Source organism: Desmodus rotundus, chromosome 6, assembly GCF_022682495.2.
Source record: "Desmodus rotundus isolate HL8 chromosome 6, HLdesRot8A.1, whole genome shotgun sequence".
NCBI classification, from domain to species: Eukaryota; Metazoa; Chordata; class Mammalia; order Chiroptera; family Phyllostomidae; genus Desmodus; species Desmodus rotundus.
The window spans coordinates 141,538,142-141,682,320 of NC_071392.1; positions in this window are offsets into that span (position 1 = coordinate 141,538,142).

The following is a 144,179-nucleotide window of genomic DNA, read 5'->3' on the forward strand; positions in this document are numbered from 1 at the left end:
GAGCCTGAATAAGCATCCACACACAGCAGTAAGGAAGCACTCAGACCTCCCCCATCTGGGCGCTACAGCAGGAGGCCTGATGGAGAGTCTGGATTTAACACCGCCCAGTGGTAACAAGACCACTCCTCCACCTCGGTGTCAGTGGGGACCACTGAGGAGCAGTCAGGGGGACTCATTCCTCCAGGCAGGGAGACCTCAGGGGAGGCCTAATGGGGAGCCGGCAGTCCCAACAATGCCCAGCCAAACCGAGAGGGACCCCACCCATGGGTGTAAGTGGAGTCCAATTGGGAAACCTGGACACCCAGTCCTACTTGGTGGCAATGGGATAGAACCCTCCTGCACTGCTCTGCCGGACTGGTGTCAGAAAAACTAGTTAAAGCAAAATCCAGAGACATACAATATAATACCCCAAGTACCCAGATTTCCATTAAAACCACTCATCACACTGGGAGCCAGGAAGACCTCAAACTGCATAAAAGAGACTTAACAAACACCAACAAGGAGGTAACAGAGAGGCGAGGCTTGTGTGGCACAGGCCAGACTCAGCCAACAGTCATCACAAAAGTGCTTCACCAAATAGTTAAAGACACACTTGAAGCAAGCAAAACAGAGTCTCAACAAAGAAACAGATATAAGGGAGAACCAGATGTAAATTGCAGAACTCCACATGCAATACTGAAAGAAAAAGTCTACGATTGGGCTCAAATTAAAATGGAGGAGACAGAAGGAAAAATCAGTGAACTGGAACACAGAATCATAGAAATTACCCAATATGAACAATGGAGAGAAAACAGACAAAAAAAATAAACAGAGCCACAGGGACTCCTATGTCATCGGTCCCAGGAAGAATTCATGCGACAGGGTTTTCTCTGACTGCAATGAAATCAAACTACACATTAATACCGAAAAGATATCACTGAGGTCTCCGAACACGTGGACACTAAACAACATACTTCTGAATAATCCATGAATCAAAGAGAAAGTTGCAGGAGAAATAAAAAATCTATTAAACTGAGTGAAAATAAAAACACAACATATGTTATCTAAGAAGATAGACTGATGGCAAATAAGCATCTGAAGAGATGCTCCATAGCGTATGTCATCAGGGAAACAGACGTTAAACAACACCGAGACGCCGCTATACACCTATAAACACTACCCGCATGCAATGCTGGTGAGGATGGAGAGAGGAGGGACCTCTCATTCAGGGCTGATGGGAATGCAAAATGGTACGACCACTTTAGGAAATTGTTTGATGGTTTCTTATAAGACTAAATACTCCTGACATACAAACTAGTAATCATATTCCTTGGTATTTGCCCCATAAAGTTAAAAACTATGTCCATACAAAATCCTGGACACAGATGCTTTTAGCAGTCTTGTATTCTTAACTGCCAGAACTTGGAAACACCCAACGTATCCTTCAGTGGCCGAATGAATAAACAAACTGTGGTACATCCAGTCCATGGAATATTAGCACTTAAAAGAAATGAGCTATCAAGCCATGCAAAGTCACGGAGGAACCTGAAATGCATATTCCTGAATAAAATAAGCCAATGTGAGAAGGCTACATATGGTCTAATTCCAACCATATGACATTCTGAAAAAGGTAAGACTGTGGAAAAAGTGAAAAAGATCGGTAGGTGCCAGGGGTTGAGAGGGAGGATGAGATGAATAGGTGGAGCGTGGAGAATTTTTAGGGCACTGAAACTATTTTTGCATGACACTACAATGGTGCTTACATGCCGTTATGCATTTGTCAAAACCCACAGAATGCATAACACCGTGAGTGAGTATAATGCAAACTATGGACTTTGGGTGATGTACCAATTCATGAATTGTAACAAATGAACCTGCACCACTCCGGTGGGGATATTTTTATGGGGAGATTATGCGGGTGTGGGGCAAGGAGTATAGGAGAAATCTTTACAACATCCCCTCAATTCTACTGTGAGCCTAACACTACTTTTAAAAAAGTCATAAATAAATACACACAAGCATGAGCAAGCACACACACATACACACCCCATGTCAAAATTTGTGTAACACAGCTAACGCAGTGCAGCGAGGAAAACTTGTAGCACTAAGTGCATGCAGTAGAGAAGAGAAACACTCTCACACCAACAATTCCTGCTCCCACAGAAGGAAGGAAGTAATAAATGCAAGGGCAGAAGTAAATGGAATTGAAACCAGAAAAACAGAGAAAAATCAGTGAGGTGAAGCGCTGGCTCTTTGTGAAGATTAATGAAATTGATAGACCTCTAGCAAGACTGACAGGCACCCAGAAAATACAAATTACTAATATCAGCCTTGCCACGGGCTGTTATTACAGACTGTGCAGGTGTAAAAGGGTAATCAGGGAATTCTATGAACAAGTCTACACACACAAATTTGAAAATTTAGATGAAATAGACTAACTCCTTGAAGCTACTATAACACTCAATATGAAATAAAGATTTTGAATAGCGCTATAACTATTAAGATAATTTAATTCATAATTTAAAAACTCCCAATGAAGTCATCTCCAGGCTCAGATGGTTTCACTGAAGAATTCTACCAAATTATTAGAAAGAAGTACCACCAATACTGCACAATCTGTTCTAGAATTCAGAAGAGGAGAAAACGCTTCAGTTTCTTTGTGAAGCTAGTGCCACCCTGGTAGCAAACCAGACAGAGAAGAGACAAAGAAAGAAAACTATACACAAATATCTTTCATAAATACAGGCACAAAAATCTGTGCCCAGATATTAGCAAAAGAACTCAGCAATATATAAGAATAATTATATACTGTGACCAAGTAGAGTTTATTCTGGGGATGCAAGGCCGGCTCAATATTAAAAAAATATCTCTCAGTGTAATTCACCATATTAACAGGTTAAAGATGAAAAACATGGTTATATCAATCCATACAGAAAACACATCTGACAAAATTCGATAGTTATTCAAGATTTTAAAAAACCCTCTTAGAAACATAGGAATAGAGAAGGATTTCTTCATCCAACTAAGAGCATCTATAAAAAAACCCTACAGCTAACACAGAACTTAGTGGCAAAGGACTGAAAGATTTCCCCAAAGGTGAGGAGCGGGCAAGAGTATTTGCTCTCTCCTCTCTAATTCAACACGGTGCTGGAAGTTCCACCTAGTGCCACAGACAGGGAAGGGAAATAAAGGACATAGAGATCAGAAAGAAGGAAATAAAATTGCCCATATTTGCAGATGCTAAGATTGCCTATAAAGAAAATTACAAAGATTCTACCAAAATAAAAACAAAACCTAGAACACGTTTTATAGCCTTTAGCAAGGCCAAAGGCTATAAAATAAACATACAAAAATTGGTTACATTTCTAGTTTATCAATGAGCACATGGACATCAAAATTAAGAATAAGATGATTTATAATAGCTCAAAACGAAATACTTAGATGTGTATCTAACAAGACATGTATAGGACTTGCATGCTGAAAACTAAAGACTGCTTATAAATCAAAACATACCTTAATAAAGAGACATACTGTGTCCCTGTATCAGAAGACTTAATATAGCAAAACTGTCAATTCTCCCCAAATGGATATATAGGCTCAATGTAATTCCTGTCAAAATCCCAGCATGATTTTTTTGTAGATATAGGCTACTTTTTCTAAAATATATATGGAAATGCAAAGGAACCTGTATAGGTAATTCCATTTTGAAAAGAAGAGTAATGTGGAAGGAATCGGTCCACGTGATTTCAAGATTTAACACACAGCCTCCATAAGGAAGACTGTGTAGTATCGGCAAAGGTACAGACATGGGGTTCAGTGGAACAGAAGAGAGAGCCCAGAGATAGACTCACACAAGTACGCCCACCTCAGGTTTTAAAGAGGCACAGAAGGTATTCGGTGGAGGTGAGAGAGGCTTTTTAGCACGAGGTACTGGAACCACTAGACATCTGCAGGCCAAACAAATTTCGTTTTTCAACCTGCATCTCAATCGCACACCTTGTGAAAAATTAGCTCAAAGCAAATCACAGACTTACGTCTCAAATGTAAAGCTATAAACATTTAAGGTAAAAAAGGTAAGATAAAATCTCTAGGATGTAGGTCTAGGCAGAGTCTCTTTGCAGACTTGACTCCCAAAGCATGATCCACAACAGAAAACAATTGAGAAATCGGGCATCATTAATATTAAAAACCGTTGCTCTGTGAAAGACTGCATTTTAAGAGATAAGACGCACGCTACAGAGCAAAACTCCTATCTGACAAATAACTCCTATCTACAGAATAGAAAGACCTTTTAAAAGGTGACACTAGAAGATCAGTCAGATGAAAAAATAAGCAAAATGTATGAACAGACACAGAAGAGGAGTAACAGGTAACAAGTAGGAAGATGAAAAAATGTTCAGTATCATCAGTCTCTAGGAAAATGCAAATTAAAACCACAATGAAATACCACTACACACCGAGCAGAATGACTGAAATAAAATGTGGTGAAGCCCCCAGTATTTGTGAGGATCTAAAACAATGTGATCCCTTGAGCACATTATTGGTGGAATGTGAAACAGTGCAGCTACCCAGGAAAACCTTTTGGCAGTTTCTTAAAAAAAACAAAACATGTACCTAGGGTACTGCCAAGCAATTGCAATCTTGGGCTTTGTCCCAGAGAAATGAAGATTTGTGTTCACACAAAATCCTGTATATGAATGTTTGTAGCAGCTATATTCACAATTGTCCCAAACTGGAAACAACCCAGCTGCCCTCCATCAGGCGAATAGTTAAATTGCAGTAGCTCCACACCTTGCAATGCGGCTCGGGAAAAACAAACAAACAAACAACAACACCCTAAAAGGGACTACTGATGCCTGTGACCCTGAGACACCCTAGATGAATCCTCAGGGATTAATTCTGAGAGAAAAGCCAGTCCAAAATGTTTGCACACATGGTGTGATCTCATGCATCTAACATGGTTGTAATGGCAAAATTACAGAAATGGGCAGCAGATGGATGGTCCGCGGGGTCAAGGAGCGGCTGAGGACGGGAATCGAGTGGGGGTGGGGTATAAGGGGCAGCACGCCCCCTGAGGTGGCAGGAAGGTTCTGTCACTTGACTGTCAGAGGCAATGCCTGGGCCGTGACCCTGTGCTACAGTTTTGAAGATGTCCACTTTGGGGTAAACTAAATAAATAGTACATAGAATCTTTGTCTTATTTCTTAAAACTGCCCGTGAACCTGATTATTTCAAAAGGAAATGTTTAGTTTAAACCTCCAGTAGCATGGAGTAGAGAGGGGGTGTACTTCTAGAGAGAAATAAGGGCCGGTTGGTATGTTGGAAGGAATCCACGGCACACTTCCTACTCATTAAGAGATGCTAGTGTGTGATCCGGCACCTTGACCGCCTTCAAGCCTTCCATATGGTTTCTTTTCTGTGTTCCTCTGGTCCTCCTTGGTGCTTCTCTCTCTTTCATATCACTGATCTCCCCCATGTCCTAGGCCCACCGGTCAGTCCTCGTTAATTTGCTCTTTGCCAACAAGTCTTCCAACAAAAATTTCCATTTGTAAACTGTGATTTAGTTAGTGTTTATTATGTGATTTAGTTAGTGTTTATCAATGAGGAGATAGCCGATTTTAGGGGGCTTAGCATCAGAACAGACAACTTGGCAGAAATAACCCTGCCTTGGGGTGGGCACGCTCCAAGGGCTGAAAGAAAGGCACAGCCTCAAGGGAAATAGAAGTGAGAGGTTTCATGTTACCAGCAGGCGTGGGGGGTCTTCGTGTCTTTGTGGTGACATGCAGAGTGCTCCACCATCTCCAGGGAGGAGAGGACTGAAACTGCCAGAGGTGAGAGACAGAACTTTCTGCTCCCAAAGCAAAGGCAATACATGGAGGGAGTATGTGGTGTACACAGGGAGAAAGATGCTTTACTTTGGTGCACACGGGATTCTGAGGAAAACGGCTGGAGAGGAAATGGAACAGGAAAACAGGGGCCAAAGCTTGGAGGACCACAGATCAAATGAGGTCAAAATTCCTGTGCTCGCCAACATACCCAGCATAGAGATGTGGCAGACTCATAAACACATCAATTTCAAAGCCAGAAGAGATGTCAAGGAAGGGACCTTTTCTTTACTTTTTGTACAGAGACTGGGCATCTGGGTCAAGTTCAAGAACTGGGGTGAAATCCAAGGATCCTGCCACTTATTAAACACCATGCTTTTTCCCAGTTCCCAGGTATCTGCTCCTGGGCACAGAAGCAACCAATACAGATGACCTTGTTTCCTCCGCTCAAATTCCAGTTTCCCCAGACCCTGGACCAACAGCAACTTTCTCCTCAGAGTTCAAGTCTCAGCTCAGAAGTCATCTCCCTGGGGAGGCCTTCTCTGACCATGCTGTCTGAAGCAGCCCCCTCCTCACAGTCTGGCCCACCAGCCTGATTGTCTTCACAGCTGGAACTGCACTTCAAAACTCCTTTGTTCATTTACCAATGTATTTTTTGTTTGTCTTCTCCTTTAGGAAGCAAACTCCATCCTTTCTCTCTGCTTCTGCCACAATTACATCTTGGAGGACTAGCACTATTCCAAACCTAGGAAAAAGCAAGAGCAAGAGACCAGCAGGAAGGTTAAGAAGGAGAGAGGAAATCTGCAAAGAAGTTAATACAGGCTAACTAGTTTATTCTACAAATTGTGAGCACCCACTGTGTGTGAAACACTGTGCCAGAGGGTATCGAGAGGAATACAAGAGTGAGCAGACATGAATGATGCAGTTCTCGCTCTCAAGAAGATTAAATCCCAGGGTGAAGTCAAAACGCACCCAATTCATTCACCAGATAAAAATAAAACTCCAACTGGGATTAGGGCAAAGAATGAGGAATATAAGTTGCTATGATTGTATATGATAGCAAGACTTGACCTTATCAGGGAGGGATCCACTTGGAAAATGATGCTTGAGCTGAGATTGGAGAGCAGGTGTGAGGAAATGAGGAAAAGGAAGAAAGAGTACCCCGGAGGAGGGGACAGCATCCCAGCTGCTGAGTGTGTGCGTTTGCTTATGGACCGGAGAGTGGCCCCTGGGCAGCCCAAGCACCCTGACAGTCTGGGACACTGTCGGTCTAGCCGGGTTCCTGGACAGATGAGGGCTATATGAGGATCAGCGATGCCAATTAATTACCATTTTTGCGCTAAAATCGTTCTGTTAATATCAGAATCAACACTGGCTAGCTAATGCAGCTTTATCTGTCTACAGCAGAATTTTAATTTGCATGCTTTATGACACTAATAATTGTATAGTATCCAGTAGATAGCTTTTAAAGTCAGCTTTTCTCTCCACTCTTTTAATGCAATGTGGGAAGAAATTAGAGTTTTTTCTCCTCTCTCTCCCCCTAGAATTTCTCTTTCCTCTGGGCATTGCTGTTTTCTTTTCACATTTCTGTTAATTTACTCGCTTGTTAACTTAACTAACATTTGCTAAGTCCACAATGGGCAAGGTCCATGGCAGGAACTAGGGGGAGTTCTAGCTCTCAGGAATCAGGCATGTTCACAGGCTGAACAATCTCTTTTCTTTTACTCTGAAGACGAAAATCCTCCTCTACTCGCCATTCCCCAGACACGCGATGTTGCTCCAGGTCTTCGTGCACCGGACTTGCGACTTCCTGTGCGAGGTTCTCTCCCTCCTGCGTTGCCTACCGGACAGTCTTTAAGACTGGGTTAAATTCTATTTCCTCTTTGAAGCCACGAGTCTCTCAGCTTTATTTTGATTGCACCTGACAAAATAAACCAATTCTAACTAGTTTATGTTTAAAAAGGAAATTTGTTATCTTACATAGGTGACCAGTCCTGGGGAAATCTGCCTTCATGAATAGCTTGTTTTAAGATAAACGAACGTCACTAGGAACCAGGTCTCTCTTTTTCTTTCCTGTTTTGGTTCTTCTACTACATATATCCCAGCCCCTATAAAGTGCTGGTTTCACATCTTATAGGGAAAACAAGAGCATTGTTTCCTAAACTTCAGAGAAAGGATTCCATTCTTTTCCATCCGCCTGTTCTCAGGACCGTTCTTGAACCTATTACTGTTATGAGGGGAAAGTAAGGCTCTGGTTAGGCAGGCCTTTCCCATGATAGTTTTGGTGGCCTGTGGGGATTTCTTGAGTACTTCATTCCTACCATATATGGTCCTGCTTTTCTCTAGCCCCCCATGTACTTATAAAACTATATCTTCCATATACCTGAAAACTCACTGTGGCGGGTGAGTTGGAGAAAGGGATAGGGGTGCAGGGATGGGGGTGGCAGAGTCTGTAAGAGACTTACTTGCACAAATATTAATAAACCAGCATTCCTTTGTCAGTGGCTTTCTCTGCCCAAAGTATCATAGGAACCACACAAAATTATAGTTTGAAACAGGAGGGTATTGCCTACTCTCAAGAATCTGGATGACAGTGTGATCAAACATGATTATAATTAAAACATCAGTAATGCACATGTATTATGGATCAGATATTTTGCTGAGGGCTTTACTAACATTTTGCATTTGAAACACAGCCATGCATTAACTTGTAGATGGAAAAAAGAGACTGGAAGCTAGTAATTTTCTCCGTCTTTCAGCACGTGTATGAGTCCACCATGCCAAGAGATGAGAACACCACCGTGCTCACCACTCAGAAAGGCACAGCCCTCACAGTGATGCCGCCTCAGCAAGGCAGTTAGGCACCAATGCAAATGATCGTGCCTCTGTAGATCCAATCACACAGAGGACAGTTTGCAGTAGAGAAGCACAGGGAGCTATGAAACATACAGCGGGGCCTCTCTGGGGCATCGAGAAGATTCTTGTCGAGAAATGATGTATTAATTAAGGCTCTGGGGAGGGTCTAGGGTTAAAAAGATGAAGAAAGGAGGAATATTCTGCACAGAGGACCCAGCGTGGTCAAACGTTTTGAGGGGCAAGGGAACGCGGTGTGTTTGAGAACCTGAAGAAGGCCAGAGCAGCCAGGGTACTGAGAAATAGCCTGGCCTTGGAATGGCCTGGCGTGGAGTAAAACTGCGAAGGTAGCGGCCAACATTGCAGGGCTCTGGTGGGCTATGGCACAGATTTCAGTTTCAGAGTAACCAAAAAATACTTGCAGGGTTTGGAGCATAGCAGTGACTTGGTTGTATTGAATTACAGAGCAAGGAAAAAAGCTAGAAAGCAAACTAACTAGGGATACATTGTATAGTCCCGGAGGCAGACTGCTGTGTGTTAGCAATGGGGGTAGAGACATGGCTGATTCAAGAAAGTGTCAGGGGTGAAATCAGGGGTACTCAGTCATGGCAGTAGGTTTTAGACTGAATAGGAGAGAGCAGGCGGAGAGAGAGGGAACTGTCAGCATGAGCTAAAGGTGATGGGAAGGCAGCCAAGTCAGGTGACCACTTCTATAGGGGAACTGGGGAAGGCAAAGAGGACCAAAGGGGAGGCAACTGCGTAATTGAAAGGTGAGCTACAGGCCCACGTGGGGTGGTTTCATGAGCAGAAAAATTGGCAGGGGCCTTTTGGTGAGGATACACAGTAGGAAACAAAATAGGAAAACAGGGTGGGAATAGACCAAGCGGGGTGTCAGGAACCTGGCTAAGGTGTTTATACATAATCCAGAAGCAAGAGAGAACCATCGAAAGTTGCTGAGAAGAGGAATGTCTTGACCAGGTGAACATGTCAGGAACCTTTCTGTTGCATCGTATAAAAGAAGAACAGAAGGGCACAGGGAAGGGGAGCAGCGGAGACTCCAAGGGGAGAGGAACAGTTAAGGAAGCTGATGCTGTATGTTCAGAGAAAGACAGAAAGGGTTTGGAAAGGGATAATGGAGACAGAAAAGACAATCAGAACCAAATTCTAAAGTGATGGGAATGTTCCATCAGGCTTGGTACTGTGAGGTTTGGGGATGAAAAGAGCTGTCCTCTGCCTGAGGGAATTTAAAATTTAGGGAGGAGTAAGATTTGGTTTCATTTCTAGAAGCCCAACTAAGTCGTAAGAGATAGAAGAAAGCCACATGATTTCAGAAGACAGAGGCAGAGGGATGCTTCCCCTTGAGGGGACCATGAAAGACCTCAGAGAGAGGCTGAAAGAATTCAAAATGTGGTTTTAGTTCAGTGACAGAAGAACGAAAAGCGATTTTAGAGGTCACACCTCAAGTGCCACATCTCCAGAAGAGTGGGATTTTGACATTGGCTTAGAATTGTATCGTAGCATGTCTGATTCCTTGGTAGGATTTTGCACCTCTTTGTTTTTAGCACCTGCCAAATAAGCACCCTCTATAAATCACTCTGAGACTTGTAGCCCTATTCTGAAGTAGTTAATGAAGATGGTAATGAGATTGGGCTGTACTCTGATCCCAGAAAGCCCCCTGTAGACACCCTGACCTCCCTGCAGCCTGGGATGCCACTCACTACCACGCTTTGCTAGCTTGGCCATTACATTCTCTGACAGTTTTCAATCCTGATAACAGTGTTTATATCCAAGCTGATTTACAATTAATCTTGGAGGCAGGCTCCCATCAAACTCTATCACACAATTTCTTGAGATGCCAACACGCAAAACACAATGCATTTATTTTATGTATGACAATTATAATTCTGTCGGAAAGCCAGTTAAGGATTTCTAGCATTTTTGTCCTCATAACTCTAAGTAGCATATCCATTTATATTCATAGCCATGGGGCTGATGGCTTTGTTTGAAAATGAAGTTCTAATAACCAGTAATTTTTCTAGAATCATAGAAACAAAATATTTTACAGCAGGAAGGGGACTAAGAGGTCATCCGATAATAATGCTATAATTTGTTCAACAGTTTTACAGGTCTTTAACCATTTTTCTCATTTGCCCCATGGGACACACTGGGAGAGAATTACCATCACCACTCTGCAGTGGATGGAACTGTGTTTTTAGAGAAGTAACGCTGGCACGTGAGCCGGGAGCCCAGGTCTTCTGACTCTCGGATACTGCTAATCTAAGTACTTTCGTGGGCTGTCTGTGAAGTGTGAACACTCTCAGAGGGCTGTCCAAGTCAGACAGCATCAGCGGACCGGGAAGTATAAGCATTTGAAGCACTTGGGTACTAACAAATCTGGGAGAGTGCCTGCCTCATCTAAAGACAGTAACACAAAACAGAGTCCAAACCTCTCTTCCGGCTGAACACACTTAGTCCGTGCACCGAATCTGCCTTCAGGCTGCCAAGCCCTGGCCCTCACTTCAGCCCCAGCAAAAAGCTCACCCAGTTCCGAGTCCCTCTGCTTCTAGGATTCTTACGTTTTGTTCACCTTTGTGGGAATGTTTAATGATTTTCTCCCTATGTCTCCTTGTCAAGTACTCACATCTTCAGGTTCTTATATGAGCATCGTAGAGTCGCATTTACATCAGGGAAGCTCACAGGCATGTGGCTACCATGGTCGTTAAGACAGTATCTGACGTGTGAAATAAGGCACAGCTGAAATGGCTAGTGGAGCTCAGCAAAGGGAGGTTTGCCTGGGCACTGATGTGATTGGCACAGGCTTCCTGGAAAAGGTGGCCCTTCGGCTGAGCTTTAAACGTGGGTAGCTCAACCCGTGGCCTCTCCCATGCAGTACAAAGTGCAGCAGGTTTGGGGCAAATACGCATATGGAATCGGGAGAGAAAATCAACTATGCTCTTTCAGACGATGCAGCACAGAGTCCAGGACTGGCATCCGGAGAGGCCCCAATAGCAGATTTCTCTGTTTTGCTCTTTTGTTTTGACAGGCCTGTCCAACGTGGCTGCCACGAAACCCTAATGACCGCAGGCAGTGGCCACCTCAGGAGCGTGTGTGTGACGGCACACTCTCAAGGACCCCTAGCGGTTCCTGCAGGCTCGGCTGATGCAGCGAGACAACTGCGTGCGGGCTGCTGATCTCTCTGTGCGTCCAGGGCCCTTACACAAGCAGGGGTGAGTGCAGAACCCCGTCGCCCAGAACCAGGACTTAATCTCCCTGCAGTTACTTCTGTGATTCCTCCTGCCCCTCAGAATCTGTGTCCCACGGGCCTTGAATTAAATTATTTTCAGTTTGATACACTGAAGTTTGAGAGGCTGAGAGACCCTTCAAAACTCACTGATCGCATGGGTTAGTCTATGAGCCCCAGGAACTTACATGGAAATACAGTCCAGAGTCAAAATTAATTCTTAAATAGTGTAAGTTTTTGGTATGTCTCTCAAGAGATATTAAAAGAAGACTCAGTTTCTATTAATCTTCTCATATGACTTTTCCTCCTCTCCCAGCCTCTCAACGCACACGCACGCAGTGCTCTTAGTCCGTGCATTTTCCTCTTTCTCCCGGTCCGTTATGTCAGTGACCCTAACATGTTTTATCAAATCTTTCCTCTCCTCTTTCCTCATTTTGGCTTTATCTTTCGTAGACTATACATTTCCTTCTCTATTACAAAACTCTGAGACTCAGTCTGGAAAGGCCGGACATTCTTCAAGAGCGGTGCAGAATAACCTGGGGAGAGACTATGAACACACTTTTGGATTTCGCCATAGCTACCAAAACTTTCAGAGAATTACCTATTTCTAGAGAGTTCGCTTTTTAAAGTATGATACTTACTATAATAAAAACCAACATCATTTTATCTGCCAGCAGCTCAAAATTAAATAGACACTAATTAAAAGAACTTCTCAATGCCTCATTCCACTGTAGGCATAGGTAACGTAAGTGCTATTTTGTATTCAAGACCCAGAGGGCGGACACCACACATTTAAACTCGGGCAATATGTATCCAGCTCCGAGCACTGATGAAGAGCTGTCTGAACCGGAAATGATCTCAGAGACCACCAGGCCCCGTGCGGCTCAGCCTGGGGTGGAGTGTACGGATCCCAGTGGGCGCCAGGGTACAGACAAAGCTACAAGGAAACAGTGCACAACGTTCTGGGAAAACAACTGTATCTGACAGTGAGTACAGAATGTAACAATAAGTTTCAGAGTAAAACAAGCATAGGTACATTTTTTTCAATAAAACAAACAACTGGAGGCCACTTTTAAGATAAAGAAATTGATATTTTGCAGCGGAATATGCCCCGACCCGTGACTGGAGTGTAGATCCACACCCTTTTCATTTAGGGCAGTGGTTTCCTAACCTGTGTGCATACTGCAATGACGTGGGGGTGCCCTGGGAGTGCCCTGGTGCACATGAATCCAAATACCCCACCCAAACATGCTGGAATCAGGATCTGCGGACAAAGTGCCTGGGCATCTGGGCTTTCTTATTGTTGTTACTTGCTTTGTTCTTAACATTAAAGCTCCTTGGGCACTCTAATGCGAAGCCAGCGCTGAGAACCCCTGCCACAGGGGGCACATTAGTAGACCCACAGGAAAGGCACCGTGTAGCAGAGTCTTTTCATTTCCTACCTACAGCTCCTAAGGCAGGATAGGAAGGACCTCACTCAGGTCACAGAGCATATTGCTGTCAGAGCTGAAGCTAGAATGCAGATTTTCTGGGGCTTTATGCAGTGTTCTTCTCTAGTACGTTTATTATCACAGCATTTATAATCGGCTGGTGTCAGCTTCACAGACACTAGCTACATGGCGCTATTTAGAGGAAAAAAACTCAAGTCTAAACCACTGAAGAAAGTATTTTCCTATATACAAATAATCAAGCAACCAGAAGTATCTGGACTGATCTCCACAGTTTATTCCCGTGGAAAAAGCCTGACTTAGAAGAACTGTGGTATCTCCCCATTTCCAAGTATATTTTCATTTTTTTAAACTGAATAAACATGTATTTAGGCACATACAGCCCAGTGCTAGAAATCTCAAGGAAAGCAAAGAGGATCACAATGTCCAGGCCCCTCAAGGAGCTTTCTAGTCCAGGGGAAATGGCAGGCATGCCCACGCCTGCTACCAGTTGAGGCAAGGCACAATGAGAGACCCATAACTCAGATACCAGCACAGATGGATGCTGGGGGGTCAACAGGAGAGGAGAGGAATGATGCCTTAGACTGGGGGGTGGGGACCAACAATGTTTCATGGAAAAGGGCACTTTCAGCTTGGCCTTGAAGACCAAGGAGCATTTGACTTGGGTAGAAGGAGTGTGTATACCCCACCTACAGTCGTCACAGAGGAGCTGGGGGTGGGTAAGTGCAGGACTCACAGTGGAACTACATTTCACAAAAGGTTTTGCTGTTGACCAGAGATAATGAGGAAATCACATAGAAAAAAAAGTACCCTTAAAATTATTTAAATCTCCCACAGAGTAGGATACATATTTCATTACATAATGAAACTCATACAATAATTCTTATGCACAGGAATAGAGAAGGGATGCTGAGCACCTCTGAAGAACAAGAGTGGAGAGGTCTACGTGATTTCCTGGTCATTCAAACAGTCTACCTTCAAGGTAAGATTCTTAGCAGGGTGGTGACTCCCGAAAGGTCTGGCTTGCCTTTAGGGCTTGCGATGCTGTGCGGTACACATTATAGCTCTGTCTGCTGGGGCAAGGCTTAAGTGAGGCAGAAGGGTCATACTTCGCTCAAGTGCAGTTTAAACTTCTATGAAATAAATATCGAGATGAGTAGTGAGGGCAGGATCCTAGGGTGTGTGAAGCACCAATACATACAGAATCTATCCCAAGGAATCAATGCAGAATGTTCATAGGAACAGAAGGCACAGGAGCAGCATCAACCCAGCTGTTTCAGGAGGTGAGATTTACCACAACCAGCAAACATAGGACTCAATGCAGAGTTGAACATGAGCCCCCACTACTAACCAAAATGACCTGTTTTATTTTTTTTTCCTAGGAGTCAAGGAAGCGGCTGTGGCTGAGTAAGAATGAGCCGGTGGCTGGGGTAAGGAGAGAGAGCTCTGGGAACAGAAAGCAGGATCAGTCCAGATAAAATCGTCTCTGACATGGTGATGTAGGACGGTTCCCCATCACCCAGGAAAGCTGCAGAAAAGGAGCCCGTCTCATAGAACCCCACAGTCGAGGCTGCAGTAACTGCAGGAGCTCTAGACTTGTCTTTTCCTCACTTGCTTTTCCCCTGGCCTTTTAAAACAATGTTTTTTATTGCTGCTCAATTACATTTGTCCCCATTCCCCCCCCATCACTCTCTCCTGTCCTATCATCCCCCACCTTCCACATTCAATCCTCCCGCCCATTGTCCCTGTCCATGGGTCCTTTATACAAGTTCCTTGGCTTGCCCCTTCCCCTTCTTTCCCCCATTATTTGCATTCCCCCACCCCTCTGGTTACTGTCAGTTTGTTCTTTATTTCCATGTCTCTGATTCTAGTTTGTTCACTTGTTTGTTTTATTGATTAGATTCCACTTATAGGTGAGGTCATATGGTATTTGTCTTTCACTGCCTGGCTTATTTCACTTAGCGTAATGCTCTCCAGTTCCATCCATGTTGTCATGGAAGGGTAGGAGTTCTTTCTTTCTGCTGCATAGTATTCCACTGTGTAAATGTACCAGTCTTTTAATCCACTCATCTATTGATGGGCACTTAGGTTGCTTCCAGCACTTGGCTATTATAAAGAGTGCTGCTGTGAACATTGGGGTGCATAGGTTCTTTTGAATTGGTGTTTCAGGATTCTTAGGGTATAATCCCAGCAGTGGAATTGTCAGGTCAAAAGGCAGTTCCATTTTTAGATTTTTGAGGAAATTCCATAATGCTTTCCACAGTGGCTGTGCCAGTCTGCATTCCCACCAACAGGGTGCTGGGGTTCCCTTTTCTCCACAACCTCGCCAGCACTTGTTGTTGTTGATTTGTTTATGATGGCCATTCTGACCAGTGTGAAGTGCTATCTCATTATAGTTTTAATTTGCATCTCTCTGATGGCTTCCCCTGGCCTTTTTTCTCTTCTCCCTGATTTCTCACCTTATACCCTGGGATTGGCTTTTATTTTGCTCCACGACTGGAAGTAACTAACCTAGAGCGGGATGGAGATGTCATTACTATTTTGGCTACTGCTGTCTTTGAGATGCATTGTGGTTTTGTACTAGCTCGTGCCCATATGAAACTCATCACAAAGTTGGCTTTCTTTTACCATGTGGTATTCACACAGATATTAAGAGGTAAATAAAAATGAATTGTCTGAAAAAAATAAAGAAAATGATCCCACTTACAACAGCATGAAAGACAATAAAACACTTAAGAATAAGTTTAAGCAAGGAGCTAAAAGCTCTAAGACATTTGGTAAAAAGAAATCAAAGCAGACACAAATAAATAAAAAGGTATCCTATGTTCATGGCCAGGAAGAATTAATATTGTTAAAATGTCCATACTAACCATGGTACTGGCATAAAAATGGACACATAGATCAATGAAACAGAACTGAGAGTCCCAAAATAAACTTATGCCATGTGGCCAACTAATAGCTGACAAAGGAGTAAAGAACACTCAGTGGAGACAAGGCAGTTTCTTCAATAAATAGTGCTGGGAGAGTTGGATATTCACATGTCAGAAAAAGGCACTAGGCCCCTATCTTACATCACTCATAAAAATTAACTCAAAATAATTAAAGACTTAAGTGTAAGACCAGAAACCATGAAATCCCTAGAAGCAAACACAGTAAGAAATCCTGTGACGTGGGTCTCGGCAATGACTTTTTGGATATGGCACCTAAGGCATGAGCAACAAAATAAAGAATAAATGAGTGGGACTACATCAAACTAAATAAGTTTGTGTGCAGCAAAAGGAATAACAGAATAAAAAGACGATGTACAAAATGGGAGAAATGTTGGCAGACTATATATTCAATAAGAGGTTAACACCCAAAATCTAGGGGGAAAGCTCATATAACTCTTCAGAAAAGCAACAACAACAAACCAATCCAACTGCAAAACAGGCGGAGGACTTGAATAGATGTTATTGCAAAGTAGGCATACGAATGGATGACAGACACATGAGAACATGCTCAATGCCACTAATCATCAGGAATGCAAACCGAAACCACAATGCGATAGCACCGCACACTGCTCAGCATGGCTAAAATCAAAAGGATAAGAGATAACACATGCTGGCGAGGTTGTAGAGAAAGGGGCGTCCTTGCACACTGCTTGTGGGATTGTAAGTTGGTGCAGCCACTAGGGAAAACAGTACGGGGGATCCTCAAAACATTTAAAAACAGGACTACCTTATGATCCATCAACCTCACTTTCGAGAGTATATCTGAAAGAAATAAAGGTCTGTGTCGAAGAGGTATCTGCAACTCCATGTTCATAACAGAACTGTCTACAATAGCCAAGACATGACACAAGCTAAGTGTTCACTAGCAGATGAATGGATAAAAATGTCGTGGTATAGTTATGCAATGGAATATTGTTCTGCTATATCAAAGAAGAAAATCTTGCCACTTGGGACAACCTGAATGGACCTTGAGGGCATTATGCCAAGTGAAATAAGTCACTAAGTGAAATAAGTGAAATAAGTCATCGGAGACATGCAAATTAAATACACAATGAGATATCACCTCACACCTGCCAGAATGGCTACCATTAATAAATTAACAATCAACAAGTGCTGGCAAGGATGTGGAGAAAGGAAACCCGCATGCACTCTTGGTAAAAATACAGATTGGTGCAACTATTATGGAAAGCAGTATGGAGGTTACTCAAAAAATTGAAAATGAAACTGCCTTATAACCCAGTGATTCCACCTCTGGCAATATATCTGAAGAAACCTGAACCACTAGTTCAGAAGAATACACGCAGTACTGTGTTCATTTAAGCATTGTTTATAACAGCCAAGATTTGGAAGCAATCCCAATGCCCATCAACAGATGTGTGGATAAAGTGTTGTGGTACCTTTACACAGTGAAATACTACTCATTCATAAAAAAGAATGAAATCTTGCCTTTTGCGACAGCATGGATGGACCTAGAGGGTATTATGCTAAGTGAAACAAGCTCATCAGAGAAAGAGAAGTACCATAGGATTTCACTTATATGATTATATGTGGAATCTAAAGAACAAAACAAACAAACAAACAACATAGAAACAGAGGCGTAGATGCAGAAAACTGGCGGTTATCGGAAGGAGGGGTTGGGGAGCTAGGTGAAAAGGGTGAGGGGTTAGGCAGTAAGAACGGTAGCTTACGGAATGATCACAGAGATGTGGATCACAGTGTGGGGGGTGCAGTCAGCGATACTGTGACAGCTACGCATGGGGCAGGGGGGCGCTGCTGGAAGAATCGGGGGACCGCTCTGTAAAGCACATGACTTTCTAACCACTGTGCTGTACATCTGAAGCTAATACAGAATAATACTGAGTGTGAACTGTAATTGAAAAATTAATTTTAAAAAAGAAAGAACCAAACTCATAGAAAAAGAGACCCTATTTGTGGGCACCAGAGGTGAGGGGCGGCAGGAGGGCGAAGTGGATAGAGGTGCGAACTTCTGGTTAGAGGACAAGCGAGTAACAGAGACTAAACGTGCACCCAGATGGCTATCGTCAACACCGCTGTTCGCTGCGTATGAAAGCTGTGAGGGGAGTGAATCCTGAGAGTTCTCATCACACGGCAACATTTTTCTTTTTCTTTCTGTATCTATAGGAGATAATGAAGGTTAACTAAACTTACTGTGGTAATCCTTTCACAAAACATGTAAGTGAAACCGTTGTGTCGTATGCCTTAATCATACACAGTGCTGCCTCCCATCAATTATACCTCAAGAAAACACGGGAGCAAGCAGCTAAGTGAAGGTTCTGGGGAGCAAACCATCTGAGGCAATTGAGAAGAAATGATGGTAAGTAGCAGGGAGGAGAGTTGAAAATCGGAATTTTTTTTCAAGCTTCATGGAGATGACTGGGGGAAATGTTTGCCTAAGAATCAAAATGAAGAGTACCGAGAGGAAGAATCCATGGAGACACCAGACATTCTGCAGGAGCACGTCACGTGTGAGCATTCTAATCTGTCACACATGCCCCCAAATACACGGGTGTGTTGTTCCAAGTGCTGTGCCACCACCAGGGGGCCTATTCCTCCTACCAGGCTGTGACACCCCCACCCCTGTCGCAAGGGCAGGGACAGAGCTCTGAGATTCTTCGTATTCTCAGCTTGGTACTGAGAGGTAATTGTAGATGCTGGACAGAAAGAAAGGAGAGAAGTAGGAAGATTAGCTGACTAAACACCTGCTTCCCAGGCTTGTTACACAAACAAAATATTTGTGAAAATGTTTTAGACTGTGTTTTATACACAGTTTGCCCATAATAAATGTGAGCTGAATTTGAATGTGACTAACTCTCTAGAAATGCTCATCAGGAAGGGAAACGTGTTGTTTCTCATGTTAAAAAAATCCCAGCCCTCGTGGAAACTGGGCATTCCTTGTCCCGATGCATCTCGGCGTTGCCGAGGGGTCAGATGTGGGCCCTTCCTTTGTTCCTGGGCCTGAACCAAGAAGGCAGAGCCCGGCACCTTCTTTCCCTTCATGCCTTCCTCATCAGTGTGAGCATCGTGTTTGCTTGTACAAGAACACTTTCCTACCCGTCTTCCCAAACACTCAGCTATCTGTCTCACTTGTATCCTTTAGACAGCTTCAGTTATAACGAATGCCTCTTTCCCATTTTGGAAGACAAATTGTTACAAAGCTTTCTAAGAGCTAATATAAAAAATGCTGTTCTTTTTTTTTTTTTTTTAGTGAGGTGCTAGCACTTACATTGCGATAAACTGTAAATGTTCCATGTACCCTTTCCCCCTCACTACGCTCCATGTTGTCTCTGGAGCTTTCTGGGTGCTATATGTCTATCATGCAGATTGCCGTGGGCATGATAATGACATATGCAAATGGAAAAGCTGCTGGGTTCTCAGAGCTTTTAGAGCCAAACTTCAAAAAGGCAACAAATGAAAAAACAAGGCAAACAGACAAAAACTTACAGGCACAGACAACAGTATGGTGGTTACCAGAGGGAGGGCTGGTGGGAGGGAGATAAAAGGTAAAGGGGGTCAAACATGGTGATGGAAGAAGATTTGACTTTGGGTGGTGGGCATAATGCAACACACAGATGATGTATAATAGAAGCTTACACTCGAAACCTATATAATTGTATTAACCACTGTCATCCCGATATCTGTGAGAAAACAACAAAGAAGTACTGCTTTAAAGATGGCGGGGGAATGTGGGTAATCGGAAGGCAAGTGAGGATGAAAAAGAGAATGGTCTGGGTAGCAAAGATGAGTGGGGCGTTGCCTCACACAGGGTACATCACAGCTGCGTGAGTGAGCCTCCAATGGTGGGCCTTCTGAAGGAAAAGGGGGAAGCACCTCACAGGCCAAACTGTTCTGAAAGGTGGGAGCACAGGAGGTTGTCCCTTGGGGTCACCCCAATATAGCAGCCATTGGCACCAGATTGTATACATGCGTCTGAGAAGCTGGGGGATAGGGAAGAGAAAGGAACCCCCCACCACATTCCAGCAGAACGCCAGCAGCGTCATGGTATACGAACTGCGACTGTAGCCAAGATTGGTTTGTGGAATTCATTAGGGTGGATCACATGTGCGCTACAAATTGTCTGGAAAGGCACAGCTTTGAATGTCTAAACTCCTCAGTGTTCCATATTAGGCTCTCCTGACCCTGACCTCTGTCTGCCTCCTCTTGCCTCCCTTCACTGCTCCGAAATATGAACTCTAAGCTTCAAAGCCACTAAGCTCTTTTCAGGCCTTTATTGCTGGATTTTCACAGCTCTCTCTCCTGTGCTCAAATCTCTCTCCTTTGAAGAGTAAAAAAGAAAACAAAACAAAACAAAAAAACGAAACATAGAGAAAAAGGTTTTATTTTATTCATGCATAACCTTAATCAAAACATTTTTAAATATATCAAAAATATAAGATCTAGGTTCTACCTTGATTTTTCGTGCAAGTTAGGGATCAACTTTTTAAAATTAGTCAACTAGGTTTCAGAGCAGTTTTAGGGTCACAGCAAACTTGAGAGGAAAGCACGGAAACTTCCCATACACCCCTGCTCCACACACGCACAGCCTTCCCCACCACCGACCCGCGCCAGGACAGCACATCTGTGCAGGAGCGCACGGTGGCACACTGTTGCCCGAAGTCCGCGTGTACACAGGGTTTACTCCCGGTGTTGTGCGTGCTTTGGGTTTTAACAAAGGCATAATGACACACAGCGTATGGAAGAGTTTTGGCGCCCTGAAAGTCTGTACTCTGCTTATCCCTCCCTCCCTCCCCCTTAACCCTGATCGTTTTGCTGTTTGATAGTTTTGCCTTTCCAGAATATCCTCTCGTCGGGAACATACAGTAGGCAGCCCCTTCAGATTGCTTCCTTTCACTCGGTAATAAACATTTAAGGTTCCTCCACGTCTTTTCATGGCTTAATAGTTCATTTCTATGGCCTAGAAGCTCCACGGTTTAGTCATTCACTCACCTACTGAAGGATGTCGTAGTTGATTTAAAGTTTTGGCAATTATGAATAAAACTGCTATAAACATCTGTGTGCAGATTTTTCTGCAGGCATGAGTGTTCAGCCCACCTGGGTAAATACCGAGAAGTGTAATTGCTGAATCATACGGTACAGATATGTTTACTTCTCTATAAGAAACTGCAAAACTGCCTTCCCAAGCGGCTGCATCATTTTGCATTCCTACCGGCAGGGAAAGAGAGCTCCTGCTGCCCCACATCCTCCGCAGCGTTTCCTGCTGTTTACTTCGGATTTTGACTTTTCTAATAGGTTTGTAGTGGCATCTCATTGTTGGGAGCTATCTGTTCAGATCTTTTGCCAATTTTTAATAGGATTCATTGCTTTCTTAATGTTGAATTTTAATAATTGTCTTCTACTGCCTGCTGAACATAAGAACGTTTTCTAATTCTAGGGTCTGATTTTTAATTTCCAAAATTAATCAACACAAAATTAAGTTCACATTTGGACTAACACATGGAACGTTAATAGGAAAGCAAATGGAGATGGGTAACCACACACTGTGTGTGTATGTGTGTGTGTGTGTGTGTGTGTTTGGGGTCACATTAAGTGATTACCTTCCATACAACAGAGGTGTGAACTCAGCCCAAGAGGAGTCTGGCGAAGCAGAGGATGCAGCAAACGAAAGAACGGCCTGTCATAAAGGAGGAGTGAGAAGTCTCCGTGAGACCTACACTCTCACCCCTACCCACTGATTCATTTCAGTGTCTGTGACCTGGTGGTCCCGCCCGGAGCTTTATGATAAATTCAATCCTCTCAGGCTTTCCTGACTCAGAATCTCATAGTTGCGTACTCTCTCACTCCAGACAGAAATGGAAAATTAATCAGTGAATTATTAATTTTACTAATAACATAAAATCAAGAAAACACTTTCTAGGCTAAGCAGAAGCTGCCATCTAATTAAAAGAGCAATTGCAACCACCATGTTAAGAGAAATGGGGGTGGTCATTTATCAGGAGGAACATTACTGTTCTAGTAAAGGCTGAAATGAAATCACTGGAATACAATGTCCTCCTGAAATTGTTTTTATCTTAAAGAAACACAACCATCTAGTTCCGCTGAATTTCACTTTTCCTGGCAAAGCCTAGAGTAGATGTGGTATTAACATAAACAGTAGTGATGCAAGAACAAGAAGAAAATAATATGGAAATTTATATTTTCTCTGTGCTCTCCTCACCATCCAGTACAGAGGAATTATGGAAGAAGGGCTCCCTGTTTGAATCTTTTGAGACATTATCACAGAAAACTGAGAAACCAAGACAATGTCATCATTTTTTACACCTTTTAAGTTGGTGCTCTTTTGCTTCCAATTTGTAGAAACTGACTTCAAATATCTCAAACCAAGTAAGTGAGATACACGAGGAAAATATTTGTCGATTTCTTAAAAGTCAAGGACAGCTAAAGGTCTAAAAGCACAGACTGGAAAGTCATTCAGAAGTGTGGCTATAATCTACCCGCATCTTTCCCCCATCTTCTTCCCAGGCACCTGGATGAACATAACTTCTGAGAGCTCCAAGATACGTATTTCCCCTAGTCAGGCAAACAAGCCAGAATGAGACATATCTCAATCCAAAGGCCAAATACCTAAGAAAATCCAACTGATCCACTGCAAGGCAGGTGTGCACCCTGGTGTGCTCCGTCAGTTATGGCCCCGAGAAGGGCATGGAGTCACACCATAGCCACATGGCTTCTAGGGCTCACCCCCAGGAGTGGCTCTGGCAGCTGTCAGGCACAAGACCACTACAGGCTGCGCACACACTCACAAATCTACATGGGGCTTTGCCCTGGGACACTATTTCTCCGTAGAAGTCTCTACCCTAGTCAAGAGTCATCCTAACGCTGCAGGGACCGGATGGTGTGCGGAATGCAAATTAATCCAACAGTTCTCCATGGTAACCAACTTACCGCCCATCTCCACATATTTATCGTGGTTCTTTGATTTCTCTTTGGTTGCTTTTTCATATTTTTTTTTCCGCGAGAAGCAGATGTGCCCTCTGACAATAGGTTTGATATAGTATTGTCTTTGGTTTATCTCCAGATGTGGCCAATTTAACGGCTCAGTCATAGGATGGCAAATAAATGCTTTTCAGGGGGAAAGCAAATGATGACATTTAAGCCTTAACTGCTGCTTATAATAATACCCTTTTCAATGTCTGATTCAAATAAATTGATTCTCATGTTTTTTTAAACTTTAAAAGAGTTGAGTAGAAAAACTACAATTCACTTCGAGCGCATTTCTTGAAACTGAAAGAAATGTAATTTGAACAACCGTCTTTATATTCATGAAGCATGACTAACGTGTATTTAGCTCCACCATAACTTATATCTCATCTCCCACATACTTACTGATGCACAAAATTTATTTCTTTCTGTAACATACAGTCCTGCAAACACCTGTCACCCTGTGCACCCCCACACCTACGTAACAATAAGATCTGGCATTTGGGAAGCGGGAGCTTAGCATTTTTTCTCTCTGCCAGCCTGGTGCCTGAAACCCTGCCCTCAAAATGCAAATTATTTTTATTTAAAGGATGTGCTCTCAGGAGCCTCCTAAATATCACGGGAAGGGCCATTCCATTAATTCATTAGCTGAGTAATGCAAGGCAGTTGAATATATGGTGAAAATGTGCAAGTCCATGCTAATAGTCCTGCTCCAGGGGAAAATAGGACACCTGAACAGGTGATGACTTTCCTAGTGTAGGAGGCTTCCAAGCAGAGGCTAAATACCACCTGGAAGAGATATTAAAGATAACTATTTAGGCACTGAATGAAATACCGTGTTAATAAGTATGATGATGGCTGGTATCACTCCCACACATGAAATCCCATTAGTTTGCTTCTCTGTTCATGCATCCACCCTGTATTCAGTGTCTGCTGCTATTATGAGCTCTGGCCAATCAGTTCTAAACAGGAGACAGAGCTGAAGAGATTATAATCAAAGCTCTATGATTAGCCATTGGTATTATAGCATGAAGTAGTTTATGAAAAATTTAGACATGTAACTACTCAAATAGTTGCAGATAATTATATGGTGGGAAGAATGCTAAATTTGGTCCAGCAGATGCCTAACTACATCACAGGGATGGGGGTCCTAGGATAGGAAAGGCCAGAACAGAACAGGGCAGTAGTGGAAATGTACTGGAGGTGCCTAGAGAATGATGCCGGAGAGGTGCTTCTAGAATCACAGGTTATGAACACCCATGCCCTGTGTTCAAATCCTCTGTGAACCTCATCTCTCCTCACTTTTAAAAACTAATATCCAGTAACAACTACCTTATCTCTCCTTGAAGCAGCCCCACTTTTATTTTATTCTAGACCTAACTATTAATAGCACTAGCACATCTAGCAATCATTGAGTGTGTGCCTTGTATCAAACACTGTGTTATTAATTTGCAGGTACTATTTCACTTTAATCTGTACAAGTGCCCTCTGAGGTAGAGTCTAATATTATTCCCACTTTACAGATGAGATCACTGAGGCTCGGGGCAGTGAAGTAATATAATGGGGTAACAGTAAGTGGCCAAGCTGGGACTCTAACACAGTCCAATCTAATACCACAATCTTTTCTCTGTGATTAAAAAAAAAATCACAGAGAAAAGATTGTGATATTAAAATCACAGAGAAAAGGTTGTGATATTATTTAAAAGTTAATTTCTCTGGAGCTTCAACCAGTGAATCTGATTCTATTTTCTGGATTTTCATAAAAGGTGTTCTGATCATACACTTGACACTGAAGACATATTCCCAAGACTACAGTGGTCTTCTCTTCTGATTCAAGGTCACCATTTCTTTTACTCCATATTCATAGGCTGTGCCTTACAATTGCCTCCCCTGCCTGGTCTCACGTGTCTCTGTCCATTAGGATTCAGGGACACTCTCCTCCAACTCCCTAGAAGTGTGCACGAGAACTGAGCTGACGAGCACCAAGTGGAGGGGAATCACTGTTATCATCACCACCCATCGACCATTGTCCACTGCCGTCAGCACGAGAGCAAATACTCAAATCCAAATTAGAATTTATAGGTGGATTTAAACACACAACAGCTCTTGATCTACGCAATTTCCTACTTGGTTCTAGGCACCTCTCATGCAACTAAAGAACATTTAAACTTTTTTTTTTTTTAATAGAAAATTCCTCCTTCTCGTGCATTCAATCTTTGGTCTCAGTTCTTCCAGAAGATCACAACGATAGTGAACAGAGCTGTTTGGGCTCCAACCCAGGTCTGCATCTCTCCAAAGCCCGTGCTCTTAGCCACATTTCAGTAACGTGCTCAGTGTCACACGAGGATGTAGTCAGCACGCTCAAATCCCTAACAAAAATATCAGTAGACGCAGGCTGAGCAAACAACACTATTAGATAATCTTCACGTGCGTTTTTGTTTCGTGAGGGCTGGGCTCTCGTACAGTACTCCCTCTGTGCATCCTAGAGCTCAGGCAAGCGTTTGAAAAGCCAGTTAGACTCTCTCCATACCACCTGGCAAATTGCATATCCCTGTTGCCAAGAAAGCTGTAAGAACGGAGCCTGCCATCTCTTAGACACAGTGTAACAACTCAGTCCTCTGGGGACAGCATGTTGGTCGTCTCCCACTCAGGTGAGAAACACCGAAACCAGAATCTCTGAACAAGACCGCAACTGGGTTTTGGATGCTTTTTTAATCTCAGCGCCAGATACTTATTTAATGATTAATTAGTAACCCCTTGGAGTTATGTTTAGCTCTTTTAATAGTAATAACTGAGAGTGGCATCTAAAAATCATGTCATCTCTTTAATTTTTATATCTACAGCTCCCTTTTTTCTCATAACAAGATAGGTACAAGAGGTATTATTTCCCCTAAATGGCTATGAAGGAATTGAGACAAGGAAGTAATATTTATAACTTACAAAGAGTCTCACAGTAACAACATGAACAAAATTAGGGTGGCTTGCGACAGGCAGATATTACTTGAACTGAGAGCAATGACAAAATAATAAAATCCATATAATTTGGATATGGAGAAGAGTATCGCTGTACAAGAAAACTCACACTAACAAGAGCTACCACTATTTTCCTTGAACATTGACTCCAGGCTTATTGGCAGCCAGGAGGAATGAAGGAAAACCTTCATTTGGAAGGTGTTAATAACTCCAGAGGGAACATCATTTAAAGAGGGGCAGACGACAAAGCACTGGGCAAGGGATATGTGAACCAGAGAAGTCACAGAGCTGATTACATGAAATATATCGTTTAAATATAGAACCATACACTTTCAAAACGGGAAGGAAATTGAAATCTTCTTGAGTGACCTAATTTTATAAAGAGACAGAGTTGGGCACACAGGTAAAGTTCCCAAGATCACTAAAGGCATGAGATGGATAATGCTAGGAGCAGGGGCTCAGCCTCCATCATGCTTTCTATGTTATTACTTTATTTACTTAGGTTGAAATCCACACAACTCCTCCTTGGGAGAGGAAGGAGGAACCGCACGGATCCTGATTTTTAGTCCTGTGCGAAGAACTCAAAATATAGAACCAAGCTAGCTCAGATTAAGAAAAGGCTCAAACATATTCCCCCTTTTTTTCTCTTTTAAGAAGACTAAGTTTAGAGAGCTTTCTTTAACTATGTCTTGGTCGATGAGTAGAAATGAATAAAAAATTATAGGGTGCAAAGGCTCTGCAATTCTCAACGGAAAATATGACAAAGGAATGAGAACAAAAAAATTGGTATATACCAATTTTAATCACAGAAACAGAAACAATAGCGTTCATAGCCAAAACCAGTGGTAAGTGGGTTCTGAGTATGTGCCAGGAACTGTATTAGGTATTTTAATGATTATCTAGGATCTAATAATTAAGTAGGATCCCTATTTTATAGATTTTAAAAAACAGGCAAAGAGATTATAAACATTTCGTACATAAGGAAACTGAGGCAGAGGTTATATACATTTTGTAGATATAAATAACTTAGGGATGAAACCAGAACTTGAGCAAAGGTCGTCCTTACTCCGAACCCCCACCTTTCTTGCTTCCCTCTGGCATGACAAGAATCTAATTAATGGGAGAGGTGGAGTTTATCTGTGGGGGGTGAGGTTGAGGGGGTCGGGAGCAGAAGGAAGAGTACATGAGGAAGAGATGCCTAAGAAACCAAACTAGGATCCTTGGCTTCACGCCCTAAGTCCAAAATGGATGTTTGTTTGTTTGTTTTCTATTTTTGTTTTTGGACTTGTTAGCTTTTAGCTTTTGCTTTTAGTTTTTACTTTTCCTCATCTGGAAACTAAGTTTCTGTTTCCAGTAATGAGATGAATGCTGACCCATGAGGAAGCACCTCTTTGTGCAGGGGAAGCAGTTCTGCCCTCACAAACCACACATCCACAGAAGCAGGACTGCTGCTTGGAGAGCTCCGCATTGGCACGGGTTTGAGGCCCACCCACCCCATACATCGATCGTCTTGCCCACTGCAGTCATGGCCCTTTCACGAATTCTAACCACTAAGAAAGGACATTGCTTCCTTATGTCTGTCCTACCTACGTATGTGCCCTGTACATATTTTACATAATTACAAAACAAGACTGTTTTTATTTTGCAAAATCAAGAGCAAAAGTTGACGAATGAAGTCTTGTGTACATCAAGTGTGCATGAGCACACAGAGAGGAATGGTTTCAGGTGACTGTAAAAAGTACAGTGATTAGGCAGCACAACCTTTTGAGATACATTTTAAGAATAAAGGAAGCTGCAGAGACATCTCAGCAGCTTTTAATTATCATCCGGTTAGTGAACAAACTATGGCAATGTAACTCTGATCCGGTTATAAATGAATTACAGGACAGAGCAAAGAACATCATCAAGAATCAAGAATTTCAGCATAAGAGAGATGAAGTATAAATATAAAATCAAAGAAGTTTAAGTCCTATAATTCTAAATTTGAAGTGGAAATAATAGTTTATAGTCAAGAAATGTTTTCTTTCTTTCTTTTTCCAATGCTCACTTCCTAGCTCTGTCTACAGAAAAGACCTACAAACGATACACTAACCCCGGAGCAGTGAGCGCCCCTACTGTCCGCACTGTCGTCTCCAACAGGGTTTCCTACCAAAAGGAACCAGGGCATTTTTTTGAGAAAAGGCTGAAATTTCTTTTCATATCAGAAATTGAAGAAGTTTATCAAGTACTATGAGTGTCATGTCAAAAAGACTCAGAAGCCGATTTGAATAAGCCCAACTAGGGGGGTATTACGGGACATTTTTCACAAGAATAATATCTAAACATTAAATATAAGAATGTCGCAGTAGGCAAAAATCAGCTTCATTAGAAAATATGAAACCAGCATTTTCCCGGATTTTTTAATTTGAGTTTTGAATAGGTAATATATTCCCAAGATCCAGCAAAATGTCAGTAAGAAGAGTCAGAGTAAAAGCCTTCCTGTCACCCTCATTCCTCACCTCCCAGCCCCACCTGCCTCACCCACTGTGGGGTCCCTGCGTTTGGTCTCACACACCCTTCCACAGGTTTCTAGGTGTCCACGAGCAACTTTAAATACACATTTATATCCCCTCAATAAAATACCATGAAATCGCAAAAAAGAGTAATAATTGCAACAGCTTTAAACATATCTAGTAAATTTACAAACAAATCTAATAGAGAGAGGTGTAAGGGGACTAAATGGTGATGGAAAAAATACAACAAAGATTAAATAAATAAACAAATATCTTATAAATGTGTAAGTTTATAATAAAACCAGACAACAGCATGCAAGAAAACTCTATGGTCAGCTCTAGAACAGAGAAAAACAATAACAACAGAACAGAGGCTAACAGTTGGAAAACTGGTAAGTACAGTGAAAGAGAGTCAAGTGTTCACGTTGCCTTTCCTATGGGAACGGTAACTTCAGAGGGTCAGTGCGTGCAAGTGCCCAGCCCGCCATCACCAATGGATGCACACAGTAAACAGATAAAGTCGCTAGTAGGTGTCACCTGAGGGATCTGTACATTCCACTTACAAAGACTCTTGCCCCCAAAATACTGATCTTATTCACAAATCACAGAAAATACAGGTCAGAGAAAAATGTGAAGTCATAAAAATCAAGAGGTCATAGGAAACTTTATAAAAACCCAAACTGTTTCTTCAACAAATAAATTAGAAAAAATGTAAGAGATGACACGATGGGGATTATTGATTAAGAAACTTAAGAGACATAGCAATCAATTAAAGTGCATAGACCTGAGGTTTATGTTTTGAACAATTTGTGAAAAACAGCAGAGAGAGACACAGAGACAACTTTGGGGACAGTCAACTGAGAAAAGTTGAATAGTTTAGTAATTATTGTTTGTACAGTATCTATTTAGATGTGCTAATGATATTGTAGTCGTTACATTTTTTCGAAGAGTGGATATTTTACAGATATTTGCAGGCATATTTGTAGGTGAGATGACATGATAGTATTTGGTTAAAAATTACTCCATATGGGGGTACACATATAAAGCAAGATTGGCCATGAGTTGTCTTATAAAAATAATTTGAGAGTTTTTCTATCTTTTCCCATTGCCTGAAATAAGCACTGAGGTGATGTGATCTTTACCTTATTATAAAGGTGTGTACCATACTTCCGCCGTGGATCAGCTGGGTCTGGTGCTGCGTGTGTGCCTGTGGGGAGGAGGAGCGCACAGTTTTAAGTGAACACCTCTTCGGGCTGCACGTGGCTTTGATTTGGTCCTGCTACTCCCCAGCAGAATGACTCTGTGTCTGTGGTTGCTGGAGCTCACCTAGCCTCAGTTCAACAGCAAAATGACGATGATAATGCCTGGACCGAGGACAGTTGTCAGGACTTTAGTTTCCTGTAACTGCTGTGTTCCCTCCATCATCTCGGGCACTGATACGTAATGTTTCTTCGGTCTAGATTTCTCTTTCTCTCCTGCGCCGAGTTAATGCATACTGAGCCTTCCTATGTCAGTGTCCATTACTACTTCTTAAAGAAATTCATTCTTTTTCTTTTTTTCCTGGCCAGGTTAAATTCCTTTATTGCATGTTCCTATAAAACCATACAGCTCTCCTTTGTAGCTCTTAACACAACTTCAAGTCTGTGTTTGTTAGTTGATATTTGATTCACATTCCTTTTAGACTCTAAACCCCACGATGTCAAGGGAAGTGCCCATCTTCAGCACCGAATCTCTCCGGCAGTTCACGTGGTACATATTCAGCAAGTATTAGTTGATTGGATAAATGGATGAATAAATAAGCACGTGAATAAAGTTCTGGGCTCAGTAACTACTTGGAGTCAGCTCAGTAAATGCTGGTCGTTACTGTTACCTCCATTGTTACTGTTTTTCTGGAATTAGACTTCTGTAGTAGCTAAGAAAGGGAAGAGCTGTTGAGACAAATACAGGGTGTTAAATGTAGGGCACCAAACATAAGGTGATGAGATTAAGAGCAATTCTTCAAGCTCAGGAGGAAACAGAAACAAGACGGTTAAGTGGTAACTGAATAAAGACCCTACTGTTTAACCTGTTCATTATGGAGCTGTGGCTTAGAGGGTCACAAGCCCCAGGCACAGATGTACTGGGCAGGTTAGGTAGAATGGGAAAGGCAGGGGGTACATTCTCTACCTTAGTTGCCTTGCCCTGGGAAGCGTGGTTTCCTCTAAGTTCTTAATGAGCGTGTGGAGTTGACTCTAAATGTGTTGAACTCAGTGGATGCAGAGCAATGACATCTCATCAGAAAATGCTGATCACAAAAGCACAAAAGTTCAGGCTTTTGATTTTAAAAGTCTTCTGAGATAAATGGATTGCTCCAGTTTCATTAGGACTATTATTTTCCCCAAACTTCACCCCCTGCTTTGAGATATAGAGGAAATAAAATAACAAATATAATTTTTGTAAACTGCTAAGAACAGAACTAAAATATATCCTCATTCCATCTGCTAAAAGTTTGTTTTAATTTGGCAAGTTGGGAATGGTTTGTAAATATTTTATAAAACATCTCAGGCAGTGTTCTTAAATTTTGCAGGTTCTGGTTCTCTTTGAGATTCCAAAGATAAATAAAGATACTTCTCAAAAAAATTCCAATACCAACACATCCGCTTTAGGTTTTTTGTGGAATCCTAGGAGCTCACACAGAGATCCATCGGCAGGGAGAGCTGTTGTGGAGCTACGGCCCTGCACATGTGTTCTGTAGGCTAGACCCAGCTTTCATGCCTGTCGGGTCTGCTGATAACGGCCAATGTTCATTGAAAACAAAAACAAGGAAAAATACCTGAACATCCTGCTGAATAAACAATTGTGTCACTTGCTTCAAATGGATTGTTTTAATTACTTGCAACAATAAAGGCACTCTGTATCTATATGTATTAACACAAGTTTTGAAATCATTTAGGTGAGACAGCATATGATTTGTTGATTATGGTTTAATGTTTATATACAATAAAACACAAAACAAAAAGTATAATCTTATGAATATATAAATGTGTAGCAGAAAAATAAAACATTTTCAGAAAATGCAAACACTCAAATTCATAATAATGTTTACTTCTGGTCAGAGAGGAAGGGAATTGAATACAAGTAGAAAATAGGGGATTTTAACTGCAATGTTTTCTTCATAAAAAAAAGAGAGAGAACTGGGACAGATATGAAATTAAAACTTGATAATCACGGGCTGGTGGGTCCGCTCTGTTATTGCTCCTCCTTGTCTATAAAGATTTGAACAATAAAAACAACACATTGCCTAGCTCACAGGGATGTCATTAAAAACCAATGAAAGGATAAGTGAAAGTGCTTTGGAAAATGCAAATGACATGCAAAATTTAGACAAGTGTTTCCCCCACCTAAGCTCCACTCATTAAGTTTAACCCAACAGATACTCATTGAGCAGGGTTAATATCCCCATTAGACCCAAGGACCAAGTGTACGCTAATGGAAGCTAATCGTCCAGGCTCCAGATTCTATGAGGCCTTATATTCGACTTGCTCAACAGACTCCCAAGTGTTCTCAGACTCTTAGGGAGATACATAGATTGTAGTAAAAAAAAATGTTTAATTTGTTAGATTCCTGGGCACTCATGATGCTTCAGCCAGAAGAGCATCCCCTCTTCCTGTACATATTTTATCAAATATTTTGTTGGCAATGCTGGTCCACTGTAAAAAATGCACTGAAAAGTGTTGATCTAATCTCATTGCTTCTCTAGGACTCAAGTACTATGAAGAAAACCTGTCGAATTTGCTGCCAACCCTTCCTTTCTCCTCATGCCACCAGAGCCCAGGTTTTATTTTGGGTAATGCTCTTCACACATTGGATACTGTCTGCTGAGATAGTGAAGACATTTCTGGGCAGGAGGGGAAGCTTATCCAGACAAGGGAATCGAGCCATGTTGAAGGTCATGGGACGCAAACTTCAACTCTGAGCTAATCCTGAGACTTCTACAGGAGCGCTTGAGCTTATTTCCACTAAACTCAAAACTGACCGTGTCACATGTAAATCTGAATGTTCCAGAAGCCATGTTGCCAACATGAGGGACCAGGACTTGCTTCAGACAATGGAGCTGACAAATGGAAGCTCCACGGAAGACAAGAGAGTCAAGAAGTGGAAAGACATTAGGTCCTAACGTCTTGATCTCTTGGGTCCAGCTGGGACTGGATTATTCAGCCACTTGAAACAGTAAATTCCCTCTCTGCTTTACATAGTCTCTTCATTTGTTGTTGTTTTCACTTGAAATTGAAAACTATCCAAATCAAGTGGCTCTCAATGCTGCCTTACCCCCCCCCCCCTTTTACCCCAAGCGATGGGGAACTTAGTGTCACACGTGAGTTCCACCTTTTGGCTGGCTTTAGAAAGTTATCTATGTTTAGCTAAATTTTATCCCCTGTACTCTATGCCCATTGCTCCTGTTCTTTCATTTGGAGTCAGATGAGATATGGCTCATCATTCACACAGGCCTACAGACATTTGGGTACAACACTGTTCTCTCTTCCTCACCCATCTCTTCTGCTTCTCCCCCTCCCAGAGTTTCTTACACTCTGAAACTGTAAGCCTACCTTATCCACAAAATATTTTTAATAGGGCATCTTAAAATGACTATTTTTGTTATGTTGCAGAATTGTTGGAATTAGGATTCAATTATCTTTAGTTGTCTACACACAAGTTGAAATTTTTCCCTCTTTTTAACTTCTCAATCTGCTCATAAAATGTAAGCACTTGAATGGGGAGTGATTAATACATTCCATTTATACAGAATAGTGCAAACCCACTTATCACAAAGCAACATGGAAACAGCTGGTAAACCTACTCAGTTCATTTTTCATGGAATGAGAACAGCTGCTGAGTGTTTCATAAATTTCTAGGGCAAGACATAAAGAAATTGCAATGGAAACCCTTTCAAAGCAGGAAGTATATGTTCCCAAATCCTTGAAAAATAGTCTTAGAGAGTGGTCAAACCAGGCAAGAACTTAAAAGTCAGTGCATGAGTTCCAGAGAAGAGACTGTGCCGAAGTCAGAAAGATCTCAGATCTGAAGATCTTTGCATTCTGTTTCAATGCTAATTTCACTCCACAACATATGGTCAATTATCAGATAGATCATTCAGATACCAACTGCCTTGAATCTGAAGGAAAGAGATAACAATACCACGTGTTCTGGAGAAATAAGAACTGGAATCGATAGGCAATTTGTGAGCTTGGCCAATGGCTGAGATTTAGCCTAATCTAAACAGTTACCTGAGTAAAATGAGGTCGTATGTACCAAGGGAAGTTCGGAGTCGAGTTGCTCGGGCATTCATGCTGACATAGATTCACCAAATATTTCTGAGTACCAGACAAGGCACTGTGGTAAATACGTCATAACTGTTTCAGGGGCAGAAGGTCTGGAGGTGGGAAGGAATGAGCCTGGTCTTGAGAAGTTTACAAACTCTGAGGAAGTTCCTAAGATATAAATATATTTTCCATGTTAACTAACAATAAATGTAGTGTTAATTTGCCCCACTCTCTCTACTATAGTCATGCGGAACTCTTTCTGTCCTGAGAACATAGTAGACCACACTGGCCTTAAGTGTTTGCTAAATACATGTTTGGATGAAAAGTTGAGAATCTTAAGTTATAACAGTAAATGCTGTATCTCCTCTCTCTCTCTCTTTTTCCCCCCAAATGCTACCCACGTTTAAAATCTATCCCAGTTCTCTTCTCATCTACAAAGCCTTCTTTGACGTCTCCTCCACTGACTGACCTTTCTATGAGCCCTTATAACATGTATTACTGGCATATTTTTTTTGATACTCAAAGCATATGCTGCCTAGTGCAGTTACTTAACTGCTTTCTACGTTAGGGCTTATTTCCCCAAAGAGACTGAGCATCTGGGAAATAAATGCCGTCATTTTTTTTCTTTCTTTTTTTTTTTTCAGTTCCCAGAACAGCTTAATTTAAATGCTCCACATATTCAAAGGAAAAACTGAGCAAATGCTACTTCCCTTTGTTTCTCGATGGCCAATCAAGTCTACGACAGAAACCTTTGCCTGCTATCCATCTAAACTCAGTCACGACTCAGTTACTAGAAAATGGACGGTAAGGGCAGGGGCTAATTTTTATTTCAGTTTTGCCACAGTTTCCCTAGATGAGGAGACTGTGTTTCCCCTTGTTTCATTTACTACATCTACTGCTAGCCTGAGGGATGTGTGGAAAAGAATGATATTTGGTGATCAGAAATAATTAGAATCGAATTAGTCAAAATGGTATAATATTGCCTGCTATTTAAGCACGATGTATTCTGGAGAAGTCGAGTCTAAACTGATGGAGCAGCCATGGAAAGTACAGCCAGCTCATCAAACTGTCTTACCTGAAAATGTAAGACATTTCAATTGTGCAGGGAACGTGAGAGATTTTCAATGTTGCCAATGGAAGTGTGGAGTCCACGCTTGGAGGAACAGTGAGAGAGCTCAGTCAACTGCAGAAGGGATGGTTGAAGCAGTTGAGGAGGAAAAAGAGGACTGAACTGTAATGACAGTTAATAGAACCTTAGTAGGCAGGCTACTAGTAAGTTTTAAATGTATAAATGTCAAATATACATCTCTCTCTCTGTGTATATACACATACATATATATAGTTTTTTTAATGATATCACATGATTTTTACCCATTAAAAAAGGGGGGCTTATGTTTGGTCACTTAGGTCCCAGTGGAAGATCTGCTTTGCAGGTAAGTAACCTACTGGTGAATCTCCTCTCAGGCAGAGGCAATTTTTAAAAGACATCAGCCAAGATCAATGCTTGTGAACTGCCCTCAAAGGAGCCACCATTACGGAGAATTTTTCTCTCTTTTTGATCTACTTCATCTCTGACATAGTTAACATGTTAACTGGAATGGAGTAAGAGAGAACAACACAATAGTCTTCTTAGAGCCCGTTCACAGCTGGAGCACATCCAGAGGAATGCTAATTCAATTATTAAATGGCAACATGTATTTGTTCTAAATAAGTAGCTGGATCTTATGGAAGTGGCAGATCTTTGCAGACTCGAACCTGCTAAAAAGAACATCCCTGTTTATAAGGAGATGCACATTTCAATCTCTCAGGAAAGAGAGCCAAGACTGTAATTTATCTGACACCTTGTAGCAAGCAAAATCCTCACCAGCCTTCTCTCCAATTCCAAATGTCCTATGTTCCTTTCTGCCTCTTGGCCTTTGTACACATTGATATTTAGTCAAAATTGCTTTCCCTTCAGGCTGGATGACTATGATTATGATTCAAACCAGAAAAAATGTGATAGTGAAAGGTGATGCTAAAAATTATAATTTATATAATACTGAAATGATTACTAACCTTTAAATTGGTTTTACTATATACTTAGGGTTCAATTCCAAAACTATTTTCAAAAATATAAGTATTTCTTAAAATTATAAAATGGCCTATCTTTGTACACTTAGGCAAAAAATTTTGTTATTTAAACATTTAAAATAAAGTGAGCTGAATTAGCTTTCATTAAGTACTTTAATCAGTTTCTTGGCCATATTTATCTTTAAAAATGTGTCACTGGTATTTTTTCTGAGGAAATGTATTTTTCCCCAATAATATGGCTTCATTATTATTATGTTTTCATAAAATTACTTGTATCTTCTTCAAAGTTGCATTATGTGTTTGTTTAATAGATTTGAAATTTGACAATTTCAACTGCCTCCTCTCTATAAAGCATATTTTTTAAACTATTTTGAAAATTCTCTTTCAGATGTGGCACAAGCTGTTTCCATTCTGCTAAATGGAAAATGGTCTCGTGTACCCAAGTATTCTGGGCTCTTTTAGCTTCAATTTAGAGTTCACTGCTTCTCAAACAGTTTGACAGAATAAAATCTTTTAAATAACTTATTTCTATGATTGATTTGATACTTTGTTGATAAAGCAAACTCATATCTCATCTTATTTTTATTTTGTTCCAGGGCAAAATAAAAATATATTCAATTCAATATAGGAGTTCCACAAAAAAGTTTTTCTTCCCAAACCAAAATCTTCCCAAACCTAATTTTAGATTTTCAGGTTTAAATCTGGAATAACATTTGAGCTCAATCATTTGATTTGTCTGCATCCTTTTTGTTTTAGAGGGAAAGTTTTCACTCTCAGTTTGCAAGTGTAGTTTCAGAAATTGTAATTCACTAAGACTTTTGTACAAGTTGATGGGCTGATGCAGCCATTTTAGAAAACAGTAGGTAGTGTCTTACATGGTTGACGAAACCTACACTTAATAGTCAACCCAGTAATCCCACTCCTAGGCACTTATCCAATAGAAATAAAAAGTCATATCACATAAAAGCCTGCACGTGAATATTTATAGCAACTTTATTCATTATTGCCAAATGCTGACTACAACCCAAATGTCCTCTAAATATCTAATGGATACAACAAATGTGGTGTGTGCACACCAGGGAGAAACACTCAGCAATACAAAGGAATGAACTACGATGTGCACACCAACATGGACAGATCTCAAACGCGTTACTCTAAGTGACAAACTCCAAACTCACAGGCTACTACTGTATGGAAAAGGCAAAATGAACACTAGCATCAACATTGAGAAATTCTGTCAAAAATTTCTAGTATTTTCCCAAAGTGTTTTATTTTAGGTAATACTCAAGCCACAAAACAAACCAAAAATTCAACCTTCTGGGGTTAAAAAAAGCTGATGTGCTTTGTGTTCCACTAATTGAATGTTTAAAGATTTCCTACATATTTTTAGATAACGCAAACATTTAGGATGGTTAATAATACTGTAAGATACCAAAGCTCACCTTAGTAAAAATTCAAATATATCTGAAATCAAAATGAATTTGAACAGCAATGAGAAAAAGTGAATATGACCACACTCAAGATTTTTTAAAAATATATTCAATATCGCTGATGAACATAGATGCTAAAATCCTCAACAAAATATTGGCAAACTGCATCCAGCAATACCTTAAAAAGATCATACACCATGATCAAGTGGGAATCATCCCAGGAATGCAAGGATGGTACAATATTCACAAATCAATAAACATAATACACCACATAAACAAAAGCAAAGACAAAAACTACTTGATCATATCAATAGGTGCAGAAAAAGCATTAGATAAGGTACAGCACCCATTTATGATAAAAAACCCTCAACAAAGTGGGAATAGAGGGAGTATTCCTCAACATAATAAAGGCCATGTATGAGAGACCTACAGCCAACATCATACTCAATGGACAAAAACTTAGAGCTTTCCCACTAAGATCAGGAACAAGACAAGGATGCCCTCTCTCACCACTCCTATTCAACATAGTATTGGAAGTCCTAGCCACAGCAATCAGACAAGAAAAAGAAATAAAAGGCATCCAAATTGGAAAGGAGGAAATGAAACTGTCATTGTCTGCAGATGACATGATAGTGTACATGGAAAATCCTATACACTCCACCAAAAAACTACTTGACCTAATAAATGAATTTGGCAAAACAGCTAGATACAAAGTCAATACTCAGAAATCAAAGGCATTCCTGTATACCAACAATGAAACTGCAGAAACAGAAATCAGGAAAAAAATCCCATTTGATATAGCAACAAGAAAAATAAAGTACCTAGGAATAAACCTAACCAAGGTGGTAAAAGACCTGTACTCAGAAAACTACACAACACTGAAGAAAGAAATTAAGGAAGACACAAACAAATGGAAGCATGTACCATGCTCATGGATTGGAAGAATTAACATCATCAAAATGACCATACTACCCAAAGCAATTTATAGATTCGATGCAATCCCTATTAAAGTACCCATGACATATTTCACAGATATAGAACAAACATTTCAGAAATTCATATGGAACCATAAACAACCTTGAATAGCTGCTGCAATTTTGAGAAAGAAGAGCAAAGTAGGAGGGATCACAATACCTGATATCAAACTGTATTACAAGGCCACTGTAATCAAAATAGCCTGGTACTGGCATAAAAAACAGGCACATAGACCAATGGAACAGAACAGAGAGCCCAGAAATAAACCCAAGTCTTTACAGTCAATTAATATTTGACAAAGGAGGCAGGAGCATAAAATGGAGCAAAAATAGCCTCTTCAACAGGGAGAATCTGGACAGCTACATGCAAAAAAATGAAACTTGATCACCAACTTACGCCATAAACAAAAATAAATTCAAGGTGGATAAAAGACTTAAGTGTGGGTTGTAACACCATAAAAGTCCTAGAGGAAAACATTGGCAGGAAAATCTCAGACATTCCACACAACAACATCCTCACAGATACGTCCCCTAAAGCAAGGGACATAAAGGAAAGAATAAACAAATGGGACCTCATCAAAATAAAAAGCTTCTGCATGGCTAAAGAAAACAGCATGAAAATAAAAAGAGAACCAACAGTATGGGAAAACATATTTGCCAATGATACCTCAGACAAGGGCTTGATCTCCAAAATATATAAAGAACTCACACGACTCCACTCCAGGGAGACAAACAACCCAATTAAAAAATGGGCAAAGGTCTTGAACAGACACTTCTCCAAGGAAGACATACAGAGGGCCCAGAGACATATGAAAAGATGCTCAGCATCACTAGCCATCAGAGAGATGCAAATTGAAACCACAATGAGGTACCATCTCACACCAGTCAGAGTGGCCAACATAAACAAATCAACAAACAAATGTTGGAGAGGATGCGGAGAAAAGGGAACCCTAGTGCACTGTTGGTGGGAATGCAGACTGGTGAGGCCACTGTGGAAAACAGTACGGAATTTCCTCAGAAAACTAAAAATGGAACTGCCCTTTGACCCAGCAATTCCGCTGTTGGGATTATACCCTAAGAACCCTGAATCACCAATCCAAAAGAACCTATGCACCCCAATGTTCATAGCAGCACAATTTACAATAGCCAAGTAGTGGAAGCAACCTAAGTGCCCATCAGCAAATGAGTGGATCAAAAAACTATGGTACATTTACACAATGGACTTCTATGCAGCAGAGAGAAAGAAGGAGCTCATACCCTTTGCAACAGCATGAATGGAAAGCATGATGCTAAGTGAAATAAGCCAGGCGGTGAGGGACAAATACCATATGATCTCACCTTTAACTGGAACATAATCAACAAAAGAAAAAAGCAAACAAAATATAACCAGAGACATTGAAGTTAAGAACAATGTGACAGTAAGCAGAGAGGAATGGGGAGGGGACAGTGGGGAGAGGAGATTACAGGAGTTACTATAAAGGACATATGGACAAAATCAAGGGGGAGGGTGGAGGCGGGGGAGGGAGGTGGGTTAGGCTGGGGTGGGGTGGAGGGATGGGGAGAAAAGGCATACAACTGTAATTGAATAACAATAAAAATTATAAATAAATAAATAAATAAATATGCAAAAAAAAGAAGCCAAGGGGTCAATGGATAGATTTCAGTGCTGGAAAATCCAGGGATCTTTTTCAAAAAGACAAATCTAAGAATTACGTATGGGTTTTCCAAGCATGAATATTTATGTACTTCCTATTGTCTTATACATTTCTTGGTTTCCCTTTAAGTAACTGTCTTTTCTCTTTTGTGTAATAGGAAATAAATACTAGGCTGTGCCATGAATGAAAATATAATTAAATATCACTTTATTATCTATAAAAATATATATATTCAATATCACTTATCAAATAAATGTTGTTTAATTATTCTTACTCTGCCTGTATAAAAATGCTTATAAATTTTGACAGTGGCTGTGTCTATTTTGATTGGTGAAAACTGCATCTTTTTTGGAGGCAATTATAAATGTGGATATTTCACAAATAACACCAAGTACATTTCAGCTCCATAAATATAATTTAAGGTAAGAATATAATGTTATATCCCAATTAAATGTGCATTTTTATTATCATTACAAAAATTATCCTAAATGGTAAATTTTAAATTGAATTTATATCAATAATTAAAATAATGTCACATTTCACTAGTGTCAATGTAGTTTAAAAACTTATATTTTAACACCATGAATTGGCATCAGATTGAATCATGGTCAAAATGAATTGATTTTGTATTAGAAACAGCAGATGATAATGGTGGAAAACAGGCATCATTAGCTGCTGCAAGTCTTTTTTCTGCTAATAGAGGTCATATTATCAGTTATTGTGTCATTTCATGTATATTCACAACAAAAGACTTACAAATGAGGATGAGAAGAATGAAATTTAGAAGAACATTCATTTGATTTTTTATTAGAAATTTGTTAAAAATGCAAATTCTTTGACCCCCCACCGCAGTCCAGACCCACTGAAGCCAAAACTCTGGAGTTGGCCTCAGCCATCTGTGTCTTAACAAACCCTCTAGGTATCCTCCTAATGTGGTGCAAGCTCGGGGACCAGACGACTAAGTGAAAAGTCATGCTCCACAGTGCTCAGTAAATATGCAAACACACCTTCGGAAGCTACCAGTGTTGAATCACTGTCTTGGGCAAAGTCTTCATAAAATAACTACTGACTGACTGTCAAGTACAAGAAATGGAGCCCCACATGTTGGGAACCGCCCTGCCTGGTTTCAGAAGCTATAAACCCCCATGGCTAAGGCTGAGTGACAAACCTTGGGACCATAAGCCACTAAGGAGACAAAGCTTATCTCCCTGGCAGGGGCGCCACCTCTGCCCCCTTTACTTCACTCTGCTTGGCCCCAAGCCTGACCAGTTAGCCAATGACGGGTAAGATTCCTCAAGGGAGGGATGACCTAAGACAGGCATGGTCACGAAGAGGCCCACAGGGAAGGACTTGGGGGGCTATAGAAAAAGAGGGTGATGGACCCTCGCCCCTCAGCTTTGACATAGCCTGAGTCCTCATTCTGTCTGCAAGAAGTCTCCTAATCTCTTGGCTGCCTTACTTCCCCTGCCTTCCTTAAGCCTGAAACAAAGACAGAGGGTGGTACAGTCCTGTGCTTGAAAGGGCAGGTTCCCTGGGGGGTTCAGGCCTAAGAAAGAATGCATAAAATCCTGTGAAACCTGCTTTGCTAATACCCTCAATTTAAATGATAAGGGTCCAAGCCTGAAATGAGTTTGTTTCCCAAAGTTTTATAGCCCTTTAGCTAACTGACCCTGACTAAGAATAAGCCCTCAGAATTCTTTGTTTGTTATCTATTGTTTGATCCTTACTGCCTGACAATGATTGATGAGCTTTACCTGTATTCCTGTGCAAATTGAACCCAATAAAAGCCCAATGAGGAAAAGGCTCTTGGCCCTTCTCCTTTGAGAGATCAGCCACCTTTCCTTCCCAAGCAGATCATGTCTTGGTAGACTTATTCTCATCTGTGGCAGCTGGTGGGGCGGGGGGAGGGCCCTGCAGGTAGAACCCCCCCCACACCCACATATATTTGTGACTTGTCAACAAAGGTGCCAAGGCAACTCAATAAGGGAAGGGTAATACTTTCAATAAACGTTGCCATAACAATGGGATGGTAATGTGCAAAACAAAGGCAAAAAACACAATCCACAGCTCACACCATGTACAAAGACTAACTCAAAGTTGATCATAGACCTGAAAGTAAGTGGTAAGGCTATAAAACTTCTAGATGAAAAATATAGGAGAATATCTTGGTAGGCTTAGGTGTGAAAAGAATTTCTTAAACAAGACAGGAATAGCAAAACTATCAAAGAAATCAGTAAATTAAATATTATCAAAATTTAAAGACTTTGCTCTTCAAAAGACAGTGTTAAGAAAATGGAAAGCCAGTCCACTGGGAGAAAACGTCTGTAACACACAACCAGCAAAGCACTTCTGCAGAGGAGACACAGATATACTATTAGATACAGACAGAGATGCAGATGTCGGTATAGATGCAGATACAGATTTGCTTAGAAATAAAACCTTGGTTAAAGTCTGAACAAATGCTTCACCAGAGAAGATACAGAGATGGCAAATAACTGCATGAAAAGATGCTTACGATCATTCATCTTTAAGGGAATGCAAGTCAGAACCAGAAGGAGGTATCCCTACGCCTCCACTGGCAAAGCTCCAGGTTAAAAAGAAAAGCTACCATAACAAGTACTGGGAAAGATATGACCGAATGCTCATACAATACATGACAGGTTGGATTATAAGATGATACACGCACTTTGGAAAAGTTTGGCATTTTCTTAAACATACACTACCACAAAACATAATCATTCTACCCCTATATATTTACCTAGAAAAAAGGAAAACATGTTTTCACCCAAAGACTTTTACACAAATGTTATAACAGCCTTTTTTTTGTCAGAGCCCTAAACTGGAAACACCTCACAGGTTCATCAGTAAAGAGCAGATAAATGCATGGTAGTGTATCCATACAGTAGAATACTACTCAACAATAAAGGAACGAATGGCTGATACATGGAACAACACGAATGAATCTCAAATAATTACGCTGAGTGAAAAAAGCCAGACTCCTCTACACACTAAGAGTACATATTATATGATTCTGTTACATGTGTTTCTTGAAAACACACACAAATCTACGGTGAGAGAGCAGATCAATGGCTGCCTTGGGACAGGGTGAAGGCAGGTGATGGGCAGGTGAGGGCGAGGTTGCAAAAGTGCTCAAGAACACTTCTGGGGAAAATGATACGTTTGTTACCTTGGTTGTGGTGATAGTTTCAAGAGTTACACATGTGTCAAAACTCATCGTGTTAAACACTTTAAATGTGTGCAGTTTATTACACCTCGATTATTCCTCACTAAAGCTGAGAAAAGTTTTAAAAAGAAAAATCTACTTAAGTGCTGCACCAGATCGCATAAGCCAGGACTGTCCCAAGCAAGCCCAGGTATATGGATAATGCAACTTTATGGACACACACACCTGCTTACATGAGTAATTTTCAATATTCTTTCAGCTCTTAGGTTAATCCACATCTCCAATTCCTTCAAACAACCACCTTCCAATCATTCCTGATTAAATCTCTCTTCCCTACGTTTGCTTTCAGCATCATAGACATCTTTCCTTTCAGGACTTATCACATTGTACATTAGCATTCATTTCCATTGAATTAATGTCTGTCTCATTCCTCTGGATTGTAAGAAACATGAGTTCTGGATTTTTTTTTCCTTTCCTCCTCATTATTGTATTCTCAGTGTCTGGTAACTATGCCTAATTAATATCAGTTCAAAGAATAAATGAATGTGGCAGCAAAATAAAAGATCTGATAAAAGGTGAGAAACATATTCTACTCTTCTAATTAATTTATGCAATCAATGAAGTAATAATAATAAGATCACTTGCCCACTTGAAAGCCTTTAAACTTACCATACAACCTACAGGGTGTTCCATAAAGCAAACTCCAGGCCTGAAATAAAGACCTGCCCACCCAGGAGAGTCCGAAATAACTGATTCCTTGGCTGGGAGAGTGAAAAGGTAAGATGAGCCCAGAACATCTAATTCCAGAAGGAAGAAGGGCTAAGAGAAAAATGGCAAAGGCATATCAAAAGGCCACAGGAAACAGCTTGAAGGGACTCCCACAGGCTCATTTGAGCCTCAAAATTAGTACTGACAGTGATACATTATAACCAGTGGACTGAACAGGAATCCATGATTCCATACTAATAATAAACAAACAAACAAAGGAAGGTAAAGGGGAAGCCCTTTTTGTGTAATAGAATGCTAATTAATACATTTAGAAAGAAAGATAAAATTGGGGAAGATCAGCAGTTTAACCATCACACTGATAATTGACTCAGACCAAAATATATACATATATCTCAAAGAAAGCTAAAACCAACAGGGGAAAGTTTTCTAAAGAAAAGCGGATACTGACATAGTCTGAAAGTGTCTCTCATAAGTTACTTATTGTAATATTACTTTATTGTATTTGTATCATAGGTAAAAATAGTAACCTTACAGTGGACGGACCTCACGTCCATGGACTGACACACCTCCACCAAGGGACCATGGTGAAAACACCACTAACAGGGCCTCCTGGGCCCTGGGCGTGATGCTGTGAGGAGGACACAGTCCCACTCATGCAATATTCCTGCCAAGAAAAGTGTAAAATCTAATCACAAAAAGAAACAAAACAGCAGACAAACCCAAAGTGAGAGACAGTCTACAAAATAACCAGTTTGCGCTTTCCAAAAATGTCAAGAAAAGCTGAGGAACTGTTCTGAATGAAAGGAGACTCAAGACACCTGACAACTGAATGCAACACCTGTCCTGGATCGGACACTGAGCTGAGGGAGGGTGGGAATGCAGTATCTACAAAGAGCATCATAGGGTCAATGGTAAAACATGAGCACAAAGTGTGGATTAAAGATTAGCATTGCACCCATGTTAAATTTCCTGATTTCAGTAATTGTACTGTGGCCATAGGGAAGGGAATGTTCTTGTTATTAGGAAATACAAACAAGTGCATGAAGAGTTAAAAAAGAGCAACATATCTGTAATTTATTTTTGAATAGACCCAAACCAAAATTACCGGGCAAGGGAAAGGGAAGGGAAGGGAGGGGAGAGGGAGAGGGTGGGGGAGGGAAGGGAGGAGAGGGAGAGCAAAGAAGGGAGAGGTAGAGAGATCAGTGGGGCAGCATAAAGATAATAGCATTGTTATTTGCACCATTCTGACAACTTTTCTGTAAGTTTGAAACTTTATCAAGATATAAGTGACACAAATTAAAACAGAATGGATGAGGGTGCCTGCCTCTGGCCCTCTGCTCTCCCAGAGCCCCAGCTTTAAGCCTGCGTTCATTCTCTGCTGAGACCCTGCTGTGCCTCGACATCGCTGTGCTCTTTTATAAGGAACCCAGTGCAACTACCTGAAACATGCCAGGCGGGCAATTCCTACTCATCCTTTCAGACGCATGGCAGGTATTCTGTCCTCTGTGGAGCGTCCCCTGCTGTCCCAGCCCACCTCCCTGGCCTTGCGTGCTCTCCTCCACGTTCCCATGGCACACACTGGGCACTCCTCTCTCGTAGCTCTAGCTGCCCCATCCCACTGTCCAGCTCCTCTCTTGGACAGCCAGTGCTTCATCTTACTGTCCTTTGTGACCCATTGACCCCCAGTTTCTTAGACCAAAAAAAGCCATGCTGTAAAAATTAGTGACGTGATGGTTGAATGAATGCCCTCCATTCAGCAAAATACCAGCACCAAACACTGTATGTATTTTAGCATATCTTTTAAGAATGGAAAAAAAAGATTGCTGAATTATTTCTAAGATTTTCATTCAGTATATATTATCACAGCATTTTTATACCCACTTCACTGTATAGATGCTAATAGACCCCTCAAAAGTTGCTATCTTCTGACAAAAATAGCTATTTTCCTCTTGCAGTTTCTAAGGAGACAAAGTCCTAACAACTGAGAGGCATTTATTTGATGAGCACAGATCATCTTTCTGCAAACACCCTCATGGTGAAGCACTTTTCAGTGATGGGCATGGCTGTACTGTGGCCGAGTTGCATCGCTCTGCATAGGAACACGAGGAGACCAAGAGCTTGGGAGGAGCACCCAGGAGGAGGGAGAGCTGACGGCTGCGTGTGGGGAAGGAAAAGAAGGAGGGACCCAGAGGCAAAACAGAGCTAAAAACAGAGCTGCAGGGAAGAAAAGACATTCAGACATTTGCTAAATGAATCATGGGGAGGGGGATGTATTTGGGAAGTGGTATTTGGTGTAGTGTAAATCCTCATTTATCTTGCTGTAAAACCTTCAGCAAGATAGCTGCTTTCATTAATGTTTGGTAGAGCAAACGGGGTTGCAGGGATGGAGAGACTTGGTGAACATGGGGGTGCTGGCTGAGGGAGAAAAGGGGGAGTACACGGGAGCCTGCTCCCTGCTTCACTCAGGGTCATGACACGGACATTCAGCCAAAAGGCACAGATAAAGCCGTAGTGATTTTTATTGCTACTATCCATTGCTATTGGTCAGGGCCTGTGTTATATATCCATTGTTAAATATTTTTAATGCCCCTGATAATATGACAGAATATATATAATAGCATAATATGATAATACAAGAAGAAACATACACAAATTAATTTAGAAGGTGAGGTGTATTCATTAAAAAAGCACAAATTAATTTAGAAGATGAGGTATACTCATTAAAAAGCTACCTGGAATGAGCAGTCATTCAGTGAACCGAATTAGGGTTTCAGTCAGTAAATGCTACTGGTATCCAAGTGTCACGAACTATAGGGGCCAGGACTCGGAAGTGGGGTCATTTTATAAGCTTCTTTTTCACAAAGAGTTTCTTCAAATGTATGTTCCAGATTGTGATTACAGTTGTTAAACACTTGCTAGTTAAGTGGCTTTGATCAGCTGAGACTGAGGCTCTACCCTCAAGGAGCCTGTAACCTAGAAGAATAAATTAATGTATAAACAAATAATCTAATAGAAATAGTGTATTCAAACTTACAAATGCAAATGCTTTTGACTCTGCAATTATTCAAACATTCGATTCCAAAATAAATGGAGTCGTGGAAACAAAATCTAAAGAGAAAAGAAAAACCTCACTGATCTTTTAAATACAGAAATGTCCAAAGTAAGAATACTAAAATGTAGCCTCATGGCCAAGAGTTCTACCTTCATTTGGGGGTCAGACGCCCAGGGACAGGTTTTGGTTTAGTCACTAGCTACACGTGTGGCCTTGGGTGGGTCACTAAGCCCATCTGAATGGCAAGTCCTCGTTACAGAAGGAGGGCTGGGTAAGATGAGGCTTCACGTATTATGTATGCAGAAGGCCCTGCGGGGTGACAGTGTCTTTTGGACAGGGGGCTGTGCCCTCCCCCCTCTGCCATCCAGAGCAGCTCCAGTTTTCTCTGATCTACATCCTGGGATTCTGTTTCTGTTTCATTTGAAAGGTTCTACCACTGAAAAAAAGAACTAGATTTCCTCTAAGTCATATTCTATGTCATAAAGGACCCTGCTATTTCTTAGGGGAAAGCCGTCAGAACTGGAAACTGGTGAATGTGTCCATGAAAAACTTCACTTTTATCTTTAAGATATAATTCTGTAAGCTCCCACAGAAATCCTTTCAGGTTGATTGTGTTGTTACATCTTTTTAAACCTTCCCCCAATTGTTCACATTAAGTTGTTTGGGGTTTTTTTTTCCTGCTAGGTTGAAACATCCCTATTGCTCTTCTCCAAAGTTCTAACCAATTAACAGACAGGATTTCATGCAAGCATAATTCAATTAACACACTTGATATATTAATCAACTATTAATTTATTTAGAGCATTTAGCAAATTGCCATCATTGTATCCAAACTGGCTGAGTGACTTGGATACTTTGGGGAAGTCAGGATTGCAACTAGATGCATTTTTATTTCTTTTGGGATCTAACTATGCAAGAAAAAAAATAATCTTTTTTCCATCTTTTTTACTCTGAAGCAATTTGGAAAAATGGACCTCCTTTTAAGAAGTTCAGACCACCAACTGGGTTTTCCGGTTGCTAGAACAACTCTCTCCATTTTCAAACAGTATTTCACATTTCTCTAGAGACCACTATACCCTTAGCTAAGTGAAGAATCAGCAATCAATCATAAGATTAAAATTTTTTTAACTTACTGCTTTTGAGAGAGAGAGAAAACACTGATTTGTTGTTCCACATATTTATGCATTCACTGGTTGATTCTTGTAAACGCCCTGACTAAGGATCAAATGACCTTGGTATATCGAGACAATGCTCCAATCAACTGAGCTCCCCAGCCAAGGCTCATGAGCTCTTTTGTAATAAGCCAGCCTGGGTTGTGTTTTGCTATGTTAGATTAGATCAGGGATAAAAAGACACTAGTTGTTATTTAAAGGTCCATTCCGGTAAGTCACTAATACACGTCCAACTCTTTGACACCCGGCCCATAGCAGACAGCACTCACCGACAACAGCACTGTACCTGCTGCGGGTTCTCACGTTCAGCGCCAGATCCACTCATCTTTCTTTCTAGCCACGTTTGAAACCCCACGACTGACCACTTTCCCCAACAGTACAGATACTCAAACTCTTCCCTGGATGCTGTGCCTGGACTGTTCTACTCCTTTTTATCATTCTCAACTTAACCCAGAAATCATTCGATTTTTGTGATGTGAACACAGCCTTTACAAACCTAGTTAGAAGGAAAAACATGAGCATATTATCCCAGCTCCAAATTAGTAAAATGCACTATAATTAAACCCTTTTTTCCCTTATCAAACCCTCTCCATCTGTACCTCCCCCTTTACCCTTCCCTCCGACTCTCCTTTCACCAGGGATGCCCTCTTCCTGAAAGCTTCAGTGTGGGCGATTACTTTATCCAGAGCCAGCCCACCGAGCAGAAATCACCTCTGTGGTTTCCCACCCTCTCCTCGGGGCAGGTGTTAATTACAGAGCTGTCAGAGGCTCTAGTACAGTGACTGGGGTGGGGAGCTCTGGGATTGAGTGACTGGCTTATTTGAGCTCTGCAGGCTCTTCTCAACACCCATGCAAAAGGGGTGAGGGATTCGATCGATTCTCAGGCAAGGGAAACTATACAGGGGGACGATATAGCAGGACAGTTAGGAGGACCGGCTTCTCAGATGAACCTGAGTTCTAATGTGACTTCTGCCACCCACTAGCCCAGGGACATTAGTCATTTCTCTTTCTTCTTGTACAAAACATTATTAGTAATTATTTCACTAAGTGTAGCTATCTCAAGCAGTTTCCCAAAATTAAAAACACAGGCTCTGGCTTTAATCCCAGCTCCACCAATTATTGGATATGCAGCTATGGAAGTTACTTAAACTTTCTGAACCTCAGTGCCTCCATATTTAAAATGAAGTTAAATCTGATCATTCATGTGCTTACTTAGCATAATCCCTTGGATACAATAACTACTCAATACATGCCTTCATTGTCATTGTCATCATCACCACTCTTTGCTCAGTGTGCCCTCACCCTGCCTACTCACACGTTATATTGCAGCTCAATCATGGCCTCCTCCAGGGAGCCATCCCGGACCTTTTTTTCTACATCCTCATTTATTAATGTGATTGTAACATTTAACATGCGATTTGAGACTTCATATGTATGGTTCTAACATGCATGTACAGATATTTTATACTGTATATGAATGTTTTTCCCCCACAGATGTGAGAAATATGACTCGTCCAGGGTCACCCAGATACGAGCCTAGAATCTAGGGGTCCTTAGTTCAGTTTGGCAGTTTCAAAGACTCCCATAAGGGGGACTTGTTCTGTTCTGAGGTAACTGTTTCCTAGATGGATGACTCCATTTAGTATATAACCCCTCACCTTCTACTGAGTTAAGTCCTCTTTTCAACAATGTATACAGTTACTAGTTCAAGTTCTTAAACCATTCAGGGTAAGTCTCATCCTTCATCCCCCTGACATCCCTCCAGACACTAGCCAGATGCTGGAAGTCAATGATCTTATCTCCATTTATTCTCCCTTTGAACCTGAGCAATGCCCCAGGTCTATCAGACTGCAGCAGAAATGATCAGAATGGCTGGGGAACTGTAACAGGGAGGACTCCAGGTTGGGGCAAGGAGTTCGTCTCTTCAGGGGGGGAAATGGAGAGAACTAAGTGTTACTTGATATGATAGAGGAATCTAAATGAAATGTCACAGGGCATCCAGTTGGGTGTTCCCCACGACCCGGTCCCATGGCCAACCCAAAGAGGGCAGTAAATAAAATTGGCAGTGTTTAAATTTAGAGAAGATCAAAGAAAATCCTTCTCCACACAATGTGCAATTACCCTGTACTGCAGGATATTATTGAGGCAAATTAAAGCAAGAAGAATTGGGGAAAAGATTAGGAGCTTTTATGAGTAAGAACAGCCTGTGTCGATATCAGCAAGGATAACAATTACATGGCCAATTAGTTCCCCGGTGTCAGGGCAGGCACCGAGCTCAAGCTGGGGTCAGAGAATGAACTGCCTATAGCACAATACAACAGCATCCAATTTCCTAGGTGCATTATCGGATTTTCCTTTGATTCCTCTGCAGAATCTAAGGGAAAACGCTTCAGTTGGTAAAGTGTGAACTGCTTCGGTTTGCCTTTGGATCTGGGGAAGAAATAGAAATGGCCTCTGAGAAAACTCCATATAAAGAAGGGACATCAAAATTCTGAAATAACTTTTTAAGGATGGCGGAATGGGAAGGGTAGCACACTAGTTGTCTGAAAACATGGGCTTCTGGCCCTATTTCACAGGAGCTGACTGACTCAGAGAGACCACCTGTCTGTGTGAGCTTCGGTTTCCTCTGAATTAAAATGATGTTCCTTTGTTTCCTAGTCTTGTATGCATAAGATAAAACCCTGGCCTAGTTCCTCAGGCCTCAGAGCCTAGATGGGCATAATCGAGAATACACTGATTTTTAAATTAATAGAAAATCAAGTATTAAGTCTATATGAAGTACATAAAGGCAGAAAAATTTTCCTCAAGTCTCTAGAACAGGAAAGGCCCACGCTTACACATGTGAAAACTTTTCTGTTTGACATGTCCCCTTGGGGTGAGGTCAGAGGACAACGTGTGCCTTAGAGTAAAGGTGGGGACCTGGGGACCTGCTTTCAGCTTCAGGCACTTCCTTCCCTCCATCCTGCCTTCCCACCCAAATGACCAAAAGAACACAGCAACGGGCGAGATCCACACCAGCGATGGAAATGAGGGTAAGATTGCACCTCTTACACAAAATGGGGATTATTTTCAAAGAAGAACTACAGGAAACATCAGAATGAGAGATGGACAAACTGACTCATGATTTATTACTTTTAAAAGATCTTGGAAATATAGGACCTCCAGTGGACACCCACCTATCTATATTCTCTACATCACAAAGGGACTAGAAGAAAAGGATAATGAACGAAGGACATATTTACCCCAGCAGTGCATCTGGGAAGCGCCCACTCGGCATACTGATGCTCATCCTGTGCTCCACCCAGAGACACAGGACGATGGTAGCAATCTTCCTCTCAAGGCCACTTCTCAGTCAGAGACGCGCTGCCGGGTTCACGTGGGGCTACCCCCGCAGGCACAGAGAAGGAATCTCTGGCCGCATGCAAGTTCTCTGGTTCAACCACCATCGAACAACTTCTTCCCGCACAGGCTCCTGACTGTCGAGTAAAACTACAGTTCAATGTTTGTCAATTGGGTAGGGTTTATTCTTTTTTACATCTGAATTTAGAAGATTCAAATGCAGAACTTATACATAGCCTAAGGGAGTTAATGTCCAGTATCTCTAGCATTCAGACTCACTTCGGAAAGAAGAGAAAAATTTCTAAACAACTGGAAAGCTACCACGTTTCAAATGAAAAAGTGCAAACGAGAGGTACCGAGGGACTGGCGCCTCCGTTTCTACAGTGCTGTCTCAGCGTGCACCCTCAGAATGACGGCTCTGCATAGGAGGAAGGCAGACAGTTCTTGCCTATCGAAACTGGTGAGGAGATGGGAATGTGGACACAAGGTGTTTCCTCTTCCTACCCTGGCTCAAACACATTAACAAGTGAGAAATCTTCCCGTTTATTCTCATTAAACTAAGATAATTCTGATAAAAAATATGAAGATATATTAAAAAACAGCTCTAAGTATCAAACTCCCCATCAATAAAATATGGAAATACTAAACAAATTGAAAATAAATCTAATCTAAAGCCATTTAAAAAGAATAATATACCATGAAAGAAAAGGGATTATTTAGGCATGTGACAGTTATATTTGTCAATAAGTAGATCATAGAAAAAATAACCTCTCAATGGAGGCCAAAATTCAACTGACAAAATTCAGTTGAATTCAACACACTTTATATATAAAACCTCTTGCTAATCTATGAAAAGTATGCCACTACCCATAACCTAGAAAGAAAAAGGTTATCTTACCCTTTGCAACAGCATGGAAGGACCTGGAGAGCATTATGCTGAGTGAAATAAGCCAGCCAGAGAAAGACAAATACCATATGATTTCACTCATATGTGGAATCTAATGAACAAACTGAATTAACAAGCAAAATAGGGACAGACTCATGGATAGAGAGCAGGACGTCAGTTAGGGAGGGTTTGGAGGGGAGGGATCAACCCAAAGGTAAAAGGATTCATGGACATGGACAACAGTGTGGGGGGTTACCGCAGGGAGGGGGTATAAGAGGGATATATGGTAATGGAGAAAATACAATAAAACATAAAAATAAATTAAAATAAATAAATATTACACATAGAAATAACATAAAATCAACTGTCAATATTTCACTGAGATAAAATTCCAAGTAAAATCTGAAAAAAGAAAATAATGCTATCACCACAAGGTTCTGGGATATTTTAGACACTAAGCGTGAACTCTTGTAAGATAAATGGAATAAAAATATGGAAATTCTTACAAAAGACAAAACTAAATTTTCACAAACTACTGCAGTACTGGGAATAAGATGATTTGTATAATGAGCATAAGGGAAATGGAATAATTATTAAATATTATTAGTTTGTTAAGATGAGTTATTATGAAAAAAAGTAACTTGCCTAGGATCCTTGTAAAAAACAGTCAGAAATATAATTTTAAAAATCCTATTTATAGAGTAATCAAAAGAATATTCATTGTTCTAAACTTAATAGAACTGTGTAGGACCTATTTGAAACAAACCTTTAATTAGAGACATAAAAGATGACTTGTAGAAGTAAAAAGAATTACCATGTTTTTGAATAGGAAAGTTCAACATTTCAAATATTTTAATTTTCTCCAAATTAATTTTAAAATTCTGTATTATTCTCACTGAATCTCAGTGGAAATTGTTTTCTTCATATCAGAACAAAATGATTCTAAATAAGAATAAATGAGAAAGAATAACTAAGAAAACTTTCAAAGACAAGGGTGGGTGACATATTTCCAGCCATTCAAAATCTGGGTAACCAATTAAAAAATGGGCAAAGGACTTGAACAGACACTTCTTCAAGGAAGACATATAGCGGGTCCAGAGACATATGAAAAGATGCTCAGCATCACTAGCCATCAGAGAGATGCAAATTAAAACCACAATGAGGTACCATCTCACACCAGTCAGAGTGGCCAACATAAACAAATCAACAAACAAATGTTGGAGAGGATGCGGAGAAAAGGGAACCCTAGTGCACTGTTGGTGGGAATGCAGACTGGTGAGGCCACTGTGGAAAACAGTATGGAATTTCCTCAGAAAACTAAAAATGGAACTGCCCTTTGACCCAGCAATTCCACTGCTGGGATTACACCCTAAGAACCCTGAAACACCAATCTGAAAGAACCTATGTACCCCAATGTTCATAGCACAATTTACAATAGCCAAGTAGTGGAAGCAACCTAAGTGCCCATCAGCAAATGAGTGGATTCAAAAACTATGGTATATTTACACAATGGAATTCTACACAGCAGAGAGAAAGAAAGAGCTTATACCCTTTGCAACAGCATGGATGGAACTGGAGAGCATTATGCTAAGTGAAATAAGCCAGGCGGTGAGGGACAAATACCATATGATCTCACTTTTAACTGGAACATAATCAACAAAAGAAAAAAGCAAACAAAATATAACCAGAGACATTGAAGTTAAGAACAATCTAACAATAGTCAGGGGGGAGGGGGGAGGGGGGAGGGGACAGTGGGGAGAGGAGATTACAGGAGCTACTATAAAGGACACATGGACAAAATCAAGGGGGAAGGTGGAGGTGGGGGAGGGAGGTGGGTTCAGCTGGGGTGGGGTGGAGGGATGGGGAGAAAAGGCACACAACTGTAATTGAATAACAATAAAAATTAAAACAAAAAACAAAAAACAAAATCTGGGTAACAATTCAGTTATTAAAGTTTTGATAATGGCTACAGAATAGGTGGACAGAGGAATGAAACAGAAGTGAAATTGCAGAAACAGACACATGTATATAACAATTTAGTTTGAGATATATGTGACATTTTAAATCACCAATTAAAGGATGGGTTGTTCAACGAATTGTGCCGGGAGAAAAGGAAAGCTGGTTCTTATCTCAAATGACATCCTAACATAACCTTAGACTAACTGAATAGATAAATATTAGAAGAAACTAGAAAAAAATACTAATTTTTTTCAAATAATGAGGGCATAAGATATTTCTAACCACCAAATGCAAAAACCACAGTTGAAAAGAATGATAAATAGGCTACATAGGAAGTTAAAAATCACAGAATAAAAAAATTATCTTGAAGAATATTAAAAAGTAACTGAAAAAGTAGGGGTTTGTAGTATCAGTGATAGAAAAAGATTAACACCATGAATAAAAAAGACTCATAACCTGAAAGTACAAAGATAGCCAAACCAGTCAAGTACACACACAAAGAAGATTACGTTGTGGGCAATTTACAAGAGCTAAAATAAAAATGCTAACAGAACAAAAGTTACCCACCTCAATAATGTAAAGCAAACAATAAAATACTATTTTTCATCTATGCCAGTAGGAGGGATTAAAACACATCAACACTGAGCTGGCACAGGTACAGTCAAATACATGGACTCATATACAGATTCGGGCATTTTAAGTTGCATCAAAAACATCTAAAATATGTGTAATCTTTAGTCCATTAATCCAATTGTGGGGATTCTCCTAAGAAACTTATGGTAGGTATTTATAAGCAGCTCGTTATAAAGACATTTACTAAGCATTGCTTAAAATAATGAAAACATTGGAAACTAACAATAGAAGACGGGAAAATTATATACTGATGCATTAATATTACCATTGTTACTGATGGTAGAAACAGAACAGGGTAAGGTTTACTGTGACTTTTAAGCTTTAAAATTATGTTGTAAGTCAAAACATATAAGGTTTGAATCATGGAACTGATAACATTCAATTGTTTGGCCCACAAGATGGCAATTTTATTACCTTTAGTCTGATAATGAACTATTTTCTGGTTTTTGGAAATTATACATACGTGCACAGAAAATAAAATTCTGGAAGGAAAATACTCAACAGAATATTTCTTGTATTGGTTGGCAGATAAAATTTCCCCCCTTAAGTTTTTTTTTCCATAGCTTATAATTTTCTGTAACTTTTATTCTCATGTTAAAATATTTTTAAAATAAATGTGAAAATAAAGATAATATTAAAATACTTCCAAATCGTCCTTTCCTACCCAAAACTATGAACTGAAGCTCCCACACAGTGTCCTTCTAGAGTGACACTAACATCACAGGCAGTTGAAGAGGGTGGTTTTTTCCAACTGAGACATCGGCTACAATCTGTTTAGCTCATCTTTTCACAGTAACGGAACACAAGTTCCCGGAGGAACAGAAAATCATGCACGCCAAAATTAACTCCCACCGGAGTCCCTCATCACACACACACACAGAGGTTGCCACTGTTAGGAAGTTAAAAATCACAGAATAAAAAAATTATCTTGAAGAATATTAAAAAGTAACTGAAAAAGTAGGGGTTTGTAGTATCAGTGACAGAAAAAGATTAACACCATGAATAAAAAAGACTCATAACCTGAAAGTACAAAGATAGTACTTTGAATGACTGAAAGTCTTGTTGATAAAGAGATTTAAATACGACCTAATGCAAAAAAAATTTAAGAGAAGGCATCAACAGAGAAAACGCCCATCTAAAAGAATCTGGCACTATAGATGTTCACAGGAACCAGCGTTGAGGAGATCACAGGCAGGTAGTATCTTTTTTTTTTTTTTTTTTTTTTTGACAGCTAAGGCCAAACGGAAAACTTGTTGAGTTGTAGAGTCATCATTTCCTGACAGTAGATACTGTTGGAGTTCACCTGCAGAGCCCAGTTTGCTTTTTGTAGCATTCAACTAAAGCAAGGATTTGGCACATCCATCTGGGTATAGAGGACATGGAGTAACGCCATGCCTCGTGCCCCAAATGCCGTGAGGACCAGCAGCATCGCACCACTCGGGAGCTTGTTAGACAGACACACAGAAAATCATGCCTCACCCCAGACTGCCTGAATCAGGATCTTCGTTCTAACCAGGGCCACAGGGGAAGTGCTTGAGTATTCAAGGGTGAGGAGCACTGATGTAGTGGACATAATGTCTTCAGCCCTGGTTTTACAATAATGCAGGGACAATGGTCAACCGTGGGTCAGAACTATTTCTTAATGGAGAAGGGCATGTCACGTATTGATGAGGTTCAGACACTATACTTCCAGGACAGGGTCATCTCATGTGGGTAAATGTTGAAGGCACGGGTCCAGAGAGAAAGAGAATTGACTGGAGGCGGAAGAGACCTTAAATACTTGAAGAAGCCTATCACACAGAACAAGCAGTCCAAGTAGCCTCTCATCAAGAAGGACATGCCTAACACTGATTGCTGGAAATGGAAGTCAGAGAAGTAGTTCGCTCAATATAAGTAAGAATTTTCTAACAAATGCGAACAAATGGCATTAGCTGTCAGAGAGCTAAGGTCACCGCTCCTACCCACATCACCATCTCTACCAGCAGAAACTATTAACTGCATCCTTATTCTGTTCAGTTTTTGTTTTGGCTTAAGGTATTTCACCTTACATCACTAAGTTTTTCAACCTCCTGTCAACTCACATGGAACTCAGAGATATTCCTGGTTGGCCAGTGGCAGAACTAGCATTTAACTCCAAGCTCAAACTAGAGACCCTGAAGAGAGTCTTTATATGTCAGATGAACTAGGGACAACCTCATACTCCCCAGACCTTCCTGGCTGAGTGGCAGAGCCACCCTGAGTGCGTCCGTAAAACTGGAGGTCCTGGAAGCCCCATTCCTGAAGAGTCTGAGGTAGTTGGCCTGGGGGACAGGGGATGGCTGGAAAACACACACATTTGGAAAGGGTTTTGGATATGAGGGAGAGCCTGGTATCCTGTCTGATTTAACGCACACGTGGCACATGGGGATGGGATTCGTTACACGCTTCACAGTGCTTCCAGTGCCCACCCTGGTCGTGACTGACAGGAGAATGAGCATCCAAGGTTGAGCTGTGGATTTCCCACAGTCCCAGAACAGAGCAGCAGAACTCAGAAGGGCCCCCGAGTCTACATTTTCTGTGAAATTGGCCATCTACCCGGGAGACCTAGTAACCCACTCTGTGCTTCTTTATCTGAAAAATGAGAGTAATTGTGCTTTGCAATTCCCTAGGGGTATCATGAGGAACTTTCAGAACATGAAACAGTTTTGTCTTCCTGTAGGGAAGCAGGAGGTGTTTTTGCATAATAATGGTAACAAAAATAAAAAATAGAAATAAATGTTTGGCAGGGCCAAACAATTTCTCTGAAGAAAGAGGCTCTTCAATGCATCAGTTGTCCAGAAGGAAAAAGAGAGAGTTGCGTTCATTTTCCTAGTTTTCTTTATTCTCATGAAGCTCATTAGGCAGCAATTATGCAACAAATACACACAAAAAATAGCTAGAGTCTTTGAATTCTGTCTGACTGCTGAGATGTCTCAACATACTAATGAAGAGAAAATGAAAATTCATATGAATGTAAAAATATAGTCAGTTTGAAGCCGTAAGTGAACAGATCGGTCCAGTGTACTATGCCGAAACACTTCCTGAGGGAGAAAGTACATCTAATATATTTTAAAAAATGAATAATGATTTAATATTCCAAATCATCATCACCTATGACTAGTTTCATTTCCTTCTCAAAGGAAGCTTGCATCTCTCTCGATAAGTGTTATCTTTTTTTTTTTTGTCTTAATGGTTCAGAATCAACATTATCATCACACTGAATAACTTCTTACTGAAAATAGGTACAGCGGAAGGACTATAACAATTTTAAAAAGACAAACCTCTGTTATATCTCAGTTCTACCACCTATTAACTATTTAAACTTGGACAAGTTCCTTAATGCCTCTAGGAAGATAATCGTTCTTCTTCAAATAAATGTTGTAAGCCTCATAGACAGATAATTTATGTAAAATATTTGGCACAGCACTTGGTACATTATAACCACTCAGCAAATGTTGTTCTCCTAGTTCTCCCTTTTCATTACTTGGCAGAAGAATGGGAAGAAGCCTCATGTGTGGAACTCAGACCCTCTGCAGAAATGCAGCTTTGCACAGAGGCTCCCTGCCTTGGGCCTTCAGACCGGTCCTGTAGTCTTTAAGTTATAAGCAAGTTGCTGTGTACGATAGTTTGAATTTAGCCACAAATGCTATTTGAATTACAAGTGTGCTTGGAGAATTGCAGAAGACTTGTACACAGACCTAAGATACACGCCGTCCCCGACAAGAGTCAAGGGTGCACCTTTCAGCTTCATGAAAGAAAGAGCTTGCAGCCCGCCAGCACCCTCACAGAGCAAGGTTACCACGTCAGTCTGTGCTGAAGCACCAAGTGGGACCCACGGACAGGAGGGCCAATGCTGCCATGGCAGGATGAGGCCCTGGCACCCCCATAGACCCGACTTTGTGAAATGGTGCCCCGTCCCTCCACCTCCTGTTCACTGAACATGCTGCCCCACCTGGATTGGCGAGAACAAGACCTGCCCTCCCCTGTGCTTGGTGTCCGTCCCTCCCTCCCACTGGGTCTGGAACAGGCAGAGGGTGTCATTCAAGTTTTCCCTCTGTGCTCCCTAACTCTTAACAATCTTCTATATTTTCCGCCATTTAAAAAAATGATTTTATTTATTTATTTTCAGAGAGAGGGGAGGGGAGGGAGAAAGAAAAGGAGAGAAACATTGATGTGAGAGAGAAACATCAATTGGCTGCCTCTCACATGTCCCCAACCAGGGACCTGGCCCGCAACCCAGTCATGTGCCCTGACTGGGAATCGAACCAGAGACTTTCTGGATCACAGGCTGGCACTCAATCCACTGAGCCACACCAGCCATGACATGGTCCTAAGCTACTTTTTTTAGTCTTATCTTTAAATATTCCCTTGGTAAACCCTCTCTTTCTAACATTCTCCTTCCAATGCCACGATTGCCCTAGTTGGTACCCACCTTTGTTTCTTCCCCTTCCACTTATACATGATTTTGGCATATCCAAATTTTCTAATTTTCTAAGTATCAGTATAAACACCACCTCCCTCAGCCATTCAATGTGTGAAGCACCAGACACTTGGCTCATTTCATCCATCACGTCAGTGTTATTATTTTCCACTAAAGAAACCCTGATGAGTCAAACAATTTTGCTATCTCAGAATTGGTATATGGTCCAGGCAAGATTTGATTCCCAATCTGTTTGCCTCTAAAGCCTCTGTTCCTAACCACTATCCCACATTTATCTTCTGTCTCTGAATATAAATGTACCTTGTATCAACTTCCTCAGGCACTTTTCACTTCCTGTCTTGCAGGAGCACTCCTTTGGACTGGTCTTATCTCTCCTGCTGTATGACAAACATCTTGTACACAGGATTCTATCCCACAATAAGACTATCCTGATGTTTATACATAAGAAGCGCACAGCCTGTCTTCTGATGGCTGAATAGACGGCTGAATCAACACAAGGAGGATGATCTCCCCAAGGAGTTAAATTTTGCTTTTTTTTAAAAAAAGAGTCTTCATCAACGTGTAATATTTCCTGTGCTTACGTACTTTATGTTCTTTATTACTGTTGGTGAGATGTTTCATATTAGCTCGATGCCAGTTGCTTTCTAAAAGGACCTTCAGTGGTGTTTTAACCACTGATTGTCAGATAAGCCCTGATCAGTCAATGATGGTCTGAAAATCACAAAGACACTGTAAATGGTGACTGGGCACTTGGAAAGAGCCCACGAAACTGATTTTTAGTATGTTGGTGTTTAATGCATAGTGGAAAAACAATAGAAAGTCATGCTTTCAGACATCAATTAGTCATACATTTAATGCCTTAATAATGTTTAGTAACTGGCCACATCACGTGCTTTTATGATGGAGAATGATGCAAGAAGTCACATAGCTAACAAGCAAATCGGGAAAGAATGTAGGCCAGAACATAGACTGGGAGAATTGCAAAAAGATCATTAGGATCTGTTGCCACACTTGCTGTATTGTATACATCATTATGCTAAGCCTGCCGGTAGTTCTCCTCATAAACATCTGAAACTAATTTCTCAGTAGGGAAACAGAGTCCTGGCCTCTAAACTTATTTCTAAAACCTTATGAGGCATCGTTTGAAACAGGAACTTGGTCTCTAATTAACACACAATAGCGATGTTCCTATTAAGCTGGAAATATAACCATTTAGAGAGACATTTAGATGAACAAACTGCCTCTTACTTGGATGCACAGGTAGCCGCCACCTTTAATTTCTAAACCCTCCAGGGAGACTCTGGAGGAGTAAAGGGTTTGTGTGCTCTCTGCGGTTGCACCCCAGAGTCACAGGCCCCCAGCAACACGCCCCAGAGGCTGGCTGCACGGCTCATTCTCCTGTGAGGGTGGAGTGGTCTTCTCTACTCTGGGCCTTAATTTCCTCCTCTTTAAAAAACAAAAAAGAATTCAGATCCAATAATCTCTAAGTTTCATTCCAGTTCTAAAATTTGTGACAAGATTGTTTGTGGCACATTTTCATCATAGGCTGTTCTTTGCTTGCTCTACTTATAATAAACGTAGACCCCTTTTGTGACCAAGCAAATGGCCTGGAGGCAGAGCTGAAAATGTGGAGAGAATAACGTTATCTATGGAAAATGTGATAGGACAAGGCTAACTGGTGAGGACTGTGGTGGAATTATAAGTGATAGGCTTAAGGGAGGAAGGGGAAGAGGAGGTAGAAGAGGAGGTAGATGGGGAAGGAGGAGGAGGAGGAGGAGGCAGAAGGAGGAGAAGGGGAAGAAGAAGAAAGGGAGGGGAGGGAGAGGACAAGGAGGAAGAAGAAGAAAAGGAAGAGAAAGAGGAGGAGGAGGAGGAAGATGACATGATTAACATATACTGAATGTTTACTATGCTCTAGCCATGGCCCTCAGCACATTGGAGATATTATTTTAATTAGCTTCCCAGACAACCCTACGAGGCTAGCACTATCATGACCCTCATAACACAGCTGAGGGAACCGAAGCAGAGATATGTTAGACAACTGTCTTAAAATCGTACGGCGGTAGAGGGGCAGAGCCTGGATTGGAATCCAGGGAGTCAAACTTCAAACACTACTCCCTTCGCCAGGTCGATTTTCTGCCCCTTCAAAGGTGGGTGGTGTTTAAAGTAATGTGAGGGCTTTGCTGGTATTAAGAAGATATTATGGAGCACAACTGCCCCTTGCACAGAGCCCCCGAGACAGAGACAGACACAGGGAATCAGCAAACACAAAGCAGGCCCCCTCTGCTGTAGCGATCTTGGGAACCATGGTGCAAGGAGCCGCTGGTATGCAGGCCTGGAACACATGCACTGAGACGGAGGTCGAAGGCTCCTGAGCTGCACCCTGCGGACCTACCACTCAGATGCACAATCTCAACTCACACAGGGGAAGGCTCAAGACAAAAGAGAAAAGGTTCCCGGAGAGTCACTTGGGTCATTTCCAGGAGAGCAGACCTAAGCCCATTCACTCCTCTTCCTGTAAGAATGAAAGACAGTGCAGAGAGGCAGGCACACCAACACACAAACCCTTAGAAGTAAAGTGATCTACCCTCAGCAAATTTGCCCAATAAATCTCCTAGAATTTGGCCAAAAAGATTTATAGTTTCTTGCAATAGTGTATAGGATGGAAGAATGAGATGTGGAGAATAACAAAGAATTTCCTTTTCTTCCAAAAGGCTTGGAGATCCCAATGCACTGGGAAAATCCAGAAAGGCTCTGGTGGACACAAACGTTGACGTGAGCCCAGGATTCGTGCAGGCAGAGATGAGAGATGGGTCTTCCAGAGAGGAAAGACGGCAGGCAACGACAAGGAAGCTGGGGCAAATGAGAGGAATCAAGAGAGCATACTAGGCAGCACTACGAGATAATACAGAGAAGGGAAGACAGAGGACTGGATGAAGAAATGACTATATCAGATTTATCTCTACAAATCCAACCGGAAGTTTCTGAAAAATGCAGAGCCTGAGATTCGGAGAGCAACGGCATTGTCAGAATTTCCCTGATTCACTTCATTTGACCGGCTTCTGTAGACAGTTAACACAGAATCGACCTGACCGCTTCAAGGCAGCCCTTTGGCTGGTTCTAAATGTCATGCTCTGGTCCCCTGCCGTCTTTCTCCTTTCACACTGCTCTTTGTCACAGCGAGAGGACATCCCCAAGAGGTCAGCTACAGCTGACCTCCCTCCCTCACCTTCCCTGATCATCAACTGCTCTGGGAAAAAGCACTTCACTGACTGGCTTGCCTCCTTTCCTTAGACCTGAATAATCAATTGTTGCCTTGGGGCAGTTCAGAAAGCAGCCCCCAAAGCACCCAGCATTTATCACCAGCCAGTGAGAGCCCGGGAAGACTTGTTAATAGTCTCACCTCTAACAAGCAGTAGGATCATTGCTTGTGGGGAGGGAGCAGTTAAACAGGAGAGGTGGTAAGACAGCGTTTGAAAAGTCAGAGAGAGGGAAGACTTGGAGGGTCTCCATGACCAGTCAGCAGACAGCAATTCAGGGAGAGGCTGAAATTCCCATCTAATGCAAAGTGGTCATTGCATGGACAAGGGACAGGAACGAGGGGCAGGTGTTACCTTCCCTGATTGACTTTTCCTTACTGCAGCCTCCGATGACCTATAGATACCAGCCTTTGAAAAGGGCAGAGTAGGAGTGTGAGTGATAGCTTTTGGTTCTTTCAACCCGAGAGAGTTCGAGAGGCCAGTAAGTTTGTGACCTTAAAGCCAGGTGTCACCGAAAGAGCCTGGGAACCAGAGGTAAGTCTCTTGGGCTAGACTTCGGAATCTACTGCTTAGCAGAAATTCAGGAGTCTTAAACTGACAACTTATGGGCCAAGTGCAGCCTGAAGGTATTGTATATTGCTTAAATCACACAGAATTTAAAAAAAAATCACATTAGGTGCCAACAGCTAAATATTGGGAGAAATCACGCACTACTCTGGTTTTCCAGCTCCCTTTGGCAGCAATTGTCTGGATAAGAGCGCCGTCTTTCAAATCCTCTTTCCATGGTCCTCATCACTCTCTACTGTTCTCCAACAAGTCAAGGTCACTTACATTTACTGTGCTTACAATGGGCCTTTTTTTCCCTTCATAGTTGAAAAGTGTTCTCTATCTTTGTGTTTTTAATACAAAGTGGGAAAATGAAAGATAGACCAAAAGAGCTTCATTGTTCTTTGTAGCTGAGTCATTTATACGCTCTGCCTGGACGCTGTAGGCACTGGAGTTTATGTCCCCCTGTGGTAGTAGCTTGTGTTATTGAACACTCTCTGTACTAGGGATTCTTCTAGTCGCTACATATTAACTCACACAACAAATAACCTAGGTGCTTTATAGCACTACTATTATACCCATTATAAATGAAGAAACCAAGGTGCCAAGACATTAAGTAATGACCAAGGTCACACAGCTATTGTGAGCCAGGTCTCAAACCCTGATATTCTGACTCCAGAATCTAGTCAGAACCTCTGTAATATACTGCTTCTATCACAGCAGCCCAATGGGAGCCGAAAGAGAAACCACGCCAATGAGCACGGAACCTACCCCTGCCGTCAGAGAGCAGCACGGCCCATTCCCACGATGGGACATATGTTTATGGTGAGGACTGCGCCCTCAGCACAGGCAGGCATGCAACAGAAGAAAGATGCAGGTGATAAAGTACATTTGCCCGAGCTCTAAAGTTATAGCTCATTTGTATCCTATTATTTATGGTCAATTTCCCAAATTTTCAGTAGTCAATTTTTTATCGTTATCATCAGACAAAATAAGAAGTTACATTCAAGAAAATATTGTTGCTGTTGCATCTCAGAAGATGAATTCCTCCATGTCTCTCCAACCGAATGTGCTGGAGATGAACTGCAAGTGGGCTGAAGGTACCTATCCACAGGCATCTGCAAAAATTGCTCACATCCCTAGATTCTATTTTTACCCTTTTGATAGCAAGTAGTTTGGAGGACAACGAACTGCAGGGAAGACCAGTGGCAGCAACACCAAGGCTTGAGACCCAGAGTTACGATGATGCCTGGCTGCCACATTCCTGTGTCTCTGGGTGTGCGATGGCCCCTGGCCGCTTTCTCCAGCACAGGTAATTGTGACCACTTAGTGTACAAGCGAATAAAGAAAAGAGCTTTCTTTGGGTGTTTCAGACCCATTTACTGAACTGCTTGCTGAGAAATGGCCTCTCTGCCCAGAAAATTGCCTTGTAGTTCCCATTCTCAGAAACTCCTCAAGCAAGTCAGAAATGACCATGCTGTCTTTTCCATCCTGTACCCTTGCTCCACCTCCCCACCCCACCCCACCAAATTTTGTCCCATAATGTAATACATGTTCCAAGTCTGATTCCTCAGTGCCAAACCTTACATCTATTAAATGTGTAATAAATACATATGGGTGCAAGGACAAAAAATGAAAAATGTTGACTCTGCTTTGCATGATGAGAAAACACCTTCCCTGTATGCTTTTGCTTCTAATGAGAGTAATCATGTAATTTTGGGGTGGCAACTAGAAAAGAAGCTAAGAGATTCTGGGTTCTAACATAGCTACAAACCTTAGACAATGTTTAGTTATTGCAAGTGTTTGGAGTTGACATTTTCGAAGGCAAATAAAATCATGTCACCATATGGGAGGTTTTAAGAGGAAATATAAGCCAGAATGATCAAATGTAATATATGGGCACACTGAATTAGGGCAAATTAAAACATACCTTATAAACTTAAAGACAATTCTAAGGGAAAGGAAGACAACAAGAAATGAGTTAAAAGGAATCTGGACATATGTAGATTGATAAAAGTGCATTGTAAAAAATAAACAGAAAACAAAAAGAAAACAGAAGGAAGAATACCATGCCTCCCACCTTCGAAGATCAGCAACATTTGACATGATACTTCCTCCAAGAAGCCTTCCCGGATGTCACATTTAGGTTTTGTCTGTCTCCTGCACTCTCACAGAGCTTTGGACTCTGTCACAGTGACTCTATATTGTGCACTTATCTATCCCTACCATTAGCTTGTAAGCCCTATGATTCTATTGTAAAATGTATTTCTTCAGAAGTGACATATGCCACAAACTGAGAGATTTAAAGAAAGATCGAAGAGCTGAGCTTGTGCTTTTGAGAACCGCAGGGCTGAAGGAAACAGCAATACTATCTATCCAGTCCAGATGTCCAAGCAGCTTTGAAGTGCTCACTTGGCTCAGAAACGTCGGCAGGAAGCCATGCATGGGAAGAGGGCTGCTCTGGAGCACGCTGGTCCTCGACTGCGCATCATCTCTCTGACAGCTGTGTCCTGCTCTGCTAGCAGGATGCTTGTTTGCAGGAGGCTGTTGACTACCATGCCAGCCTGGCCATGCGTTACTTTCCCCTCATGTACTAGGCTCCACAAACCTGGCCTTCTGTCTGCTTCTCTAACACTCCAAGCTTTTTGCCTTAGTGCACTTCAGCTTGCAGTTCCCTTTGTCTGCAAAGCATGTTTCCAGATCTCGTACCTTACATTCCATGTCTCATTTGTGTTTCGACTTCGGTGTCACTTCCTCCAAGGCGGCCTGCTTTACATCTTTGTTTTTATCTCTATAACATCCATCACTACCAGGAATTACCTCATTTATTTGTATTCTTGTCTATTTCCTGTTTCCCCCACCCAGTATAAACTTCAAGAGAGACTGCTAGCTCTGTTCCTGGCCAGCGTCCAAACTAGTGCCTAGAACAAGAAGGCATTCCAAAAATGTCTGTGTAACAATGAATGGAAATGGGGAAAATGCGTATCAAGTATCAACCATGTAGCTGGCGCTCTACTGAGTGCTTTCAAATACGTTATTTCATTTGATTCTTACCATAAGGTTTGAAAGAGGCAAGACTGATTCACAATTGGCAAGTGAGGAAAAAGCCTCAGGTAGGTGGAGTCACTTGTCCAACGTTATAAAGCAAGTGCTCAATAAATATTTATAGAAAGAAGGCAGGCACGCAGGCGGACAAGCCAGCCAGCCAGCATCTAGAACGTGGCAGCTCCACCTAGTCTATGTTCGGCTCCAAAGCCCATGTTCTCTTTATTTCATCATAGTTTTAATGTACAGCAACTTCTGTTGTGACAAGGAGAGTAGTATATTCTGCGACTCCCAAGGCTGACCTTTTGGAAGTATCTTGCTGACAGCTGGAGTCAATACTTTTGTGTGTCAAGCTGTAATTTTCAGCACCGATCTGACATACGACTGCCATATAATGCTACCTCCTTTGATCCAAGCCACAGACTGTCACCTTTTATTTGGGAGAGGACAAAACTCAAAGTGAAAATTGTTTCCATTAACTCCCTACTGCAGTCTGGAGTCTATTGGAGAGGACGCATGACTTCCATTACAGATTTTTAAAAATGCAAAAAGCAGCTTCCTCCCTTTTGGCAATCTGACATTTCCAAAGTCTTCTTTTCACAGTCACGTCACAGTTGGATGCTCTTCTCTGCCTTGCTTCTGGATGGAAACTCACATTGCTTCACATGGCCTCCGGGGTCCAGCACAATCTGGTCCCCGCCTACTTCTCCAGCTGCGCCTCTTGCCACTCCTTCTTCTCATGTCGGGTCTCAGCAGTTCATTTGTATTTTGTTTTTAGTTAGTGCTACGTGATCTCTAACATCTTCCTGCTTTTGCTTTCTGTTGAAATACTCTCCAACTTCTTTATCTGGAGTAATTTCATTTTATTTTTTAAGATATTTGTTCCTAAATGTGGCTTTCTCTGATCATCCATATTATCTTGGTCAACTTTGATATCTCTTCATCTATGATATGTACTATCTCTAAAATAATTACACTGCATTTTGATGAATACTCGTTGGGTTTTTCTCTCTACCAGATCACCAGCAATTTGAGGCATAAATCTGTTTTATGATAGAATTATTAGCACAAAGAATTACCATTTATGTAGTGCTTACAAAGTGCTAGGCACCGGACCCGACACTGTACATATGTTATCTCATTTAATTCAAATAATGATACTACTAGTGTATGCTGAGCATATTATTTGCTCAATTGGGTATATTATTTTGGAGGTATCATACAGACCCTTAACTTCAACTTCTTGTGAAAGTATGTTGTATGAATCATTATTCCCATTCCATGAAAAACCAAAGTCCACACAGGTTAAATCATTCACTCAAAGCACAGAACTATCAAATAGCAGGGGCACAGTTTCAACCCAAATCTCTATTAGGCAGGCTATGTGCACATGGAAACATCTGTTTCTTTCTGTCAATGTCTGGAGAGCAGATGTGTGTGTTTCTGTTTACTGAGGGTGGTACTTGAGGCCATCCATAAACCAGTGTCATTTATTCAATCTCATCTATCTGAAGACCCTCTGAGCAGCCAAACTCACCTTTGTATGTTCCCCCAGTCATCCTGTTCACGCCTGACACATATCTCACATGGCTCACGCAACCTGAATTGTTGGTACTCTTCCTCCTTGCCTATGCAAAGGTCCCCCATAATCTCTGGTTCATATTTTAGAACCTCAAGTTCAAAAACTATAGCCAACTTTTTCTAACCTCAGTATCACTATCTGTATGTCCAATCTCAGCACATCTTTAGCAGGAAATCAAGCAGGAGATTATATGGGAAGACATCAAGTACAAGGCCTACTTTCACTGGCTGTGTGACTTGGGACCAGCACTTAAGCCTCATTTCCTGATCTATGAAGTGAGAAGAGACACAGAGCCCACCCTCATAGAGCAGCTGTGGGAATGGAGCCAGGGGCTTCACTCGTGTCATTAACGTGGCTTCTGCTCATATGAAAGGATTGATACATATTACCTCATATCATTATCTAATAAGACAAGAGACTGTCAATACTAAAAAGTGAAGTGAGTTCTTGAGTTTCCAAATGAAACAATCCGAGAAAGAGAAAGCTACTGATTCGAAGTCACAACACTCAACTAAGAATCACGTCCAAGCCTTTGTGACTTCTGATTTCAAGCAACTGTTTATGTGGCTGCTTATATTTAACAAGTGTGCACAACTTCAAGGTATGAACATTTACTTGACTTTCTTTTTCATTCTTCATTATTCCTAACCAAGTGCTTATTAAAATTTTGCCAAGCAATGGATTACAGAGTTTCTAGAAGAACATTATTTAGCTAAGTCTTAACATTTAGTGGTATTTTTTTCTCCACCATGGAGTTAGCTTCCTTTGAGATGGAGAATAGGGCTCATAAGTAGCAGCAGTATATTCAGAAAGGAAGAGAAAGAAACGAGAAGGAAATGAGAAAATGTTATGAATAATCCTAGAAATAGAATCACCAGGCTTGCAAATTCCAAGCATCTGGGGAAGGAATCAGACTTGTCACAGGAAATGGCTATTTACTGAGAGATGAAGGGACTTTGTTTCCCTAATCCAGGGCCTGAGAAGCCTTATGTTTCTCAGTTTCAAAGAAAATGCAAATCAAGGAGAGAACAAAATAAATTTCCTTTCTCAAAGTATCTCTTATTTAATACAAGACAAACTTTTTCCGGATTTATAGACCATGATAAACTGTTTCCTTTTTAAAGTCCAAAGACCCAGGGTCTGAGGAATCTGTCAGTATTGTATGGCCCCAATTTACAGCTCTTCTTTGGTGGGATTGTCATTAGCAGAGTTATAAGGGAAGCGAGGCTTATTATCCTGTATTTAGACATCATTTCCACTTTCCTCCCATCTCAGGAATTCATTTATCATCTCCATCAGGGCTCTCAAGCCATATCCACCCCATGGTTGTCCAAAGCCTTCACCAGAGGGCAATACTGCACCCCAGTCAGTTTCCTGGACCCCAGCACTCACTACCTTCCCTCAAAATTCTATTCTCTCAATGTGAGAACCATAACTCTGCTGTAAGCTTCTTGACACTAGAGCCTTGTCTTATGCACATCTCTCTCCTAGAGGAGCAAAAAGAGTGTACATAGTAGAAGGTCAATACATATTTGATAGATGTGCAGAAGGATGAGAAAATAAAGAAGAAATTCATTAAATGTGAGAAAGGAAAAATCTACACAAAATAGCTTGTGTCATGGCTAATATAGTAGCTCTTTGATTCGTTTTTCCATTTTAGCAAAATATTGATTTTCCCCCAAAATGCAGTATTTCTAGGAAAGATATGTGGGGCAAGTGTCTTTCTTTATATCCTCCGGTAATACTCTGTGGACGGCCACATACTGCACCTGCCTGGGAGGACTGGATGTGTGATCTACAAGCATCTGCCTGTTTTCCTTCTTATGTCTAAGTTGGGAGGGGGTGTTGGGATCCACTTTGATTTTGATGAGCTCAAGCTACCTTCCTGCCACACCTAATGAATACATGAAATCAGGAGACAATAACAACAGTAATACAAATAAATCCAAATAGTAGGGGTAGAGGAAAGAAGAAAACTTGACAAGTTAGGAAACTTGAGTTTGAAATCTTGATGCAGAACAGGCTTTGTCTGCAACCAACTGATTATGCTCATTCTGCAAGATATTAGAATTAAAAACTTTGTTGGGGGAAAAAGCTAAGATATACCTGTGTTAAAAGGATTACAATGGGAGATTGAAGACTAATGTGAAGAAACTTTGCATTATAAATGTGAAGACTTGAATTTGAATTCTGTTTCGCCAAATAATTTCCTCCTAGGGCCCAGGATCTTTCATTTCATCCCTCTAAATCATTTCTCTTGTCTACAAAATCAGAAAGTCAACTGCACAGTGCTGGAATTGCTCATTTTAGTGGGAAGGAGGCCATATTCCACTCAGGAATGTCATTACTAGAGCAGATAATGAGAACCCAGCGTGAAGAGCCATTCTCTGTCCTCGGCTCCCACAGCGGGAAGAACCAGGGAGCCGGGTAAGGCTCCCCTCTCATAGTGCAGGCCAAGTTTTCTTTCATCAATTCTCTGTGGCCCTTGGGGTTTTACAGTACCCAAAGTTTTGAGGAGACCAGTGACTCACCCTCTTTCTGCATCTGGCTGACAGATCACACAGTGACTGTGGCTTTGTGGGGACATGAGCAGTCGCTCAAAGTCAGAGCTATCCCAATTTATCCCTTCTCTCCACAGGGGCCGTAAATTCTCCTGGATGAAGGCGGTTCCTTTCATCAAGGCTCCCTCAGATGAAAGAGGAGGCAAACATCAGCCCGCATGACAATGGTATTTGGGCGCTTTGCTCTCTTTCTTGTTGCAAAAGAATGATGAAATCCTACCTAAAGACCATCCAATTGGACATCCAGGCTGGTCTTGTAGGGTCTTAATATTTACATTGTGAAAATTTTCAGAGCAGCGCTGTCCCATAGAAATATAACGTGGGCCACATATGTTACTTTAAATTGTCTAGTAGCCATATTAAAAAGTAAAAAAAAGACAGGCAATGCTAATTATATTTCATTCAATATAGCCACAATATTATCATTTCAAGGTGCAATCAATCTAAAAATTATTTGTGAGGTATTTTTTCTGAGTCTACAAAATCAATGCGTATTTCAACTTATAGCATATGTCAATTTAGTCTGTATTCAGTGTCCAGTAGATGCACGTGACTAGTGGCTGCCTCACCGAACAGTGTCTACAGACATGGCTGCACTTCTTGTTCAATACGTATTTCACAGGAGGGTTAACAGAAACATTACCCAGCGGAAATAAACAATTTAACACAGAATGAGCTATCAATGTTTGCTGCTTTGGATTTTTAAAAGCATGTTAATTAGTTATTTTATAAAGATGTTATAATTTCTTAAATTATTTTTTGGGAGGGAGCAAATGACATAAGACTAAAAGGCCACTGTCCTGCAAAGGAGTGAAGAGAAGAGTCCATGACAGAAATGACTGTTATAATGGAAATAATAATGTCATAAGGATTTAAATTCTAACAGGGAAGACAGAACAAATGTTTTCAAAGATTTTTAAATGTCAATAAAAATCTATAAATATCTAAATCCCCAAATAAGGTAACCAACCAATATATCTTCTACAAATTGAAGACACAACATCCTACCTCTCAGATTGCTGAGTGCTTGTAAAGATTGCTGATGGGCATGGTTGGAGGGGAAGGAAAAGAAGCCTGCACTCCCCTATGTTACTGGAAGTAAACATGACATTTATGAACTTTTTTTTCAAACATCCTTGCGTCTTTCAACACAACCACTTTAATGCTGTAACATGAGGTAACTACTAGATAAAGACATAAAGTGGACATAAAGAATGCCTACTTCACTGATATGGGGCCATTGAACATTAAATGAAAAAATTTGGGTTTTAGAACAATATGTAGAAGACAACATTTAAAACATGCATAGCGGTGGGGATATTTAAATGCTGCTTCGTACTTTCTGGAAATAACATTATTTTAACTAGCATACAATCTTTTAGTCAGAACTAACAATAAAGTGCTACCTTTTGAAAAAGAACTATACTCTGGAAACTTTCAGAGTAAACAAAGGAAAAAAAGTAAATGAAGAAGAGATTATGGCCTGTAATGATTAGTAAAAAATCCTTCAAAGAGCAACTGACATAAGAAGAGAATATAAGGAGAATATTTTCACCAAAAGTACTATATTTCACTAGGACTCATTTATCTTGAAAGTGATTCATTTAGTTGCAAGCCCTTGATCTTCTTTAACTTGAAATGTAGGAGAAATGATTCCTTATTTGACAATCTTAAAGACTTACAACCTTTCCCTGAACGTGCACTCAAGTTTACCTGGGGGCAGAATGGAAGTGCTGAACTGGGAAATAAAATTATAGCAAAGCAATTAGGACATAAAAATCAGCTCTGAGAAAGGTCAGCTGAGAATGTGAACACCAGGCAAACACAGGCAGGCCTTTCAGCAGGGGAAAAAGGGAACGCAGTTTATTTCCCGGGCTCAGAGAAAGACTAAATCTTATTGCACCCTTCTCTACAGCAGCCACCATGCCCCATATCCTGCCTTCCTATCTTGAAGATAACCCTTAAGTTGTATGTATAAAATTTCTACTTGTTCTTCTCAATTTTCCCGACCATCTGCCAAAGTCAACTCTTTCTCTAGATTTGGTCAGAATCTAGCATCCGTATCTTTCTTTTGGTGACTATGAATTACCCTGTGTGTGTGCTCTGATATTCAGGAAGTGCTTTGCCCAATAACTCTGTTCCTGGAGAAAAGAGTACAATGCCCAACAAATTTTTGTTGATTGATCCATATACAAATTGGGCAATCTATTTCAGCCACTTATCACCCAGGAAGCAGAGAGCAGTGAAATCTGGAAAACACTACCTCAGTGATGGATGGATTGACTGGACAGTGGCCATAAAGTCACTCCTGTGATACCCAGTGAACCACTTCTTGGTAATAGAGAAAGGATCGCTTTGGTAATTGCCTAGGTCCTTTCAAATAAATGAGTGTTATGATTACAAAAGGACTTTGTTACTGAACCTACAAAAGAAAAAGCTTAGTTCTGGGGCCAATTTGTAATATTAAAGTTTTTCTAGCTCCCTTGCTTAATGAAGAAAAGTTCTCATGATTTATGCTTTCTACAAAGGCTCTTTTTCTGAGAAGCGGGCACATCAGTTCTACCTTGTACAGATCAACTGTAAGTAGTCTTTAGTAGTTCTGGTTTGCATCTCATGCATTACCCATTGGCTTTCACTACACTTCTACTCTGCTCATTCACTCCCTAAGATTTAACTACATCTTATCTCAACCATTCATTGAATAGGTCCTCACTGAGTCTAGGGAAAGGAAATCCAGGTTAAGATACAGAAGCAGGAGAGGTTAAGTGGTTATCCTTGGTCATAGTTAGCAAGAGGCAGCTCTAAAATTCAGTCTTACCCTTAATTAGAAGTGTTCCCTCTCCACTACATTGCCAAAAGAACTATCTGCACTTCAGGCTCTAGAGGCTATTAAACCACTCATGGCAACGTTAACCAGAATGTTCTGAAATATCAAATATTTGCATCAAATTCAGGATGGCTCTGCTTCAGGGTCAAATTTGGCCCACGACCCATTTTTGCAATTAAAGTTATATGGGTACATAGCCATGCCCATTTGTTTATATATTGTCAATAACTGCTTTACATGGGAGAATATTAGGTTAGTTGCAACAGAGACCATATGACTGCATAACTTAAAATATTTACCATGTGGCTCTTTACAATTTTGTAGATGCCTGCCTTCTTAGTTAAATGAGTAAATTGCAAATAATACCAAAGGAAGATAATCCCCCTTATGAACCATCAAGCCCTATCTGATAGCCCTATTGGAGAGACAGATAATAGGTGAATGAATGAGTGAGTGACTAAATAAACTCCTTTGAGGAATAACTCTGAATATCCAGGTCTGGAGCAAGTGAGACTGGCCTCACCAAGGTCAAAGAGATGGACATGGGATCCAGGAACTTGCATTTTTCTTAAGGTGGTTCTTCTAGTCTCTAGGCTGTTAGTTGCTGCTTTGTAATTGAAAGTGAAGAAGTTGCTTCCTATTTTGTCTACTCATCTTTGGTTCTCTCTATACCTTAGTGGGAAAGTGTGACCACCCCCCACGAGTGCCTGAGGGTTTGGTGAGTCACATGGATCCAGGGCCTGTGCAGAGGTGTGGTCACAGGTCTGTCACCAGGGACTCTCCATCTAGCCCCATTGCCTCTACGTTTTTTAACATCACTAATTCTTCTTGAAACTTCTCTCTCTCCAAAGAGTCATAGCCTTAGGCTGCTTTTGTCTCCCACTAGAATTGCCAGTAGAGTCTGCTAACTAGTCTAACTTCAGTCTTAACCTGCCTCAAACCACTTGTTTAAACTGTTAGGAAAATGAAGTATCTCAAATACACACAACGAAGCATGCCTCTTCCTTTCTTACATTTTCTTCTGTGGACTTCTATGAACTACAGTTCATATTTCCATGTCTGGTCTACAGACCCCTCATGACCTGGCCCCTGTTTTCCTTTCTCATTTTACCACATTCAGTAACTACCCTTCCCCCTTTACTCTCAGCTCCAGGTATAGAGAACTACACATAGTCTCAGGAAGCTCATTCATACCTGTGTTCCTCTCCTCTTATGATACCACAGTGTGTAATTACAGTTGTATGTAATGACTTCAATAAAGGCCATCTTCACACTACACTGTAAGGCTCATGAGGGTCGGGCCACATCTATTTGAACCTCATGTCTAACATATTATCTGGTCTTCTGAAAGTACTCTTAAAATTTTTGTTACATAGATTAATAAAATATACCACAGTGTCAAGGCTCCATGTCCAAAAATATGTTTATTCTCTTGCTTGGGATTACTTCCTCTCCCTTTAACTTTTTGTCTAATCCTATCAAATCATTCAAGTCCTAGTTCAAGTGTTCCGAGCATATTTCTTCCTTTTTACTTTCTGTATTTAAAAAAAAAAAAACAACCCAGCCAAATCATACCCCTTGGTATGACTGAAGCAAAACAACTGGTCCCACCTATTGTTCTCTTTACATATTTCTCTAATTGTACTTGTCACATTATATTCCATTGTTGTCTAGAATGTCTCTCTCTGCTAAGACACAATGATACACCAAAGACCAGGGACTGTATTTCACTCAATTTTGAATTCCCAATACGTAGCTTAGCACCTGACATAGAACAGTTGCCTAATAAATGTTGATGAATGAATAAGCACACAGTATGGACAACTAAGATTCAAATGCAAGCCACTGCAGCAGCTGGACAGAGCCCCAGACCAACTCAGGAAAGCCTAGGTTCATACAAATAAAATATAAAAACAATCAAATCAAACAAATCTTTTTTCATTATCCATTTCTCAGGCACCCAGTGGTAATTTGCAAAGTGTAGCACTGTGACTGGAACAAATAGTAGAACCCACAGGGACTGTGCATTTCAAACTATGTCCTACGCCAAAGGCTTTAGGGGATGAAGTTGAAGCTGAGTGTTGAGACTCAGCTGGTGGAAGTCCGTATTTGCGACAGCCCCACTGACCTAGTGTGTACTTTAAGGGCTTCTCACCCTCTCTTGTCTCTTCTGTTCTCAGGGCTCATTTCTTTGACCTCACTAAGAGCTCACTGTAGTGTTTGGAGCCCTACCTACAGGTATTTAAAAAAAAAAAAAAAAGATCAGTTGCAATTGTTTAACATCACGACCACCTGAGGTGGCCTTACCAATATGTTTAACAAGAGAATGCCTAAAAAGCTTAAAACTGAGCAATAAAGTGTATACAGGGGACTTTGTAGAGCCTTGACATACTGTTCCTAAGGAAGCCCAGGAATTGGACTTACTAGACTTTTAATCGGCTATTCCAGACATGTTGAAAAAGATAAAGGAAACTGTGCTTCAAAAGAATTCAAGGAAAATATGAGAATAGTGTCTCACTATATATTTAATATCAAAAAGGAAATAAATAGTTATAAAAAATTCTGAAAAGAAAAATAAGTGAAAAAAATTTACTTGAGGTGCCTAACAGCATATTTGAAGTGGTAGAAGAAAGAATCAGTGAAATAGAAGACAGGTAAATTGAAGTCATCCACTCTGAGGGAAAGAAAGGAAAAGGAATGAAGAAGAATAAATAGATCTAGATCCTGGCATAACGGGAGAACCAGAGGAAAGGATTGAGGAAGGGGCAGAAAGAAGAATTGAAAAAGTAATGGTCAAATATTTCCCAAATTTGATTTAAAATAGTAATGTACATGTTTAAAAAGCTTAATGAACTTCAAGAGGGGTAAATTCAAAGAGCCCATCCCTATGAACATCACAGTCAAATTGCTGAAAGTAAAAAGCATAAAGAATCTTGAAGTCAGCAAGAGAAACAGGACTCATCACCTATAAGGGATCTTCAATATGAGTAACAGCTGGTTTCTCATCAAAACTCATTAACACCAGAAGGCAGTAAGATGACATACTGAAAACGCTGAAATGAAAACAACACCTACCAAGAATTCTATACATGGCCCATTACCTTTTCACAGTGAAGGAGACATTATGACATTCCCAGAAAAAACACAATCCGAGAGAATTTATTTCTAATAGAACTTCCCTATAGCGCATAGGAGAACAGTCCTTCAGAGTAGAGCATAAGGTCACTAGACAGTAAGTTGAAACCTCCCGAGTAAATAATGAGCTCTGGTAAAGGAAAATGCATAGGCCAATATAATCGACAGTACACGTGTATTTTGTGGATAATTCTTTTTTTCCTATCTGACTTATAAGAAAACTGTATAAAGCAATAATTATAACTGTGCTGTAGAGCTTATACAAAGGGTGGAGGAGGAAATGAAGAAAAGTTTTCTAGTACGATTACAATTAATTCAGTATTAATTCAGATAAAGTTGACAGTGACATGGTACTTGTTCCAGAGCAGATGCTAAGAAAATAACTAAAACATATCTATAGTAAAAAAATAATAATAATAAAAACTAAAATGGTATGCTATAAAATACCTAGTTAACACAATAGAAGGCAATAATGGAGGAATATTGGAGCAAAGAATATAAGATATATAGAAAACAAACAGCAAAATGACAATCACAATAATTACATTAAATTTGAACTGACAAAACATTCCATTTGAAATACAAAATTTAGCAAAATAAATTTAAAGAACAACATTACCCACCTTTATGCTGTCGGTGAGAGACACTTTAAATTCAAAGATGCTAGCTGAAAGCCAAAAGATTTAAAAACATATAACATGCAACCAGGACCCGAAAGAGAGTGGGAGTGGCCATAATAATATCAGAAGTAACACACTTTAAGACAAAATTTTTAGAGACAAATGTAGATATTTTGAAATGATAAAATGTCAATGCAGGAGGATGACTTAACCATTATAACATGACCTTTTAAACCAAGCAGACCTATCAGAAATCCACAGAATAGGATCACCAACAAGAGCAAAATACACATTCTTCTTCTAAAGAGCATGTAGAATATTCTCCAGGTTAATCATGTCAGGCCACAAAGCAAATTAAAATATTAAAATCATACTTATAGTGCACATATGTTCCTTGACTACAATGAATAAAATTACAAATTAATAGCAGAAGGAAATTTGGTAAACTCACAAATGCATGCGAATTAAACCACAAACTTCTAAATAACCAGTGTGTCAATGAAAAATCATGAAACAAATAAGAAACATTTTGAGGTGAATAAAAATGAAAACATAACTTACCAAGATGCATGCAATGTAGCGAAAACAGTGTGTAGAGGGAAATTTACAGCTGTCAATGCCTATAATCAAGAAGAAGAAAAAACTCAAATTAATAACCTAGTCCTTCACCTTAAGTAAAAAGAAAATGAAACTAAATGCAAAGCAAGCAGAAAGAGGAAAATAATATAAGCTGAGGAGGGAATAAATAAAACAGAAAAAACAATAGAGAAAATAAGAAAACCAAAAGTTATGTTTTTGAAAAAAATAAACAAAACTGATGATCTTTAGCTAGACTGACCAAGTGGGTGGGGTAGAGAAAGGGAAAGAAGACTCAATTTGCTAAAATCAGAAATTAAACAAGAGGATATTACTCTCAAATTTTCAAATGTTAAATATTGTATGCCAGGCGATTGAATAACTTAAATGAAAAAGGTAGTTTCCTACAAACTACCAGAATTGAATCGAAAATAGAAAATATAAATAGATGAATAAAAGTAAAAAATGAATAAAAGCCAGCAAAGTTCTAAATGAGTGAAGAGTTTGAATCAGAAAAAACTAAAACCTGCCCATGAAGTCCAGGACTATGTGACTTCATGGATGAATTCCACCAGATGTTTAAATAAGCACAAATCTTACAGAAACTCTTGCATAGCTTAGAAGACAAATGAACACTCCCCAAGTTTTCCCTTGAGACAGTTTTACTCTGATACCAAAACCAAAGATAGGGCAGAAAATAAAACCATAGACTAATATTTCTTATGAATATAGATGTACAAAGTCCTCAGCATAATACCATCAAACTTGTTCCAACGAAATATAGAAAAGATTATATGGCATAACTAGGTGGAATTAATCTTAGGAATGCAAGATTGCTTTAACATTCCAAAATTAATCAATGGAATACAATATATTAATAAAATAAGAGAATGAAATCACATGATCATCTCTCAGCTGATGTAGAAACAGCATTTGACATATTCAACTTCTTTTCCTGATAAAGCAAAACAAAACTAAAACCTCAACAATCTAGGAATAGAAAGCAGCTTCCTCAGACTGATAGAGGGCATTGTAGTGGGTTGGATCGTAGCACCCCAAAAGACACATTCACATGCTAACCACCAGAACCTGTACATTTTACCTTCTATGGCAAAAGAGTGAATATCACCTCATATCACAAAATACGTAATTAAGTTAATGATGCTGAGAGGAGGAGTTTACCCTGGATTATTCACGTAGTTCATGCAATGGCGGGTACCCTTAGAAAATACAGACACACAGCAGAGAAGGGGATGTGCAGATGGAGGCAGAGATTAGAGTGGCACGGCCACAAGCGCAGGGGTGCTGAGCAAGCACTGGAAGCTGGAGAAGGCAAGGAATAGGCTTTCCACTGGAGTCCCCTGAAGGAGAGCAATGCTACCAGATTCTGGACTTTCAACATACCAGTCTGTGAGAAAACACTCTTTCATTGTTCAAAGTCACCAAGTTTGTGATAACAGTAGCTTGTGGTTACTAACACAGGCAACTACAAAAATCCCACAGCTAAAATCCTACTTAGTGATGAAAGATTGAGAACTCACTGCTAAGATCTGGAACAAGACAGGAATATCCACGCTTGCCACTTTAATCCACACTGTAATGGAGGTCCTAGGCAGGGAATTGTGGACGCAGGGGAGAAGAAGTAACAGTGTCTAGGTTAGAAAATAGAAGTACTACTGTATCTCCATTTGCAAGTGATATGATTTTGTATAGGAAAATTGTAGGGAATCGACAAAACATTAGTGCTAGTATACAAGTTCAGCAACATTTTAAGATACAAGGTTTTAGGATATAAAATGTTAATTGTATTTCTATACAATAACAAGGTACAACTTAGAAATGAAACTAAGAAATTAATTCCATTCATAATGGTAACCAAAAAAATACATATTCAGAAATAAAGTTAACAAAGGAAATGTAAGACTTTTACACTGAACTATGGACCATCACTGTGAGACCTTTAAAACTGCTGGGGGGGGGGTTTGTGTGCATAAATTCACAAGCTGATTATAAAACACATACAGAAATGCAAGGGACCCTCCATAGTCAAAATTCACTACAAAACAACTGGCACCAAGGCAGTGCGGTATGACATGTAGGTCAACTGAACAAAATTGGGAGTTCAGAAATAGAACCTCACATTCTGGTTTATTTTTGACAAAAATACCCAATAATTCAGTGGTAAAAGAATAGGTTTTTCTACCTAAAGCTGGCACAACTTGATAATAGATGCAAAAAAAAGGAGGAGGAGGAGCTGGGCTCTTTCCTTACCCCATGCACAAAAACTAACACAAAATAAATCATAGACCTAAATGTAAATACTGAAAGTAAAGCTGTTAGAAGAAAATATAGGCAGATCTTCACGGCATTGGGTTACTCAGCTGCTTATTAGATATAATACTTACAACACAAGCAACAAAAACAAAAGCAATATAAATTGGGCTTTACCAAAATCTTTAAAAAACTTTTTTGCTTCAAAGGATATTATCAATAAAATAAAAACACAACACACAGAATGGGAGAAAATATATGCAAATTATATATCTAATGAGGAATTTTTATCTAGAATATATAAAGAATTCTTACAATTTAACAATGAAAAGATAAACTATGTACTTTAAAAGTAAGTAAAGTATTTGAATAAGCATTTGATTCAAGATATACTGTGTCCATAAAGCACACAGAAGATGCTCAATGTCGTAAGTCATTAGGGAAACACAAACCAAAACCACAATATAACACTTTACACCTACTTAAAAGGCTGAAGTACGACAAACAGAAAATAAGAAGTGTTGGTGAGTATTTGGATAAATTACAACCCTGATACATTGCTTGTAGGAGTGTAAAACAGCATAGCCCTTTGGAGAAAAAGTGGCATGCCTCAAAAAAAGTTAAACATGGAGTTACCATATGACCCAGGAATTCCGTTTCTTGGTACATACCCAAGAGGACTGAAAACATGTCCACCCAAACACTTGTACAGCATATTCAAAACAGCATTATACAAACAGCCCAAAACGGTAACAACCCAAATGTCTGTCAGCTGATGAATAAACAAAATGTGGTATCCATACAATCAAGTATTATTCTGTGGTATGAAGGAATGATACACTAACATATGCTACAAAATAGATGAACCTGGAAAATACTCGTGAGAGAATCCAGACACAAAAGGCCATATAATTTATGATACCATGTACATGCAATGTCCAGAATAGACAAGTCGTAGATCCACGGCTCTCAGGAGGACTAGAGGAGCTAGAAAGAGGAGTGGCCACTAATGAGTAAGGATGCTTTTCTGAGATGATGAAAACAGTCAGAACATCGATGGTGGTGATAGTTGCACATCTGAGTATTTTAAACACCACTGAAGAGTACACTTATCAAAGGTGAACTTCTGGTATACGAATTTTATCTCAATTAAGCTGTTATTTGAGAAGAGTGGAATAGCCGGACCATATGGTAGTTTTTTTCGAAAGGGGAGGGTGGAGGGCGGGCAAAATGGATAAAGGGGGTTAACTGTATGGCAAGAACGGAAACTAAGACTTCAGAGGGTGAGCATGATGTAGTATATACAGATGCTGAATTATAATGTCATATGCCTAAAACTTACAAAATGTTATAAACCAATGTTCCTTCAATAAACAAAATAACACTCTCTCAAGAACATATATATAACTGGTAGAAAAGATTCATCTTGGATTTGAAATAAGTTTATATGACTCAAAATCCTGTGATTATTGTACCATAGTACTGCCCAGGTTTGTTAACTCTGCCTAGGAGACTCGGGTAGGATGTAGTGTGACCATTCTGTTCTATGCTGTCAGCCACCATGCACTTCTAAAGAAAATGGTGCTTTTTGGAGGAAAGGAGCTTCATAGAATTGTAAAGATGCTCAGAAATTCCAAGGCACGAGTCCCTGAAACACAAAGCCGAAGAGAGAAGATCAGCTCCCCCAAGGGTACAATCTCCTGCTGAGAGGCCAAGAAACTTTGGCATGGAGACAACAGTCAGGCTTGGTTGTGGAAACCAGAGTTCAGACAATCAGGAGAGAATAGGAAGATACTCTATTAAAGTGCGGAAGGTCAAGTTATGCCCTCACACTATCTGATGACAAGAAAGAAAGAAATCGAAGCTCTAGGCTGAAAGCCAGGTGACTGGGGACAGAGAAGCTGAATGTTTCCTGGTTGATCTCTTAAATTGGAGCTTTTTCATTGAAGAAGCCAGAACATTAGCCATTGTTGGTTTTTCTAAAGGTAGGTGAGCAGTTTGACAGCTCAGGGTAGGAAGAATAAGAGAACTAGTAATTACTGCTATTTGGAGACAAAAGCGTGTGTGTGTGTGCACACTCGAGTGTGTTTGCCATTCTCTGGTTTCAGTTCATTATTTAACTTCTTCCTTCCTGCCCACGGAGGAGGCAGCTTTCTCCTGCGACACTGGCAAAGGGAAGTTAAAAAACTGAAAAGACATCAAAGTTCACTGTGGGGTGGAAATTTACCCACTGCATAGAAGGTCTAGTTTCCAAAGTGAAAAACCGATTTATTTTTTTCCAAAGAAGTATTTATATTTTTTAGGCATATATTTGGGATTTTCCCCCCGCCCCAAGACCATATTCTTTCTCTGTCTGTTCATGGTCTCCTATATAGTTGATTGATGCATCTATAAATGTTTTAAACCATAAATGAGCTGCTCGTTTTAGCTGTTGTGTGGGTGGAGCTATGTTCAGAGCATGGTCATGAACCAGAGAAAAAAGAGGAGGAAAAGTCAGAGAGAAGCGTGGCCAAACACCACTGAAGTTAACACAATTTCCTCATACGGAAGCACTTCACTCTGAGGTTATTCTTACACTTAGCTGAGATACAATCGCACCACATCCGGCACAGCAGTCATGCGGAGGTGAAAGGGGTCACACCAGGAGAAAATGTGAAACTTTCCCCCAGTCTTACAGCATGGAGCTAGAATTATATTTTTATCATTTATTGGCTGTGTGGTCTTAGGAATGTTTCTGAAGCTCCCTGAGACCAGTTTTCTCAAATGTAAAGTGAAGATAATAGGATGTCACCACCCTATAATAATTTGTGAAATTTAGAGCATACATATAGGCATATGTGTATGTATTCACACACACACACACACACCTAGGGTAGACTGAGGAACACAGAGGTATTTAATACATGAATAAACCATAGCCATTACCATTCGAACTCAGTGGCATTCACAACTTAAAAGAAAAAAGGTATGGAACATTTCTCTATGAAAATATTCAAGATACAAAAGATAAGCTAGGATAGGCTGGTTAAAGCATGGTGGGAGAGAGCACAAACAGCCAGGAGGCCCCGCACTGAGCCCCAATCTAATGCAGTCCCTGAAGAGTTTGAAAACCAGACATCATCGCATCCAGGCTCCTACCCGACGGAGAAACCTGAGTCTAGAGAGAGAAGGCAACCTTCTTGAGGTTCTACCACCCATTTGTTGGTGAAGCCGTTAATAAACCCCCATTCTTACGACTCATAGTGCAGCCCCTTTCCCTACACTCCCAGCCTTCTCCAACCTGTTTCCCATTTATTTTTACAGCTAAAAGGGCATAGAAGTAACAGTTTAGAAAAGAAAGTTGATTATTAACAATAGATACCCAAAACATTGGAATATATACAAAGATACAGTGAGAGAGGAGACAGGGAAACTAAAACAATGGAAGAAATTCGTCTGTATTCCCATTGAAGGAAATTGAGTTGAAAGACAAATGAAACAGAAACTGAGGTCCAAGAAGAGTATTGGACACAGGCAGATAGTGGCAGAACATTTGCTTTTAGAATGAAGACCCAAATCTTAAGGCTTTTCCATGATCATCGAATCTTGTATCTTACCACTGTCCTAACTCATTCAATTCCACCTTTCTGCTCCCCTGCTGTACAGCACGTCCCAACCCCTTTCACAGAACAGACAGTAATAATGTTTGTAAGGCATGAGGGTGGGGAGATATATACAAGGCCTCTGACACAAGAGGCCTTGTATATATTTTTTATACTTACAAAAATACAAAACTGAAGGAAAGCTTTTTCCTCCAATTTATAACCTGTCTCCCTTGTATGTAGTACCTATGTATTTCCTTCTGAATGTGTCAGTTGGGCCTGTCTGTTCCCAGCATTCCTCAGATTCCTCTCCCTTTCAAAACTGACTTGTCCCATTTACTTGGAGATTCTGATTTCTCCTTCTGTTACTCCATTCAAGTCATTCATGTTTAGCTTAAGTGGCAGCTAGTGGCTGGCTGAGTGACTCAGCATAGGGAAGCATTATCATTTTAATAAGTGCTTTTGGTTTCTTAATCCAAATTGGGACAGTTCAAGTGCCACAGCAGGGTCAGTAGATCAAATATTTTGGACCAGGAAAGACCTTTCAATGACTTAAGTAGCATTTCCTTCAGCCTTCTCTCTTCGTGCATGCTGAGAACAGGCACCACAAGAGGTGAATTAATGAAATCGAGTTAGTGTATAGTTCTGTGAGCTTTCATAGTCAAAGCTCCAACTCTTGCTGTTTTCCCAAGGGCAGGCAGGCACCCAAAGGGCAAGCCCACTGAGCCAGCAGGAAGATGGATTGGGCTGCTGGGGGTCCGGCAGCGCCTGCAATGGCACTGCTGAGGGGAAGATTGGTGCCAGCCCTGTTCAGAACACACATCAAGGCTACTGAAGCAGAGAGGAGAAGAGGGATCCAAGCCAGATGCCTCACAGCTGGAAGAGAAAGCTCTGTTCATTGCTCCAATGCCATTAAGCAAAGGCCACACGGGAGTGGAAATTCACCAGTCCCTAGACAGTAAGCAGTGCCCTTGCTCCACCACTGAACGCGTGTTTGGCAGTCTCAAGGGAAATGGGGTTTAAGGAACTGGAAAGAAACTTCTTCAATTAACTCATCTGAAGCAAACTTACAGGGTCAAGGAACCCCTCAGCCCTGTAGTGAGTAAGGCCCTATGTGAACACACCTGTGTGAACCCCTACAGACGCCGTCCTTAAGAGTGCTTTGCAGATTTCAGAGCACAATCTACTCCAAGGTCTATCCCCAGGGACCTTTCCTCAATAGCATAGGTTGGCAAACTTTTCTGTAAAACATCAGAGGGTAAATGTGTTAAGCTTTGCAGGTCATACTCTCTCTGTTGCAACTAGCCAGCTCCGCCATGTAGCATAAAAGCAGCCACATGTAACATGTAAATGAATGAGAATGGCTGTGTTGCTGTAACACTGTCTCTACAAAGGCCGGCGGTGAGTTGAAGTCGATCTGTGGAATGCAGTTTACTGATGCCTGCTCCATAGCAGTTACCAGGAAAACACGTCAATCTCCCCTCTTCTCATTTGCTTATCCCTAGTACTCCAGCGGGAAAGATCTCTGAAGTCCCCAAACTCATGGGGCTGGACTGCCTCCCTCATGTCCCTGAGTTCTTCCCTCCGCCAGGTCACACCAATCTTTTTCCCCCAGTAAAACTGCACTGCCCCCAAGTCCTTGGGCTTGAGTCACTCAGTGTCCTAATTTCAGGATATAAGACAACAGACATAACCACCCAGGGGAAAGAGCAGACTAACCAGCAGATTATCAATGGTTTGAATAGTCCTACAATGATTTCTGCTGAGGAAATTGGACTCAGGAGTCTTACTTCTCAGCCTTATGTCCCATTATACCAGGGGTTAATGACAAAGACAACATGATTGCAACCAAGGGAATTACTGGTAGCCTTTATTGATTAGAACATGTAAATAAAAAAACAAAAACCAAAAAAACAGAGGAAGATGGCAACACCTTGGACCTGAAGTCAGAGGGCCAGAGGCCCAGGGATGGGTATGACAAATTGTCTGGTGGTGTTGATTAGGGATGAAGTCTCAGAGAAAATTTCCTATTAGACGAGGACAACGCTCTCCTTGACATGTCTTGTCAGCACATTAGACCCTTTAAAGACTCTCCCCAAGCTTTAGATAAAATCTAAATTCCTTGCTCCCCTCCCTGGCCTCACCTCTTCTCACCTGGCCCTTCAGCTTCCTCCCTGCAGCCGCAGGTACAAGATACAACTCCCTGTGCACAGACTTGCACATAGCTTTTCTCTCCCAGCAGATCATGAGCTCTCCCCTACCCCGACCTCCTTATTCCTTAGTCCTGTCTACCTGTCTAGTCTCTATTTAGACATCTGTTGTTTTCACACCTTTCATCACCCTCTGAGGCTGGGTTCGATATTCCTGTTACACAATCTCTTATGACTCTATCATTATTCCCATCACACATTCCTATACGCACTTGTCCATCCTACTAGATAATGACTTTTTAAGCAGTAGAATTTCATCTTAGTCGCACTTGTATCAAGCCTAGTACTCTTCCTGACATACAGCAAGAGCTCAATGTGGTCAGCTAACTAAAGACAGTAAGTAGACTTTAGAAATGCTTTGAATAAAGGTAGAAGCATCGCATTCTCAGAAAATAAAATGTGAAAAAACGTATCAAAATCTTGCTTTGATATAAATAGTTCCCTTTGATAAATAGAAAACATTTCATTCCCCATCCCCCAAATTAAATCTATTCCCCAAACAACATTTTGAAACTCTAGAAATTTGCTTAAAAATAGTCCAGGGAGTTAGGGGCAATAAATCGAGGTAGATAAGACAACATAGACTGAATCAGTGACTGTTGAAAGTGGGTAATGGGTACATGGGAGGCTAGTATAATACTATATCAGGTACTTTTTTTTATATATTTGAAATTTTCCATTAAAAAAAGTTTTACAAGAGATAAGGATGCCTAACAGGCAAAACGAAGTGAAGATCTCTAATGGTTTCACCCTCCCCAAATAGTCATATACATACCTTCCATTTAAAACTGAATTCTGTGGAAGAATTACTTAGGATTTTAAAATATATTGATTCAAATGTAGGATCAATTTAAAAATCACAGCTCAATGCTACAATTTAAAATTACATGTGATGTTTTGCCTTACTAATTATATTTCTGAAATTGTGTTATCTATCATTAATCATAATTATAGAAACTATAAAAAGAAAATTTCTATTATAATTTAGGTAATTTTTATGAAAAAGTATAAAATATATTCACTCTTTCAAACATTAAAAAAAAAACTAGAACCCTGTTTTCAAAAGAACGGGAGGCTCGCTTAAGAATTCGAGATGCCTTTTCCATGATCAGTGGTCTGTTGATTGTTGGAAAGGCTCACAAAAGGCCCTTGTATGAAAAGAAGTCAGTGCTTTGTCAAAGTGGCATCGATTACTCACTGGTGTTTACAGACCGGCGCGTGGTGAGGAGACCTCCTATACGATTAATCACCCAGTGCTACCTAACAGGGCATTCACCAACCAATGAAGCAAGCATCGGCTGGAAAACCAAGAGGTTTTGTTTTCCTTAATTGCTCCTCTTGTTTGTTTTGTTATGAATGCATAAAAACTAGAGATGTCCTTGAAGAGACACACAGTCAACTTCTGCATGTACTGAGGATATGTGCCTGAGGAAGAGAGAACCCTGGACTGGTTGGGTTCAAGAACCAGATGCATGCCCTATCTAGTACAGCCCCTCCCTGGTCTGGGCCAAGTCACATTATGCCTCCACGTTTCAGGTCCCTCAGGTAGAAAGCAGAGGATGACAACACGGATGGCAACGTGGATTGTGGGAGACCATTCACGGCATATGACATTCTCATTGCAGCTGTTACAGTCTGTCATAATCTCAGTGGCTTAAAGCAATGCAGAAGTGGTTTTATTATTTCTTCTCTTGTGGTTCTAGAGGTCAGAAGTCCAAAGTGGGTCTCACGGGGCTAAAATCAACGGTGCATTTCTTCTGGATGCTCAAGGGGGGAAGAATCCACCTCCTGAGTTTTCTAGCTCCTACAGTTTGCCTTCTGCAGCTCGTGGCTTCTTCTTCCCTCTTCAAGCCAACAGAGAACATCTTCATATATGCATTCATTCACTTGGGTATGTGTGAATATGAATATGTATATGAAGGTACAAAGCGGCACAAACACACACAAGAAAGTTTACTCCGAGGAACTAGTTTATGTAATTGTGGGGTCTGGAAGTCTGAAATCTGTAGGACAGGCCTGCTGGCTAGAACCTCTGGGGCAGGAGCGGAGTTTGCAGTCCACGGGCGGGATTTATTCTTCCTCCGGTAAACCGGTTTGAATTCGCTGAGTACCACCCAGATTACCAGGTTATTCTCTCCTTAACGTCGACTCGTTGTAATGTTAACCACATCTACAAAATGCCTTCATGAGTATTAATGTGAGTAAGTGTATGTTGTTTCCTACTGAGAAAGGACCAACTATGATTACATTTTCTTGTATGTTTGTGTATATTTCCTGAAGTTAATAATCACCTTATTGTTTTCTTTTGCTATCTCTCTTTCAGTGCAGCCAACTGCACTGGGTAATTATTTGTTTCACCCTCTTCTAGCAAACCTGCTTCTATGGAAATTGTGCGCTCTAGGGTTGTGGAACAGTTTTTGCCCTAGGACCTTTTCTTCGCTATCTTTCAGAAAAATTCTCTCTCTTCTGTGTCAGATCTCCTCTTTCCTGGATCCCATGTCTTCCCTCTCCTTCCCTGTTTTGTAGAATAAGCCCTCCACAGCTTCCTCAGAAGGATGCTTATAGGTAAATTCTTTGTGCAACTTTACATCTGTACTTTTTCACTTGATTAATAATTCGGCTTGGTAGAGAAACTTAGGTGAAACAAATTTGCCCTCAAATCTTTATTTTTTTAATTATTTTTCACTTTAATAATAACATAGTTTTTGCATAATTCATTTTCTCTTTAATATGTATATGTTTTTAAAAGCATATTATTTTCTTTTCCTGTGCTTTTGTGTATTTTTAAAAATTTTTATTGTTATTCAATTACAGTTGTCTGCCTTTTCTCCCCATCCCTCCACCCCACCCAGCCTAACCCACCTCCCTCCCCTGCCTCCACCCTCCCCCTTGATTTTGTCCATGTGTCCTTTATAGTAGCTCCTGTAATCTCCTCTCCCCACTGTCCCCTCCCCACTCCCCTCTGGTTATTGTTAGATTTTTCTTAACTTCAATGTCTCTGGTTATATTTTGTTTGCTTTTTTCTTCTGTTGATTATGTTCCAGTTAAAGGTGAGATCATATGGTATTTGTCCCTCACCACCTGGCTTATTTCACTTAGCATAATGCTCTCCAGTTCCATCCATGCTGTTGCAAAGGGTATAAGCTCCTTCTTTCTCTCTGCTGCATAGAATTCCATTGTGTAAATGTACCATAGTTTTTGAATCCACTCATTTGCTGATGGGCACTTAAGTTGCGTCCAGTATTTGGCTATTATAAATTGTGCTGCTATGAACATTGGGGTGCACAGGTTCTTTTGGATTGGTGTTTCAGGGTTCTTAGGGTATAATCCCAGCAGTGGAATTGCTGGGTCAAAGGGCAGTTCCATTTTTAGTTTTCTGAGGAAATTCCATACTGTTTTCCACAGTGGCCTCACCAGTCTGCATTCCCACCAACAGTACATTAGGGTTCCCTTTTCTCTGCATCCTCTCCAACATTTGTTTGTTGATTTATTTATGTTGGCCACTCTGACTGGTGTGAGATGGTAAAAGCATATTATTTAAAAATTTTTATCAAAGTATAGTTGATATACAACATAATATTAGTTTTAGTTGTACAATATAGTGATTCAACATTTACCTATATACACCTCACTACGTGATGACCACACTAAGTCTAGTACCATCTGTCACCGTGCAAAGTTATTACGGCGTTATTGACTGTATTTCCTGAGCTGTACGCTACATCTCTGTGGCTTACTTATTTTACAAATGAAAGTTTATACCTCTTATCCCTTTACATACTGTTCTAATGTTAGGTAATGTCTGGTGTCTGGTTCTGATTCCTATTTCTGAATTTCTTACTCCTTTCACCTTCCCAGGAATTATGGGTTCTTTTTATCTTATTGCTTTGGAACTTGATGATAATGAAGCAGATGATTTGATCAGCAAGCAACATCTTCTTTATGCCTAGGTATCTTTTTTTCTGTATTACTTCTTCGGCATTTTTCTCCTTTGTGGTGTGGTGGCCATCCTAGAATGATTAATTGTATTTGTTCTCTCATTTTCCAAGTTGGTGTTCTTTTGTCTACTTTACAGATATCCTTGACTTTATCTTCCAGTTGTCTAAGTTCCCCTACCGTAATGATTGAGAACACAGGCTACCTGTGTTTCCTGAATCTACCACTTAGTATCTGAGTGCCTTTCAGCTAGTTACGTAAATTTCCTAGGCTGTTTGTTCTTGTGGAAAGGGGGGATAATAACACTACCTAACCCTCAGGACTAAATGAATTAAGATTTATAGTATACAACACTGCCTGACACATATGAAATGCTACATAGTTAACTTAAATAATTATGGGCTTTTCCAGTCATAGCTCTCTAAAATACCGGAGAACAACATGAATAAACAAAAAGCTTCACCTTACATTAATTCTAATTCTGTCTCCCTACTTTTTCATACCCATTCATTCCTTCTAAACCCTTAAAGAAGCACTTGCCTCTCCATTTTGACTCCTCTGCTCCAAGATTAAAACAATTATTCCCATCATCTCACATACATATACACACCCTGAGAAAACTCCCTTTAGCAATTTCTTACTTGGTCTATACATCACTCAACATCTTAGTCACAATCCTTTAGAGGAAACACAAACCCTTTAAAGTTATTCAGAGAAGAGGGCTCTGAATCCTGTCATTTGAAAAACTAAGCTCTTTATCCCAGAGAAGAGATGAGTCAAAGTTGAGCAAGTAACTATTTCACCCTTGCCTGTGTAGCATCCTTCAATCGGTACTAACTTCCCCTTTAGAAAACCATCCTCCCTCACGGTCAGTGCCAGCCTTTCAAGTGAGACTGATCAGACCCATCAGCGACAGGAATGGAGGGGACACAAGACCGGGCCAAGCAGGGTACTGAATCGTCTTGTTTCAGTGACAGGATCAGGAGTAGACCCAAGCCCACTCAAATCAATAATAATTTCGGGACTCTTCTGGACTTGCTGGGAAAGGTATGCTATGAAGCCGGCACAGAGGAAAAACAAGCACAGAGAAGGAGAGATGCATAGAAGCAAGAATAGCAACACTAACCCCGCTTGTACCTGAAGGTCCTCTTTACAGGACTTTTCATCTATATGGGCCAAAAAATTTCCACTTTTCGTAAGCCAATTTGAGTTAGGATTCTGCTTTTCTTTCAAGCAAGAGAGTCCTGACTAACTCAGCAGATATGAGAGCTGCCTCTCTGTTACTTTATAGTATAAAGTAACAGCATAATTGAACTGAGTTTATTCGCTTGGAAAATATCTGGTGTTCACGCTGTGCAAACAGGTTTCGAGATTTCTGAAAAACTCTAGTTGTGACAGATGACCAACTTATAAATTGACCTTGGCCTACATAATAAAGGAATGTTTTATTTGGCTCAACACTTGAAAGAATATTCTTTAAGGGGATTGGATTAAGTCAAGGATAATCTCTTCTACTCACATAAATGTTGACAGTCATTCATTCCTTATTATTTTCAGTAAGGTAGATGCTATAAAATTTATATCTCCTCATGATAGGTTAAGAAATAGTTACTTAGAAAGGAAAAAGGGGACTTGTCCAAGAAATTCAAGAGCACAGCCAAAAAAAAAAAAAAAAAAGGTATAAGGCCATATGCCCTGAAACCAGACTGATCTGGTTTTTTTCTTTTTTTCTTAGTACTGCTGACACTGACTAGCTGCACACTCTTGAAACATTTGCATAAAATAAAACCCTATATGTTTTAGGCTCCTCAGTTGTAAATGACCAACAACTGTCAGAACCTACAGATGGTTGCGAGAGTTAAATGAGATATCATATGTAAGGGATTTAGCACGTTTCCTGGCACAGATCATTACTGATATCATTACCAATAAATTTGGCTGGAATCTAAATATATCTGTCTCTTTTAAAAACAAGGCTAGACTTGATGATTGTTTTTCCCATTGTATTCTTCCTTAAGTTGTGTTTCTTTTCTCTGAAGTATTTAGAAAAGATCTGCCCACTCTCTCTGTCTTACATGGTTAACTTGGTAGTTACAGGGGCTTTAACCAATAACCTTGGCAATCTTGAAAACCTCTCATCAAGAACATGAGTGAAAGTCATTGCCCTAATAGGAAAGAAAGAAATCATCCATGTGATGGAATTTTACATAGCCACGCAACTGGATTGAGGTGGCTTAGGTGGTTGGCTAAACAATATGTCTGTGTGTTTGTGAGGGTGTTTCTGGATAAAAGTAGCATTTGAATTGGTGAACTCAGTAAAACTATTCCCCTTGCCCCAATGTGGGTGGTCATCAACCAGTCTTTGGAGGGCCAGAATAGAACAAAAAGGCAAAGAAAGGGAAAATTTAGTCCTTCCTGCCTGATCGATTGAGCTAAGACGTGAATCTTCTCCTACCCTCCATACTCCTGGTTCCCAGTCCTGCTGACTTGGACTGAGTCACACCTCCCACATTTCTGACGGGTCTCCAGCTTGGGGAGGGCAGATCTCAGGACTTCTTGGCCTCCATAATTGTATAAGGCAATTAAATTTTTTTTTTCTTTTCCAACTGCTGTATCTTTTATTTCTATTTTTAAATATATTTTATTGATTATTCTAGTACAGTTGTCCCATTTCCCCCCTTCACTCCCCTCCACCCTGAATACCCCCTCCCTCCCACATTCCCCCCCTATAGTTCATGTCCATGGGTCATACATATAAGTTCTTTGGCTTCTACATTTCCTACACTATTCTTACCCTCCCCCTGTCTATTTTCTACCTACCATTTATGCTACTTATTCTCTGTACCTTTTCCCCGTTTCTCCCCCTCCCACTCCCACTCCCCTGTTGATAACCTTCCATGTGATCTCCATTTCTGTGGTTCTGTTCCTGTTCTAGTTGTTTGCTTAGTTTGCTTTTGCTTTTGTTTTAGGTGTGGTTGTTAATAACTGAGTTTGCAGTCATTTTTACTGTTCATATTTTTTATCTTCTTTTTCTTAGATAAATCCCTTTAACATTTCATATAATAAGGGCTTGGTGTTGATGAACTCCTTTAACTTGACCTTATCTGAGAAGGACTTTATCTGCCCTTCCATTCTAAATGAAAGCTTTGCTGGATAGAGTAATCTTGGATGTAGGCCCTTGCCTTTCATGACTTGGAATACTTCTTTCCAGCCCCTTCTTGCCTGTAAGGTCTCTTTTGAGAAATCAGCTGACAGTCTTATGGGAACTCCTTTGTAGGTAACTGTCTCCTTTTCTCTTGCTGCTTCTAAGATTCTCTCCTTCTCTTTCATCTTGGCTAATGTAATGATGATGTGCCTTGGTGTGTTCCTCCTTGGGTCCAGCTTCTTTGGGACTGTCTGAGCTTCCTGGACTTCCTGGAAGTCTATTTCCTTTGCCAGATTGGGCAAGATCTCCTTCATTATTTGTTCAAATAAGTTTTCAATTTTTGAAAACTTCCTCTTCTCCTTCTGGAACCCCTATAATTCGGATGTTGGAACATTTCAAGATGTCCTGGAGGTTCCTAAGCCTCTACTCACTTATTTGAATTCTTATTTCTTCATTCTTTTCTGGTTGGATGCTTCTTTCTTCCTTCTGGTCCACACCATTGATTTGAGACCGCGTTTCCTTCTCATCACTATTGGTTCCCTGTACATTTTCCTTTGTTTCTCTTAGCATAGCCTTCATTTTTTCATCTAGTTTTCAACCAATAGTGAGCTTCAACCAATTCTGTGAGCTTCCTGATTACCAGTGTTTTGAACTGTGCAGCTGATAGGTTGGCTATCTCTTCATTGCTTAGTTGTATTTTTTCCTGGAGCTTTGACCTGTTCTTTCATTTGGGCCATTTTTTTTTTTGTCATGGTGTGCCTGTTACATAAAGGGGCGGAGACTTAGGTATTCACCAGGGTGGGGTAAGGCTCCTCGCTGCACTGTGAGGATGCGTGTGGGGGAGGGGTCCAAGAGGGAACAGTACCACTTGCTCCACTCTCTGCCAGTTTTCAGTCACTCCCTCTGCTACCCACAATCAAGTTGGGCCCTTCTGGTGCTGCTTCCGGAGTGGGTGGGTTTGTGTATTTTCTAGGCCCCTGTGGGTCTCTCCAAGGAACTCTCCTGTGAGGCTAGGAGTTTCTCTCGCTGCTGCCTCGACCCCACAGGTGTTTTCAATCAGTGGTTTGAGGCTTTATTTCCCGGAGCTGGAACTCTGGGTTTCTGAGATCTGTCACCTGGTCCACCAGCTGCTGCCTTGCTGGCTGGCTGCAGCTTTGCCCACCCAGCTCCACAATCCGCCACCTCTCTGGGTCTGCCAGCCAGTGCCTCGCTGTGAGTCCTCTCTGCCTGACTGCCCGTCTCTGCCCCTCCCACTGCTCTGGATGAATGTTTCTTCTTTATCTCCTTGGTTGTCAGACTTCCATACAGTTCTATTTTCTGTCAGCTCTGGTTGTTTTTTGTTTTTAAATTTTTGTTGTCCTTCTTTTGGTTGTGCGAGAAGGCACAGTGTGTCTACCTAAGCCTCCATCTTGGCCGGAAGTCTAATTTTTTTTAATTTATTGATTTTTGGAGAGAGAAAGAGAGAGATGAAGGGAGAGAAAGAGAAACATCGATATGTTGTTCCACTTATATGTGCATTCATCAGTTGATTCTTGTATGTGCTCTGACTAGGGATAGAACCTGCAACCTTGGCATATAGGGACTCTCTTACCAACCGAGATACTCAGCCAGGGCCTGGACCAATTTATTATAATCTATCTATCTATCTATCTATCTATCATCTATCTATCACCTATCTGTCATCTCCTGTTGGTTGTGTTTCTCTAGAGAACCCTGGCTAAAACAATAATTGATACAGAGAGCTGGGTGCCATGGTGAAACAAACACCTAAACATGTAGAAGTGGCTTTGGAACTGTATAATAAATAGAGACTAGAAGAATTTTGAGGTGTGTGCTTGAAAAAGTCTGTATCACCATAAATGAAACTTTAAAGGCAATTCTGGTGAGAAGTCAGACAGAAATGAGGAACCTGTTACTGGGAACAGGAGGAAAGCTGATCCTTGTTATAAAGTGGCAAAGAACTTGGCTGAATTGTGTTTGCCTTCTAGTCACTAGTGTTTTGTAGTAGGGAAAATCTGCAAGTGCTGCAAGCAGATATTTAACTGAGGAAACTTCTAAGCAATGTGTTGAAGGTGCAACTTGGCTCTTCCTGACTGCTGAAATGAAAGAAAAGAGAAATGACTTAAAGATGAAACTGGCAATCACAAAGAACGACCTTAAAGATTTGAAAAACTGTCAGCCTATCCATATTGAAAAAAAATAACAATGTTGTGGCCAAGCAGCCATTTGATGAGAAGAGTAATATGTACAGCCATCTCAACACCTGTCAGAGGCTATTCTTCAAGACGACTTGCCTCAGGATGAATCCCACCTTGAGTCTCACCCATATCTGTTGCAGATGATATTTGCATGAGAATTTAAACTTAAACCTTAAAGTTGGTACTGGAACAAGTTAAGATTTTTGGGGTTATTCAGATGGAATGAATGTATCTGTTATTCATTAGAGAAGGATGTGAATTATGGGGAACTAGGAGCAGGATGCTGTAGACTAAGACTATTTGTGTTCCCCTGAATTCATATGTGGAAACCTATTTCAATATATGATCAGATATGGAGGTGTGACTCTGGGGAGGTGATTAGGTCATGAGTGTGGGGTCCTCATGAATGGGGTTAGTGTCTTTATAGAACTCCTTTGCCCTTTTGCCAAGTGAGGACATAATCAAAAGACAGGAGGCAGGAAGTAGGTCTTCACCAGACCCCAACTGCTACTGCCTTGATCTTGGACTTCCCAGCCTCTAGATCTCTGAGAAATAAATATTGTTTAAGTCACCTAGTCCACAGTATTTTGTTTTAGTGGCCCAGACTAAAATAAACTAAGCCAATCCACATGGAAATATTTTTGCCAAACAAACTGATGCTACAGACATTTTTGTGGAGTACCTATCCTAGAACCTCTCCAACCAGCAGAATAGGTGGCCACACATTCTGGCTGTAAGTAAAAACCAAAAGCGAGGGGCAGCTTCTGAGATGGTCACGTTTGTGGGTGCATGAGAATTAACGCACAACAGACCAACTGCCCACAGCTGTCAGAAAAGTGGCCTTTCACAGGGAAAGGAATTGCCAGACAACTCCGGAAGCAATTAGCCCAAGATACCACCATAAATCTCAGATCCATAAGCATCACCAAAAATGGGCAGCATTAAGGGTTGAGAGTTCCTTTCTGGGGTAATAAAGATATTGTAAAATTGTCTACAGCAATGGTCGCACGTATCTGTGAATTTCATGCTCTAAATGTCTGACTTGTACGATCTTTGAATCATTGCTCAATAAAATTGCTAAAAAAATAACTAGAACTGCCAGACTTGGTTCTCTTGGCCCACATCTATACAAGTGTTGTACAACCATGGACAGAACAGGATGATAAAGGGACAACAGCAACTTACACTTGAACAGATTACTTAACTACATACCAAGTAGTTTGTTAAGTATTTCATATTATTCATTTAATTATCACAAGTCAGTAGGTATTGTTATTATTATCCCCTTTTGTCAGAAAAGGAAGTGAAATCTCAGAGTGATTAAGTTGCTTGTCCAAGGTTACAGTTAGTTAACAACACAGGTAGTCCTCGAATCTATGGTTAGTCTTACCCTCTGTGAAATGCCTATCAATCTATCTAATCTCCAGTTCCTGGCACAAAAGCTCCCCAAACCCTTTTCTAAATGATAAGAGCACAGGGACATCTTTTCTTGTAATGTTTGGTCTTTGATTCTGGTTTCTGATACAGATCTCCTAAAGCCTTTGGAAGTTCCAGGGTGACAGGGTATTTTTTGTTCTAATGAGGTGATTCTTCATGGGTTCCTGGATAGTTGCAGGATGGAGGTTGATCAGCAGAAAGACCGAGCTATGATGAAAACCTTGGAACTTCCAGCCCTACCCTGCATTCTCCAGAGAGGGGAGCAGGGCTGGAAACAGGTTCATCATTGACCATGCCTATGTGAGGAGGTCTGCATGAAATCCGGATAGCACGGGAACCGGAGAGTATCCAGGTAGTTGGACACATCCACATGCCAGTGGGGACAGAAGCTCCTCCATTCAAGACCCTACCAAACCTTAGCCTATGTACCTCTTTATCTGCCTGTTCTTCTGTGTGCCCTTTATCACCTTCCTTTATATCAAACTGGTAAATGCAAGTAAATATTCCCCTGAGTTGTAGACGCTCTTCTAGCAAATAATCAAATCCAAGGGGGTGGTGTCATGGGAATCCTCAATTTGTAGCCAAGATGAACAGAAGTGGTGGAAAGCCTAGGATCTAGTATTTGCAATTGGCGTCTGCGGGTGGGGCAGGGGAGGGCAGCCTCAGGAACCGAGCCCTTAACCTGTGGGGTCTGTGCTAAGTAGCTGGTGTCACAGAGAATGGCTTGATAATGAGGGAAAAACCTCCACCTCTGGTTCAGAAATATCATGTGGTGACAATGTGAGAGTGAAGGGGAAACGCACAGGAGGGAGAATGAGTTTTTTTGGCTCAACCTCAAACCCATATTCTTTACCACCAATTAGATACTATGTGGGGGAATAGTATCTTGTCCGGTCCATATGTATGAATAAAACCATATATTGTACAATTATTATAGGCTGGAATCCCAGGATGGGCGATGCCTTAATTGGGGGCTAGAAACTGGTTTCTGCTGTGGAAAAGACAGAAAACACAAAAGCAAACATACACCTAATGTTCTGAGTCAGGAAACAGAATTTTTAAAATGCTTATAAATAATAAAAATAATGTTTTTATTTAACTTACTTCTTTTTGATTATCTTAACTAAATGAAAATAACTTAAAATGACCATAATTGTTCTAAATTTAATCAAGTTCATTTCATCCCACAGATGATATTTCCTATATCCAATTTAGCTGCTCTGCTGCTTTAGGCAAATTCTATCAACTAATTTATAATTTATGTTAATGAAGTAATTTGTATGTGTGAAAGCACACGAGTTTGTAAAGAATGAGGTAATTCCTCAATCTATCAAATATTAAACCTAAATAAACAACCTTAAAGGATTTAATTTGTTCTCTTTTTATTTTCTGCTGAGAAAAGTGAGGGCCAGAGAGGCAAAGACATTCTTAAACTTACTGCTTAAAAGGACAAAGCAAAGAGCTCCGTTTATCTAACTCCAGGAGAAGAGTAAGTTTTGGCAACGTTACGTGGAAGCAATTCTTCTGACTTTTCTCCCATTCAGTGTTTCAACTGTACGTGTTGGGCCTGTTATTATTATGTTCTCCAACATTTCCATCACCAAAGACCTAATTTATAATTTTCCCACAGTCTTCATTTCTTACATTGTATATAATTTTTACTTTAAAATATTTTGACATAGATCATATGATTTATATATACATGGGTAGACTAGTTCTGTATATTTTACATGATACTGTAATGGTGGATACATGTCATTATGAATTTATTTAAACTTATGGAATGTACGGTACAAAGAGTGAACCCTGATGTAAGCTGTAGACTTTAGTTAATAATAATGTAGCAATATTGGCTTATCGATTGTGACAAATGCACCACACGGATGCAAGGTGTTAGTCATAGGGGAAACCTGTCTATGTGGGGTGAAAGGGATGAGGCCATATATGAGAACTCTCTGTGCTTTCTGCTCAATTTTTCTGTAAACTAAACTGCTCTTAAAATAATGTTCATTAATTTAAAAATTGTATAGGTTTAAAAAAATAATTAGTTCTACATTATAACCTGAGAGTAGCTAGTTAACATTTTCAGTATCTTTATCAAGATGCTCTAGGGATAGAAGCTCACACAGGGTTTAGCGACCTTCATCTCTAATCAATATAAACGACATGGTTAATTAGCATAAGAGATACTAGAATCACCCTTGTGGGAAAAGATGTAAGACTCTGGCAAGCCTAGAGACTAGAATGGAGCCTAGGATTAGGATGCAGGAGAGCATCAGTGCAGACATTGATGGGGAAGAGTTGTGTCACCTGCGTTCATCAGATTAGCTTCCCAGGACCCCAGCAGCCTGGCTCATCTCCCTGGGCTTTCACATGGCCAGGACTTGTCTGTGTACTTGTTTATATTTGTGGAGCATCCAACTCAGTTGTGATATCATGGAGGAAGAACCTACAAGCCCTTACCTCTAATCATGGAGGCCACTGATATTAGTGAAAAGCACCAAATAATCGTAAGTGATAAAATTAGCTCAGGTCGATGTGCAAGAGCACCCTTTCAAATATTTTGGTATTTGAATGGGGCTGTTTGAGCACTCTCAGGATGTTCTGGGGCTAAACTCAAGATCAAATGTTTTCCACCTATTCCAAGGTTTCTGAGTCTAGCTGGGCTGGAATCACCTGAAGTGGTTTTAAAAACACAGGGGACAACTGAGCTCCAGAACTACGGAATCAGAATCTCCAAGGATGAGACCTGTGTACCTGTATTTCACTCATACTTCTCTAGGTGGTTCTTAGAAAGGCAGCCTGGCACTAGTGAATGAACCAGCTGGCCTTTGGAAGTCACAGAGCAAAATAGCTCTTAACCAATCTTCTGTGATTCTATGTCTATATGACTCCTGGTTAAAGGAGCCTTTACAAGATCATTTGAAATATCCATAGTAGAGAAAGCATGGTAAAGAGACAGGAAAGAAACCAGATGATGCTTCAGGAGAGAAAAGGTGGGTATTGAGAGATGGGGAGATGCTACCAGAATTCTAATTAAGGTTCTAATTAAGGATCTTATAATTTGGGATAATTACAAGGGCCACCAGACAGACACCATTCTTCCCCTGGAACTGAGAAATCAATCATAAGCTAACAGCTTACTTTTGCCAACTCTCAGTTAAATCCCTGGCTAGAGCTTGTCTCAAGCAAATGAATTCTAGTTATTCCTCCTAACTCTTGTTGGCAGAACACAGGACATCTACCATCTGCTCAGCTTTGCCTTGGCAACAGGTAAACACTGCCTATTTCTCCAAGGCAATGAGCGGAAAGAGGTAACAAATCACAACAGAGGCGCAGGTGGGGCTCCAGTGCTGTGTCTGTGTGCGGTGTGGTTCCACCTAAAAGGAGTTCTGCTGCTGCTGGGGCCCACTGACCTTGCTGGGGGAAGGGCCGTAGACTCCTAGGCACCACACCAATGCAACTGGAAAACTCCACGATGGTGGAAATTAAAGCAAATCTTTCCCATGTATTTTTTTTCATCCTCTACAATTTCTCCAACTTTTGCACTGTAAGCCTAAGGTTTACTGACAGGTTACTTTTTCTCAAGCTGTCTGTTGAGGGGATAAGCTCCAAGGCCCCATGCTCTCATGCAGCTCACGGTATGGCGTGGAAAACAGTTCAGCAGGTAACTGACGGTGTTCTAAGTACTACACCATGGATGACAGGTGCTCTGGAGGCACCTACAAAGTACTTTGTCATGGGACTGGGTTGCATGTTGTCAAGGAAGGAATTTCTAGGAAGTTTCATTTTGAAAATAACCCAAAGGATGAGTATGAGTTAGCTGGTAGAAGGAAGAATGTTACCTGAGAAATCATACATACACTTAACAAGGCAATGTGCCCGAAGCGTAGAGGCAAAGACAGACAGTGGCTACAAAGGATACTCGGAGTTGGGTTAGCAAAGGTCTCCTAGGCCACGCTATGGGGTTGACATTTTATACTGATGACAAAAGAAGGAAACCACAGGATCTTAAACCTGGGAATAAAAGATGAGACCCACTATTGGTCACAGTTTGCCACCCGAAATCTCTTCATACATTATTCAGTTGACAAAGATTAATAATGTATTTTCCATTTGATGGCACTGCTACAGGAAGAGGTATGTTGATGAACAAACAGAAAAGGCTTGTGTTCTTACAAAGCAAGAAAAACCAGAAAACACACAGAAGAGAACTTCTGAGGGGCAATATGTACTCTGAGATCAATGTGAATGGAACACTGTGATGGAGACCGACTGAGGCAGTGCATCCAGAGCAGTTTTGTTTTTGACCTTGGAGTCAAAAAAGACCTCCCTGCAGAAATGACACTGGAGATAAGATAGCCACATGAAAATAAGGGTAAAGGGTGTTCTAGGCAGCCAGGATATTTATTGACAAAGGCCTTGAACTTGAATTAAAAATGAATTATCTGACCACTATACTGCACACCTGGAACTAACACAGAATAATAGCAAATGTAAACCAACTGGGAAGAGAAAGAAACCTGGCCCATTAGAGGGAAAGAAGGCTTGCTGGAGCGGCATCGATGCAGCGAGCATGGACAAGAATGCAAGGCTAGAACGGAGAGGTAATGTCGAGCAGTTACTCCCTGTAGGTGCTGGAATACAGTATAAACATGAGAAGATCTTTTCTCTTTATGTATTTCTTCCTGTTCTGCCCCCTTTTCAGACTTTTCCCAACATACCCAGTGTTGCTTTATTACTTTGTTCATCCTTCAGGATCCTGGTGTCCTTCAGGAATAGAGTGACCATCTTATTCTGGGTTTCCTAGGACTTGCCCAGTTTTTACACTCAGTCTTGTATCCCAGGAACCTTCTCAGTTCCCAGATACCCAGGACAGTTCATCACCCTGTTGAGGGAGTATACGCTGATCACCCCAGGCCTAGGATATCATAGACCTATATCAATACCTATTTCCTATACCAATATATTTCAAGAGATGGGTTTGGAGAGGCAGGATCCAGATCACTAGGGCCTTATGGATCATGGCAAAGAGTTTGGACTTTATCAAAGAACAGAGAGGTTCATCCCTGAAGCATCAGCAATGTTCCATTAGTTATCTACTGTATGTGACAAGCCCTCCCAAAACTTAGTACCTACAACAATCAGAATCACCTATTTTCTCTCATAGTATTTGTGGGTCGAGAATGGTTGGTTTCATTGGCTAGTTCTGGCTTGGATATCACATGGGCTACAATCAGATGCCAGCTGAGGCTGCAGTCATCTGAAGGCTTCACTGGGCTGGTGGCTGTACTTCCAAAGCATCTCGCTCCCACAGCTGTCAGGTTGGTGCTGGCTTCTTGGCAAAACTTAAGTCCTTCCCACAGGGCTGCTTGAGCATCCTCACTGCCTGTTGGCTGGCTTCCTCTAGCCCAAGAGTTTCAACAGGTTGAGGGAGAAGCTCCGTGCCTTTTATCACCAGTCTCAAAAAAATCAGAGCCTGTCCCACTTTGACCATTTTATTATTTTGGTTATAGCCTTGATTCAATGTGTGGAACTACGCAAGGGCACAACTACAAGGAAGTGAGGACCACTGGGGACCGTCTTAGAGGCTGGCTACTACAGATGTCCCTCCACATCCTGGCTTGCTAACTCACTAAATAATGGTCTTGGTCATAGAGATAAGCGGGTGAGTATTATAGTTTACTACAAGTTGGTTTTAACTAGTGGAATTGCAACTTTAGAATACACATCTGTAAACTGCAAACTATTGATTCTATCTTTTCACAGGTGCTTGAAGGTATCATGATGTCCAGGCTATGCTCATAAATTAATTTTGCCTTCAAGAGTTATCAGATTTTTATTCATGGCATTAACCAACTATATGATGCTAATCCATGCACTCGTTCTACTAATACTAACTGGCCCCCAGATTTATAGGAAGAGGAGCCAAAAAAGAGGAGCCACACTCGCCATGACTTAGGACTCTACCACTTGGCTCAGAGCACCTGGTAGTGAAAGGATTTTGCATGTGTATCTACACAAAAGACTCATGGAAAGCTTGGAGTCAGAGGTAAGTTATATCCCTGCCTCTACCTGAAATAACTCTAAGCTAAGAAATACCTAAAAGTACAAATCCCTTGAGGTAGAAGTATTTGCCAAAGCAAAAAGACAGGATAGCCGAAATGAAATGAATGGGGGAAAGTGGAGGAGTTCAGAGAGGCAGCCAGGGACCAGGGCTGCCAGACATGTAATAGAGGTTAAGATTCTGGAGGTGTTCTAGTGTCATGGAAGACATCGGAGAGTTCAAGCAGGGGGGAAACTTAATATGGCGACTTTTAAAAACAGCACTCTGTGTGTTCTTGCTTCTTTGTAATAAGCCAGAGAGCACTCCGTCTCTAATGCTACCGGTGGTATTCACATCATCCCCCTTAGTTTAACGAGGTCTCAAATGTCATCTCTTCCAATAGGACCTCCCTAACCACTCTATCTAAAATAATGCTTCCAATCCCCTCTCACCCTCAGCATCCTTACACTGCCTATGTTCCTTACCAGCACATATTATCTGATGTGACAATATATATCAACGTGTCCTCTACAAATTATCTACTCCCCCTTCTCAAGAGCGGACCCTTATTTTAGTCATTGCCACATTCTTATTCAGCATAAAGTAGAAAGCAGGCTCTCAATTGATATTTGTTGAATGAATGAATGAACAAAAGAATAGATTTCAAACGCCAACTGAGGTTCTTTTTCTTTTTCATGTCTCTATTGGAAATGGCTCTTTCCTACCTCTATAGCTCATTGCTCATAAATGACAAGCAATTATTTCAGATGAAAACCGATCAGTTAGCACAGCTAAAGGAAAGCTTTGTGGAAAGAAATTCTTAGGCCACATTTGGGACCTAAAGTGCAGAAGAGAGTAGACAAGAGCACTGTGATGAATTAGCGATGTCTGTCCTATGTGTGGGAGGAGAGCAGGTGATCCGTCTGCTGTGTGCCTTCCATCTGCATATGATAAAGAAATAGATATTTAATTTAAATTCACCTTGGATATGACCCTTATCATCTTCTTTTTTGTATTTGGGTGCCCATTCCTTTTCTCCCCTATTTGACAGGCAGCTTTGCTTTTATCCTCTCCTGAGGATATGTTTATTGATTTTGAGAGAGAGAAACAGGGGGAGGGAGGGTGGAAGACAGAGGGGGAGAGAGAAATGTGAGAGAGAAACATTGATTGGCTGAACATACCCTGACTGGGGATCTAGGATCTAGGAAGCCTGTAACCTAGGAATGTGCCCGGCAGAGAACTGAACCTGTAACCTTTTGCTGCACGGGATGATGCGCCAACAAGCTGAGCCACCTGCTCATGGTGACAGGCAGCTTTTTAAGGCCAGAAATCATGTGTCTGTGCCTTAGTGTGCACATCTGCACAACAGAATTGATAATGGAATCTTCTTCATATTATAATTTAAGAATTATAAGAGATATGCATTCTTATCACTGAGACTAGCACCTGGTTCATGGATTGTACTAAAAAAACGTTAGTTGCTTTTGTTACAATAATTGCAATAATAGTAAGTATAGTCATACCTCGGTATGCATCAGCTTCAGAACTCGCCAAACCCTGTACTCGTTGCATTTTGATGAGAAAAACATGTTTCAGTGCTCAGCACTTGCTTGAGACTGTTTGCACGTGCTGGAACTTGTGTGAGTCACCACGCCGCCCCACAGGAGAAAATGCTTCATTGTTTGGTACTCAGTGTCGGCACTCGTCAAGAGTTCCAGGACAAATTAATGGCAAGTACTGGGGTACCACCATATTTTTTAACACCTAGCACTAAATACCAAACCTCACACACAGTATGTAAAGTGGCTATTGACTAAAACCAGTTAAAAGCGGTTTCTGAGGCTAAGACCAGTGACTTACTCTGATACAAAAGCATTAGCTGCAGGGAGACAGTTAGAAAACGTGAGCACCTTTTCTCTCAGTTGAATGGAGCCTGAGCCAAAACTGGAGCAGCAAATTTGAGAGGTTTGTTGAACAAAACTCTGAGGAGTGGCCCCATCCCATGTTAAGAAGGTGCGTGACAAAAAAGATGAGTTGTCTTCCCCTCAAAGGTCTGGAATGGGTACCTAGTGACAGATGGAGGAAAACCTTCAACGCCTTGTACCTAGATTCGTGCTGTTCCTCTCCCTCACCCTGGACTCAGCAGAGCACTATGACAATGTGTGCGAAGTGGCTCCTGCTGGCTGAGAGCTCTCTGGACAATGACCTTCGGGGAGAAGCACAAAATGTCCACTTGCGCTCTGTCAGAAGCACCACAGACATAAAAAGGCATCTGCTTTCACCCCAGTATTGCAGTGTGAAAGCTGTTTCACCTCTTCACCAGCCTGTCCCCAGCTGGCGACAGCCCCGGGTTAATTAAATGGGAGGCCTCAGCTCCATCCAAGCCCTTGAGGTACCACCTGTAATTACTCTGCTATTTAGAGATGACAAGTCTTTGTGTTCACAGTATTCCAAGCGCACTCAGTCCCTGAGGATGGGGAAATGGTATTACAATAGGACTAGAAGCAACTCCATTTGAAGAAAGATAGAAATCCCCCGTGGCACTAAAACACGCAGGAAAGCATTCCTTCAGTGCCAGTCAAGTAATGTCAAAATAATAATATTCATCTTCCACTCTGTGCAAAGCAGAAGGCTAGGCAGTGTGTGATAAGGAGAAATAAGAAATGTCCCCCTCCCTTCAGGAATCTTATTCTCCATTAGAGTAAATAAAACATATTCAGAAGCAAATGAGAAAGCAGGTGTTTTTGACCAAGAAGGAAACATACAAACAAGGCAACATAATAAAAGAGTAAAAGAATCTAGGCTTGGGATCCAGATAGACCAGGGTTTGAATGTGCCTCAGCAATGTGACTTTGGGCACTACTTTCCCTACCTGTTTTGAGTTTCCCCACCTGCTAACGGCAGGTCCTACCCTTGAGCGATGTTGTTAGGACTTGCTAAGAAAATATACGTAAAACACCTGAGTGTAATGGCTGGCACAGAGTAGGCACTCAATGCCTCCATTTCCTCAGCAAATAGTTAATAGTTAATAGTTAATCGCTGGATGCTGGGAACAAGAGAGACACTGTTCAAGCCCTCACGCAGCTTACATTCTAGAAGGACAGATGATTTGTAAGATGATGATAACCCTAGCATCACCTGAAATCTTACTATGTGTCAGGTACATCAATAAAGCAAGTAAAAGCAGGTAAGCTCCATATTGTCCCATCAGTAAGATTTATGAAGAAAATGGAGAGGTACAGTTTTAACGACTCGATTGCCTATTTGGGTAAGGCGATATTTGAACTGAGGCCTGAATACCTTGCCGTGCAAAGATCTGAAAATAGAACTTTCTAAGCAGAGCAAATTCAATAAATGCTCAACATGACTGCTAACACCAAAACTAGATTTCCAGTTTCTTGGAGCAGGCTATTTGACCTGGAGAAGTTTGGAAGAGGGATATGCCCCAACGGGATGGAGAACAGGGACTTATTAATGGAGGAGGGTCGTCAGCGGGATGCTGAGAGTGAGAAGTGGTTAGCAAAGACGACCACATAAAAACACTAGCACTGCACATTCACACAACACTGAGACAAGGGCTCAGAGGAGCTGGGAGTCCCTCTCATCCATCCAGGAGTTGTCATGACTGCTTTCACACTGTAATGGCAGAGTTTAATAGTTGAGACGAAGATCCATGACCATCTAGCACACAATGCCTAAAATATTTACCATCTGGCTCTTTGCAGATAAAGCTTTCCAAGCCCTGTGTTGGGGGGTTAAAAGATGTAAGTAAAAAACATGCAGTGGAGACAACTCGAGGATATTTGACATGGGCTTTCAAAGGCAGAGAAGTCCACCGATATACACCTGGGCTTATCTCCAAATTCAGAGTGTAGCTGAGGACACCTGATTGGTACTCACTGAATGTGAAGGAGTGAATCACATGTCTCAGAGGGCTTTTCCACACAAAAATAGTTGAGAAGGTCTTCCTCCCTCACTTTACAGACAAGGGAATTAAAGACCTTAAGCAGATGCAGTAAAAGCTAAGACTAAAACCAGGTGTTTCATAACTCCCAGTTTGATTGCTCTTTTCCACGGAGATGCCACCAGCATATTCAAATGTACAGTGTCCACCTGCCAGCCCATAGCAACCCCAAGTATGAAGAGTGCCTTCTTTCCTTGCCATTGGCAAAGCCTCAGCCAAACCTCAGGTCGCCAAACACTCTGACACCTGCTCCTAATTGATCACCATATGGCACGACTTCTGGACCAACTGCTCCCACTCATCCAAAACTCTGCTGGGTCCTGGGAAGACACGGGGCAGGTTCGTGGGTGTTTGCTAATGATCATTCCCAGCCAGCAATCACTAGAAGCCCCATGGTCAGACACAATGTTATACCTTCTGGAAACTTCCTAAATATATGCCTCTTCTGCCTAGTCTATCGCATGGGAAATGTAAAGCCCTACCAGTTAGGAGTTCATTGCTTCTTCATGCATATTAGGAAACTTTAGCAAGGGAAAACTATCCTCAAACGCTGCACATGTTAGAGACAGAATGATGACATATCACAGTGACCAGGAAGCTAAAGGTCAGAAGTCCGAGTCAGTCCAGGGGTGCTGTGGAATCGGCGATTAAGAGTTTGAGCTCTGGAGACCTAGCCATCAAGTTGAAGTCCTGCCTCTGTCACTCACCAGTTGTATGACCTAGGATGAGTCACTTGATCTTTCTGAGCTATAGCCCCTGCCCCTGTGCAATGGGGGCAAAGCTATTACAGATTTCCTTGTATTCTCATGAGAACCAGAGCTAGAGCAACTTGCTCAGAGCGTCGGTGAGGGTCCTTGTTAACAGAAAGCACCTGCTGATAAGAGAACATGATGGCGCTGACGTGAGTGATGCAGCATGTGTCCTGACTCTGACCCCTGTCGGCCACGTGACTCGGGAAAGCCACTGAACTTCTCCAAACCTCAGCTTCTTCATCTCTAGAACAAGAACCATAATATTCTCCAGTTTACAGAGCTTCTGTGAGGCCTAAATGGCGTTTATTAATGGGTCATTAAATGCCACCAAATGAAGACGCACGGAACAAGTTGTGAATGCCTGCCTGGGCAAGCTCATACAACTCTTTGGAAGATAAGAAAACAAAAAGATTATGAATACAAAGTGCCTGTGATACACTGAACTGTTCTGCATGTATCACATGTTGTCAGGATGACTGCCTGGCTGAGGAAGCCTGTTTACTGTCTGTTTACTTGGCCTGTGATTTGCAGGCCATTCATGCGAGTTGAGTGCCTTGGTGGCCAGGTGCTATATAAGGCTGGGGATTAATTAACCCATGATCTATGGCTTTTAATTATTGTTCTCAAGTCTCACCTAATATTTGCAAGTGAATCTTAAAAAGCCATATGGCCTAGCAAAAGCACTTGGGACTGAAACATATTGGCAGAGACTCAGCTGGGTTATCCACTCCCCTGATTAGGTTTCTGGAGAGAGAAGACACTTGCTGAGCTGAGGGCTGGCCAGTTTCCAGACTAGAAATATAAACTTTTGTGTTTAAATACACACAAGCACACGTGTGTGCATACCACACACGTCAGCACAAACCAGAGCAACACACCAGGCAGCACAGCAGACTAGCAATAACACGGGCTCTGAGGTTGAATACACTCCAGGATTCCTCACTCACTAGTTTCATGAGCTTAGGCAAGGCACTGGCCGCTGTGAGCTTCAGAGTCTTCACTTAACAGGATAACAAAAATCTACCAGGGTTGGGGCAGGGCTAAGGGATGAAGGCACCTCGTCATAACTGACAATCAATATAGAGTTATAGCTGGGTCAATGCTATGAGTGTTTAAATAAGCCCTGATACTTTTTGTGTAACCCTGAGTCGTTGAGTCCCAAAATTATTGTTAATAAAATGGGACTAATAGGACCTACCCCATGAATTGAACCTTTTAACCAGTATTTTTGGGCACCTTCTCTGTTGCAGACACAGGGGTAATTCCTGGGAATACAATGGCAAATGATCAAAGCACTGTCCTTCCCTTAATGGAGCATAAGGTCCCAGGAGAGATAAGCATTTAATGAGTGTAAATGTAGGATGACTACTTATGGTTTGTCCTGTAAGAGAACAGCTAGTGTCTACACAGGGAGAACCTACTACAGATTGAGGAATCAGCAAAGGACTTTCAAAAGAAGTGACATTTAAGCTTAGATCTTAAGAAGGAATAGGGGTAACAAAGCAAGGAGAGGTGTGAAGAATGTCAGACAGAACAACGTGTGTGAAGGTCCTGTCGGTGATTCACTCATTTTATTGAACGAAGTCAAAGAGGACAAACTGTTCTCTAGATCCTGAGGACACAGTCATGCAGGGGTGTCAAACTCATTTTTACTGGGGGCCACATCTGCCTCATGGTTGCCTTCAATGTAATTTAGGACTGTATAAATGTAACTACTCCTTAACAGTTTGGCGAGAGCTCAGTGTTGCCACCTCATAGAAACAAAGTGCCGGCCCAGATAAAACAAGGGCCGGATTTGGCCCGTGGGCCTTGTGTTTGCCGCCTGTGATATAGCGGTAACAATGTAGATCATTTCAGACTGTATGTTGCTTATGTTAGTGTAAAAATAAGGAAGAAAATGAATTTGACTCAATTAGCACAGAGCATGGCACAAATGCAACACTACACATATCGAACATAATTAATTAAGATCACTGCAGCAATGATGCCCTGGCTGGTACAGCTCAGTGGATTGAGCGCAGGCCTGTGAACCAAAGGGCTGTCGGTTCAATTCCCAGTCAGGGCACATGCCTGAGTTGCAGGCTAGGTCCCCAGTGGGGGGCACTTGAGAGGCAACCACACATTGATGTTTCTCTCCCTCTCTTTCTCCTTTCCTTCCCTGCTCTCTAAAAATAAATAAAATCTTTATTTTTAAAAAATCGCCGCAGCAATGATAATAACTATAAAAGTAGCAATACATGCTCCCAGGAGAAAAATCAACTCTACCCATTCAAGGCTAAATACTGTAGTCATGCTTTGGGCTTATGGAGTGGTGGGAGGGACCCTCCAACTTTCTGTTTTAGGAAAAAAACTCTTCTTCCAGGATTCACATTCAAGTTTGAAGAACCTGATTCCTGTTCATTCTTCCCCTAGATGTGACCACCCAGTGGAGAAAGGATTTGACATTAGAGGTGGCATTTGGTCTCTCATCCCTTCCTCCCGTGGGAACAATGACAGAGGGGCCTACCTCCCAAAGGCCGAGTGTTCCATTTACAGAGGGTGCAAGGGCCACTTGGCAGGGTTGTGACAGCAAAGGTGCTCATCCTCCCATTTGACCTCTGCGGTTCCCCAAAAGTCAGGAGGACAGAAACAGGTAAAACCCAAAGGCCAGTGAAGGAATGTCCTTCCCCAGAGATGTGGGTGCCATGGAGAAAAGTCTTCTCTGGCTAAGACCATGTGCCCTACGAATGCCTGAATTGCCACCATAGATAGCTGGTTCTTTGATTCAGGTAGAACTGTCTTGTGAACACCTGGCAATTGACATTAGGCACTTCATGATCGTATGGGCAAAGAAACACTTTTCATTATTTAAAATTAGAAAGAATTTTAAGTGGCCTCTTCCAAGCTTCCCCTTTCTTTGGAGCAATTCAGGTCCATAAAGAGGAACTGACATATCCAAGGTCACACGTCCAGACAATGAATGACAGACAGGGCCAGGCACAGATTTCCTGATTATGATTTCTTCTCTTGGACCTTCTATCTCTGAATCCATATTCTCTAAATCACACTGTTTTCCCCACGTTATTTCTCCACTATTGGAAACTGGGGAACTTCTAAAGTGTTAATTCAGGATCTGGTAGCTGGAACAGAAGAGAGAATAAGAGGGAACAAGGTATTCAGAATAATTAGCAACTTTCCCTGGGGTGGATCTCTTCCCAGCAGGCTCTGCCAAACCTCAGGACATCTCTGGCATCACAACCAGCTGATGACAAGTAGCATGAGCAGTGGCATCTCTTAAGACAGTGTAGGGGGCTCAGGATCATCAAGGCTTTCAGTTTTTCGTGCTGGCTGCTGGCTTCTTACCCCAAAATGCACTCCCAGAACTCAGTGCCTTAGAAGGTAGTTAGTTGTCCCTTTTCCCTTCTGAGTTTCCAAACATTTTCTCCTGTACCTTCCTGTACCCTTTGAGATTCTAGAAAATGAAGCTCTTTTCTTTGACCAGCAACCTCTGAGAATTCTGTTTCTTGGGAAGTTCATGCGGTAGTAGTGGCACTCTTTTTTATTGAAATGTACTTGACATATAACATTGTGTACGTTTAAGGTGTACAACATGTAGATTTTATATACTCACATAATGCAACATGATTGCCATTGCAGCATTAGCAAGCACCTTTATCACATCACATAATAATTTTTTTGTGGTGGGACTAATTAAGATCCAGTATCTTAGCAAGTTTGCTGTTCATGATACAATATTGCTATCTATACTCATTATACTGTACATTAGATTTCCAGGACTTATCTACTAGTTACCAGTTTGTATCGTTAAACAACATCTTCCTTTAAACATGCTTTTAAGAAGAAACTGAGCCAAGTTTTATTTTTTTAAGGCTTAAAGTGTGTATATGATGCTAGCTACTGGCTTGCTACCAACTGCTCTTGAACCTGTACACATCTATCTAAATGGCCTTATCTGGGACGTTAAGTATTTCGCCTTTTTGATAGGGCAGTGGAAAGAACAGAACATAGATGATTTCTTTCACAAGAGGCAATAGTGAACTCTGGCTGACCCAGTCACCTCAGGTAAGTCCCTTCTCTCTGAGTCTTAGTATCACTGTCTATAAAAACAATTTTTTTGTCTGACCTACACGGTGTTGGGTGTTTTTTTTCTTGCTTTTTCCCTTTTACTAATACCCAAATTTTAAAAGGAACACTTTTCATAAAACTATCCTGACCTCTACTAAAAACTAGAAGAGCTAACCGACTGGATTAATATTCCCACATGACAATCTGTGGTACTCCGCAGTGGCCGCCTGACGTAGCAGGTCATGTCCACTCCGCTCCAGTTCCCACTGGGTCTATGGCCCTCAGCTACATTCATGGTCTGGAACAAACAAGTCTTTGGGTTTTTGAACCTGAGCTCAGTAGTAAGTAGTTGCACCAGGCCCCCCCCCCAAAAAAAAATCCCTATTCTGATAGTTTATGAATTCATCAAATATTTTTAATTGATTTGTAAGAGATAGAGGGTGTGAAAGAGAGAAGGGAGTAAGAGAGAGAGAGACTTGTTGTTCCACTTATTTATGTATTCATTGGCTGATTCTTGCTTATATATGCCCTGACTGGGGATTGAACCGACAACCTTGGCCTATTGGGACGATGCTCTAACAAACTGAGCTACTTAGCCAGGGCCCATCAAATGTTATTGAATGAGTCTGATATGACCCTTTTCCTAACGCCTTAAATTGTAGTATTCTCATGTTAACTCATGTTCTATAATATGGTTTTACATTCTGATTAAGGCTGCTTGACTCTTTGTACTTAGTATCTCTAATTAGTCCTAGGGTTATTTTATGTGCCTCACTTCTAAGCATACTTATTCTTAAAACCCCTTTTTCCATATTAATAATCATGATCTTCCACCTTGATCTCAATTTATGTGAGCCTTATTTAAAGTTTCTGAAGCCCTTTTTCTACCTGTCTCAGGAGTTCTTACACATATTGAGCCAGTTCACTTTCCTGAAGACTTCCATGTCTTTAGGAAAATAAGTACTCAAAATGCACACAATTGTTTGATTACGTGAACAGACCTGTAAACACACATTTAATTTTTATAAACAATCATCTTCTTTTGGTCACTTTTCCTGCCAACAGATAAAACAAGCAGTAAGCTCATTGTCTAATCAGTGGAAGCTTGCTCATTGGTTTCACCACAGAAACTGCCCCAGCCAAACTCTGGGGATACCTATAGAAGCATCAGTACAAACCAGGGCGGACATTACTAGTTTTGCTCGTGGTAGAAGGAACATCACGTGGCCTCTCTTTCTGAGACCCCTGCTAAAGAGCCACTTTGCCACCACGACACTCAGTGCCAGATTTGTTGTAAGCAGGTTACGGGGAGAGGTACCAAGAGAGTTTCTGAGGAAGGTCCCCAGAAGTCTCTCCTCTCAACCTTCTGATCAGATAATGAAGTCACTGGCTGAGGCATTCAGTTCCAAACAAGTCAGGGACAGTCAAAAATTCTATCACATTGCTAAAACCCAATTGTGACTCGGTTATCTGCTTGTCTAAGTAGACTGAACAGTTCAGCCAATCTGATTATTTCTTGGAGACCCCTCATTTGGAGGGACACAGCCACTGAAACCTGTAAAGCACTCTGTTGCAGATGAAGACTTCCAATTGTCCGAATGCATCCCCACTACATCCGGTGAGGTCAGCATTGCACCCAATTTTTGTAGCAGGGCACTTCCCCAGGCCAGCATTCCTTATGCCTCGTAAGGAATAAAATCAATAAGATAAAAATTCATTTGAAAGTCACTAAATTCCTACTGGGTTTTTAAAATCAATATAGGTTTTTTAAAAAGTATAATTGTAATGATAAAGACAGGACTGGGGCCTCAAATATCTTGATGTTAAAAGCAAAAGAAAGACATCTCTTCCGACTTGGAAAGGTTGGAAGCAAATGATCTAGTTTGGTGATTCTCAAAGAGACGTCCCTGGACCAACAGCACCAGCCTCACCTGGGAGGTCATTGGAACGTGTCAGAATGCAACTTCCCAGGTTACTAAGTTAGAAGCTCTATGAGTAGACCCTAGAAATGGGCATTTTAACTAATTCACCAAGTGATTCTCATGCATGTCAGAGTGTGAGAATCACTAGAGTCCAGTCCAATCTGATAGTGCTGATGAAGTATTGGGTTGGCCAAAAAGTTCATTCAATTTCTTCCGTACTATGGCTCTAGTAGTGCTTAGTCGTCCTTAACTGCATCCAAAACAATTTAGTTAGACTGTATTGTGACAGCTGTCATATCAGTGTGCATTTAAAAAAACTTTCAGCCCTGGCTGGTGTGGCTCAGCGGATTGAGTACTGGCCTGCAAACCAAAGGGTCGGTGTTTCGATTCTCAGTCTAGGCGCATGCCTGGGTTGTGGGCCAGGTCCCAAGCAGGGGGTGCCTAAGGTGCAACCACACACTGATGTTTTTCTCCCTCTCTTTCTTCTTCCATTCTCCTCTCCAAAAATAAATAAATAAAAATTTTTTAAAAAATTAAAAAATCTTTCAAAACTGGTGAATTTTTGTGTAGCAATTTTAATATTGAACGTGGAAGAAGATGAATGACATTTTTGGCATATTATGCTTTATTATTTCAAGGGAGGTAAACATAACTGAAACACAAAAAAAGATTTGCACAGTGTATGGAGAAGGAGCTGTGACTGATCGACGTGACAAAAGTGGTTTGCAAAGTTTCCTGGTACTATTGACATTGTGGCCAAACCATTCTTTGCTGTGGGGCTGTCTATGCATTGAAAGGTGTTTGAGCAGCACCCCTGGCCTCTACTCACTAGAAGCCAGTAGTGGGATATAGCCAACATACTCAAAATATCCAAATCAACAAAGTTATTGGTGAATATGAAAAATGTGCCTTTTATTTTATGGAAAAAAATGTCATGGATTTTTGGCCAACCCAGTATCTAAGGCCCAGGGAAGAAAATGTGACTCTGTTGTTGAGTTGCGAGAACAGACAACACTTCCTCCACCTTTTGTACAGAAATCTAAAACCCTGTATTTACTTGGGGCCTGCAAAGCATCGATGCACTCATTTAGTCATCACCACTGTTCTATGAATAGTGTTTTATTTCAATCTTGCAGATGAGAAAACGCTCGGAGGGAGTAGGGTGCTCAAGGTCGCATTTAATAAGGGGTTGATTTTGGATTAAACGTTTTCAAATTTCAAATTCTGTGTTCTTTTAACAAAGGAGAGTACTTGAGCCACCTAACCGCACCAGAAATTCTCAAACGGCAGAGATATACCTTGTGTGCGTATGTTTTCTTTGTTACATTGAGTCACCATTTTAGGGGCTGGCTTGCCTCTTGGTGAAGGAAGAGCACAGTGTTTTGGTAAAGGACTATTTCTGTCTCTATACTTCTGTAGGCACAGTTATTAAATATGCTACTTTTCTAAACTTGAGCAATAAATGCAAAAACCAACCTATGTCAGATTAGCTGGGAAGGCTATTTTTACTCTTCATTATTATGTATAAAATGCTTCTCCTTGTTAGACATTTGGGGGTGGGCTGTTGTTTGGATTTTTTAATATTTTAAGTGGTGCGCATTTGTTATATTTGTGACTTCGGGCTATGTTAGCAAGTGGTGCAATTTTAGAAATTTGAAAAAAAATTTAAATGGCATGTGGTAAGAGAATAATATGTTAAAATATAGATTCTCAATATAGAAGTATTGTTTTCTTTCTAAAGAGGCTACTGATAATAGTTATCACTATCCATAACCACAAATACTTCTAGAGAGGGTAGTACCTTCTAAGAAGTAGAGTGGGTGCTTTGTGTGACTTCTCCTATAATTCCCAGAATAATCTTGTGATGTTAGTCTTGTTATTGTCCCCATTTTACCGATGAGCAAACCAGCTTTCAGAGATTACATACACTGCCCAGTGTGACAAAGCCTGTAAAAGTTGCATCTCTAGGACCCACCACCCTGGTGGCTGGACCTAAACCGCCACAGTGTGCTGCTTCTCAAAGCGATGACTTCCACTCACTGCCCTGTCCCAGCCTGCGCAGTTTCTTTGGAGTCCCAAGTAAATAGGCTGACAAGTAAAGGTCCACGATCTGACCACAACCTCCCACTTCCCAGATTTATGTTTATTTCTTTTAGCAGCTGCCATTCAAATCAACTCATATGTCCATACACATTAGCCCTTTCCCAACTCTAGGCAATCCTGCTCGTCCTCTGTCTCTGGGAAAACCCTTCCCTCTCCCATCACAACCTGTTCCAGGCCAGTCCAATTCTATTCAGTTCTCTGAGAGTTTTGAACTGTGCTAACAACAATGAAAATAACCACCCTGATCTGCCGTGCTCCGCCGAGAATATGAACCCACTCCTAGTGGTAGGGGCTGCGTCTAGGAAGCTGGAGTGGCAGTGGTGATGCTCTATAGTTTCTGACCTCTGTACTGCTTCTATGCAGAAGACGGCAGGACCTTCCTGGGATGGGCGTGACCGAGGTAGTGTTAGAAAGTATAGTGAAAAGGCTGTCCGTCTAGGGAGACGACAGGGTGCCCAAACTCAGGCCACAGAGAGTAGTGACACAACTATTATATTTTGAGATTCTGTGTTGAAGTTTCTCTTGAATGTACATGGTCCTTGTTTCTACCACTCAATTGGCACCTATAATTGTTATCTTGTATTTTTGACTTTCCTTATGCGTCCATATTATACTTCACTTTTTAACTGAATATGAGGATAAAGGGAGTATTTTAATGTTAAAAAATTTTAGAAATCAGTGAAAAACTGGGCTAGTAGGAAAATAGGCAAAGGCTGTTCAAAGAGACAGACAACATGGAAAGATGCTCAGCCTCAGTTGTATTTGAAGAAAAGCAAATTAAAAATGGCCTGACATTTTTCACCTAATTGGTAAAATACTTTAAAATTTTGTAATAGTCACTATTGGAAGAATTGTGGCAAAATCATCTACTCCTGAGTATGTGTGTATAGTAGTACCACCCATAGGTAATCTTAGTACCTTTTTACTTTCTGCATTTAAATTTTTTCAACTACAGATTAAACTCAGTATAATTTTTATTAGTTTCAAGTGTACAGCATAGCAGAAATAATCTATAAATAACCTATCAATTCATCCCTACATAACTGACTAAATACTAAACACCTAACCAAATCCTCCCTCTAGGAAATTACATTAGAAAGGTTGTAGGAAAACCTGAAAGCAGAGGTGGCATGTGATCAGTTCCCTATTTGGAATTCCAGAAGGTGACTTCCATGCTGGCTGGAGCCAGAGCAATGGGGTGACCACAGAAAAGTACGCACAATGGCCCTGGAGGAGTAGGATGGAGGGGCTGTTTAGCTCTCCTGATCTCCCTCCATAGCCACCTCAGCTTCCAAGTGCTCACCTTGTACTCACAGTGCCTTTGCACAGGTCACCTGTGGACACACACAGGGTGGTGAAAACTTGAACCACCCAACGTGTGCATGCCCACCTGACATCAAAAGAGATGACACTCTACATTCTTGCTCCAGCTTTTATACTATAAACAAGTGTCATTTCGCAGTCTGTTTAATATCATGTTTTCTGCATATTTGTGCTTTTAGTTCTGATACCATTGTTTAAAATAGCACCCCCCCAAGCATAAAAGTGTTGCCTTCAATCCCTCAATACAAGAGGGCCATGACTTGTATTAGGAGCAGGTGAGAGCCAGTTGGTCCTTTCCATGGGCCTTGGTCCCTTTCATGGGGCCTGTGTAAGCACTGAAGAGACCCCGCCACAGAGGCTTGGTAGGTGGGGGTGAACATGCAGCCTAATTCAGGGGCTGGAGGGAGGATGAGCTCAGATTTAAGATCTATTGCACTAGCTAGAGGGGAGATAGTCCAAGACAGCAAGCAAGTCTGCCTAGGTCACGGTGCGGCTCGACACACCTTCTGGAATACCAGTACATAGAACCAGGAACCAGACTAGCCATGAGAATCCAGAGAGGGGCATAAGGATCCCTCCCTGTCACCAAAAAGTCCTGACCTCTGACACACCAAAGGCCTTCCTGGGGAATAACAGGGGGAAACCCCTAAAAAACAAACTGTCCACCTAAATGAGATGAAATTCATTAAAGAGAGACTTTTTTAAACTAAGAAACCATCTTAAATCAAATAGGCACTTCTCAACAGTGACTTGGCAAGTGTTTCAGTTTTATTTCCTTTCCCCTACCCCACCATCCCGCCCACCTACCAAGCATGGGGGTGGGGTGGGGTGAGGACTTACTGGAGAATAAGGTGAGTCATAAAAAAGCTGCAGTTCCTTATACGTTTGAGTGTATCATAAAAAAATGAGAAATGCCGCCATAATTCTATGAAATATTTAAAGGGAAGAAGGCTACATGTGCTAAAATTATGTCCAAAATGTATATTTTAAATTTTAAAAAGCCACTTTCAGGGTATTACACACAACGTATATAAAATAACCTGTAAATTAAAAATATAGCCATACACACATATTTCTCATAAATGCATGCAATATTTCTGGAAAAATGCACAGAAAAGTGTCTTTAAAATACTTTAGACTGTAAGCTTTGTAAAGGCCAGGATCACGTCTTTTCCCTGGGTTTGCTCTGCCTGGCATGCTGCCTTGTGTGTATGACGTACTTTTTAAATATCTGTGGCATGAACAAAGGAATTAGTAGGTAACTGAATAAAAATGAGAGGAGTGTCATGAGGCTTTTCTTAATATTTTTACATCCTCTGTTGGCATCTGTTAACATGAGTACCTATTACATTCAGAATTTTAAAAACCTGTTCATTCTTCAAAGGCTGCTAAGCGTCTGCCCTGAGTGGTGTGGCTCAATGGGTAGGGCACTGCCCTGGTTCGATTCCTAGTTGGCGCACGTGCCTGGGTTGTGGGCCAGGTCCCTGGCTGAGGGCATGCGAGAGGCAACCAATGGATGTTTCTCTCTCACATTGATGGTTTTCTCCCTCCCTTCCTCTCATTCTAAAAATAATAAATAAAATCCTTTTTTTTAAAAAGGCTGCTAAGTCTCTTTCAGTGTCACGATGATATTCTCCATTCTCTAGTAACCATTCTATCTGCTTATACTCATTTTTCTAACCCACAAAGAGATGCAGAGTGGCTTCTCCAAAATCATGTTTGTCCATTGGGACTAATCTTTGACTGGTGCTCACCTGACTGCAGAGATGTTAGATGTGGCCTAGGCTGATCTGATTTATTCCCTTGTAAATGTGAACCTGTATGTGCCTGAGACATTAAACATCAGAGTCACCGCACAGCTGGAATCAGAAGTTGTGTACTTGGGGTTATGGATGGGCTTTGAGTAGCAAAACAAGCCAATCGTGGGGCAAGAAGCCTGAGCAGACAGGCAGTGCGAAGCCTGGAAGCTGTCAGAGGCACAGGGAATACTCAAGCTCCTGACATAATCCTATTTTTATTTTCTTTTCGAGGGCCAGTTGCACCCCTACTCTAGGGTCCCCTGAAATCCCCTTTTATATACATAACAAAATCACCAACGATATAGCACAGGCTGATTTCTGTTAATAACCACTGGAGACTGACCAATGCCTCTCCCCACTGCCTCAACAATGGAGACCAGGCGTGAGTGCCCGTAAACAAAGCCAGATAGAAGGCCTGTCAAGATGTAGCCCTCTGTGTCCTCTGCCTCCCCTCTTCCCTTACACACTCCCTTCCTGCATTGGCCGGGGATACTATTCCACCCTCTTCATTAGGTGAGGTTGACTCAGTTCGGGATTCATTTCTTTGGAGAAGCTCCGTACCTTCAGTGTGGTTACCATCACCACCACATCTGGCTGAGGACCCCATGCGCTTCCCTTTATAGGGGGGCACCCCTCATGTTGCAGCACATTGGTCTTCCCCACATTCCACACTCCTACTCGACAGCAGCTTCCTTGCGGGTGGAATCTTTTCCCATTTGTGGCTCCATCATCAGTATTTCACGTGGTTAGTGCCTCTGACACCCAATAAATCTTTACTGAATGAACTATACTTTTTGTATCCACACCCTATAGAATCTTAGATTCCGATGTGTTAGAAATTCCATATTTTATTTATTTGAAGTATCTAAACAAATGCCCCCCAAATGAAAAATTGGCCAACCTGACACTTTTCTAGGCCCTAGAGTTCAAACCAGACAGACACAGGTAGAACTGGTCGGTGGGAGCAGCGACCACACACAGACATACATAACCCCAAATGCACCAAGCTGGAGAGAGCCAGGGAAGTAAGCTAGCTGCAATTTACCGGAAACCGTTAGCACGACAAACAAACAGCAGACAGGAAAAACAGCTCTCCTAATCACAGGCTTTCCTAGCTGAGAGGAAATCCTCTTGAATCCAAAAGGTAAAATGACAAAAAAAATCTCCCAAATCAAAATAATTCTTTCCTCCCTGCTTTAACTAAGTTGTTGCACTTTTTATCCTTTTCATGTACAGTCTCACTTAAAGATGTTTCCTAACCTACTTTATCTTTCTGGTTTAGAGAGGAGGAAATGCAGATTCAGATGAAGTGATGTGACCCAGGTCAGAAACGCCAATTAGCAGCTGAGCTGGGACTAGAACGCCTTGCTTTCAGCTTCCCTCTTTGATCCAAACTTGTTTCCATCATGTTTTATCGAGAGTTTGCAGCTCCAGCTCAGTTCCCCCTTAGCCCCTGAGCCCACCTAGAATTTAATCATGCAGGCTTGCTGCCCGCTAGCCCCTGGATAGCAGAGGTATGTAAAACCCAAAGAAATTGTATTGGAAGCCGATCTCACAGGCAGAAATCAAAATGACATCAGCTACAATAAATAACCACGGTGTAATCTTGGAGGAAAGGTTGGCTGTGTCTCGAGCGAGGTCAACTTCTGGCATCTATGGGAAATAAATATCAGGCAGCTTATCTTTTTGAAAGCAGGGGACTATAAAAACACAATTGCCAGAATGGGAGAGAATTGAAGCTGATTTCCATGGCAACAAAAGAGTTATGCGGATGAAATAAGGGCCCGTAAAAATCTACATAGGCTACACTAAAGGGAGAAAAATGGAAAGTAAGCAACAGGGAACTGGCATTCATTAAAAATTCCCCGAGAGGGGAGGTGACCACCAGACTTTTGGAGTCCAGGCATCAGAAGGGACAATGCTGGCAACCAGAGCCCCCGGGTCTGGGCTTTGCCATCTACAAATGCCTCCGTGGTCAGGGTTCCTCTGCACTAGTGTGAGGTGGACTCTTCACTTGTCACTTGGATATTTTCTGCAGCAAACTTTTATACACTCGTTGGATCTCTTGGTGAAAGGTTTGGGGTGAGGTTATGAGACACCTTAATAATGTAGGGGACCTCTCAAAACTGTCCCTTTTCTCTGTTCTCCTACCCTTAGTTCAGTCCCCCTGTTGCCTTCCTGCTTAGGGTCTTTCCTGCTCAGGGTCTTTCCCACTCAAGTATGTTCACTGCACTAGTGGATTTATTATCTAAAACTAACCCGAGTCTGAATCCATCTACAGCTCTTTCTGTTTCCCCACTACTAACCTCCTTAGCATGACACCTAGCTCTTCATATTGATCCCTAACATCGTCTCCATCTAATGTCATGTTCCTAACACTCACAATCTGCCTTTTCCCATCATCTCACGTTCTCTTGGAGCACCAGAACTTTGCACGTGCTATTTTCATCATCTGCACCATCTATCTCTCCATGGACTTCCACCCCTCTCTTCCCTAGCTTTCCCTCAGGTGGAGGGGCGGTGCCTCCTCCTGGAAGCTGCCACTGATTGCTCCTCTCCCTTTCATGGACCAGATGTCCCTGAGAAAATGCTCCCTTGATACTCTGCACACACTGATTACAAATGCCTATTGCATGATACTGCAATTGCCTGCTCACTTGCCCGTCTCCCCTGCGAGGCTGTGAGCTTGTTGTGATGTATCTGTCATCGTAGCCCTAGTGTCTGGCACACAGTACACATACTGTACATTTTATGGGCTGAAAGGAACGAAAGATAAACACCCTCTATGAGTGTTTGCCCAAGTTCGTGTTGCCTGTCACTCCTAATTTAAAGCTCCTTTGCTTTAAAATCCTCATTCATTCTTAAGTGGTTTAAATAGTTAGAAAGTTTTCTCACTGTCACATTTTAGGTTCATGTATTACAGCCTTTACATAACTTTGTATTACTTTGTGTTGCAAAGTAATTAATTCGAATTTTCACAACCTCCAAACAAGCTCCTGAAGGTCTTTTCCTGTTACTCAATTGCTCAGAAAAGAAAATTTATGAAACATGGGATTAAACACTCTGTGGGTCCTTTGGTATTTATCCACTACCTGGTGTTGCCTCTTAGCTTAGTCTACATCTACTGAGAACACGAGCGAAGGCAGAGAAATAAAAAGATCAAGAGAAAAGAAAGCCCATAACCACACGAAGTCTCATATGCAGAGGTTCACAGCAGCTTATTTATAACGGCCCCAAATCAGAAGCAACCCAAATGCCCATCAAAAGGCGAATGCATAAACAAACTGTAGTGTATCCATATCATGGAATACCACTGAGGAACACAGAGGCAGAAACTATTGATACACACAACAAAACAAATAATCCTCGAAATAATGTCAAGTGAAAGAAACGAGGATAAAATCTGCATTTATAGAAGATTCTAGAAAATGCAAATTAACCTATAGTGACAGAAAGCAGTTCAGCAGTCATTTGGTGTCAGGGAAGAGGGTGGGAAGGGAGGGAAAATTACAAAGGGGCATGAAGAAATTTTGGGAGGTGATCAATGTATTAATTATCTCGATTTGATGAAGTTCTTGCAGGTATATACATATATCAAAACTCAACTGTACCTTTAAGTGTGTGCACCTTATTATATGTCAATTGCACCAGAGAGAAGGGAGGGAGGGGGGAAGGAAGAAGAGGAGAGAACCAGAACATTAGTTCAAGTATTGCAACTATAAGGTTGCCTACAGCAAAAGTAACACTCTACCAGCTAAAAATATGCTTATCCAGGGATACACATCCCAATGTGTGATTAAAAAATGGAACCCGGTGGCATATTTCTGTTCTCTAATCATGCAGGAAGAAGTTGACAGGACTGTAACTTGAGGCACTAACAGGTATAAAGCAACAAACCATTATCACCTGCCAGTGCCGATTTCTCTTCAAGCCTTGGCAATACCCCATTCAAACCCCCGACGATAGAATCAAGCCTTCTCTCAGCAGGTACTTGAAGCAGCTCTAAAACGTGGGCCCAACATGATTTACAGTTTTTTTCCTGTTATCTTTTCTCCGCTATCTAATTAAAACACTCTCCATCATGTCATGCCAGACTTTTCTGTTTTCTTAGTAATCAATTCTCCTTTACAACCTCCGTACAAGCAACTACACAGATTATCATCCACTTTGCATATGCAAATGATCAATTTATAAAGATAATTAAATTACTTGGAGAGGCCTACTCAGCTCAGATTCCACTTCCTTCCAGAAAGTGGTGTTCCTCTGTCTTGTCACCTCCTCCTGCTCCATGCACAAGAGAGGGGATCAGGGTGGGAGATGGGATCACCGGCCGCCCCACCTCTGAGCTGTGTGCAGACGTATCTCCTCCCTGTTAGCCTGGGACTCGGGCAGGGTACAGTGCTGTCTTCCATGGCTTTATTCCTCACACAGGCTAGCACACAGTCTGGGAACATTTTGTTCTTTGGTAGTGAAAAAAGGATTTGTTTACTCAGAAAAAGGAGGTTGATTTTTGCTGTACTGCTGTTGAACTAGCCACTAGACCTTTATATTTCATGAGGACAAAGACTGTCTATTCTGTTTACACTGCAAACTCAAGGTCAAATGCAGTGCTCAGCGTAGGAAGCACCTGGTAAGTGTACATGGCTTGAAATGGGGCCACAGTGTGGATCTGAAGCCCAGCCACATTGCTCACTTAATCCGCTGTGCGTGCTTGGACCTGCTTTACCTTCCCTGAACCTCACAGCATGCAGGGGAGGTTAGTAGAAGAGGCACTATAGTTTGTAGATTAGGAAGTAGAAACTTGGAAGATTGACAATTTTTTAAGGCTTATAATATCCAAGGTAGAACTCCAACTACGCCTGCCATCTTTCCCTTTCCTCAAACGTAAATGAATCTGAGCCTGTCTAAGAGATGAAGATAACAGTGAACAGGAAAGGCATGGTGGCCTCATCTTTCATGGAATTGAAAGACAGATGAGCAAAATGGGCAGTGACAAAGCATACTGTGACCAATTCCACAGCGTCGTGAGAGCGGGAGGACAGGTCACAGAGTGCAGACGGGGGCAGGAGAGGGAGAAGGGCAGGAACACTCTCCAGGGGAAGAATAAGCCGCTGAGGCCTGAAGGGTGAGTAGGCACTGGCCACTCGCTGAAGGGGTGAAGAAGGCAGAGCTCCAAATAAAGGCCTTCTGACTTTGTTTTCTGTATCATGTTTATGTAAATTAGTAGTTTTCCTCAAAATCTAGCCTGGCCATATGGGTGGTGCTCACTGTATTTCTGAGCCTCTCTCTGCATTTTCTCAGGTAATCTGTAATATTATCGAAAACTCACTTCCCATTCCCAAGGTGAATCAGGTCCAATTACCTATCTTTTTACATACAGAAAAAATTCAACATGCTAAGCATACAATTTTTATTCTGATGTGCACCTTGGTATACATAGATCTGCAATTTTTAGATTTAAAAGTTAATTTCTATGATTTTTGAAGATGAAAACTTGTAAAGAAAAAAACCAAAAGATGATATTTACTGGTATTTTAACACAGTGTACGAGTATCTTTTATTTATTATCTCATTTAATCTGCAAAACAACCCAATGGAGAAAGTATGATTATCATCCCATTAGTTAACTGGGACTTAGATAACTTGCCCAAAGTATGAGACAACTAAATGCAGGCATCACAATTTAAACCACACTCTGTCTATATTACCTTTCTATTGTGGTTGTAAAAAAACTACTGAGCACCTAGTGACGTAAAACCACACAAATTCAGTATCTTACAGTATCTACCTCTAACATGTGGATCTCGCAGCTAAAAATCAAGGCGAAGGCAGTGCTGTATCCCTTTGTTGACCTCAGCAAAGAATTTGTTTTCCTGCCTTCTCCAGCTTCCAGGGGCAGCCTGCGTGTCTGGCTCTAGGCCCACAGCCAGCAATTCCATCAGTTTAATTATAACATACTCATCTATGGCTCTCCTGCCTCCTTTCACTTATACAGTCGTTATTACCTTGGGCCCATGTAGGTAATCCAAGATAATCTCCCCATTCCAAGATCCTGAATCGCATCTTCAAAGTCCCCTTTGCCATGGGAGGCAGCATGACTTCATGCTCCATGGATTAGAAAATGTGGACATATTAGAGGGAGCATTAGTCTGCCTACCATATTTTCCTTTTCCATTATGCTATAGGGTATGATTTGGGTTGGTGACACAGGGATACGACTCTAATTAATGATGCTCTGTGCCAAAAGTGACTTAATTTCATACTATTGCTAAGCCACCTCTCTCTTAACGGCCCTGGGTTTTGGGGAGGCCAGTCGGGTATCCGGCCCCATAAGAGACATTACTGACTCTATGTCTTCTCCTTTTACAACCCTCATATTCACCTCCACATTCGGTGCTGCCTCGTCGGACACTGTGTGATTCTCTTTCAGCTCAGCCCCTTGCGCCCACTGCCACAACAACCCGTGTCCCGTGGTAAATGGCAGAGGTGTGGGCAGAAACCCTAAGAGGAGCGAGCCTCCACACCCTCTAAGTGTCAGGCATTTACCCTGTCTTATGTCATGGCTGGGAGTCCTAAGATGATATATACTCAGTCAACCAGTTCCAGGAAATCAGTTCCATTCAGATTAAATATTTAAAATTTATTAATGGAAGGAACACTGCATTAAGAGTCAGTGACCTACATTCCAGTTCCAGAATCAAATTTTGCCATTCTGCTTCATTAGCTGGATAGGTCACACAGCTGCTCTGGGCTTCAGCATCCCGGGGTGTGAAATAAGGTGAATGACCTCTTCCTCTCCTCCCTCCCTCCCTCCACCCCAGGAGTGGTGAAAAACCAAATGAGATCATCAACACAAAAGTGCTTGGCAAGCTGTGAAATTCATAGCTGGATGAGCAATCTGTATAACAATTATTATAAAGACTCTGCAAGGTACTGTGGGTGATAGGAAGATACGTAAGGCCTTGCATTTGCTTCTACAGGAAATCTACACTGTGATTGGGGATATGTCTTGGACACAAATTAGCTTGTTCATGTAACCCCTGCCTGACAGCAAGAGTGTTTTAATGCCATCTAAAAGGTGGCCTCATGATGCTAATACAAAGAAATACTTGGGGCTTTGTGTAACTTTGGAGATATTTTAGTCATGGATGTTTCAGCATACTTTTAAATCTCCCACTTGATCATAAACATATGGAATGGCTAGGTATTTAGCATGCACTGGTCCTGTATATGCCAGCAGCAGAAACCAAGGATTCTATCTAGCAGCTGAAGTATGTTTAGCCCATACACAGGTCAGGGAATTCATGACCCAGGGAATAGCCCCCAAACAACGATGAATGAGTAGGGGATAAATAGTCCAGTTTTCTCCCACTCCATTTCCCAGGTATCTCAGCAGGATTGAACTTGTTACCCAATGGTTACCTGCTCACTGACCTTGAACTGGCTTGTCTTCCCACTTTCATTTTTCCACACACCAATTGGTGCTTTCACTTAAATTCTAGTCTTGGGATCTGCTTTTGGGGGAAATCCAATCTAAGATGGTAATGTATGCATTTTCCTGTCATCGGCCTTCTATGCTACGCACTTCTAATAGTTTTTCACTATTACAAACAAGGCCACAACATATTTCTACAAATCTCTTGATGTATATGTAGAAGATTTTCCTTGGTATTTATCTGTCAGTGGAACTGCTTGGTCACAGGGTATGTGCATGTTCATCTTTAATAAATGTTGTCAACATTTTAAAAGGCTGACGGTGTTCAGAATTTGTGAGAATGTCACATCTGGTGCATGTGGAAAATGGTACCTTTCAGCAGTTTTAATTTGCATTTCCCCTATCACTAATGGGAATATGTCTGTGCATGCACCTTCCAACTTTTTACATTGTAAAAAGTATAAAGCCATACATGGTTTGTTTGAAATATTTTACAAATAAGAAAATACAGAAGCAGAAAGACCAATCAGAAGTTCGGGTGGGGGATGATGGTAACTTGGACCAGAGGGCTGGGTATAGTGGCAAAATTGTGATTTAGGATATATTTTGAAGTTGGAGGGAATGGGATTTTTTTGATGGAGTTTGATCTTGGTTTTAGACCTGTCAAATTTCAGCTGCTTGGCAGGAAAGAAGGAAGGAGAAAAGGAATAAAAGAAAAACAAAACAGTAGAATCAAGCCTTAAATTCTGAGAAGAAAGTTATTTTCAATGGATAAGTCTATACTCAGCCGAATAATCAACCAAGGACAGTTGAGGTTAGGAAGAGACAGAGCCTGTTGAGTTTTCACTTAGACTTTTGGGACCATTTGACTTCATTTAACCATTTTCATGTATTTTTTAATAGAAACAATTATTTCTTAATTAAAAAATTTCCCACTTGAACTCCAATAACAATAATAGCTAAGATTTAATGCGAAATTATATTAGTGGTGAATACTTCCTAACTCCTGATACTCACTTCTCAAGACTGGATCTCTGTTAGTATTACCCCTGGCCTATCTCTGCTCTTTCGCTTCGTTCCCAGGGTAGTGGAGAGATTTTTCTGATGGACACGTTTGGCTAGAGTAACTAAGAACATTCCACCTAGCTTTTTATTTCCCTTCTTGGGGAGCCAAGTCCTCCTCTGCTCCTCCATTCATCCCTGGTACAGGTGGCTGCTTTGGGAAGGGGCCTGCCTTGGACAAGCACTACCATGACTAGGGACCAATTCTGGGCTTGCTTATCAGCAGTCCATTTGGCGACCAGACCTAAAGCCACATAATCCATCCTGGCCTCTATCAGTAAATAAAGTAATATTTTGGTCTCTAGTTTATCTTCCCTACCCCCTCAATCTGCTCAAAATTATGTAGGAAGGTTATTTCACAATCCCCATAAATTGTATGCTGTAGGGGCCATGCTAAATATTTCCTGTGCTACATTTCATATAATCCCAGTAACTCCCCAACCATGCATTATTAACTCATGTGATTAAGGAAATTGAGGTAGTTTGTATAATTTGTCCAAGGTCTCCCATCTAGTAAGTGGCAGAATAGGAGTCAAACCCAGGTCTCTCTACATCTGAAACCTGCACACGTAGCTGAGCTGGCTGTAGAAAGATCAGTCATGGAGGGAATTCTGTAGTTTCTACTCGAGATAACTTAGAGCCCACAAGAACCCAAGCAATGGTCTCGAATTCAGGAAACCCGCCTCTCTTCTTTTTTGAAGCCTGTGTGCTGTGTGACCCCTAGGTTTTCATTTCCTCACATGTAAAATAAACACAGTAGTAATTCTGGGACTACCTAAGGCCCCTGGTTATTGTAATGAGCACATGAGAGGGTACATGTATGGATCCTTTGAACACTGGATGCTGTGATACCAACAAAGGCTGTCAGGGCTTTCATAACTACTTCTTTAAGATTTGATGGCAAAAATTACCAGCAGACATGATTTCAGGTGCTGAATATTGACATGGTAATTATAGTTCAGTACAAATTCCTGACTGGGTTTTTGATGCAACACTCCTAGTGCTACTGTGCCACTTTCCTCCTAGGTCCCAGCCCCATCAGTACCCGCTGTCCTCTGTGGTGGGAGCGCTTCTGATGCACGGCCTGAGCCACAGTGCCCAAGTCTGAACTTAGTGACGGACAGCTCCACAGTCTCAACACAGATTTAGGCACGGGTCTTCTGTGTGAACCACAGAGTTCTCCGTAACAAAGGGGATTCTGGGGATTGTCAAAAAGAATTCCTACTTAACAGGCACAGCATTTTAGAAGTCTCTGTGTGTTCTCCTTATAAAGATTCATGAAGCCACAATCCTCACCTCAGTCATAATGATGAAGCCTGAAATTAGATTCTGACATTGCAAATGGGTTATATGTCATGATTGAAGCATCTCTGAGTCACAGGAGAATTAAACACTCAGTTAATCAGGGAGAAGTAATATCCTACCCCCCAAAAATCTTAATATTAAAGCTAAATAATCTATTGATTTATTTAATCTTATAATCTTTGCTTGAAAATAAACAAGTGGAAAAAAACCTACAACCACGATGAAGACAAATTAATACTTAAACACAGTAAAATGACTCAAGGCACAATTTGATTGAGATTCAAATTGGTTTTTAACTTGAACAAGAAAAAAATTTTAAACAAAAATATAGCAAGCATATTTGGTTTCACACCTTGTTAAGACTAAACTATCAACTATAGGTAAACTGATTACCTGACATTTGCTATTATCTTACAGGTTGCATGACATTCCAAGTAGGCACTCTTTCCAGCTCAACCTTGAACGCTGGCTCTGCACAGGAGATCAGGTACGTAGGAATGGAGTTTGTCACTGCCTCAAGAGCGATAAACCCCAGGGTAGAATGAGACTGGGATGGCAGGTGCGTTCTTGGGGTGAAGAACACTTCCTCACGTCTATGACCTTGGAATGGCCATGGGACTTGCTTGACCCATGGAGAGTGGCCATGTGCCGGTTCCTGCTGGAGGCTGTAAGAGGTATCCTGTGGTGTTCGTGCAGCTCCACAGCCTCCTGCCCTTTGCCCGGCACTGGCTGTTCTGTTACCCTGAGCCCTAAATGAGAAGACACTGGCAGCAGAATTGGCTATGTAATTTATGGGGCCTGTTGAAAAATTAAAATCTAGGGCCCCTTGTACAAAACCTTACAAATTTATGACAGTGACAACAGGACATTAAATTGTACGCAAGGCCCTTCGTAGCACACGACCCTGCAGAACTGAACAGGTGGCACACCCATGAAGCCAGCCTGCCTCAAATGAGTAGAGCAATCAGCTTTAAGAGTGTTTGTTCTCATGGCAAACTGGAGAGCCCAGGTCCCATCCAAAACAGGCAGCAGCTACTCGGTTCCTGCCAATTGTTGCCCTGCCGGCATGTACCCCCTGCCAGCAGGCACCCCTTGTGCTGCCAATCTCCCTGTTTTTCAATGCTAGGTAGAAATCAGCACTTTATATGAAAGAGCGTCATTTTTGTCTGTCTTTGGCGGCGGGGGCGGGGGGTGGTGGTGGAAGCATAGGGTCAGATAAAGCATGGGTAATTTAATATTTTAAGATATCATACAGGGAAACCAAAATATGTCTATTGTTGAGATGTTGCTTGCCACTTAGCCATGTGATTTCTTTTCTAGAATTGTTTGTTGTAGTAAACATAAGGTAGTTAAAAACTAGATGGAGTTAAAATGAGTACTACGTTATACTGTCCCAGGTTACAAGTGGGTTCCTCCAAGGTCGGAGCTTACTCTTCAGGTAGGAAAGTCCCAGGGTAAGAGGAGAGAATTCTCATCTAAAACATCATGCAGGTAAATGGACCCATCCGCTGATTCCTGAGGCCTTCTAGAAATTTAAGAAAGGCTGAGAGAACATAATAAAAGATGCCCTGCAGATCAGAATAAAGTCAGAGAGCTCATTACTCCAACAAGCAAGATAATTCTATCACATCCATGTACCCACACATTGCTTAAAAGGATTCAAACAACACTTGGCTTAATCCTTACCTTTATCACCTTTGCCAAGATACCTAGCTTTGTTGGGTCACCGTTTTCACATTAGAAATAATTGTGATTCTAATAGAACTTATCCTATAGGGTTGAAGACTAATTAAAAGAATTTTAGCCCTCTACTGCCCACACAGTAAGCAAAGCTATAATGTTTATAATGGCAGGGATCCCATCTGATTTTACTTACCATTGTATAGCTAACCCTTACAATAGTGCCTGTCATAGAGTAGATATTTAATACATATTTCTTGGATAAATTAAATCAATGCATTGACTGTGCCCAATAAGCATTTGTTACTATCTTACCAGCCATTGTGAGAAATGCAGAGATAGCTAGGTCAAAGCTATGGAAAATATTATTTCATCTACTGAATATAGATTCAATGTATTCAAATATTCTTGACTCTATTTAATAGAGCCATTTCCTCCTTGATTGCTAACAGAACTGCAATTTCATTCAGCAGCCAGGCAGATGGCAATGTGCTCAGCAAAGATGGGCCCTTCCCCCAGCCTTAGGGGATACATTTTGACTGATCTAAATTTTTACTGATTTAAACCACTGTTGATAATCCCATTCCCCTTTGCCAGTCATTGGTGTAGGGCAGACATGTGAACCAGTTCTGGTTAACAAATAAACATGGACCAATTCTAACAAAGAACACTTGGAAAATATTTGCTTCCCAGATTAAAACAAACAAACAATAAAAAACCCAGGTACAGGGAGGCTATAGACCTGCTTCCTTCTCCTCCTCAATGCTGACCTCGGAGGAGCTGCTGTTTGCACTGCAGGCTTTACCTCAAAGACCAAGAGATTCACAGAATCAGTCTCAGGCCCAGAATTGTTAAGTAGTTGAATCAAGTAACTCTGGAACTCTGTTAACTCGGAACTTAGTTAGATAACACTTTGCTGTGTAAATCAACTTTAGTTGGGTATTCTGTTTCTTGCAAACTCAAAGCATCCTAATTACATGGTATACAGTGTTAAACAGCTCAGGACATGTGCCATCACTTCCAGTTATTTCATTGTCTTCGGAAGGGGTCGGGCAGGGAGCCCGTTGGAGGTGTAGGGTCAGATAAAAGGATCAAGGCAGGCTTTCATCTCAAAAGCCTGAGATAACTTTTGAAATGAAAACAGAGTGATGGATAAAATTTCAACAGCCAAAAGCAATGCACTCATTGTGAGTAGATAATACTTTGGAAGTAAGATGTGAAGATAATAAAATGTAAGTCTTGTGAAATAAGTTCATGGATGACACAGATCTAATGGATTACTGAGAACTTCAAAAGTATTTTTGTAACTACAGCTGCCCCAAGATATGATCAACCTCATGAAGTAGAACTAGAGATATGCACCCTGAAAAAGCATGGCCTTTCTTCGTAGACAAGAGAACTCCTACTCATTGGAATTAATTATAAGAACCTGAGATGTCTCAGGGGCTATTCCTAACATTTGAGATCGACAGCAAGAAGGACAGTCACTGTCCAAGAGTATCTCCACATAAGAGGAAGAATCTAGGAACAAATGGTCCATGGGTCTGATTAGGAATTAAAACTCAGGTAAATCAGAGGCTCTTCTAGAGTCCTAAGGATACCTCTGAATGAGAGTGACAGCACAGTCACTGTGATGGTTTGGGTCTCTTCCATTGGCTCTTAAGCTTAACCCTTAATTGTGGAAGGGTTTGGATTCTGCCATAAACAAGTAACCAATTCCACAACAGTTACAAATGACGAAGTTAAGTATCATCAGTCCCTCTTGGCATTCTGGCACAGTGGGTAAGATACTGCGCTAGGGTTCAAAAGGGCCAGATTTCAATCCTGACTCTGTTATAAGCCATGTACCTTGGGGTAGCTTACATAACCTCTCTTAGTTTATTTATTCACTGGAAGAGTGGAGATAGTGCTGACCTTATTTTCCTTCTGTGAGGTGAATAAAGTCATTATGTGAGAGGGAATGCAGAAAAAACCCAGAGTTTATTTACAAATAATTGTGTACTTATTCTTACATGTTTAAGCTTCAGTCACCTCCAAAGCACTCTCCATTTGAGGCAACACACTTATCGAGATGTTTTTCCCACTGCTCACAACAGTTTTTGGACTTGTCGATTTCAATGCCTTTTAGTACTTCTGCTGTTTTTTGTTTCACCTCTTCCACATCAGCAAAGCATTTCCCTTTGAGGACTTTTTTCACCCAGGGAAACAAAAAAAAGTAGCTCAGGGTGAGATGAGGTGATGGGTTGAAGGAGATACTGAGTTGTTTTTCAGAGACAACAGACCAAAACCACAAGTCACACAGCTGAACCACGTGCAGAGGAGAAACACTTCAACCTCCAGCTGCACCCAGAACCAAAGTCTTCCCCAACACCATCCCTTGCACAGAACCAAAGGACCAGGACGTAACTGGAACTTGAACATGGGAACTTTTTCGGAAGCAAAGGTTCCATTTTCTAGAAATATTGGGTGTTGATGCCCCTTTACCATAAATGGCCAAATTCCGAGGTCCTCCGATTAAAACTCGCATCCACCAGAACTTCAATAGGTGTTTCCCCAACACCTTAAGGGTTTTTAGGTGTTGGGGGAACACCTTAAAAACCCTTAACCTAGCAGCAAGCAAAGATGGGCCTGAGGCACCACTAGGCCTCCCATCTTCTTGGTCGGAGCTTTCTCAATCAATAAACCTTTCTTTCCTCAAAACCTGATGTTTTTGGGTTTGGGCCTTTTGAAGAGTCAGACAAACAAAACTTTGGTTCAGTAATAACAAGTTTTGCTTAAAAATGAAGGAAAAAATGACATCTATCGAAACCTAGAAACACATAATAATCATGTATTTTCCAGGTTAAAAATTAAAATCTCTAGCATTGAAAAGGGAAAATAGTACATAAACCAGAAGGCTTAAAAAAAAAAGAACCTGTCATGGAAGGTTTAATGCTAATGCAGAAGAAAGGAGGAAACAGAGGAGGAGGAGGAGGACAGCTGGCATTTCTGCAGTACCCGTGGGTCAGGCACAATGACAGACAATTTACGCGTGAAGCATCTAACAACCGCCCTCTGGGGTGAGCTCTATGTCTGCCCACATTTTACAAATGAAGGAAAACTGGGCTCAGAAAGAAAACATCTCCCCCAGCCCCCTTACGGAATCAACTACGATTCATAACCCACCACACCGCCGCTCCCGTGTTACGTGATCGGGGATGGAATGAGACCTGCATTCCCTGTCACCGGCTCCCAGACACTGTCCCTTCCAGCTACAACATTCTCTGACTCATGTACTTTAATAGATTTCTCTCCACTACAGCTGGAGCTTCAGGTGCCAGATAGTTTTTAATCTGCACAGAAACAGACTGAAAGGAAAATATGTATATAAACGCATCTTCCTTTTCAAACACAGTCACTTGTGTTGTGCTTACAAATTGTATCCATCCATTATTTTATGCACAAACTAAACCTCCCCAGCCAGGGAAAGAGGTAGAACACTGATGTGCACTAATAAAGTTTGTAAACTGAGGTCTCTCCATGGGTGGTTAACTTGCTATTTAGAAACCAGTTAGCACCAGGCAGCCGAAGGGAAAAACACAGGAGGATCTGGAAGTGATAGGTCCTTCTCCCCTCCCTATGAAAACAATCTTTTGTGCTGCATCTACTAATATAATTATTTATTTAGGCAATAGAGATGCAAACACTCATTTAAAGGGATAATAGACTTGGGATTCACTTGTAGAATTATTTTACTTTATAAGTATATAAAATCTGATGTTGAAATAGGCTTTAGAATTAGCTGTGGGCTTGAATCCTTGCTCCATTACTCAACTAGCTGTATGGCTTTGGGCAAAGCTGTGCCAAAACAAGGAGCATCACAGCACCCAGGTCTCAAGGTGGATGTGGAGATTAAATGAGATAACACGTATAAAGTGCCCACTAGACAGTGAGGACTTAATAAAGACTACCTGCTAGATAGGTGGATTTGTGAGTCCGGGTTCCTTAAATGAACAAGCACGCAGAACTACAGGTCAAGAGGAAAAGCAGATGAGGAGTTCTAGCAGCAAGAGTGCCAGTATTCACAACTGTGTGATGTTCACACAACAAAGCCTGCCCCCCAGGAGATGCACAAAGAGAAGTGGTTAGAAGCACTGATCCAGGGCTGGGGTATTCTGGGGAGGAGTGTGGGTAATGAGGTCCACACAGGGTAAGAAAGAAAGAGGAGCCCACGGGGGTGAGTCAAACAGAGCTTCCCAAACTTCTCACAGTGTGGCTCACAAAGAAAGAAGTGATCATCTACTGTATCAAAAGCAAAATACAGTAGGTTAAGAGCCTGGAAAATGACCAGCAGGGGGAATGGATGCTCTAGATGGTGGGGTGAGAAACCTCGCTCCCCCCCACAACCCCGAAGAATGGCATTTAAGGCATGACTTCACTGATTAAGACCCATCCACAGAAAGGTTTGAGAGAAGAACATTTCAGACAGAGGGGGCAGCAAACGCTAGGACCCAAGGCAGGACCAAACATGGCTGTTTTCTCAGAACAGAAAGAAAGCAGTAAGGCTGGAGATCAGAAAGTGAGAGGCGCTGTTCTATTACGAGAGCAGGTCTGGAGGAGGCGAGTGCTCCATTGTACATAGGGTATGGAAGGAGACATTGATGAACTTGAGTTTTAGTCTAAATTCAATTAATAGCATTGGGATTTTAAGTATGGGAATGACATGACGGGATTTATGTTTCAAATGCATTGCTTGGATAATTGACTTCAATCAACTGGAGTGGGGGGTGTATAACGAGAGAGGGTAGTTCAGGAGACTAATGCTGCATTTCTTATGAGAGATTATGGAGGCTGAGCCAGATAATGGACCCAGAGAAGAAGAGATGTAAACAGTTCCTGGGTATATTCTGTAGGTTATCCTGAAAGCACTTGATGATTGACTGGACATAAGAAAAAAGGGGAAGAAGAATCAAGATGGATCTCTAGGCACTTAATTGAGCAACTGGATGAATGGTGGTGCCCTTTACTGAATTATAAGGAAGCAGGCTTGCAAGGGGAAATGAAGAGTCCCCCTTTTCAAAGGTTGGATTCAAGGTTCAACCAAATTTCCACATGGACACGGTTGTCAAGAAGGCAACTGGATATGCATACCGGTGCTGAGTTCCAGATCCAGAGAGAGGGCGCACTAGGGGGGATAAACTTAGAAGCCAGCACATGGGTGGTTCAAGCCACCAGTTCAGGTGAATTAATGTAGAAAGAGTATAGATACAAATGGAGAAACCTTAGAACAGAGCCACGTGGAAGAATACCAATACAACGCCCAGGACCCAAAGCACATGTCCTTGCTACCCTCACTCCATGTCCCATATGTATTTTTTACTACATCTTGACTCATCCTGGACCTAGTCCCTAAAACAGCACTTGCAGCCTTCACAGACCAATAATCCACACGCAATGTAGAGGCATGAAGCTGGAAGACACCAGCACCCAGTGATCTTTCCAGCCTCCCACTTCCTTACCGATGAGGACAGAAAGGCCCACCGATTGACCAACTATTAGTTGCCATGCTTGTACTGAGTTCACCTCTTATATTCATTCCTTTAATCCTCACATTTCAACCTGTGAGATACTATTATTATATATAATGAAAGGATAAAAGAACAAACCCACACTTTCAATGACAGCAAATAATGTACAGCAATCGAGCGACAGTTCTGAGAATGGAAGACAGTGGATCCTTCTCTGTGCTACACTTTTTTCTACCATACTGTCAAATGGGGTCACATGGGCAGTGTTTGTTTTCCCAATGAAAACATGAGCTCCACAAAGTCAGGGACCAAACGACTCTGCAGGCCGTGAGGCCACATTGAGACCTTGAGAAAGTCACTTAACTTCTCTTACTTCAGTGCTGTCTCAGTTCACAACACCAGATTACATGGACGTAAGAATGGATGCTGAATGTGAAGGACCAGCTAGAATACAAAACACGTGTCAGAGTGGGTACACAGAAAGCCGCCATTCAAGGTCAGGGTCCTTAAAAGATTCAGAGCAGCAACAGGTCAATCACAAAGGCTTGTACTAATAGAAGGACATCTCTCCAGGGGGGAGCTTACCAAGTTGTTAAATGATTTAGTGAACTAAGAGCTTCATTGAGTCCAAGCTCATAACCATTTACCAGATTGCTCTAAGTTTTAATCCAGATGTTAAATTTTTATTTTCCAATTTTTTCAAAGGTGTCTAGAGGACCATTCACTTAGGGGTTCCTTCTTAAATTAACTGTCTCATTGACCAAATGGATTTTTCAGAAATTAGAAGAGATACTTACAAACCATCCACACTAAACCTCTTTAAAAAACCAACAACCTGTGCTCAGGCAAGTGATGGAATTTGCTCAAGGTAATAATCCTCCAATCACCCACCTCCACATGCACACGCTCCCTTTCTTTCTCTGAAGTCTGTCAATTCTTTGTATCTCTCGTGGAATCATGCATAAAAGCAAAAAAAAAAAATCCTCAAAATTCTAGCATATCAAATTTGGAAGGAAATGTAGCAGTTAACATACAAAAGAAAGAAAATGAAAGACCATATGAACTTAACTGTAGTTTTCTTTTTCTCCACTCCCCCCTCTTTCTCCACTCTTCCCTCTTTCTCCCTATTTTGCGCTCTCTCTCTCTCTCTCTCTCTCTCTCTCTCTCTCTCTGGTGTGTGTTTAACAAAAAGAACTTCTCTTCTGAATCCTGTTCACAGGACAGATGTCTTTGGCACACTGGCAATTTTCAAGCTTGTTGGATTAAGGATGACTTTATACTCTTAAAAATTATTGTGAACTCCAAATAGCTTTTGTTTATATGGGTAATATTGATCAATATGTTCATATTATGAATTAAAACAGATAACAAATATTTATACATTTATTTATAATTATATTCAATCTCATGTTAATGAAATTACTTTTAAAATCTAATTTGAAAAAATATAGTGAATGTGGCACTGTTTTGCATTTTTGTGTGGCTTAATACAAACAGCTGACGTCTTATATTTGTCGTGATGTGTTACTTTGATTGAAATACATGAATAAAATCTCATCTCACAAATATATGTAGATGCAAAAGAGAAGAGTATTTTCATAGCCAAGGTAATCATGGATACTCTTCTTTCATACTACATTAAAACTCAACAAATAGGAAAATTTTAAGTTACTACAATGTGAAATAAAATCAAATTAATGAAATTTTGTGTTTTATTACATTAAAATCCGCGGGTCATCTTGTACTTTGTATGAATCTTTTACCCATGCACAATTTTGTAACATCGAGTTGGAAAAATATTGTTTATCAGACTGACGTACATCTTCCAAATGTTGACCATTTTATTATAAAAACCCCAAAGCCACATGTGTTAATAACACCTCCAATCTCATCAGAACAGCCTGAATTCCAGGAAATTATTAAGCTTATTGCAGGGGCAGATGCAAGTTTTCTGAAATTCTAAATTTTGCTTCAAGTTCAAAATTGTGTCATTGGAACACATACTGGCAAGTTGTTGCTCTTGAAGTGACGATTTCACTTTGTTTATTTTTGAGGAAACATCCACCAAATAAACTGTGGTTATGCAAACTTGGGTGTCTGTTAGCATCTTCCCCACTTAAATGGAGTTCCACAAAAGAGCTGCTAGTTTGGTTTATAGTTCACAAAGCGAGTATGTATGCCTTTTCCCTCATGTGTAAATATGCAGCAAAAACACTTTACAGGCACTTCGCATACCAACGCACGGATATTAAAAAGATGTGTGTACTAAAGGTTAGATCTAATGGTATTGATATTAATAATTTTCACTACTTCATGAAGGACATTCCTAAGTGAAACTGGCTCTTTTATTTAAAATATATATTGCTGCTGGGCAGTAGTGGGGGAATGCAATGGCCCCTGGTATGGATTGGTGTCATTGCCCTGAATGTTGTGCTGAAGAGCTACAAACCTTTTCCACCACTGCTTTTGTACCAACAGGCAAACATTGACACAGTGAGATAAAACAATGATAACAACGACAACGGGGACGACAACAACAGTGTCCTGGTGCATGAGGAACCACACTTAGAGAACTGCTGGGCTCTGCAGTGATGCAGGTTTTAGCAGGGGACTGCTGCCCTTAATGGAGAGGGCCTCCCCCGATCCCCGGAGAGAAAGGGATTTTGACAGAGATTTGCAAGGACCAAGATTCACACTCTTACTGTGACCATTCAAGGAGGCACTTCGCATTTTGGGGGTCATGGAGGAAGAACACATACATGCAAAAGGAGGAGATGTTCTTCCTTAACTCACCTACTCAGAGAGCTGAGACACTCAAACACCGCACTCCACAAAAGCCTAAAATCTAATGCCAATTTCTTCTTCTCCAAGAGACTTACTTTCGACCAGAGGAGCTGAGTCATCACTTCCACTAAAACCACCTCTTATGTGGGGCTTCCTACGCACCAGGCATTGTTCTAAGCACCTAGTGCATCATCTCCCTTAAACCTCACTGCAAACCTACACTGACTTACAAGATGTCCCAGAGAGGTTCAGTAACTTGCCTACAGCCGTGCTACCAGATAATGGTGGAAACTGGATTTATTCCCAGGCATTCCAACCCCACGGTCTACTTTGTCAAAAGCTGGAGCCATCCTACAGACACAATTCTCTGGCTGATTTGTCACTGGAATCTGGAGATGATCCCATCCAATGAGAGAAATCAATCTTCTCTGGGCCATCACAGAGAAACAATGATATGAACTTTTTTGTTTTTAATAGCTTCAGAGAAAGAGAAGTCCCTGCATTAGCATAAGAATAAAGTCCTTGGTAATTACATACTAAAAGATTTTACGCCGGGGCGTTTCCAGGAGCACTGATGTTACTCATTTCCTATTAGAAAACGAAGGCAACCAGAGGACTCACGCACTCCCCAGGAGACAGGCACAGCCAGAGCACAGCATACATCTCAACCAGACCCCAGCGCTGAAGCAAGTTGGTGATATGCAAACACTCGATCCACGAATGTGCACTCGAAGCCTCCCTGCTGAAAGCACCTCACTGTGGAGCCATACTGATGGTGTGTCATTCTCCCTCAGCATCAGGCCTGTGTGTGTGCCGCTCCCCGGAGTGGAACAGCCTCCTTCTCATCCCCATGGCAGTTAAGTCCTACTTGCTGCTTAGCTCTTCAATTTAGAGGACCTGTGCTACGGGGAACACTCACTCACCACCTGGATTGAAGCGGCCCTTCCATGTTCTCAAGGGACTCTGTACTTATTCTCAGCAAGGCAAGGTTGTCACTTTGTACCTGCTTCTCTGTATCTAGTGGTAGATTGGAAGCTTTGTCAGGGTGGAAACTGCCATCCTCACCGTGGAAGCACCCGAATCTGGTTCACATAGGATTTTCAGGGTGTGGGGAGGAAAGAATGAAGCAAGGAAGGCAGGTAAGCAGGCAGGATGGGAGGCGGGTGGCAATTCTGTTCCCCTGTCCTGCAGAATTTGCCTCAGTCCTCAGAGGACCTTACTCCCCAAGGCCTCCCCATAGGAGGCAGCAACAACCCTCCAAGCTGTCAGGGTAAGCCTCTCTGTTTTGCAAGAGGAAAAACAAACAAACAAACAAACGAAAAACCAGTTTCTGATGTGTGGCAAGGCTGCTTCTCCTTCTTTCTGAATATTTTTGAAGGGACATGAAGGGAGGTTGCTGCTCCCTCTCATGGTGAGGTCTCGGTTCTCATAAGATCCTGTGAGCCTGCACCAGACGTGCACCACATGTAACACCTCCCATTGGGATCTACTGCGCATCATCTCTGGTTTATTTCTCTCTTTGCACTCCTGGGAAGAAGAGTCGGGTTCCCATTTGTTCTTTTAAACCCAGAGTGCCTACCACAGCAGATAGCACACTGCAGGCTCTCATGAAGTGCTCTGGGTGGCAAAAGCAGATCTGACCAGGTGGACACAGGAGTGGTGGGGGCAGAGACTACTAAGAACAGGTACTGTCAGAATCCAAGAATGTCACTAACAAACCAAGGCAGTGGAGGGTCCCTGGCAAAATTCAACAACAGCAATCTCGACCATGCCTGACATGAGACAGCATGATGAGCTCCTGTGTTTAAAGTTGCCATTTGTTAACTGCTTTCCATATGCAAATTACTAAAAAAAGGCTTTACATCAGGTCTATATGTATCCGCATTTTACAGAGGGAATAACTGGAGATCAGAGACTCCCCTAATGTCACATGGCTAGTTAGGCCACAGAGCAGAGCTTCAAGATCCTAGTCTATACTTCCATAGCCCATGGCTTAAGCCTACACAATGCTGCCTCTTTTATTCCCCTGCCATTGCTCAGTGTCGCTGTCTGTGGTCACTCCTCAGGCAGCCAGGCTACCCTGTGACCCTGTGGCATTTGGAAGGCTGTGTGAAACTCCCTGCTGTGACATTTCACAGTCCTCAGTAGGGTCTACCTGTATGACTGCTGATGTCAACATAGCCCTGATAGATTTGTCTCTCCCTCTGTTCCCAGGAATATGTTCACTGAATAGGCAAATAAAAAGGGGCTGAATTGGAGTTGACCCTTCCTCTGGTCCTATTAAGAGTCTTCATAGTTAACAGATAGAAGGAGAAGAAAACGAGACCCAGGTTACATTTATACACACACTGAGATAGCTCTGTCATCACTGCTGCACACCTGTTCTCATTCAGTAGCAGTGCATATGATCCCAGTTTTGTGAGACTTCACATACATAGAACTGCACACACACATCCATATGTAAGACTTGGGAAGGAAATGCACTAAAAGATTCACAGTAGTTCACCGGATGGTGGGCATGAAAGCATTCCTAATTTTCATTCTTATGCTTTACTTCCTACAGTGAACATACTACGTGTAAAATCAGTAAAAATAAAGCGATTCATCCTCTGTAAAAATGGGAGTGCTGATCCTAACAGCCTCCAAAGAGTTGTCGAAACGATCAGAGGAATAATGTACATCAAAGTACTTGTTAAAATACACACAAACCTGTGACCACACTGTTGTTATGTAACAGAGGAGGTTACTACTTGGGACCAAGAATAGTTTTGGAAGCTCATATAACACTGAATTTACCAGAGGTTTGGTCAACAGACTTTCCAAAAACAAATGAGGACCTGAATTCAGAATTTTAACAATACGGTAGCTTTGGCGGGGAGGTTACATAATCCTTTCAATACCACAGATGGTTATCATCAGGTGGATGTCCCCAGAAACATTAATGGGTGCAACTATTATTAAGAAAATGGGGGACGGTGGAAGGAATATAATGTACTTGATTAAAATATCCTATTTTTTCCCAGATATAAAAATATCAAGACAGAGAATTAAGTTACAGAGGTTGGAATGTCCCCCAAAAGCACTTAGATTCCAAAAGTGCTTTCTTAGGTATATTTTTATTTTGATTCAAAATGTACATTTTCAACCTCTTACTGTGCAAGATTTTTAGGAAGAATAATTGAGGTTGAAAGAAGCCAAGTACATAAAGCTGGGTAGGAAATAAAAAGGGGACAGTTAAATATTTAAAAAAGCATGGACCATCTTTTTCATTGACCCCAACTCTTTCCCTGGAGACTATATTTATAGCATTTAGTATTTTTTCGTAAGAACAGTGGAATGACTCAGAAGGGATTTTAAGCAACGCAATGAGTAGATCAAATTTAAGTTTTAAGTGAGAAATAACAGAATTAAGAGTGGCTTTCATAAAGGCTGAAGGTCACATTCAGAGAAATATGGTGACTAGCACAAGGGAGGTGATAACCATCTCCATTTGAGCTGATCTGATTACTGTAGGAGAATTGTGTTCACTTCCAAAAGCTGAGGCCTAAAGGCACCAGCATAGCCCGAAGGTCTATGATGGCTACCACCTGGGGAGAGGCTTAGAACCCATGCCCTATCAGCAACAGTTGAACAAATAAAGATATTTCCTAAGAAAGGCAGTATAGGGGACACCCGGCCAAGATGGAGGCATAGGTAGACACACTGTGCCTCCTTGCACAACCAAAAGAAGGACAACAACAAATTTAAAAACAAAAACCAACCAGGACTAACAGAAAATCTAACTGTATGGAAGGAAGTCAAGACAACCAAGGAGTTAAAGAAGAAACACTCACCCAGACTGGTAGGAGGGGTAGAGACTAGCAGCCGGGCGGAGAGGACTCACAGCAAGGCAGCAGCTGGAGGACCAAGCAGCCCCACATTCGTGTGCAGATAAATCAGGAGGAACAACTGGGGAGCGAGACAGACCATGCAACCCAGGGTTCCAGCCCAGGGAAATAAAGCCTCAAACCTCTGACTAAAAACACCTGTGGGGGTTGAGGCAGCAGGAGGAGAAACTCCCAGCCTCACAGGAGAGTTCGTTGGAGAGACCCACAGGGTCCTAGAACATACACAAGTCTGCCCACCTGGGAGTCAGCACCAGAAGTGCCCAATTTGCTTGTGGACGGGGATAACCGGGGATAACCGGGGATAACCGGGGATAGCCAGGGATGTGACTGAAAACTGGCAGAGAGCTGAGCAAGTGGCACTGTTCCCTCTCGGGCCCCTCCCCCACATACAGTGTCACATCGCAGCCACATAGGTTGCCCCACCCTGGAAAACACCTAAGGCTCCACCCCTTACTAGTAACAGGCACACTGAGACAAAAAAAAAAAAAAAAAAAAAAATGGCCCAAATGAAAGAATAGATCAAAGCTCCAGAAAAAATACAACTAAGCGACAAAGAGATAGCCAACCTATCAGATGCACAGTTCAAAACAATGGTAATCAGGATGCTCACAGAATTGGCTGAATTTGGTCTCAAGTTAGATGAAATAATGAAGGCTATGCTAAGTGAAATAAAGGAAAATGTACAGGAAACCAACAGTGACCGGAAGGAAACAGGGACTCAAATCAATGGTGTGGACCAGAAGGAAGAGAGAAACATTCAACCCGAACAGAATGGAGAAACAAGAATTTAAAAAAATGACAAGAGGCTTAGGAATCTCCGGGACATCTTTAAATGTTCCAACATCTGAATCATAGGGGTGCCAGAAGGAGAAAAGGAAGAGCAAGAAATTGAAAACTTATTTGAACAAATAATGAAGGAGAACTTCCCTAATCTGGCAAAGGAAATAGACTTCCAGGAAGTCCAGGAAGCTCAGACAGTCCCAAAGAAGCTGGACCCAAGGAGGAACACACCAAGGCACATCATAATTACATTAGCCAAGATTAAAGATAAGGAGAGAATCTTAAAAGCAGCAAGAGAAAAGGACAGAGTTACCTGCAAAGGAGTTCCCATAGACTGTCAGCTGATTTCTCAAAAGAGACCTTACAGGCAAGAAGGGGCTGGAAAGAAGTATTCCAAGTCATGAAAGGCAAGGACCTATATCCAAGAGTACTCTATCCAGTAAAGCTATCATTTAGAATGAAATAGAAGATAAAGTGCTCCTCAGATAAGGTCAAGTTAAAGGAGTTCATCATCACCAAGCCCTTATTATATGAAATGTTAAAGGGATTTATCTAAGAAAAAGAAGATAAAAAAAAAGAACAGTAAAAATGATAGCAAATTCACAGTTATTAACAACCGAACCTAAAACAAAAACAAAAGCAAACTAAGCAAACAACTAGAACAGGAACAGAACCACAGAAATGGAGATCACATGGAGAGTTATCAGTGGGGGAGTGGGCGGAGGGGAAAGGGGGTAAAGGTACAGAGAGTAAGTAGCATAAATGGTAGGTAGAAGACAGACAGGGGGAGGTTAGGAATAGTATAGGAAATGTAGAAGCCAAAGAATTTATATGACCCATGGACATGAACAAAGGGGGGGGATGCGGGTGGGAGGGGGTACACAGGGTGGAGGGGAATAAAGGGAAAATGAGACAACTAATAGCATAATCAATAAGATATATTAAAAACAAAAAAGAAAGGCAATACATGGGAAACATAACCACTTCATTCCAGCATTTGAAGGACTGTCCAGACTTCTAGTCTTCCCAGGGGGCAGACACTCTGCCAGCAAATAAAATGGTGCACTTCGGTTCTTCTCTCTCGGAGTATGGCCCTCAAGGACAGGATACCACTGCTGAGCCCCAGTACAAAACACTCTAAGAAAAGACTTAATTTGGAAGTATGTATAACTGAATAATTTAAATTTGAAAACGTACCTCTGAGGTATGTTTAGGTATCTCAGATAAGTAAGATT